Source organism: Cervus elaphus, chromosome 12 (genome assembly GCF_910594005.1).
Source record: "Cervus elaphus chromosome 12, mCerEla1.1, whole genome shotgun sequence".
Classification (NCBI taxonomy): Eukaryota; Metazoa; Chordata; class Mammalia; order Artiodactyla; family Cervidae; genus Cervus; species Cervus elaphus.
This window is the reverse complement of record NC_057826.1, coordinates 92,614,135-92,736,030: the sequence shown is the minus strand read 5'-3', so window position 1 is coordinate 92,736,030 and position 121,896 is coordinate 92,614,135. Positions and strand designations below refer to the sequence as shown.

The window sequence follows — 121,896 nt, the reverse complement described above, 5'->3', positions numbered from 1 at the left end:
TCAAAGTCCCTCCCTTAAACATGAAGTCAATTCTGTATATTGGGTTTTATTTCAGCACCCTACTTTTTAGCATCACATCAGAATTTCATTTCAGCTGTGAGTTACAGAAACCCAATCTGTCTCTTTAAAAAAATCAGTTCTAGTTTTCCCATGAAACATGAATTTCATTGGTTAGCGTTAGCTCAGTGGTTCAAAGATGGGTTCACAGTCTAATTTTCTTGGCCTCACATGGCAGCTTCTGGTCACAAGATGGATGGGCTTTTCCACGTCCAGACTTACACTTGCGTTCCAGGTAGGAAGACAAGGAAGTGATAGGGATAAAAGGGCAATGAGGCTGGTTCACCTTAAGGAGCTTTCCTGGAAGCTCTACGTAACAATTTCCACTTCCATCTCATTGGCCAAACTGTCACGTGGCTTCCTCATATTAAAGGGAACCTGGAAATGTAATTTTTAGCAAGACACATTGCTACACCCAAACAAAAGCAGATTCTGTTAGTAAATTGTGTCTCACCTATAAAAGACTATATAAATCATACCATTTAATGGTGAAATTTTAGAAGCACTCCTTAAAAATAACACAAGGGTATCCTCTATTATTTTGCTGGAGTCAATTCAATAAATAAGATGAATTAAAAATTGAAAACAAAACTTTATTGTCAGATGTGTTTGTATTTTAAAAAATCTACATTTAATAAAGGAGTTCAAGGTTATGGCTACAAGATCAATGTACAAAATCAGGAGCATTCCTGTACAGCAATAATAGAAAATTAGGAAATGTAATAAACATAATCTCTTTCATGATAAAACCTATAAGGGACCTATAGGGTCTGGGGAGGTAGGGAGGTGGTGTCATCTATCAGAATTTGTTGAGTACTTTAGAACTACCAGATATTACTGAAAGACAAACAGTATGTCTGAGTAAATTAGTCAGGAAGAATAGCTATTTTAAAGATAACTGTTCTCCCCTTATTCTGTAAGCTCAGTAAAACTCAAAACAAAACTGCTCATGGTTTTTCTCAGAAGTTGTTAAGTAGATCCTAAATTTTATGTGGAAGAGCACAGACCCAAGAATAACAAGGTAGAAGGACAGGCCCTAGTACATATCAACATTTATTAAAAAGCTGTAGTAATTAACACCATATACTAATAGCATAGTATTACTACTAATGAATTGGAAAGACTGATGCTGAAGCTGAAGCTCCAATATTTTGGCCAATTGACGCAAAGAGCTGACTCAATAGAAAAGACCCTGATGTTGGGAAAGATTGAGGGCAGGAGGAGAAGTGGGTGGCAGAGGATGAGATCGTTAGATAGCATCACTGACTCCATGGACATGAGCGTGAGCAAACTCCAGGGGACACTGAAGGACAGGGAGGCCTGATGTGCTATAGTCCATGGAGTCGCAAAGAGTTGGACACAACTTAGTGACTTAACAACAGCAACAAGAGAGTAGTATTGGCATGGATATATACATTTTGGACAACTCAGTACCAAAAGTATCTGCTATTTAATAAATGGTGCCTGAGGCGCTGCTGTCCATGAGGTTGCAAAGAGTCAGACACAACTTAGCGGCTGAACAAACAAACTGTGCCTAAACTCTGACTTTTCAACTGGTTTCTCAGCTTTTCCCACTCTAAACCACTTTGTGCATTTATTGCACATTAGCCACAAATGATGTTTTCATAATGTCACTATTATGTCAGAAACAAAAGATGTCAAAAGCTCTCAACTCTGTCCAGGATCAATGGGAGCTGAGAAGGGTAGGATTTTCAGCATGTGATGATTTCTCTGGTGCAAATGGGCTTCCCTAGTGGCTCAGCGGTAAAGAAAACACCTGCAATGCAGGAGACACTGGTTCGATCCCTGGGTCAGGAAGATCCCCCGGGGAGGAGAGCATGGCAACCCACTCCAGTATTCTTGCCTGGAGAATCTCATGGACAGAGGAGCCTGGCGGGGTACAGTCCACAGGTGGCAGAGAGTCGGACAAGACTGAAGTGACTAAGCACGCATGCATGTGCAAATACCACGGCAGATTTCAAGTTACTGACATGATGTCAACCGGCTCACAAAACTCCTAAAAACTTAACAACTGGCTCTTGGTTGCCAATACAAATGAGCTCCTACAAATCACTGTCTTTGGTGCACACTAAACTCGGGTTTGACTTTCAAGAACACTGAACTCACACAGCATAGCTTGTAGTTTCCTCAATAAACCGAGCTGCTTCTCCCTTCTGGTGTCGTGGTCAGTTGCTCCCTCTGTCCAGAATGCGCTTCCTGAATGCCCCTTTGCCCTCTGCATACACAATAAACATACATGACCATTCATCAAAAGACAATTCACCCAAGGATCACCATTCAGCCCAGGGACCCCTTTCAGGAAATGGTCCCTGCGCTCTAGGAAAACTGATGAGTCACTCCTTTGTGCTGCTGTTTCTGAAGCGTTCTTTGCTGTGACTTTGCTGTGGTCTCTCTCGACTGGGTTGTAGGCTGCTAGAGATGCTGGACTGTCTTTTCCTGATCTCTGAACTCTAAGCAGAAAGTCTGGCACTTTGCAGACGTTAACTATTATCTGCTGACCTATAAATGAATAAGTAATATTTGTCCAAAGACTGATGTCTGTTACTCTCTTGCCATGTTTTCTTTGGAAAGACAGGGTGATGGCTGACTTAGATGGCTGCACTCAAGCTGGGCCATAGGGATGGGCATTCCAGGAACAGGGAACTGTACTTCTTTCCCTTTCTTGGGTAGTGGCTTATTTTAGAAATGATTTATTACTCTGTTCTTTCGAGGTAGCTTGGAAATATTTGGAAAAAGGCTCAAAATATGACCAGTAACCTAGGGTTTTAAAAAATGCTTTTTAAGGAAATATCTCATTGTGAAAAGCATACCTGGTGCTGATTTTTTTCCCCATTTTGAAAAGCAATTATATGTTAGAGCATCCCTGGTGCTGGTAGGATGTCAGTGAACTTCACAGAGAGGTGGCATTTATACCCCTGGGGCAAAAACTGTCTTTTGTTGGATTATTAAGGGATAATCACCTTTGCTTTGTCATACACAGTTGAACTACCAGTTGTTCAAGAAAAACTCAAATGATATTATAGGGAGTATTGAAAACATGATCTCATTTATTAAGTAAATCATAGTATTGGACTGTTCCCCCTACAAGTGTGAGGTAATTTATTTTCTAAAATTGTTGCTATCTACAAAAGGCTCAGTGAGACAAAAGATAATTCAGAGGCAAATAGTTTTCACCCTTTCTGTCTAATTGCAGTCTCTTAAGTTTGTTATTATTTCAAACTCATATATACCTACATACACATACACATAAATGTACATACACCACATAAATATATGTGTATATACCTACTTTATTTGGGGGGGGGGGGCTCCAAAATCACTGCAGATGGTGACTGCAGCCATGAAATTAAAAGATGTTTACTCCTTGGAAGAAAAGTTATGACCAACCTAGACAACATATTAAAAAGCAGAGACATTACTTGGCCAACAAAGGTCCATCTAGTTAAAGCTATGGTTTTCCCAGTAGTTATGTATGGATGTAGGAGTTGGACTATAAAGAAAGCTGAATGCCAAAGAATTGATGCTTCTGAACTGTGGTGTTGGAGAAGACTCTTGAGAGTCCCTTGGACTGCAGGGACTCCAGTCCATCCTAAAGGAAATCAATCCTGAATATTCATTGGAAGGACTGATGCTGAAGCTGAAACTCCAATACTTTGGCCACCTGATGTGAAGAACTGACTCCTTGGAAAAGACCCTGATGCTGGGAAAGATTGAAGGCAGGAGGAGAAAGGGACGACAGAGGATGAGATGGTTGGATGGCATCACTGACTCAATGGACAGGAGTTTGAGTAAACTCCGGGAGTTGGTGATGGACAGGGAAGCCTGGCGTGCTGCAGTCCATGGGGTTGCAAAGAGTCAGCGACGACTGAGCAACTGAACTGAACTGATACCTACTGAACACACACACACACGATCTTTGCCAAACCTATATCTGTTACTAATTCTATCAGCCCTTATAACACCACTTCTTTTTATTCCTTTTGTCAAGTCTTCAGCAGTTGCCTAATCTTTGGCCTTCCAATTTACTTCTCAGCTTTCACCAGTTTCTTTCCTTTCACTAAACCATAGACAATGTTTCCTAACATCACTCATCTGTGCGTGTGTGTGTGTGTGTGTACCAAAGAGGTGGGTCACTTCTGGGGTCAAATCTAGTTCTGTTCTGAGGCTTTTTTTTCACTCTCAGAATATGCTAAACTTCTAATTTAACTCCTAATTCAAGCACATTGTGTTTATGTACAGTAGGGATTCAGTGGAGATATCCTGGCTGTTCACTAGTCTACATTTCTTTCTTATTATTTGAATTTTAGCTAGGCATATGATTGCCCAGCATAGATTACTATATTTTATTAATTCTTTACTTTATAAACCACTACAGTCCATGGGGTCACGAGGAGTTGGACACGACTGAGCCGCTAACACATTCACTTTCAAGAAAGAAAGAATACCCAAGATGGGGAGGCCAGTAGGTTACCACTGCGTTAAAATGGGATACCAAGGTTTTCCATTTTCAAAGAGGGAACTGAGTCGTACTTTATTCAAAAGAAAATTCTGGAAGCCCATTTAGAATTGATTCAGTACTGAAGATCCAATGGTGTTGGTTTTATAAAGCTAACCTCGACAACTCCGAATTGTATTCTATTCAGTTCAGTTCAATCGCTCAGTCTTGTCCGACTCTTTGCGACCCCATGGACTGCAGCACGCCAGGCTTCCCTCTCCATCACCAACTCCCGGAGCTTGCTCAAACTTAAGTCCGTTGACTCGGTGATGCCATCCAACCATCTCATCCTCTGTCCACCTCCCACCTTCAGTCTTTCCCAACATCAGGGTCTTTTCCAATGAGTTAGTTCTTCGCATCAGTCCTTCCAATGAATATTCAGGACTGATTTCCTTTAGGGTGGACTGGTTGATCTCCTTGCAGTCCAAGGGACTCTCAAGAGTCTTCTCCAAATTGTTCTCAGAACCACCTAAACATGGCCGGGACTTTGCTCTTAATTTCTCACCACAGGTGCTTCCAGCGCGGTGCGCGCCAAACCTGAAGGCGGCCCCGCCCGGGCAGGACTGCAGCCCCGGGCGAGGCGCCCGCGGCGGAGAGCGGCCCCTGCGGTGCGCGGCGCCCGCGCGGGGCGGGCCTCGGGGACCTGGAGCCCGGTTTGCCCGCCCCCGGGCGCAGGGCGGCGGCGAGGGGGCTGCGGGAGGACCTGAGGGGCGCGGCGGCCGGCCCGAGATGGGCCTGTCCCGGGGCCCCCAGCAAGAGCGGCCGCAGGAGGAGGCGGCGGCGGCCGGACACGAGTTCCCGTAAGTCCGGGTACAGGCCTGGAAACTCCCTTCGGGGCGGCGCGGGGCGGGCCGGGGGAACTGGCTGAGCAGCTGCGGGTGCCCCAGGGACCGGAGCCCATCCTCATCCCTCCGCCCTCGGTGGGCTGGGTTTCAGCTTTGGGATCCACACCCTCCCAAGGGTTGGCTCACGTTTCTCAGAACGTTTTATTTCAGGTTAACCCTGCATTGTAGGCGGAAGGAAAGTGTTCCTCTTTCAAATTAAGGAAGAGGATTTTCCAAGAAATGATTCAGCCCTTTTACAAATAAGAAAGAGTTTTGTGTGCTGTTATCTCCTACAGCCTGCGCCTTCACTAATTTATTGTGTGACCTCAAATAAGGCACCTAATTTTTCTGTACTTCAGTTTTAAAAGCAGGGAGGGGTTCCTCTGTGTCTTGGGAATAAATTTCCAGCATAAACTGAGGGATGCTGTTTAATAGTCTTCAAAGTTAAGCATGACATCAAGTCTCTTAACAGGCACACCATCCATGTCAGCTCGCTGGGATGGCCTCATTTGCCAAAGACCAGCCTTGGGTACAGAGCATCAGTTTCTTAAGATAGTGTTCAGTTAGTTCATCCATCCATCCATCCAGCTAGCCAGCCGTTCTTTCTAGAAATATTTTCAAGAAATTACTATGTAAATACACATTCTAGATGTAGAGATGCAGACAGAGCGTATTCTGGCCCAAGCTCAATTTCTGGTTGTGGGGGGTTGATAGATGATGAAATAAATAAGCAAATAAATGAATGAGATATTTATTTTAAGGTAGTGATAAATGCTTTGGAGACTATGGAATAGAGTGATGTGGTTGTGACAGGGGAACAGGAGATGTGGTGATCAGGGCAGACAGGACATTTGAGCCAAATTTCTGAATGATAGGAAGGAATCAACCATGGAACCTTCCTCAGCAATCAATGCAAAGAAATAGAGGGAAACAATAGAATGGGAAAGTCTAGAGATCTCTTTAAGAAAATTAGAGATACCAAAGGAACATTTCATGCAAAGATGGGTACAATAAAGGACAGAAATGGTATGGACCTAACAGAAGCAAAAGATATTAAGAAGAGGTGGCAAGAATACACAGAAGAACTATACAAAAAAGACCTTCATGATCCAGATAATCATGATGGTGTGATTGCCAACAAGAGTCAGACATTCTAGAATGCAAAGTCAAGTGGGCTTTAGGAAGCATCACTACGAACAAAGCTAGTGGAGGTCATGGAATTCCAGCTGAGCTATTTCAAATCCTAAAAGATGATGCTGTGAAACTACTGCACCCAGTATGCCAGCAAATTTGGAAAACTCAGCAGTGGCCACAGAACTGGAAAAGGTCAGTTTTCGTTCCAATCCCAAAGCAAGACAATTCCGAAGACTGTTCAAACTACCACACAGTTGCACTCATCTCACACGCTAGGAAAGTAGTGGTCAAAATTCTCCAAGCCAGGCTTCAACAGTATGTGAACTGTGAACTTCCAGATGTTCAAGCTGGATTTAGAAAAGGCAGAGGAACCAGAGATCAAATTGCCAACATCCACTGGATCATCGAAAAAGCAAGAGAATTCCAGAAAAACATCTATTTCAAAGCCTTTGATTGTGTGGACTGCAACAAACTCTGGAAAATTCTTAAAGAGATGGGAATACCAGACCACTTGACCTGCCTCTTGAGAAATCTATATGCAGGTCAGGAAGCAACAGTTAGAACTGGAAATGGAACAGACTGGTTCCAAATAGGGAAAGGAGTACGTCAAGGCTGTATATTGTCACCCTGCTTATTTAACTTATATGCAGAGTATATCACGTGAAATGCTGGGTTGGATGAAGGACAATCTGGAATCCAGATTGCCAGGAGAAATATCAATAACCTCAGATATGCAGATGACACCACCGTTATGGCAGAAAGTGAAGAAGAACTAAAGGGCCTCTTGATGAAAGTGAAAGAGGAGAGTGAAAAAGCTGGACTTCCCTGTTGAGCCAGTGGTTTAGAATCCTCCTGACAATGTGGGAGACTCGGTTCGATCTGTGGTGGGAGAGCTAAGATCCAGCATTTCGGCGTTCTGCATGTACTACTGAGATTTTGTGCCCTGCAAGGGAAGATCCTGCGTGCAGCAACTAAGACCAGGTGCAGTTAAATAAATATTTTAAGAAAAAGAAAGTGGAGTAAGACCAGACTATTTGAATATTAGGGAGTGAAGGGGAGAGCAAATGAGATTGGGGTGGTACACAGAATCAGTTCAGGCAAGGCCTTGACGCCCTGAGAGAGGAACTTAAATCTGGTATTGTTGGTATTTTTACCAACAATAAATAAAAACTGGAAATAGAACTGCCATATGACCCAGCAATCCCACTCCTGGGCATACACACCGAGGAAACCAGATCTGAAAGAGACACGTGTACCCCAATGTTCATCGCAGCACTGTTTATAATAGCCAGGACATGGAAGCAACCTAGATGCCCATCAGCAGATGAATGGATAAGGAAGCTGTGGTACATACACACAATGGAATTTTACTCAGCCATTAAAAAGAATTCATTTGAATCAGTTCTAATGAGATGGATGAAACTGGAGCCCATTATACAGAGTGAAGTAAGCCAGAAAGATGAAGACCAATACGGTATACTAACGCATATATATGGAATTTAAAAAGATGGTAACGATAACCGTATATACAAGACAGAAAAAGAGACACAGGTGTACAGAACAGACTTTTGGACTCTGTGGGAGAAGGTGAGGGTGGGATGTTCTGAGAGAATAGCATTGAAACAAGTATACTATCAAGGGTAAAACAGATCACCAGCCCAGGTTGGATGCATGAGACAAGTGCTCAGGGCTGGTGCACTGGGAAGACCCAGAGGGATAGGATGGGGAGGGAGGTGGGAGAGGGGTTCAGGATGGGGAACGCATGTAAATCCATGGCTGATTCATGTCAATGTATGGCAAAAACCACTACAATACTGTAAAGTAATTAGCCTCCAACTAATAAAAATAAATGAAAAAAAAAAAGAAAATATTGCTATGAAAAAATAAATAAATAAAATAAAATTTTAGCCACTCTAACAGCTGTGTATTGGTATCTCCTTGTGGTTTTAAGTTGTATTTCCCTCATAGGTAATGATGCTGAACATCTTCTCATGTGCTTATTGCCATCTATATATCCTCTTTGGTTCCTCTTTGTTCCATTGAAGTCTTTTCCCTATTTTTAAATTGGATTTTGTTTTCTTACTGTTGAGTCATTTGTCAGATGTGTGATTTGCAAATATGTTCCCCCAATCTGTAGGTTGTCTTTTTTATTCTCTTAACAGTATTTTTCACAGAGCAAAGCTTGAAATTTTTCTAAGGTCCAATGTACTATTGTTTTCGTTTATAGTCATGCAGTTGGAGTCATGTGCAAAACAGAACTCTTTGCATAACCCCAGTTTAGGAAGCTTTCTCCTGTGTTTTCTTCTAAAAGTTTTATAATTAAAAAAAAAACAACAACAACTTATTTCTTTGGCTTCGCCAGCTCTCCAGTTGTAGCAAGCAGGATCTTCGATCTTTACTGTAGCATGTGGGATCTACTTCCCTGACCAGGGAGGGGCCCCTGGGAACAGGAAGTCTTAACCACTGGACTGCCAGGGAAATCCCTTTTCAGCCCCTTTATATTCCAAAATAACAACAAAGAAACAAACAAACAACTCAGTAAATCCTGGAAGCTTCTCTAAGCTATTTAATAAAACCTGCCATCTAAGTATGTATTATGTATGTGACCTGTAATGTTTGTGAATGTGAAGTCGCTCAGTCGTGTCCGACTCTTTGCGACCCCATGGATACCAGGCTTCTACATTCATGGGATTTTCTAGGCAATAATACTGGAGTGGGTTGCCATTTCCTTCTCCAGGGAATCTTCCTGACCCAGGGATTGAACCCAGGTCTCCCGCATTGTAGACAGACGCTTTACCATCTGAGCCACCAGGGAACTTTTTGTTTGTAGTGTATAGTAATATTAATGTTTCTAGTAAAAGTGAAAATCTTCTTTTATCTCCTTTCATGTAAATGAAAATAAAACATGTTCGTCCCTTTTAACCTTCATTCATGACGATATGATGTGCTGCCTTTCATGGTTTTGTTTCTGCAGGCCTGGCATCCCGCAGGGTTCTGCAGACAACAATTTTTTTTTTTTTAGTTGGAGGCTAATTACTTCACAGCATTTCAGTGGGTTTTGTCATACATTGATATGAATCAGCCATAGATTTACACGTATTCCCCATCCCGATCCCCCCTCCCCGCAGACAACAATTTTATCTCTGTAAGCTTGTACAGAGTATTTGGGCTCCTCCCTGCCTAATCTTGTACAAACATTTTATAAACAACGCCCCTTGAGAAGTCAGTGGCCACCCTCCAGCCTCCTAGAGCTATATACTGCACTGCTGACTTCAGGGTGGTCCTTGAGAATAATGTTTTGTTTGGGATAGGAAGATGTTTAAGGCTGAGAAAACACTTGCAGTGTGAGGAGAACGTGAAATCTTGATAATACAGCTTTATAAAATATTGAAGCAAAGTCCCCACATCCAAAATAGCAGACTGTGAAAGGCTCAAGGCTGTTGTTTCAGGTTTTTAGTTCCAAGGTTTGCCACGTGAGGTTTGCTTTCTCTTCAACCCTCTTCGATTCCCAGTCATGCTTGCTTGCTCGCTTTCAGAGCTGCCAAATGAGAGGAGCTTCCAGCATGCTGCTAAAAGCAATAATTTGTATCTTACGGAGAAGCTGTTTGAAAAGAAGGTTAATGTTAATGCTGTGAACAATGTGAGTGGAAATCACAGATGTGACAAGTGACAGCAGTGTGGGTTTACACAGTACAACTGAAATAAAAATAAAATCGATTCTGCTAAATGAGATGAGGGGGAGCTCTTTTGTTGGCAATTCCAGAATGTTTAAGCTAATAGTGGAATCAAGCTGTAGAGGAGGCTCTGGGTGTTTTAATTGCTCTAATCTGAGGGGACGTGCCCAGAGTCTTTACATGAAGCTGTGCTAAGCCTATGGGTGGGCAGTGTAGCCAGATGTCAAGGTTATGGGCCTGGATTTGGTCCTGGGTCATAGCCTGTGGATCACTTTGGCCTCACACATTCTGGAAAGGCAGAATGTCTTTTGCTACACAGTTCATCACTGTTTTCTCATCAGTGATGCGCCTTGTGGTTGGAGCCTTCCAAATTTAAAATCCAAAGGCAAGTACAGCTTTGCTTTTTACTGCTTGTGGAATATAGTACATCTGCCTGTTAGGCAGAGGGGCCTCTCCTGAGACCCAGCGCTCACTTGTTCTTCAGTGCCTGGGTTTAGGGGAGAAGTCCCACTGCCAGAAAAATGGCTTGCCTACTGCTTGGCCTTGTGGAGATTTCCTGACAGCCCCACAAGGCACGGTTCATCAGTGAACAGACTGGGGTTGTGTCTGTTTAGGACGATGTGGAGTGCTTCAAGGTGGGGATGGCAGAGGTGGGTTTGATGCTAAATGAAGCCTAAACTTTAAGTGACGTGCTTATGCAGATCCTTCCAAGGAACGTGGAGGGCTCTAGCAGTGTGTTCCATTGTTATGTGGTTTTGTAAAATCTGAAAAAGGAAGAAATTTAAACTGCCATCAGTTAAACTTTCTGACTCTGGCTTTAAAGAGGGCTCCTGAAAAGTGTAAACTTCACCTTCTACAAAACCTGGATCTGTTCCAAGCAGTGAGTCATAGAAACTGAGGTGTGCAGTAGAAGGATATTTAGCAGTTGTGCCTGTGTGAATGTGAGGGGATTTGTCTATATGTGTATATTGTGTGCATGTCTGATATGTTATGTGTGGATATCCTATTCATTATACATAGACATCCCAGAAAGAGTAGAAAAATGGCAAATTTCTGCAGCAGAACAATTTTAGGAACAAAAAAGAGGAAAGGAAACAAGAAAGGAAGGGAGCAAAAGAAATAAGCAAGGATCTTTGGAGGTAATATGTAGATTAACTGTTGGATAAGTAAAGCAATAATCATTTTTCTAAACAGCAGGAAATAGATCCTCCAATGTACCTTTCAATAACCATCTGAAAATTTTTCCATATAACTTTCTAATATTTTAAACCATACTTTTATATAAAAGTACTTAATACACTAAAACTAACAGCCAATGTAGCAAGTTATTATAAACTCCTGATGAATTATATTATAGTTTCTAATGACATCTTTTTTAGTCCTGTTTACAGCAAATTGCTGACATGGTTGCTTGTAGAGTTCTTTAAAATCGGTGATGACAAAGATGAAAAAAAAAATGGAAGTGGTTTTATTGACTTATCTTGGATGCTATCTTGGTTTGCATCCTTATTCACAAATAAAGTTAAAGGGGAGTTTACAAGCCCAAATTGGGCATACTAGAATATAGCTCTAGACTGCAAACAATAGCAAGGGTAACTCATGTTTTGTCAAACTTAGTTTATCACCGATTTAGCTACTAAGGAAATCAGATGTTTAAGCAGTTCTCATATTTTTGCAATAATTTATTAATGAGAAGCAAAGGATAGTAAATTTTTTGGAAGCAAAATCAATGTTCAGAATGTGGGAAATATGACATGTGTTTTACTTACAAGCAAAGCATCCTTTGAAGCACCTCAGAGTGTCTCCAGACAGCCTGGGAGCCCCAAGCTGGCTTTTCTTTGAAGCAAAAGACAGTCATGCTTTTTTATCTGTGTATGTCTTTCCTTCTTTCCTTCCTTCTCTCCCCACCTTCTTCTTTTTGTCTCTTTCTTTCTTCATTTGTTTCATTCAATACAATTTAAAGTCCATAAAACTACAGGGGAAAGAGCCACATATGGACTGAACTAGGAAAATTTTTTGTTATGCATTATCAATATATCCTACCATTATTAATGGTTGCATACAGGAAAAATATAGCTTTTACACTCTAGTTGAAATATATTATATTGTTATAATCAGTCATAGGTTATACAGTGGATTTCAGCTTGATGTATACACTCCAGTTGGTTGCTAAATTCTGTGATGTTATCTAATAGTAGAGAAATGTAAGATTATGCTGGATATAGTTCTCACTGCTTTTATTTATTTATTTATTTTCCCATTTATTTTCATTAGTTGGAGGCTAATTACTTTACAATATTGTAGTGGTTTTTGTCATACATTGACATGAATCAGCCATGGATTTACATGTATTCCCCATCCCGATCCCCCCTCCCACCTCCCTCTCTATCTGATCCCTCTGGGTCTTCCCAGTGCACCAGGCCTGAGGACTTGTCTCGTGCATCCAGCCTGGGCTGGTGATCTGTTTCACCCTAGGTAATATACATGTTTTGATGCTGTTCTCTCGAAACATCCCACCCTCGCCTTCTCCCACAGAGTCCAAAATTCTGTTCTGTACATTTGTGTCTCTTTTTCTGTTTTGCATATAGGGTTATCATTACCATCTTTCTAAATTCCATATATATGTGTTAGTATACTGTATTGGTCTTTATCTTTCTGGCTTACTTCACTCTGTATAATGGGCTCCAGTTTCATCCATCTCATTAGAACTGATTCAAATGAATTCTTTTTATCTCAATAGATGCAGAAAAAGTCTTTGACAAAATTCAACATCCTTTTATGATTAAAACTCTCCAGAAAGCAGGAATAGAAGGAACATACCTCAACATAATAAAAGCTATATATGACAAACCCACAGCAAGCACTACCCTCAATGGTGAAAAATTGAAAGCATTTCCCCTGAAATCAGGAACAAGACAAGGGTGGCCACTCTCACCACTACTATTCAACATAGTTTTGGAAGTTTTGGCCACAGCAATTAGAGCAGAAAAAGAAGTAAAAGGAATCCAGATAGGAAAAGAAGAAGTGAAACTCACTGGTTTTAAAGACAAGGTAAAGAGTAGATAATCAAAACACAAACATCTGGTAAAAAAAAATTATGGCCATTCAAGAATCAGGAATCTTAAGAACGCGAAATAGCAATCAGATGACTGAAGACACAAACTATGTTTCCTCAGATGAACCACATGGTTTCGCATTTTGCAGTGGGGACAAATCCTTTATCTGCTGTGGATTTCTTGCTTAATCACAAGGTCAGGGTGGATACTGCTGATAAGGTAAGCCCATCACTTGGTAGAATGGATTCAGTTCAGATCAGTCACTCAGTCGTGTCCGACTCTTTGCTGCCCCATGGACTGCAGCACGCCAGGCCTCCCTGTCCATCGACAACTCCCGGAGTTTACTCAAACTCCTGTCCATCGAATCGGTGATGCCATCCAACTATCTTATCCTCTGTCATCCCCTTCTCCTCCTGCCTTCAGTCTTTCCCACCATCAGGGTCTTTTCCAATGAGTCAGCTCTTCGCATTGGGTGGCCAAAGTATTGGAGTTTCAGCTTCAACATCAGTCCTTCCAATGAATATTCTGGACTGATTTGCTTTAGGATGGACTGGTCGGATCGCCTTGCAGTCCAAGGGACTCTCAAGAGTCTTCTCCAACACCACAGTTCAAAAGCATCAATTCCTTGGCACTCAGATTAGAGCGGAGAAGGCATTGGCACCCCACTCCAGTACTCTCGCCTGGAAAATCCCATGGACAGAGGGGCCTGGTAGGCTGCAGTCCATGGGGTTGCTAAGAGTTGGACATGACTGAGCCACTTCACTTTCACTTTTCACTTTCATGCATTGGAGAAGGACATGGCAACCCACTCCAGTGTTCTTGCCTGGAGAATCCCAGGGACGGGGGAGCCTGGTGGGCTGCTGTCTATGGGGTCGCACAGAGTCGGACACGACTGAAGCGACTTAGCAGCAGCAGCAGCAGCAGCAGCAGCAGCAGATTAGAGCATAATTATTGTAAGGGGGAACTCTGGTCACTTGGGTTATCTTTTCTCCACATACACACAAACTGTTTCCATTGACAGTATTCATTTTCTCTTTAAAGAATATGCATGTCTTGTGCTCTTTGTATTTGGTGACAAAACTGTTTTTTCATTACCAGCAGGACTTAGGCTTTTGCTTATTTCCCAGGTTGACCTTATGTCATGCATTTGTAAGGATAAAATGGTTGCCCAGAGGATCAGTTGCATAACCCAGAGGTGAGGACTCTGGTTCAGTGTGGGCAGCACCTCCAAGTCTGGGGAAGAGGCCGATGAGGTAAATGGAAGTTCTTACTCCAGATGTGGACAAAGGCTTCCAGGTGGAGGGCAGGTGGTGCTCAGAGGATAATACAAACATCTGCTCTCAAAGCTGCTTTCAGTTCAGTTCAGATGCTCAGTTGTGTCTGATTCTTTGTGACCCCGTGGACTGCAGCACACCAGGCCTCCCTGTCCAACACCAATCCTGGAGCCTACTCAAACTCATGCCCATCTAGTCAGTGATGCCATCCAACCATCTCATCCTCTGTCGTCCCCTTCTCCTCCCGCCTTCAATCTTTCCCAACATCAGGATCTTTTCCAGTGAGTCAGTTCTTTGCATCAGGTGGCCAAAGTATTGGAGCTTTAGCCTCAAGATCAGTCCTTCCAGTGAATATTCAGGACTGATCTCCTTTAGGATGGCCTGGTTGGATCTCCTTGCAGTCCAAGGGACTCTCAAGAGTCTTCTCCAACACCACAGTTCAAAAGCATCAATTCTTTGGCACTCAGCTTTCTTTATAGTCCAATGCTCACATCCATACATGACTACTAGAAAAACCATAGCTTTAACTAGACAGACCTTTGTTGGCAAAGTAATGTCTGCTTTTTAATATGCTGTCTAGGTTGGTCATAACTTTTCTTCCGAGAAGTGTCTTTTAATTTCATGGCTGCAATCACCATCTGCAGTGATTTTGGAGCCCAAAAAAGAAAGTCAGCCACTGTTTCCACTGTTTCTACATCTATTTGCCATGAAGTGATGGGACTGGATGCCATGATCTTAGTTTTGTGAATGTTGAGCTTTAAGCTAACTTTTTCACTCTCCTCATTCACTTTCATCAAGAGGCTCTTTAGTTCTTCTTTGCTTTCTGCTATAAGGGTGGTGTCATCTGCATATCTGAGGTTATTGATATTTCTCCCGGCAATGTTGAGTCCAGCTTGTGCTTAAACTACCACACAATTGCACTCATCTCACATGCTAGTAAAGCAATGCTCAAAATTCTCCAAGCCAGGCTTCAATAATACGTGAACCAAGAACTTCTAGATGTTCAAGCTGGATTTAGAAAAGGCAGAGGAACCAGAGATCAAATTGCCAACATCCATTGGATTATCAAAAAAGCAAGAAAGTTACAGAAAAACATCTATTTCTGCTTTATTGACTATGCCAAAGACTTTGACTGTGTGGATCACCAGAAACTGTGGAAAATTGTCAAAGAGATGGGAATACCAGACCACTTGACCTGCCTCTTGAGAAATCTGTATGCAGGTCAGGAAGCAACAGTTAGAACTGGACATGGAACAACAGACTGGTTCCAAGTAGGAAAAGGAGGACATCAAGGCTGTATATTGTCACCCTGCTTATTTCCCAGTATATATCTCAGTAATCTGGGGCTTGTTTTTTTTTTCTTCTCCATACCTGAACTTTACTGAGAATAAGAGAAGACATAATGCAGTTTCAGTGGCAGCCCAAATTACTGCTAAAAGGCTTATACACTTCAAAATGGGAGGCCCCCACAGAACCTCATTCCTTGTTTATTGATTTGTATGCTATACGTTTATCAAACTGTTCTCCAGGTTTACAAATATAATTGATTACAAGAGGCAAATAAGATGTTCTGAGAAGGCTTACTTTTTGGAAGGCACATTTACAGAAGTTATAGATGATTTGTTTTGTATGTAGTACCATGTTTATTGGATTAAATACTTAACCATTTAATGTACAATTGTACCACTGTTTTTATTCAGTTCAGTTCAGTTCAGTTCAGTCGCTCAGTCATGTCCGACTCTTTGCGACCCCTTACTAGGGTCTGTTTTAGTTTGGGCTGATGTAAGAAATATAGCATAGGCTGGGTGGTTTCCACAACAAACATTTATTTCTCACAGAACTGGAAACTGGAGACTCCAAGATCAAGATGGTAGCACTTCCAGTGTCTTGTGAAAGCCACTTCTGATTTTATTCACTGTCAGTGGAGAGCAGAGTGAGGAGCCAAGCTCCGTGTCTATTTATGAGGGCACTAATCCCATTCATCAGGGTTCCACTCTCCTGACCTAATTAGCTCCCAAAGGCATGCCTTTCAAATCCATCACATTGGGGATTAGACAACATATGAGTTATTGAGGGACACAAACATTCAGTCCAGAGCAGGGTCCTATATTTTTAAAAAATGAAAATGTATCAGTGACAGAGTTTTTGAGTGATGGGTACCTGTCTCATTTCCCCTTTAAACCCTGTGGGTTTTCTTGTTTTTGTTGTTGTTTGCCTTCATTTTAAAAGAGATTTATTTAAAATTTTTTTCAGCTTTGTTGAGGTGTAGTTGACAAATGAAATTGTGATACATTTAAAATGTACATAGTGATGATTCAGTGTGTGTATACATTGTGAAAAGATTCCTTCCATCTAGTTAATTAACACACTCATCATCTCATTTCTTTTTTTGGTGAGAACATGTACATTCTATGCACTTAGCAAATTTCACTTGTATAAAAGTCTTATCAACTAGAGTCACCACATTATACATTAGATCCTTAGACCTTATTCATAGATTTTTTGACAGGGATAAAAGGAAATAGAAAAGCAGACACATGAACTTACAGATAAGGATCCCGAGGCTTAGGGTTAACTAAGCTGAGCAAGACTGCAATGTTTGGAAGTGGTTGAGACAGAGTTTGAGGTCAGTTTGTTTTAGTCTACAGATCATGCTCACAATGTCTGCTCTGTAGACTTCTTTAACTTGGGGCCTAGGGCTCCGCAACTTTCCCCGAGTCATAGCCCTTCATTCCCTCCTCCCTGAGATAGCCAGTGTTGACTCTAGCTATTTCCTTTCACACTTGTCTGTCTGCTCATTTGGTGTACAAGTCTAGTCCCCCAGCATCACTGCAGGTCAGTAGGTCTTGAGCAGTCTCTGCCTCTCTAATGCACACATATGTGTATACACACACTTACATGATTTTATATAGAGAGTGTATTTTAAATAATTTATATATAAGTAGAATTCTTTTTATAACTTCAGTCTTCTCTGGTTTTTCTTTTTCTGCATAGCTTCCTCTTCCAGTAACTACATTTAGTAATGTAGGATCTGTGTGTTTATTTCTGTACTTTTCCTCTTGCTCATATAATCATATCCACATTGCTATCTATCCACCTACTTACCCACTTACAATAGACATAAATACATACATAAACACATATGAGTTTTTTTGGTCATTGCTTGTTTTATAAAAAAATGGGATTGTATTATATTTTCTCTGCATCTTATTTTCCACATTTAATAGCTACCTAATGGAAATCTCTCCAATTGTTATAGCCCTAGTTAATTATTTTTAGTGCCTACATGATGTGGTGTGACTGTTCCCTGATTTGTTCAGTGTTCCCATATTGATGGACATTTACCTTACTGTCAGTTTTAACGGTTGCAATTAATAACCTTGTTTATATAACATCAGGTCTAGAAATTTATTTTCATGGGATAGAGTCCCAGCAGTGGGATTACTGATTGTATTTTAAAATTTTAATAGATATTGCCAGATTGTTTAAACTGAAATGGTTTCATTTGCACTAATACCTTAAGAGAGTCCCTTTTTTGGTCCTTGTTGATTTGTAAGGATACTTCATATATTATAGAAAGTAACCATTTATCTATATTAAGTTACATTTTAAAAATCTATCATTTGTTTACTGACTTTATCAACTTATTCCTTTTATAACTTTTGAATCAAAACACTATACATTATAATCTAAATTTTCTTCTAATATGTTTATTGTTTGTGTACTTTCTTTGTATGTATGATATATATCACTTTTGCTGAATACTGAACTCTCTCATCTCTTGATCTTCAGCAGTTAGGTATTAACCTGGCTTTTGTTGGCTGAGAGAGTGTGGTGGCTCACTCAAGTGATGGGTTCCTTTCTTCTCTTTTCTAGAGGAAGCATGGCTTGACACTTCTTCATCTTGCAGCCTGTTCTGGAAGTTTCGAGAGCGTGCTCATGTTGGTTAGAGCTGGAGCGGACCAGAGAGCCGAGAGGCAGGTAGGTATGTGGATCACACCAGACTTAAGCCCTCGCTCACCGTGCAGGAGGGGGAGGTTACGGAGTAATTACCTCCCCTCCCCTGGCTCTCTTTAGGATGGAGTGAATGCCCTCCACTTTGTAGCTCAGAGCGATAACATGCACATCGTGGACCACCTCATTCAAGATCTGTACCTGGAAGACCTGGACCAGCCTGATGAGGTGTGTCAGCTGTGGGTCTCAAATAAACCGCACTAAATTCCACTGTCTTCCTGCCCCTGCTGGAACTGCCAGAGCAGCCGGCACAGACGGACCTGGCCCTGTGGCTGACTCCTCCCTCACTCTGGCAGACCACAGAGAAGAGGGCCGTTATCGGTGCTGGTGGCGGCCTTGGCTCCTGCATGTGGGGAAGGCAGGAAGTAACGAAGAAGTGGTCTCTACTCCCTCATCCTGGCCACGGGGCGGATAGGACCCATGCTGTGTGGCTGTCTGCGTCTTACTCTGTGATGCCTGGCCTTCTGGGAATGTGCTCGGCCCACGGCTGTGCTGCGATGAGCCATGGAGTATACTGCAAAGGCACCATGTTTGTCTCTATTTTTGTCCTTTCATGAGAAGCATGGTAATAATAATAACAGCTACAGTGGCTCTGGTGGTAAAGAAGCTGCCCACAATGCAGGAGACATAAGAGATGCGGGGGTTCGATCCCTGGGTGGGGAAGATCCCCTGGAGGAGGGCATGGCAACCCACTCCAGTATTCTTGCCTGGAGAATCCCATGGACGGAGGAGCCTGGCGGGCTACGTACAGTTCGTGGGGTCGCAGAGTTGGGCATGACTGAAACAACTACGTACCACTTATTGAATGTTTATTGGTGTGCTTGGCCCAAAGGGAAGCTGTGTCCACACATTTCAGTGAGAGGTCTAGAGCTTGGCACATATGGATGCTTAACAAATCATTGCTGAATGAATACTTTATCCTATTAATCCCCATAGTAATCCTATAATGAAGAAATATTTTTATTTATATTTGAGGAAGTTGAGGCTCAGAGAGACTAAGTACCTGGTCTCAGGTGCCCAAACTGGAAGGTGACAGAGCCAGGTTTGAATTCAGATCTGGTGACTCCAGTCACCGTGCGGTACTGTCTCCCCTCGCAGAGGACCGTGGGCATTGCCCATGCGCTAGGGAATAGCCCTTTCTAGGCTCTTTTCATAAGGCAGTATCCTCTGTGGGGTTGGCATTTGGATTTCAAATGGGACTTCCTCTTCACTGTGCCTGTTGAACTTCATTCTCCATTGAAGACTCTCTAGAAGTTAATCAGTAATACTCATTTTATTTCATCTCTTTTAGGAACACATTTTTTTTTTTAGGAACACATTTTTTTTTTACCTCAGTCTTAAAAATAATAACAAACACTTTTGTCAAATGACGTCTATAAATTTCTTTTACTTCTAAGTATGACTGAGCAACTATACATTTTATAGCTTGGAGGCAGGCAGACTTGGGCTGAGTTCTGGCCATATATTAAATATGTGGGTTTAGCAAGTCCTCCAACTGCTGAAGTCCTCAGTGTTTGCCTCTGTGCAATGGGAATAATAAAACTTATTTCATGGTAGCACCAAGGCATGATTTTGAAGGATGTCTTAACCTCTATGTCTCTTTTTATCAGCAATTTCTCTAACCCTTGATGTAAATGATTTTCATACTTCCTCAATCTTATGTACAGATACGTCTGTCTGTGAGCAAAATGGCAAGCCATTCTACCACCCCTTTCCAATCAGACACCAACCCTAAGCCATTCCCATGTAGCAACATCAAAGCAGCCATTGCCGGGATGCTTAAATGAGTTAATGACTATAGAGCACCTAGCAAAGAGCCTGGCACATGGTAAGTGCTCACTAAATGGTAGTTATTATAACAATTATTATAGGGTAAAACACTGTCTGGTTTCCTCAAACTGATAACCATCATCAAACACATTTAATGTCAGGATGAAGAAGTCAGACATCCCAGTTTGATCCATGCTAACTAGGAGTGTGGCCTACGATTGAATTCCATTCAATTCAATTCAGCAGATGTGTGTTCACAGCCAGTTTTATATGAGACACAGTACTGTCTTCCTTTTCAGTGGGCTCTGGATGCTTTCACAGGAGACAGATGTTTGTAGAGAGGATCAGACAGGCTGAGGAGGCCAAAGCAGGTTTACGGGGAGCCTTCCCACTTCTGCAGCTTCTGCTGGCCTTCCTGTCTGTTATCTCTTCAGCTGGCGCTGAGTTCGCCTGTCCCACTCCTCTCCCTGCAACGCTGAGTATTTGTTGGGGAAAAGACTGAGGAGCCCTGACAATGCAGAGCCAGGTGTTAGCTGAGAGATCCTAAAAGGAAGCTGCATTGAGAACCATGTGCAGAATGAGCAAATCATGGGTCCCCTGGGTCATCTAGGGAGAGAAGAGCCTCTGAGTCCCATTCCTAAAGAACCCTGGATTCATCCATGGGAGAGACAGAGTCCGTCCTTTTTCTGCGACCTGTGAGTGGGGTCAAGGATATCAGCCAAAGCCAGTAGGAGCCGGGATCCAGAGCTCAGGGTCCGTTTATTCGTTGTTGGGTATCGCATCTGTATTTGCTTAAAGGTATTGTGGAGCCCATGAAATGCATTGAATGGAAAAGACTGCTCCACCTTCACAGCCGGCCTTCTTGCCCAGTTTCTTATCCACAGAAGGTGACTGAGAGCCTGTATACCTGCCCAGAGTTAGTAATCCTTCTCATTAGCCTTGGAGGGAACTCCAAAAGCTCACAAGGAAAGCCAAACAGGGAGGAGGTTTTTATTAATCAAACGGATTTAAATAGGCCCAGAAGAGATTGGGTAGGAGGGCAGAGATGGAGGGCACTGGGAAATATTTTAAGGTTTCTCCCAACTCTGTAGCTCTAAAAAATATGTTATCCCTCCAGGGGAGAGAGATTAGAGCAGCCAGGAGAAGTTATGGGTTAAGTAGTCTAGATATTTTGACTCTATGTGTAACTTCCACCTAGTGATCGAAAATAAGTACTCAGACCAAAATGTTTGGAGAGGGAAGGACAATAAAGGGAACGGCCTCAGAGGCCACTCATGTTTCTTTGGATATTTACAAAGTCTGGTGATACATTAGGTTGGTTTCAGCTGTGTAAATAGAGGAACTTCCATTGGTTTAAAGGAACATTTACAGGAAATCTCTAGAGGTCCAAATGCAAAAAAACCCATCCTTGTTCAGAAGACTGGAGATAATGAGCATGAGGATTTGAGAAGACAGTTTCTTCTGTGGGCCAGCGGTCCACACCTCACAGCCTTAGATTTCATCAAACCTGTTGCCTCTCACCTGGGGAGAACTGACTCAGCAGCGCCCATTCACAGCAGTTCCATGACTTCAGAAGCAACGCACTGCTCTTCCAGCACTTTTTGCTGAATGTTCTTTTTCTCTCTCAAATATCCAGTTATGTAGGGACCCACTGCTTTTCCCCTTTGCTGAATTCAGCGGTGAATCCCTCACAGCAGGGTGAAGGGGAATTTCATGCTGAAGATACACCCAGGAGGCACCGGGGTACCTCCTGCTGGCCTTCACCGGCCTCCTCTCCCGGAGACCCTCAGGACACCCTCTCTGGGATCTGTGTGGGAAAGGATGGTCAGGTTGGACTTTGGGTGCCCATTTAATGGCTGTTTGTGAAACTTTTACTCAACTTGGTAACTTGTCAAATAACCCTGCAGTAAACTTAAAAATGAAAAATAATTTCTAATGAATAACTGCAACTCCTCAGACTTATTCGTGTGCAAACAATTTAAATGCATTGAATTAAGACATATTAGGTTAAGTACACATTAAGCTAATACAGGAAAAAAAAAGGAACAGAAATTCTGAACCCTTCTTATTTCTGCTAATTAAGAAAGGGATTCAGGATTCTGAGTTGTGGTTGTCTGTCTGGGATCTGAAGCCTGAGACGCTGACACCAGGCTCCACAGTCCTCCAGGCTGGAAAATCTTCCTGCCTTACAATGAGGGCAGTCTCCATCCTTGGAGACTGCTGCACTGGATAGAGGCCCACTTGAACATAATTTAAAAGGGTTGGGTGGTTAAAAAATGAAAGTAGACATAATAAAATATATTAAAAAGCAACTCGCGTTTTTAAACTTCTTGTTATTTTGCTTAGAATATGTACGAGAGATGGGAGAAAAGGTTTGTGTCTCATTTTACTGCCGCCTGGTCTTTCTTTATGCTACTTTTTGATATGTTTATAAGATACAGACTACTTTAAATGTCCTTATTTTGTGTAATTTGGCTTTCACTTTTTTTTTTCTTGATGATAACATTTTTTAAAGAGCATCCAAAGTTCAAAGCAATGGCTGTTTTGTTAGGGAGGAAAAATATTTTATCTTTGATAACCTCCCGCTTCTTATCGGTCTAGACTTTCTCTGTGGGTGGGTCCTCTGTCACTTTGTTTAACCATGCAGAAATGCAAGACTTTGTAGCAACCAGGGTTAAAAGAGTGAGGCCATTTTAAGGTTGAACAGACTCCTAATATTTCCAGCAGTGTTTGTCCCCAGATTGCTAAATATGTATTAGTGAGAATTCTTTCTATTATGAGTAACAAAAATCCACTTTAATCTGGAATAAACATTAAAGGTAGTTTATGAACTCCTAACTAAAGAGTTTGAGGGTGTATCTCACTGGCTGCAGGCATGGCTAGATTCAACTCACCCTCCAACTCTTGGCTGTCTCTGTTGGCATTTTTAAAAAATTATTTGCCTATTTGGCTGCGCCGGGTCTTATTTGCAGCATGTGAGATCTTTACTTGCAGCATGTAAACTCTTAGTTGCTGTATGTGGGGTCTAGTTCCCTGACCAGGGATGGAACCCAGGCCCCCTGCACTAGGAGCGTGGAGTCTTAGCCACTGGAGCACCAGGGAAGTCCCTCTGTTGGCATTATTGATAAGTATACTCTCCACATAGTGGGAAGGATGGCTACTAGCAACCTCAAGTTTAAATTCTTATGAATATTGTTATGGTTTTGATTCATAAGAAAGAACATTTCTCCCTCATCAAATGTTCATATAGAAATCACAGGAACAATTCTGTTTGGCCCTGCCTGAAACATGTGCCCAATACTGAACCAATTCCTGTGACCATGGGTTATATGATCGTGGCAGGTAAAGCCTGGCCATTGATAGCATTAAGTGGACTAAATTAATGGGTGTGTGTGTTTCTGTGTGTTGGCCGGGAGAGGGGCAGGGGAGCGGTTCTCCCAAGGAAAAGCAAAGACACAAGCAGCAAATGTCCACTTGCAGACAGAACACCATCATGTGTTATTCATGCCCTTTGTGCGTAAAGGGCTAACAAAACGCCTTTCCTTTCTGCGTGAGAATTTAAACCTTAGTTAACTTTCTGGCTCTGTGTCACTACAAACAAGACAGAAGTACAATATTAACTATTACTAAGCAGCATTGCTTATGATAAAAGTGACTCCTGATTGGTAAGCTGCATCTGGGCTTGGAGGAACTGCAGATGAATTGTGAATGCCAGAGGAGAAGCCATACTTTGGGCATCTCTGAGTGCAGTGACTTCTTTTCCTCTGTTTCAGGGCATCAGCCACCGTTTCTTATCACCTGCCTCCCCAACCACAGGCACAAACTCAAACTGAGTTACATACCCCCACACATCACCAATTTGGTTATTGCATTTCATTATAATCACTTGCATATGTGCTGATCTTTCTTAATGGACTCTGAGCTTCCTGAGGATAGGGTGTTATATTTTTTATCTTGGCCACTTTTGCTTAGCACAATATCTGACATATATATGTGTGTGTGTGTGTGTATATATATATATATATATATAAATGCTGAATAATTGTTAATAGTTGTTGAATAAATGAGTGACTGATTTGTAAGAATGTGTGACTAAATGTTTTCATCTAGCATATAATCAGCATCTCTCATCTTTCTTTTTGTGACTGGTTTATATGGACCCTTGTTGGCACTGTTTGCAGATATTTGTATAAGCTGGACACGCTCATTCTGTCATTTCCCAAAAGCTGTTGATGGCTCCTGGGGCTTCCCAGGTGGCTCAGTGGTAAAGAATCCACCTGCCAAGTAGGAGATGAAGGAGACGATCCCTGGGTGGGGAAGATCCCCTGGAGAAGGAAATGGCAACCTTTTCCAATAATTGCCTGGGAAATCCCATGGATAGAGGAGCCTGGTGGGCTACAGTCCATGGGCTCAAACAGAGCTGACCATGACTTAGTGACTAAACAGCAGTTTGAGGCTCAAGACTAGACCTTTATCTCCAATTAGGGATCTAATTTCACAAGTGGCAAGAGAGGGTCCCAAGCAGTCTCTATCTTTTCCCTTTGTCCTTTCTTGGTAATTCAATGAGGGCAGGGTTTCAGACTTTGAAGGGCTAGAGATACAGGTCTAATTGGCAACACATCTGGCTCAAAAATATAAATAAGGTGAATTTTTGGTGCCTGGTTGTTACTCCAGCTTGTATGGAGTCCCATAGGACTGATCCATACATACTTTTTTGGAAGCCATTTATTATTTTAGCACTTTTCCTTCCTTTTTCTTTAAGTTTTGGAGAATCATAAGCTATTATCTCAAGCAAACAGTGACCATTATCTTTTTATTATCTTACATTAGCAGGAGATCAGATAACAAGTCTCAGATTCTGGGAACTTCTTATAAAGAGTCTTGCGTCTTGCTTTTAACATTTCAAACATCTTACTAAGCTTTTGGTTAACAACATACCAGGCCAATTTGTGAATGTTTTCTTTAGTTGACAAAAATACTTCTGCTGCCTACCAAGTTGGCCACCCCAACTTCTTTTCCTGCTTTTAAATATCTCAGGTTAGAAAATTGAGTTTTTTTTATAGGTGTTTCACAGTTCTTTTGATAGCCAAATGACATTTTGACTATCGAAAATGCAGTCTCCCTTTGCAACATGAAAAGTTGGAGAAATTACCATAATCAGAAGATTCTACCCTTGAACTTTCCTCCCTAACAAATCACACCTAAACATCTCTCTTAATCTGTATTCTCTGGATAATTCCTAATTTCTCCATCCCACATCATACAGACCTGTTCTCAAGAGTTTTCCTGTTGATCCTTGGTGAATGTCAGAGATAAGTATATGAGCAAGCGTCTGAGCCACCAGGAAAGCCGCATTACCAACCAGGGAGGGCCTGGAAAGAAGCAGCTGATACAATGTCATGTCTCAATGAGTCATGTAAATATTAAACCCTGGAGAATTTCTCCTTCAAGCATTTTTATCAGTAAGGCAAGGCTTACTGAGTGATATGCAAGTGACTCAGATGAGGTCTGGCACAAAATCAGCTTCTCAATAAATAGTTGAGTGAAAGACCTGTTCCATAAATGCAGAAAGTTAGTTAAAATGTTCTTTTTAAATGGAATCTTGTCTGGCTGTGAGGTGGGGCCTCCCCAGATGCTTTGGAAGGACCATGTCTAAACGTACCTCCCTGCCCCCATGAAAATGATTCTGTGCTGTTGGAGTTTGGCACAAAAACTCAGAACTGGATCTGGTTTGAAGTGAAAGAGGTTGTGACGACCTTCCCCTAAGAAGAGCCCAGAATGCCATGACCAGCATCACCGCCTTGGCCTCCTTGCCGTCCTCAAAATGCTCCCCACTTTGCCAGTTGTCTTGTGTGTTCAATAAGTGTGTAATAACATTGGAGTTTGTGACTGATTTTCAGAAGGGAAGAAAACCATTTCTTTGGGAAGCAGAGAGGGGCCACATCGAATGATAGAAAAACTTATCTTCCTTAATCTGCATACTACAGAAAAGGACAAGGTAAGATGGAATTTTATTTTTTCACCAAGGACTAGAGAAAGGGAAGTGACAGTTGAGGTATAGATTTGGCAATGGCATTTTGGTGAGCATTTGAGTTCTTCACTTGTTACTACAGTCGGAAAGATCATGGGATATCCCAATGAAATCAACCCACTCTTTCAGTGGACTGTCCGAATAACCAATTTTGCTCCATAAATGTCTGAAATCAAAGGACTACATGGAATTTTCCACTGTCAGCTCCAGTTGCTCTGTTCTTCCCCTGAGATCTGCTGGGGACTCCAGCCCACCTGACCAGGGAAGGAAACACCGAGTGGACATGCATGTCCTTCTGCACATCTTTGATGCTTTTTTTTTTTTTAGGAGAAATTCCTAGATGTGAAAGTATGGGTCAGAGAGTTCTGCATGTTGTAAAATCTTTCTGTATGATATTGCTAAAACTACCTCTCAGAAATCTTGCAACAGTTTGCCTTCCCAAAAGTTATATATAATTACTTGTATTATTCCACTTGTTACTAGCCAATTAGCAGCAAAGTTAAAAAAAAAAAGGATGGTTTGTTCCCTTTTCATTCAAACAGCTATGTGTTTTCAACTTAAAACTTAAAAAATATTAATTTCACCTAAAACCATGGAAAACATGGCCAGTACTCGAGCCACAGCTTTATCCAATGTGGCCCCTGCCCGGGAAGCCGCTCTGCAGCCCTGCCCGTGGGCGGGCGTGTTCCTGGGAGGCTCTCCTGAGGGGGGTCTCTGTGCGGGAGGGGAGCCCAGCCCTGCACCTCGAAGCAAAGCGTGGGCACAACCCTGTGGTCCAGTGCTGCTCACCCAGTCACCAGAAATAGATGAGGTCAGTGAGGTCTGTGCAGGGGCTCCTTACAGCTGAGCACAGGGTGCAGAAGTGGAAGAGTGAGAAGAACAGCTCTCGAGAAATGAATAAGAGGCAAACAAAAGTGTTTGTGCCACAGGGTGCGATGTGAAGTGAAAGTCGCTCAGTCGTGTCCGACTCTTTGCGACCCCCGTTCTCCAGGCCAGAATACTGGAGTGGGTGGCCTTTGCCTTCTCCAGGGGATCTTCCCAACCCAGGGATTGAACCTGGGTCTCCCTCATTGTAGGCAGATTCTTTACCAGCTGAGCCACAAGGGAAGCCCAGAGTGTATAAAAGGTGATGCAGAAAGATTCCTCCCTTTTTCTTTAAAGTAACTCACAGCAGTTCATTTGTTAATCCATTCACTTATTCACCAAAACATATTTAATGTGTACTCTGGATGATGGTCAGAGTATGAGACAGAGAGCATCACTGACTCGATGGACCTGAATCTGAGTAAGCTCTGGGAGACACTGGAGGACAGAGGCGCCTGGCAGGCTACAGTGCTTGGGGTCCCCAAGAGTCAGACATGACTTAGTGACTGAACCCTGATTGAACCCTGCTAGGTAGAGTGTTTTCTTATTCTGGAAGCCTACAGGGCAAGAAGGGCAAACAATAAATATTATATTGGGTTAAATACACTAACAGATGTACATGCAGTGTGCGGTGGGAACACAAAGGAAAATCTGTTTCAGAAATACCAGACCTCCCAGACGAGGTCATACATCACGTGGGTCTGGGCATTCTAATGAACATGGTACCAGGAAACCGGAGGAGGACACCAGGGTAGGCTTTGGGACAGAGCCCGTGTAAGGGAGCTGAGGCCTGAAAAGGCGTGGTAAGTGCCGGGAATGAAGCTCCGAAATCAAGGAGGGGTGGGGTGGAGGCCGCGCTTCCCAGGAGCAGAGCTGGCTCTGACCTGCTGGCGGCAGAGGCCCGGGAGGGCTTCAGGCAGCACGTACAGCTGGATCCATCCTGGGCGGACGCAGGACACTGACACTGCGCTTTGAAGGGGGGACTGGTACCTGGAAAGCGGGAGGTGGGGAGTCCCTTCAGGTGACAGGAAGCGCCTGGAGCAAGGGCTGTTGGGAACCTCTCACCCAGGCTCCCCGGGGCAGCAAACAGGATGCGGCGGGAGGAGGAGGTGGAGGTCACAGGGTTTGTGAGCAGGGGCTAGGGATAGGGGAGACGTTCTGCCCCGCCAGCTCTCTGCTTGGACTCCCAGGACGGTGGGGTGCCCATCCCTGAGCTGTGGAGAGTGGAGGGTGAGAGGAGGAGAGGAGCCTGAGCCGCTTAGTCAGGAGGGAGTGGGCGGGTTCTCCCTGAGACACCCGCGGGAGGGGTTTATCAGGTGAGGGGCGGTGGGCAGGTAGAAACCAGGCCTGGAGTTCAGTGGAGAGGCTGCGGCTGTGGAGGCAGACTCGTGAGTCATCTGCTCTGGGAGGTCACTTTTTTTTTTTTTCCCTTTTTTTTTTTCCCCACTCAGATGGTGTTCCCTCCCTCTTACTCTTCCAAAGGAAGAGAAGAACGATCATCAATGGCCAATAGCAGCTGCAAAAGCAACACCAAAGACCGGCTTCACGCTCAGGAGAGAACACTGCATCTCTTCCTCATGGTTTCGGATGCTCTACACAATCAGAGAAACTTCTCTAGTAACTAACTATAGAAATGATCCCTGAAAGTATAGTCTTGGGAGGTCACTTTTTAACCTCTGGGTCCACGCCTGGGAGCTGGCTGTTTGGAGACCCAGGTGAGTAGAGTCCTCTTGGACTTCATAGTAGTGGTGATCAGACTGAACTGGTTTAACTTTATGAAGATCCTAGGAATTTGATCTTCTTGAATAAAAGTTATGGATGATGTGTGAGAAACTCAAGGAGAACTTGAGTCACCTAGCACAAATCTGAGCCCTGACTGGCCTTCACAAATATAGAGATCCAGCCCTACAGTCATAGGATTTAAAGTCTTAGTCATGCCGGCCCTTTTCTGTTCTAATGCTTTACCACGGGAATGTGTGCTCCTGGATGTAATCCACCTTTTAGCTATTTTTGAGTCAGGGCACATTGGAAAAAAAAGTCTTTAAGTCTAACAAACTGTAATTGTAGACTGTGGTAGATTTCATTTGCACAAAGTGTGTAGTGATACTATTAACCCTTTGGATGAAGCCCATAATGTACATACAGTCTCCGGATGCCTCTGTTTGCTGACACAGGCTCTTGCCAGAGTGACTCACAGGACTAGGCTTGAGTGTGGTGCTCTCCAAACATTCCCGGTAGCAAACTCATATCAGGAAAGAAAATGTGAGCATGCACCTTATCACAGGTGCATTTATCATTAAATCAATATGAAGGAGGAAACAGACAGAGTTGGACTCCGTCTTAGGCCAGGCTGCGAACATCAGGCTACACGCATGGTCACCCTCCCAATGGACTCTGAACTTTGTGCCCGTGTCTATAGAAGTGGCAGACCAATGGGAAACCAGACCCCCCGGATAAAAGAGCCACAGGACTTGTACTTGGACTCTCGTTGCCTAAAAGAATATGCTAATTATCTCTGTAACAGAACAAAGTGGTAAATTCCATTATGTTTATCGGGATATGACCACAGGCCTATTGATAAATGTCCACTGTTTATCTAGTCTTAATGACACATGAATCATGGGTTAACTTTGATCACATCTTTTACCTTGTCCAGACTAGTTTCAAGGAATTTGGGGAGGTGGGTTTGAGCAAGTACACTTAGGGTATATAAGGTTTTCACAAAAACTGGTCGGGGTCCTTGGCTAAGAGGAGACTCTGCCTTGGGCCCGCCACTATCTGCATTGTCCTTCTGAGTGAGTTTGTTTCCCGAAACGCTTGGCTACAACAAATATATTATAAAACATATGCCGGAAATATAAATTTTAAAGACTGAGATAAAAATAAACACAAATAGCAATTTTCATATTTTCTCTACACTGAAAGGATTGTCTTATAAACATCTGATATGTTTTCCTTCCAGTTTTCTTTGTGTTCCTATGCATGCATATTTTTAGTGTCTGCCCAAAATGCCTTTAACCCTTCTTTAGCTCCTGGCCATTTAGGTTTTGTTTAGTTTTTCTTTATTATGAAAGTAAGGCTGTCAAGAATGACCCAGACTTGCCGGGGAGTGTCCAGGAGTGTCTAGCAGAGGCGTGGGTCGGTGGTGGCCTGCTGCAGGTCTGGGGGCAGTGAGTGTAGCAGTACGTGCTTGGGATCTTTTGAAGGAGGTCACCATTATCTTCATTATCTTCATTACCTTCACCATAGTTTGGCCCCAGGTAAATAACAGGGAGGGAACACAGCTCCACCCATCTACAAAAAATTGGATTAAAGATTTACTGAGCATGGCCCCGCCCATCAGAACAGTTTCCCCCACAGTCAGTCTCTCCCATCAGGAAGCCTCTTATCCTTCTCCAGCAGACGGCAGACAGACTGAAACAGACTGAAAGCCACAATCACAGAAAACTAACCAATCTGATCACATGGACCACAGCCTTGTCTAACTCAATGAAACTAAGAGCCATGCCATATAGGGCCACCCAAGATAGATGGGTCATGGTGGAGAGTTCTGACATGACGTGGTCCACTGGAGTAGGGAATGGCAAACCACTTCAGTATTCTTGCCTTGAGAACCCCATGAACAGTATGAAAAGGCAAAAAGATAGGACACTGAAAGATGAACTTTCCAGGTTGGTAGGTGCCCAATATGCTACTGGAGATCAGTGGAGAACTAACTCCAGAAAGAATGAAGGGATGGAGCTGAAGCAAAAATAACACCCAATTGTGGATGTGACTGGTGATGGAAGCAAAATACGATGCTGCAAAGAGCAATATTGCATAGGAACCTGGAATGTTAGGTCCATGAATCAAGGCAAATTGGCAGCGGTCAAACAGGAGATGCCAAGAGTGAACATCGACATTTTAGGAATCAGTGAACGAAATGCACTGAAATGAGTGAATTTAACTCAGATGACCATTATATCTACTACTGTGGACAGTAGTAGATATACTTCTCCCCTTAGAAGAAATGGAGTAGCCATCATAGTCAACAAAAGAGTCTGAAATACAGTAATTAAATGCAATCTCAAAAACCACAGAATGATCTCTGTTCCTTTCCAAGGCAAACCATTCAACATCACAGTAATCCAAGTCTATGCCCTGACCAGTAATGCTGAAGAAGCTGAACGGTTCTATGAAGACCTACAAGACCTTCTAGAACTAACACCCAAAAATGATGTCCTTTTCATTAAGGAGGACTGGAATGCAAAAGTAGGAAGTCAAGAAACACCTGGAGTAACAGGCAAATTTGGCCTTGGAGTACAGAATGAAGCAGGCTAATAGAGTTTTGCCAAGAGAAAGCACTGGTCATAGTAAACACCCTCTTCCAACAACACAAGAGAAGACTCTACACATGGACATCACTAGATGGTCAATACCAAAATCAGATTGATTATTTTCTTTGCAGCCAAAGATGGAGAAGCTCTATACAGTCAGCAAATCAGGACCGGGAGCTGATTGTGGCTCAAATCATGAACTCCTTATTGCCAAATTCAGACTGAAATTGAAGACAGTAGGAAAAACCACTAGACCATCCAGGTATGACCTAAATCGAATCCCTTACTAATATACAGTGGAAGTGAGAAATAGATTCAAGGGATTAGATCTGATAGACAGAGTGCCTGAAGAACTAGGGATGGAGATTTGTGACACTGTACAGGAGGCAGGAATCAAGCCCATCCCCAAGAAAAAGAAATGTAAAAAGCAAAATGGCTGTCTGAGGAGGCCTTACAAAGAGCTGTGAAAAGAAGAGAAGCAAAAAGGAAAGGAGAAAAGGAAAGATTTTCCCATTTGAATGCAGAGTTCCAAAGAATAGCAAGGAGAGATAAGAAAGCCTTCCTAAGTGATCAGTGCAAAGAAATAAAATATCTTCATGACCCAGGTAATCATGATGGTGTGATCACTCACCTAGAGTCAGACATCCTGGAATGCAAAGTCAAGTGGGCTTTAGGAAGCATCACTATGAACAAAGCTAGTGGAGGTGATGGAATTCCAGTTGAGCTATTTCAGATCCTAAAAGATGATGCTGTGAAACTGCCACACCCAATATGGCAGCAAATTTGGAAAACTCAGCAGTGGCCACAGGACTGGAAAAGGTCATTCCAATCCCAAAGAAAGGCAATCCCAAAGAATGCTTAAACTACCACACAACTGCACTCATCTCACATGCTAGTAAAGCAATGCTCAAAATTCTCCAAGCCAGGCTTCAACAGTATGTGAACCATGAACCTTCAGATGTTCAAGCTGGATTTAGAAAAGGCAGAGGAACCAGAGATTAAACTGCCAACATCCGTTGCATTATCAAAAAAGCAAGAGAGTTCCAGAAAGACATCTACTTCTGCTTTATTGACTATGCCAAAGTCTTTGACTGTGTGGATCACAATAAACTGTGGAAAATTCTGAAAGAGATGGGAATACCAGACCACCTGACCTGCCTCCTGAGAAATCTGTATGTAGGTCAGGAAGCAACAGTTAGAACTGGACATGGAACAACAGACTGGTTCCAAATAGGAAAAGGAGGACATCAAGGCTGCCTATTGTCACCCTGCTTATTTAACTTATATGCAGAGTACATCAGGAGAAACGCTGGGCTGGATGAAGCACAAGCTGAAATCAAGATTGCCGGGAGAAATATCAATAACCTCAGATATCCAGATGACACCACCCTTATGGCAGAAAGTGAAGAGGAACTAAAGAGCCTCTTGATGAAAGTAAAAGAAGAGAGTGAGAAAGTTGGCTTAAAACTCAACATTCAGAAAATGAAGATCATGGCATCTGGTCCCATCACTTCATGGCAAATAGATGGGGCAATGGTGGAAACAGTGACAGACTTTATTTTGCGGGGCTGCAAAACCACTGCAGATGGTGACTGCAGCCATGAAACTAAAACATGCTTACTCCTTGGAAGGAAAGCTATGACCAACCTAGACAGCATATTAAAAAGCAGAGACATTACTTTGCCAACAAAGGTCCATCTAGTCAAGGCTATGGTTTTTCTAGTGGTCATGTATGGATGTGAGAGTTGGAGTATAAGAAAGCTGAGCACTGAAGAATTGATGCTTTTGAACTGTGGTGTTGGGGGAGACTCTTGAGAGTCTCTTGGACGGCAAGGAGATCCAACCAGTCCATCCTAAAGGAAATGCATCCTGGATATTCATTGGCAGGACTGATGCTGAAGCTGATACTCCAATACTTTGGCCACCTGATAATAAGAACACACTCAGTGGAAAAGACCCTGATGCTGGGAAAGATTGAAGGCAAGAGGAGAAGGGGATGACAGAGGATGAGATGGATGATACCATCCAAATGGTATCACTGACTCAATGTACATGAGTTTGAGTAAACTCTGGGAGTTGGGGATGGACAGGGAGGCCTTGCATGCTGCAGTCCATGGGTCACAAACAACTGGACATGACTGAGGAACTGAACTGAACTGAACTGAGTACCTGGCTTATACACAGTTGATGCTGGAAAAAAAATAGTGTAAAAAGCCAAGTGGTTATTCTGGAGCCTATAGAAGACAGGATGATGCCTTATTTTAAATACAAAATTCTTTGGTGTGGAGATCCTTTAATACTGATCTTCATTTTTTTCAAAAGTTAAAAATGTTTGGCCATGTTGAGTGGCTTGTGGGATCTTAGTTCCCTGACCAGGGATTGAACCTGGGCCCCTGGCAATGAGAACACTTAAGTCCTAACCACTGGACCACCAAGGAATTTCCCAATCTTCATTTTTTTAGATGAGGAAATTAGAATTTAGGAAAGTTAAGAATCTTATCCAGGGTCATACAGCTATTCAGTGACAGCTCAAGGATTAGAGCTCAGGGCTTAAGCTACTAGCCACTGCCCTAGTCTTATCTTCAAAGGGTTTTACTTTCTTTTTCTATTTTTCTAATTAATTTAATCTGTAATGAAGCTAACAAAACATTTGAAAAGCACCAAAGAGTATATGATGAAAACTATCATATTCCAACTTCCCATCCCAATTTCACCTCCCTAGAAGTAATAGTATTAATGATTTATTTAATCTTGCAGGAATTTTCCATGCATTCTTTTGAAAAATGATCACATACTGACACCACATAAATAGTAGCTCACTCTCTCTCTGCAAGTGTGTATGTCTATATATAAACATATATGTATACATATATACATATATATACCTATGTACCTACTTGTGTGTATGTATATACTGCTCTGCACCTCGTTTTTTTAAATTGTCAGTGTATACATATCTTGGAGACGTCTCCATATCACAGTGTATAAGCAATTCATTTTCAAAAGCTTAAATGTTAACTTTAACTGGTACTAAGTTTTTCTGCAGAGTACATCATGAGAAACGCTGGGCCAGAAGAAGCACAAGCTGGAATCAAGATTGCTGGGAGAAATATTAATAACTTCAGATATGCAGATGACACCACCCTTATGGCAGAGAGTGAAGAGGAACTAAAGAGCCTCTTGATGAAAGTGAAAGAGGAGAGTGAAAAAGTTGGCTTAAAGCTTAACATTCAGAAAACTAAGATCATGGCATCTGGTCCCATCACCTCATGGGAAATAGACGGGGAGACAGTGGAAACAGTGTCAGACTTCATTTTGGGGGGCTCCAAAATCACTGTGGATGGTGACTGCAGCCATGAAATTAAAAGACACTTACTCCTTGGAAGGAAAGTTATGACCAACCTAGATAGCATATTAAAAAGCGTAAAGTTAAGAATTCACGGGGCCGGGAAATAGTCAGCGTACTTTGAATTCAGAATATTTTCGGCACATTTTCCTGTCATGCCCAGGTGCCCCTCTGTCCCCAGTCTGCAGCCGGTCTGAGAAGGGCCCCGGAAAGGCCTCCCGCATCAGCACGCCCCTCCCCGGCTCTCTCCCCTGGCCTGTTCCGTTGCTGGGCGCCTCCCTCCTGTACTTCGTTATCTGGCCCTCCAAAGTGTTTTGCTCCGTAATGCCTTTCGCATGCTCCGTGTTCGCCTCGCCTTGCCAGGACTGCAGGCTCCAAGGTGTCCATATCATTATACCTCATCCAGACAGCCTGGAAATTGTCCTAAGTCCATGTTTTCGCCTTTTACATTATCTTGAGTGCCCCCCCCCACCTCCCCGAGTTCATTCGCACACTTCCTGAATCAACAGCCTCATCCCCCATCGCTGTCCATACCTGTGTCTGCCCAGCCATAAAGACTTCGGGGACGCAAGCGGCGTGAAGGGGGAAGCCCGCAGCGTGGACACACACCGGGTCCTGTTAGACGCATCTTGCTTTCGCATCTGTTGGTGATTACTGTTTGATCTTGGAGAAGCTTCAGCAGCTGACACTGGTTAGTTTTGGTCTCCAGGAGCTTGCTTTGAGCCCCACCCCGACTAAGGGGTGGGGGTAAAAGTTGAGTCATTTCTGAGGAGGTAATTGGAGAAAGATTATGGACTTAGCTGCTCATGGAGGCTGTCTCCACTTGAGCTGTGTGGCGAGGCTGCCTATCCCTCAGGATCCAGTGAAGACTTTTGTAGCCGGTAAGAACTACACATTTCGGGAGGGCTTCCGTGGTGGCTGAGACGGCAAAGAAGCTGCCTGCAATGCAGGAGGCCTGGGTTTGATCCTTGGGTTGGGAAGATCCCCCAAGAGAAGGGAATGACTACCCACTCCAGTATTCTTGCCTGGAGAATCCCATGGACAGGGAAGCGTGGCGGGCCACAGTCCATGGGCTGGCAAAGAGTCAGACACGACTGACTGACTCCTCACATCTTATCAAATAACTTTAAAGGCTCCCATATGCCACATCAAATACATCTTTTCTTTTGTTGTAAGTTATTTTTAAAGGCTTTTTTATTTGTTTACAATCCTTTGGATATGATTGTTTTTTATGTTTCGTTGCTAAGTCATGTCCGACTTTGCCACCTCATGGACTACAGCACGCCAGGATCCTCTGTCCTCCACTAGCTCCTGGGGTTGCTCCGATTCAGGTCCATTGAATCAGTGATGCTACCTAACCATCTCATCCTCTCCTGTCCCCTTCTCCTTTTGCCTTCAGTCTTTCCCACCATCAGGGTCTTTCCCAATGAGTCAGCTTTTTGCATCAGGTGGCCAAAGCATTGGAGTTTCAGCTTCAACATCAGTCCTTCCAATGAAAATTCAGGACTCATTTCCTTTAGGATGGACTGGTTGGATCTCCTTGCAGTCCAAGGGACGCTCAAGAATCTCCTCCAACACCACAGTTCAAAAGCATCAATTCTTTGGCGCTCAGCCTTCTTTATGGCCCAACTCTCACATCTGTACATGACTCCTGGAAATAACATGGCTTTGACTATACGGACCTTTGTTGGCAGAGTGGCAGAGGTTACTTTTTTTTTTTCCAGAGGTTACTTTTTAATATGCTGTCTAGGTTTGTCATACCTTTCCTTCCAAGGAGCAACCATCTTTTAATTTTATGGCTTTAGTCACCATCCATAGTGATTTTGGAGCCCAAGAAAATAAAATGTTATTGCTTCCACTTTTCCCCCTTCTATTTGCCATGAAGTGATGGAACCAGATGCTATGATCTTAGTCTTTTGGACCATGAGTTTTAAGCCAGCTTTATCACTCTCTTCTTTCACTTTTATCAAAAGGCTCTTTAGTTCCTCTTCACTTTATGCTATTAGAGTGGTATCATCTGCGTATCTGAGGTTGTTGATATTTCTCCTGGGAATCTTGTATTTCATGCAGCCCAGTATTTTGCATAATGTACTCTACACATAAATTAAATAAGCAGGGTAACAATATACAGTTTTGATGTACTCCTTCCCCAATTTGGGACCAGTTCATTGTTCCATGTCTGGTTCTAACAACAGTTTCTTGACCTGCATACAAGTTTCTCAGAAGACAGGTAAGTGGTCTGGTATTCCCATCTCTTAAAAATTTTTCCACAGTTTGTTGTGATCCACACAGTCAAAGACTTTAGCATAGTCAATGAAGCAGAAGTAGCTATTTTGCTGGAATTTCCTTTCTTTCTCCATGATCCAGTGGATGTTGGCAGTTTGACCTCTGCCTTTTCTAAATCCAGCTTGTACATCTGGAAGTTCTCAGTTTATGTACTGTTGAAGCCTAGCTTGAAGGATTTTGAGTATAACCTTGATAGCATGTGAAATGAACACAGTTATATGGCAGTTTGAATATTCTTTGGCATTGCCCTTCTTTGGGATTGGAATGAAAACTGACTTTTTCCAGTCCTCTGGCCGCTGCTGAGTTTTTCAAGTTTGTTGACATATTGACTGTAGCACTTTTAGACCACCCTAATTTATGATTGATTTCTTAGAACTCTGCCCATACTTGAAAATTTGAGGGAAGTGAAAAAATTTAACCTACAAATTGTTTACAGTGTAATGAATACTTTATGAATATTGCATTTAACAATCAATGAAGTATGACTATGTTGATTAAATATTTATTCAACTCAATTTTGTGGTTATCTTTTGGTATTTTGGAACCAGCTTTTTTTTTTTTTTTTAAGATTTCAAATATTTCTTTGGTGCTTAAAAAGTCTGAAGGTCGTACACTCTGTGCCCATTGTGTCTTGGGGATGAAATGCCACAGGCCCCTACAGCTCTTTGGGTTCCTGGCTTTGGGCTCTTTACAAACCTGTTTCTGTATCAGATCCTTCCATTAGGGGACAATTCCTACCATTCTGATCTCAGTCTAGATGTCACCCTATCCAAGAAAGTTTTCTTGATCACTCACTGGAAAATAATCATCTAGTCACACTATTTCACTTCTCACTCTAGCATGCTCATTGCCACTAGCTGATGTTATTCTTCTAATAATATCTAGATGCTAATAGATGGATTTATTCTGAATCTGTTGATTTACTGATCTACCAGTCTACTGATCTATATATCAATTGATTGTCCACCCCTACTGGAATGTAACATCAGAGATATTGTCAGTCTAATCATGTCCACACCCCTACTATCTAACATAGGGTCTGACACATAATAAGTGCTCAATAAATATTTGTGACTTAATTGAGATGATAGTTAAGATCATTATACACCTTTACTAGCTCATGTATTTCCCAAGTATTGTGATGATTTGAGAAAAAGAGGTAGGATGGTGTGGGTGGCAGAATAATAGCCCCCAAAGAGGTCCACATTAGGATCCTGGGAACCTGTGAGTTTGTGAAGTCACAGGGCAAAGGGGAATTAAGGTTGATCATCATCTGACCCTACAAAGAGATTATCCAGGTGAGCCTAATGTAATCACAAGGGTCCTTTCAAGCAGAAGGATGAGGCCAGCAAGGAAGTCAGGGGGATGTAACATGAGAAGGACTGAGCACCCCATTGCTGACTTTAAGGTAAAGGAGGAGGGCTGAGAGCCAAGGGGTGTGTGTGGCTTCTACAGACTGAAAAAGGCAAAGAAATGGATTCTCCTGAAGGCCTCCCTATAGGACTTTCTTTTCACTCAGTGAGACTTATTTCAGACTTCTGACCTCTAGAACTGTAAGATAATACATCTGTATTGTTTAAGGCACTTACATTTGTGGTGATTTGTTATTCGCAGCAATGGAAAACTAGTAATATAGGTGGTTCTGTTATTGTCGCAGAGGAAGACATAGAGGCCCATCCTTGAGAGGCCATTTATTCAAAGTCATTTAGGCATTTAGCTCAAGCTAGATTCCCATTGGTCAGAGTGTCTATCAATCCTGTGAGTATTTGTTCCACTTGCCTATCACTTTATAACCGACCAACTCAAAGCACAGTGGCTTAGAACCATACGCTATTATCTTCAAGCTTTTCTTCTTGCAAGGACTTTTGCAGGAGGACAGGATAATCAGGGGCTTCCCAAGTGGCCCAGTGGTAAAGAATCCCCCTGCAATGCAGGAAACGCAGGAGACGTGGGCTTGATCCCGGGGTCAGGAAGGTCCCCTGGAGGAGGAAGTGGCAACCCACTCCAGTATTCTTGCCTGGAGAATTCCATGGACAGAAGAGCCTGGTGGACCACAGTCCGTGGGGTCGCAAAGAGTTGGACACAAGTGAGCCACTAACACTTTCATGCTGTTATGAGGTGGTGCCTGCAAGGGGACAGTAGCTAGTAAATAGAATGAGAGGGTTGAGGCATTTCTGGGGCCAATACCAAGTTCATCTCTTCGGGCTCAAGGAGAGGGTTAGCTGGTTATATAGAGAGAAGACTTGGCCCCAGTTCACTTCGTACTTCCTGGCTTTAGCTCATATTTGCCTGAGGCATGCCTAGGACCTGACTCTTCCCCTAGAAGCAACAAAGAGCACCACCCCCCTGCCCAATAATCAGAAGCACATTGAATTTTCTCTTTAAAAGAGTCATACTGGGGAAAAAAAAAAAAAAAGAGTCATACTGTTTCATTGTATTCATTGATAACCATGAGAAGAACACCAGAAAGCATGCTGGATTCTAATGGGAATCCCTCCCTGCCTTTTCTCTCCACCTGTCTCTTACAGATCAATATCAGTGCAACCCAGAACGGCCGTGCATCACTTGTCAGCTTTCTTCTCAGTGAGAACGTTGATCTGCACCAGAAGATGGAAGTGAGTCTAAGGTAACATGGACTTGGATCCCAGTTCTGAGGCTTGGCTGTGCTGTAAGATGCTGCTTGCAGATACACTGGGGAGGGGAAGGGGAGGAACGGTGATCACAAAGGAGGAATTCTTTCTGGGAGGGCTGACCAACTCCTTTTGCAGACTGACTTTTAATCATGAGAAATAGAATCCGAGGGCTGAATTTTAGAAAGTTGTTGCAGTTCCTGAACAAAACGAAATCTTTGTGTTTTAAATATTTATATTTGCCGCAGTTAAACTTTCTCATGTGTCTGGAGATGGCCATTCTTGTATTAAATTTATCAGTCTGCGAAAATGATGAAGCTGCTGTTAATAGGCAGGAGAAGGATTATTTTTCCCCCTTTGCTGACCGATTTTGTTTTTCTTTTGAAAGTCAGTCATTTGTACTGATTTAGGTTTTCTGAAGTTGGCCCTGGCAAAATTAACAAAGGCCATCTGTGCTGGAATTAGATGCTATTTTTCACTCTACTTTCATTTCTCCTGGGAGAATATTCTTTCCTCTGATCTTGCTTAAGCCATTACTATTTATTGTATTAACTGGAGAGAAGGGATGTGATTTAAACCAGGATTGGTAGTTTCTGGAGAATGGCATGAGAAGCTCTGAATTTGCCTGGTCTATCCAAGGATGCCTCCTGTTTCTCAGGAGGTTTTGGGGTCACAGCAAGGCTGGTAGTCCCAGCAGGAAGGGCCCTCCCTATGTCCCTGGGATTAGGGATCTGTTCTCTTTTTTCATGCTTGGTGTCATAGAAACCAGGCCCTCCCAGAGCAGAAGAGGTCTGTATGGAAAGCCTGCCCCTCCACCGCATCTGTCTCCGACTGCCCATGCTCACCCTTGGATAGTCTGATGTACACAGCTTTAGGTCCCATCTGCCCCTCCTTTCCTCCTGCTCTGAGTACTGCTGGGTTCTTTGCTCAATCACTGTATCTTTCTTCCATCCATATACCCCTGTGGGAAGGAGGCTGGTGTTGATGTTGGAGTCAGAAAGATCTGGGTTCGAATCCAGTCTCTGCCACTTCCTAGCTCAGATGCCTCAGGAGGTGATTTAACCTCTGTGTCTCGAATTGATAGCTTAGGTGATTCAGGATCTCCAAAGAAGAAGATTTAGCTTCTGGACCAGGCACCAGCCTTGATCACTCAAGAGCTTTTGTGTAGCAGAGTTTTATTAAAGTATAAGAAGGGGCAGAGAAAGCTTCTGACATAGACATCTGAAGGGGGATGGAGAGTGCCCCCCTTGCTGGTGTTAGCAAGGGAGTTAGATACTTTTTAATTACTTATTACAGTGAATCAAAAGAATGTCTAAGGTGGTAAAGATCTTACTAGACCCACTCCCACAATTTACATTTTAAGATGACAGGATTAGAACTAACAATAGAAAGATCTTACCAGACCCACTCCCATAATATACAATTTAAGATAACAGGATTAGTCAGAAGGTTTTCTAGAAGGAGAAACTGTCCTCAAGCAGGATACATTGTTGTTATATAATCCTTAGTACAGAGTTTAAACTGAGTTGTTTGTTGTGTTATCATCAGTTCTGGGCTTAAAGCAAAAACGTTTTATGTGACTAAGACTACGGAATGTAGAGAGAAAAAAAAGACTTTGTCATTTCCTCCTCCTTGAGAATTCTAGACCCCTGTCTCCTCTTTGAGAGCCCCAGACCCTTTTCTCCTCCTCAGGGACCCGGACTTCTTATCAACCTACCTAGGAACTGACTCTCTCAGTACGTAAAGTGTGGAATAGAAGACCTAACTGCTGGGGTGGTTGTGAATGAAAAGCTGTCAGCCTAGTGTTTTAAACAGTATTAACTGCTGGGGATATGAGAATATTAACTGTAGGGATGTGAGAGTTGGACTATAAAGAAAGCTGAGTGCCGAAGAATTGATGCTTTTGAACTGTGGTGTTGGAGGAGACTCTTGAGCGTCCCTTGGACTGCAAGGAGATCCAACCAGTCCATCCTAAAGGAGATCAGTCCTGAATATTCATTGGAAGGACTGATGCTGAAGCTGAAACTCCAATACTTTGGCCACCTGATGGGAAGAAATGACTCACTGGAAAAGACCCTGAGGCTGGGAAAGATTGAAGGTGGGAGGGGCAGGGGATGACAGAGGATGAGATGGTTGGATGGCATCACTGACTCAATGGACATGGGTTTGAGCAAGCTCTAGGAGTTGGTGATGGAGGGAGGCCTGGCGTGCTGCAGTCCGTGGGGTCGCAAAGAATCGGACACGACTGAGCGACTGAACTGAACTCAACTACTGGGGACGTGAGTGTGTAGTAGTACCCTTGGGAGGACGCGTTGTATGTGCGTACCCGATGCTGACTAACGTCATGTCTCTGCTTGAGCGGCACCGTGCCCCGTCCTCTGCACCCACCCTCGAGGCATCTGCACCCCTTCTCTCCCCTCCCTCAGCCTCTCAGCCAGCTTCTGTGGTCCACACGGTTTCACTGCATCCGCTCCCTGCGCCCCAACCCCGCCCCTCCCCTCTAGATGCCCCTCACCTGACTCTCACACCTTAACTGTGTCCTCCTCGCCTTTTTTCATCCTGCAGCTGCCTTTTCTACCCCCAGGGAGGTGTTTTCTCTGGAGCCCCCGGGGCCAGGGGCAGCTGGGTAGGAGTGAGGCAGCCAGAGGCTGTGTGTGTGAGTGTGCAGGGGGGCACTGAGCCTGGCAGAGCTGGTGAGAAGCCTGCGCTGCAGGTGACTGAGCGCGTGGCTGGAAGACAGGCATTTTAGCCACAAAGGGGGAGGAAAGCAGGCTGTAGGGGCTTGGCGAATACGCGGTGGTCAGACTGCACCCGCGGGAGGGCTGAGCATGGACTGTACCCTCGGTGAGGGGGTGTTAGTCCTCCAACCCGCTCTCGGGAGAAAAAGCCCTAGTTCAAGGCAAGTTAGGAAATATGGAATATGACTGCTATTGTGGTTATTCCCACTGCACTCTAGCTCTTTGAAGGCTCTGAGAAGTCCCACAGTTAAGCTATTCAGTAGTTTCTTAGTCTTCATATTTGAGCTCAGATGTCAATTCTTCAGGAAAGCTTTTTTCTGACCTCTGGCAAGTTTGGCCCTCAGCCCACCCGCACACATGCTATCTTACTACTCTGCAGTTTTCCTCCAAGGTACTTAACACAATTAGTAACCGTATATTTATTTTGTGACTTAAAAAAAATCAATGTCACTTTCCCTACTTGATGAACGATTCCTGAGGCTGGGCCATGTTCACCACTGAACCCCTTGTTCTTGTTCAGTCGCTCGGTCATGTCCGACTCTTTGTGGTCCCATTGCCCGCAGCACACCAGGCTTCCCTGTCCATCACCATCTCCCAGAGTTTACTCAAACTCATGTCCATTGAGTCAGTGATGCCATCCAACCGTCTCGTCCTCTGTCATCCCCTTCTCCTCCTGTCTTCAATCTTTCCCAGCATCATGTCTTTTCCAGTGAGTCAGCTCTTCATATCAGATGACCAAAGTATTGGAGCTTCAGCTTCAGCATCAGTCCCTCCAGTGAAAATTCAGGTCTGATTTCCTTTAGGATTGACAGGTTTGATCTTGCTGTCTAAGGGACTCTCGAGAGCCTTCTCCAGCACCCTAGTTAGAAAGCATCAATTCTTCAGTGCTCAGCCTTCTTTATGGTCCAACTCTCACATCCATACAGGACTACTGGAAAAACCATAGATTTCATCCATTCATAGGCTCTGACTGAACCCCTAGCATCCTGAAGAGAGCCTGGCTTATAGTAGGTGTTCAGAATCAAGTTCTAGAATAAATGATGCGGGAGGTGGGGTTGCTGGTGAGCATGTTAGCTGTGCGACCTCGGCAGGCAAGTGATTGCTGAAGACTTACTGAAGGACTCGCCACCATGCTGGGCCGTGTCAGTGTTCAGGGGGTTATCTGCTGAAATGGGTCACTTTTTTATCTGAATGTTGAAGCCAGAATTTTTTGAATTTGAAATTGTCATTTGTTTCTGCAGCCGAAGGTGTCCCCTCTTCATTTAGCTGTTCTCAACAACCATGTCACAGTGGTGAACAGCTTATTAAGTGCACGGCATGACGCTGATATCTTAAATCTGGTAAGCCAGCAAGTCAGAACCTGGAGAGTCAGTTTTCTTGTTTCAACTCAGTGTGTGTTTAAGGGTGGTTTTGATCAAGTTCGAGGTTCCTGGGAGGAACAGGCACATTCATTTTTTATCCTTTTCCTCCTCTCACCCTCACTCCCACTTGCACACACATATTTTGTCTTTTTCAAATGCACAACTGGGATTCAGCCAGTGCATTATTAAACTGTTCACATTTAACAGGCCCAGTGCTTTGGATAGATAAACAGTAGCTCGGAGGTAAATTGCCAGAGCCTCTTTAAATCAAAAGCTGCTCCCCCAGTGTGAAATGTTGTAGTTGGCAGAGAACACTTTTCCCCCAGAAGGAAGCTTTGTATGACAGACCATAAGGCAAAAGAGACCTCTTGAAATTTAAAAAAAAAAAATCACCATGAATTCAGTCCATTGGAGCAGAATCAAATGTTCCGTAGAAGGCATCCATCACTGGCTAGAAATGGAAATGTTGAGGTGGAAGAATTAAGAGGATGGGGGTGGGTGCTGTCTGCACCGGGCCCCGCTGTGGGACGGGCTGCCCTCTTCCAGAGGCCAGGAGTGGGAAGGAAAACTCTCAGAGAGAGGGGTCTTAACCCATGAGCCTCGGGACCTCTCCCTCCTTCCTGGCTGCCCCCTGCAAGGTCAGGAGTGGCCATGATTGGTGAGGATGCCTGAACTTACCCACTGGGTAGTCCTCGGTTTCCTCATCTGTGAAGCCAGAGCACTGATTCCCATCTCTGCTCCAGCTCCAACCTGTGAGGTCACGGGTGCCCTGAGCTGAATGGGGACTTAACTCCCTGTCCGTCCCTTCCTTCCCCAGGGACCATTCTCCTCCCTGGTCTTCTACTATCCCAAAAGTGTGGGGGAAGAGAAATCCCCCTTGTTATTAAACATACATGTGTGTTTAGATATGTTAATGCCCCAGATCTTTTCTTATGGGCAGCATCTTTCTCTCCACAAGGACAGAACTCACAAGTGGTTCTGGTTTCACCAGAATTGGCTACCTCCACTCCAGCAAATGAGGCTTGCTAGACCGCCATCCAGGGTGTCAAACTCCTCATCACTGATGGTTTTTGTTAGACTAGGAATACACACAGTGTATAAAAGTAAGGAGACATAAATAAGCTAAAAAACTTACAATTTGGTTCTAATCCCCCCAAAGAAAGAGAGCTCTCTTAATATTTAGGTTGCATTTCCTGCCCTCTGGACTTCTAGCAGTTTTGCCATTGGGAGGTTTTGTGAGTATTTGGTGTGTGACACTTGTCTCTGTTCCATGTTGGTACAGACTTTCAATCAGTCTGTCAGTGTTTTTTCCATATCTTAGATAATGAGCCTCCAGAGGGGCGCATTGCCACCTAAAAGTGGGTCTTTAGTGAATGCTTTTTGATATTAATTCTGTTAACATGCCAAGCAGGTTGGCCCTGTGCTCTGGGAGGAAGAGTCCTGGACTAGATGCTTCTGCCCAGCTGTGTGACGCTGGGAGAGTCGCTTCGTCCCCCTGGTGTAGGAGTGGGGCTAGATCACAACCAGTGTTCCTGTCCGTGCTAACGTTTTAGAAATGCCTTCACATCAGAGTTTCTTTTGGTGGGAGGTGTAAGACGGGTGACTTTCTTGTGATTTCATCTATTTCTCTGAGACTCTCTTGTCCTTTTTGTGGGAAAATGGTTATTTCAGAAAGGAATTAAAAGCTGACACTCCTTTTATACACTATAATGTATAATAGAGAAAAGCATCAAGAAGGCAGTAAAAATAACCTCTAATCCCTCCATCTAGATGTTATCATTCTTAACATCACCAATGCAATTTCTTCTCTTCCTCTATTTCTATATGTAAATTGAGCTCAGCCAGAGAGTGTTTTTCCCTAAGGTTTTAAATGTTACAAGCACTTTTCCATTTTTACAAATCTCTGAAATTATTTTTTATTGTGGCAAAATAGATGTAGCATAAAACTTAACTATTGTAACCATTTCTAAGTGTACAGTTAGGTGGCATTAAGCATATTGACCATGTGCATAACTCTCACACTGTCTCCAGAGTTTTATCTTTCTAAACTGAAAACTCATACTCATTAAACAGTAATTCCTTATTCCTGCCTCCTCGACACACCATTTCACTGTATCTCTATGAAATTACTACTGTAGGTGTCCCTTATTGAAATTATTTTAAGAAGTTATTTGTGATGCCTACTTTTCCCATATGTGCATATACCATAATTTATCTCATGAGTCTCCTTATTAAGCATGTAACTTCCTTTCAATCTTTCATTGTTATAAATAACAGCAATGAATGTCTCCTGTTCCTGTTTAAAAATAAGTTAGCTTATCTGTTTTCCCTTATGCCTGTGGAGGACACCTTTGCTTTCCCTTTGTCTTTTTATTATGCAACTCTCTTCTCTCTTTAACATGCTGAATTATATTTTTGAAATTTTTCATGGCAGAGGCTGCAGACTCCTTTGCATGTAGTTGCTGATCTTGGAAATGTGGAACTTGTGGAAACCCTGCTGAAGGCTGGCTGTAACTTGAAGATTGTTGACAAGGTCAGTCCATGGACTTCACTCTGTTTAACTGAGCTGCTTGCTGAGTCCTCCCTGTTGGCTGTGAGCCTTGAGAGGCAGGATTAGAATCAGTTCAGTTCAGTCGCTCCGTCGTGTCTGACTCTGTGACCCCATGGAGTACAGCATGCCAGGCCTCCTTGTCCATCACCAACTCCCAGAGTTTACCCAAACTCATGTCCATTGAGTTGGTGAATGCCATCCAACCATCTCATCCTCTGTCGTCCCCTTCTCCTCCTGCCCTCAATCTTTCCCAGCATCGGGGTCTTTTCCAATGAGTCAGTTCTTGGCATCAGGTGGCCAAAGTATTGGAGTTTCAGCTTCAACATCAGTGCTTTCAATGAATATTCAGGACTGATTTCCTCTAGGATGGACTGGTTGCATCTCCTTGCAGTCCAAGGGACTCTCAGAGTCTTCTCCAACACCACAGTTCAAAAGCATCAATTCTTCGGCGCTCAATTTTCTTTATAGTCCAACTCTCACATCACATGACTACTGGAAAAACCATAGCTTTGACTAGATGGACCTTTATAGGCAAAGTAATGTCTCTGCTTTTTAATATGCTGTCTAGGTTGGTCACAGCTTTTCTTCCAAGGAGCAAGCATCTTTTAATTTCATGGCTGCAGTCACCATCTGCAATGCTTTTGGAGCCCCCCAAAAAGAAAGTCTCTCACTGTTTCCACTGTTTCCCCATCTATTTGCCATGAAATGATGGGACCAGATGTCATGATCTTCATTTTTTGAACGTTGAGCTTTAAGCCAACTTTTTCACTCTCCTCTTTCACTTTCATCAAGAGGCTCTTTAGTTCCTCTCTGCTGTCTGCCATAAGGGTGGTGTCATCTGCATATCTGAGGTTATTGATATTTCTCCCAGCAATCTTGATTCCAGTTTGTGCTTCATCCAGCCCAACATTTCATATGATGTATTCTGCATGTAGGTTAAATAAATAGGGTGAAAATATACAGCCTTGATGTATTCCTTTCCCAATTTTGAACCAGTCCATTGTTTCATGTCCGGTTCTAACTGTTGCTTCTTGACCTGCATACAGATTTCTCAGGTGGCAGGTAAGGTGGTCGGTATTCCCACCTCTTAAAGAATTTTCCACAGTTTGTTGTGATCCACACAGTCAAAGACTTTGGCATAGTCAATAAAGCAGAAGTAGATGCTCTACTGGAATTCTCTTGCATTTTCTATGATCCAGCGGATGCTGGCAATTTGATTTCTGGTTCCTCTGCTTTTTCTAAATCCAACTTGAACATCTGGAAGTTCTCAATTCACATGCTGTTGAAGCCTAGCTTGGAGAATTTTGAGCATTACTTTCCTAGCATGTGAGATGAGTGCAATTGTATGGTAATTTGAACATTCTTTGGCATTGTCATTCTTTGAGATTGAAATGAAAACTGATGTTTTCCAGTCCTGTGGCCACTGCTGAGTTTTCCAAATTTGCTGGCATATTGAGTGCAGCACTCAACATCTAAGACAATATAAGTATATACTATTGTAAAAAAGGATGGAGGAATGGACTAAGGGTATGATATATTTATGTTTCTGTTTATACATAAAGAAACTCTGGAAAGAAGAGAAGAAATTTATGATAATGGGTATGTATGGCAAGGATAGCATGAGAGCCAGACAATAGAGGGTAGGGGTGGATGGGAAATGTTTACTAGAAAATCTTTACTAATTTGTAAATTCTTGGACCTTGTGAATTTATCATCTTTTTAAAAAAAATAAATAATTTGTATTTTAGAATGTATATTTTATTGTTGAGGATAAAAATTATTAACAACTTATCTCAATTAAAACTGGGATGTTAATATCAAGATACAAGGTTTCTAGTGCTCGCTTCGGCAGCACATATACTCAAGATACAAGGTTTCTCCAATTTAGGTCCATTTCACAAAAGATAGAATACACAGAAGAACTATACAAAAATGATCTTCACGACCCAGATAATCACAATGGTGTGATCACTCACCTAGAGCCAGCCATCCTGGAATGCAAAGTCAAGTGGGCCTTAGGAAGCATCACTGTGAACAAAACTAGTGGAGGTGATGGAATTCCAGTTGAGCTATTTCAAAGCCTAAAAGATGATGCCGTGACAGTGCTGCATTCAATATGCCAGCAAATTTGGAAAACTCAGCAGTGGCCACAGGACTGGAAAAGGTCAGCTTTCATTCCAACCCCAAAGAAAGGCAATGCCAAAGAATGCGCAAACTACTGCACAATTGCACTCATCTCACACACTAGTAAGGTAATGCTCAAAATTCTCCAAGCTAGGCTTCAACAGCATGTGAATTGAGAACTTCCAGATGTTCAAGCTGGATTTAGAAAAGGCAGAGGAACCAGAAATCAAATTGCCAGCATCCGTTGGATCATAGAAAATGCAAGAGAAAACCAGTAGAGCATCTACTTCTGCTTTATTGACTATGCCAAAGTCTTTGACTGTGTGGATCACAACAAACTGTGGAAAATTCTTTAAGAGGTGGGAATACCGACCACCTTACCTGCCACCTGAGAAATCTGTATGCAGGTCAAGAAGCAACAGTTAGAACCGGACATGAAACAATGGACTGGTTCAAAATTGGGAAAGGAATACATCAAGGCTGTATATTTTCACCCTATTTATTTAACCTACATGCAGAATACATCATATGAAATGTTGGGCTGGATGAAGCACAAACTGGAATCAAGATTGCTGGGAGAAATATCAATAACCTCAGATATGCAGATGACACCACCCTTATGGCAGACAGCAGAGAGGAACTAAAGAGCCTCTTGATGAAAGTGAAAGAGGAGAGTGAAAAAGTTGGCTTAAAGCTCAACGTTCAAAAAATGAAGATCATGACATCTGGTCCCATCATTTCATGGCAAATAGATGGGGAAACAGTGGAAACAGTGAGAGACTTCCTTTTTGGGGGGCTCCAAAAGCATTGCAGATGGTGACTGCAGCCATGAAATTAAAAGATGCTTGCTCCTTGGAAGAAAAGCTGTGACCAACCTAGACAGCATATTAAAAAGCAGAGACATTACTTTGCCTATAAAGGTCCATCTAGTCAAAGCTATGATTTTTCCAGTAGTCATATATGGATGTGAAATTTGGACTGTAAAGAAGGCTGAGCACCAAAGAATTGATGCTTTTGAAGTGTGGTGTTGGAGAAGGTTCTTGAGGGCCCCTTGGACTGTGAGGAGAGCTAACCAGTCCATCCTAAAGGAAATCAACCTGAATTTTAATTGGAAGGACTGACGCTGAGGCTGAAGCTCTAACACTTTAGCCGCCTGATGCAAGGAGCCGAGTCATTGGAAAAGACCCTGGTGCTGGGGAAGATTGAAGGCAGGAGGAGAAGGGGGTGATAGAGGATGAGGTGGTTGGATGGCATCACTGACACAATGGGCATGAGTTTGTGCAAGCTCCGGAAGATAGTTAAGGACAGGGAAACCTGGCGTGCTGCAGCCCATGGGTTGCCAAGAGTCGGACCTGACTGAGGGACTGAAGGACCACACACTGTCCTACATTAGCGTTTTCCCCTTGCCAGTATAAAGCAGTATACTTTATATATAAGTATATAAGCACTTGGAGAGAGTTTCTTCTCTTGTTACAGTTACATAATGGACTGTGGTAAGAACACAACATCATTTGTTTAGTTTCCAACTCATGGGCATTTAAATTATCCTTGTATGCTTAGGGTAAGTCACTTCAGTTGTGTCCAACTCTATGCAACCCTATGGTCTATAGCCCACCAGGCTCCTCTGTCCATAGAATTCTTGATACAAGAATACTGGAGTGGGTTGCCATGCCCTCCTAATGGCATCTTCCCAACCCACCCAGGGACTGAACCCATATCTCCTATGCCTCCTGCACTGGCATGTGGGTTCTTTACCACTAGCATTACCTGGGAAGCTTGTCAGATCTTAGTTCCCTGAACAGGGATCAAACCCACGCTCCCTGCATTGATAGCATGGAATCTCAACCACCAGATCACCAGGGAGGTCTCCATTAACCATTTTTAAATGTCCAGTTCTGTAATGTTAAGAACATTCACTTTGTTATATGGCCAACCTCCAGAACATTTTCATCTTACAAAACTGAAACTCTATAAACCATACCATTCATTTCTTCCTCTCCTAGCCCCATTCTACCTCCTGTCTCTGAATTTGACTGCTCTGGGTACCTCATCTAGGTGGAATCTTATGGTATTTTCCCTTCTGTGACTGTGTACTTAAGGCTCAACCAAGTTGCAACATGTATCAGAATTTCCTTGCTTTTTAAGGTTGCATAATATTTCCTTGTAAATATGCCACCTTTTGCTCATCCGTGAGTGGACATTTGGGTTGCTTGCACCATTAAGCCATATTTTATATTTGTTTTTAAAGATGGACAGCTTTATTTCTTGCATGTGATGCAATTCTACAGGCTCAACCATGGAGGGGTTTGGGTGACCATCTGTTAGGCCCCAGCTTTCCTGAGAAGATATAAAAGAAGACATTGTGTGGCAGCTCTGCTAGGTACTCACACTCACTCACAATCACATCTTAGTTCAATTCTTGCGTCTCTTCTGCGAGGTGGATGAAATTATCCCAGTTTTTAAGAGAAGACATGGGAGGTTTTTGATGTTGTAAAACATCAACATTGTAAGAGGCAAGGCTGAGCATCAAAGCCAAAGCTATTGGCTGCTTGGCTCCCCAGCACTTCTAGAAGTTGCAGTTTTTCCTTCTAGGTCTTTACCGTCACTGGTCATGAGCTCAGGGCATCCCTGATTCCCATTGCAAGCCTGCATCCTCCCTAGTCCATTTCAAGACCACACATTTCATGTTTGTGGACTCTGAAGTGGTGGAATGTTATTTTACTTGTCTCTGTACATCAGTTTTCTTTTTCTGAACATAAAGTATACAGTTTATAAAACATAGAAAAGCACAGGGGAGGAAAACAAAACCAGCCGTATTTCCATCCCTTAGGTGAAATTCCACCAGTGGTGGCTCATTAACTCCATTAACATTTAGTGTTAGTGTTGGTTTGTCCAAAAAGTTCAATTAGGTTTTTCTGTCACGGTATCTTACAGAAAAACCCAAAGGTACTTTCGTCCAGCCCAATGTTAACATTTAGCGTTAGTAGCTTCTCATGCTTTCTTTCGTATTTTATTCTATTTTTTCGTCAACAACACCTCCAGGGCAGTCTGGTGAGTAGAGAATCCATAGCATTGGACAGGGAACTTACGTTGGGCCCCTAATCAAGTGGATTGAATATTCCAGTGAACATGTCTCTGCTATAGCTCGATTCTCTTTTCAAAGCAAAAGCCACAGTTTCCTGGGCCTCATGATCTGTTTTCCAGATTTCCTTTCTCCTCCTCCCTCTTTTCTCATCGGGTCTGGTGCCTAGTTGGCATCCAGGACATATGTAATTAATGAAGAAAAACTCTCTTTTCTCCCTGTTCCCATGATTTTTACCAAAGATAAGTGACTGTTTCTAAGACTGAATGAAGGTCTGGTCTGGCTTCCCTAGTAGCTCAGATGGTAAAGAATCTGCCTGCAATGCAGGAGACCTGGGTTCGATCCCTGGGTCGGGAAGAATGGCTATCCATTCCAGTGTTCTTGCCTGGTCTATTCTGTGGACAGAGAAGCCTGGTAGGCTACAGTCCGTGGGGTCACAAAGAGTCGGACACAACTGAGTGACTAACACACACACACTGGATGGGAAAGAAGGAGCCAAGTTTGGGGGTAAAGCTGACTTTCCCTGTCCTCTCAGCATTCAGGGTCACAAAGCTCCCAGAGGGCCACGTACCCTCAGCAGCACAAGTATCTGCATTTCTACTCCAGCCATGCTCCCTGCAAAGGTTTTCCTATGAGCTTGAAACCTCTGGCTCTCAGAATGCTGCCTTCCCAAAATAGGCTAATTATGGTGATTCAGACGGCTTTACAAGCCAGAATTTAGATAGCATACAATTAGATGCTTGCTAAATGCCTGCAGAATGAAGTTCTTCTTAATTTCATTACTGTCTCTTTTGATTAGAGGCTGATTACTTTCAGCTCTAATTTTTAGGTTCACCTGGGTCTTAGTGTCTGGACTAGCAGACAAATCATTTGAATTGGTGGGAGTTGCATTTCACAAATACTCAGACATGTGAGAGACTTATCAGGATAAGTTTCTGGATCTCTGAGCATAGAAACATGGGTTTCTGAGGTTGGAACTTCTTTCCGAGGTTCTTTCTTTTCTTTCTTCTTTTAAAAAAAATTTTTTTTTGTTTATTTGGCTGTTCTGGGTCTTTGTTGTGGCATGTGGGATCTAGTTCCCTGACCAGGGATCAAACCTAGGCCTTCTGCATTGGGGACGGGGAGCCTTAGCCTCAGGACATACAGGGAAGTCCCTTCTGAGGTTTTTTCTGACCATTCATTTTGATTATCTTCAGGATCCCTGAGCAGATTTTCCATGGGTCCTTTGGAAAGCAAATGAGAACCAGCATCTTTTGCTTGGGGAAATAGTATAGATGTGTGGCTTGGGCACTGCTCAAAATCTAGGGGAACTGTGAACTATACCCACCTTGACAAAGATATGCCATTTGTAATTTGTGAGGTGCCATATGGGCTCCAAGGACATTTATGCCCCCAAATTAGGTCTAGAACAGCCTTTATTGGTCATTCCAAGGGCTTCTCAGGTGGCGCTGTAGTGAAGAATCTATGTGCCAATGCAGGAGATGCAGGAGATGGGGGTTTGATCCCTGGGTCGGGAAGATCCCCTGGAGGAGGGCATGGCAACCCACTCCAGTATTCTTGCCTGGAAAATTCCATGGACAGAGGAGACTGGAAGGCTATAGTCCATAGGGTCACAGAGAATCCAACATGACTTAGCAACTGAGCATGCATGAATGATTTGGTTAAGATTCTAACCCCTCATCTTTGTTTAGAGGTGGTATGATATAATAGAAAAATCTCTGGATAGGAGTCCAGGAAGTTGAGTTCTATATTAGTGTTACCATGATTGATATTTATTCTGAATAAAATTCATCCCTTTGCTGTTTTATTACTCCACCCTCCTCAGTAGGTGGCCTTCACTTGCTGATCTAACATGGCTCTTTGGGCTCCTGCCAGCACGTCAGCATTCCACTTGGGGAGGAGGAGGGAAGGAAGGGGAATGACATCCCTCTTCTCTGTAAGGATGCTTCCCAGAAGTTGCATGTGCTGCTTCCTTTATATGCCACTGGTCAGTACTTAGTTCACATACCAAAGGGTAAGAGAGGCTAGGGAAATACTCCGGTGGCCAAATGCCCAGCTAAAATCAGGAGATCTCTTTTAGAAGAAAGGAAGAAAGGCAATTTGGTGGGGGAAGCGGGCATGGGTTATTAGCTAACGTTTGTGCCACAGGTGGAGTTAGCTTTTGGAGGAGAAGTGTGTGTGATCATATTATTTATTTGCTGAGGACTTCCCAGTGCAGTGAGCCAGAGTGACCCCTGCCAATCTTAGAGAAATGCTTGGGTTCTCATTGATAGCGTGTGTATAAAAAAATCACCTGTTGATGGTGGGTCCCTAAGCCACAATCCTTTCTCTTGCCCCATTGACACAGCTCTCGACACTATCAACATCTAGCATCTCTTAGACCATTACAATGTGCCACAAGCAGTTCTAAGTATGCAATATGTGTTATCACACTTGCCCCTCGCCACTACACAGAGGGGAAGTTACTGAGACCTGGGGAAGCTGAGCACTAGCCCACATTTTCCCCACAAGGAAGCAATGTTGGTGGTATAGTTGCTAAGTCGTGTCCGACTCTTGTGACCCCATGGATGTAGCCTGCCAGGCTATTCATCCATAGGATTTTCCAGGTAAGAATACTGGAGTGGATTGCCACAGTTCAGTTCAGTTCAGCCGCTCAGTTATGTCTGACTCTTTGTGACCCCGTGGAGTGCAGCATGCCAGGCCTCCCTGTCTATCACCAACTTCCAGAGCCTACTTAAGTAGGTTGATGACTACTTAATCATGTCCATTGAGTCAGTGATGCCATCCAACCATCTCATCCTCTGTCATCCCCTTCTCCTCCTGCCCCCAATCCCTCCCAGCATCAGGGTCTTTTCAAATGAGTCAACTCCTCGCATGAGGTGGCCACAGTACTGGAGTTTCAGCTTCAGCATCAGTCCTTCCAATGAACACCCAGGACTGATCTCCTTTAGGATGGACTGGTTGGATTTCCTTGCAGTCCAAGGGACTCTCAAGAGTCTCCTCCAACACCAAAGTTCAAAAGCATCAATTCTTCGGTGCTCAGCTTGCTTTATAGTCCAACTCTCACATCTGTACATGACTAGTGGAAAAACCATAGCTTTGACTAGATGGACTTTTGTTGGCAAACTAATATCTCTGCTTTCTAATATGCTGTCTAGGTTGGTCATAGCTTTTTTCCAAGGAGCAAGCGTCTTGTAATTTCCCCAGTAGAGTCAGGATTTGAATCCAGGGCCCCTTATTCCAAAGCTAGAGCTCCTCACCAGTACTCCACATTGTCTGACACTTTGACTTCTGGCTTTTAGCAAGGGGAGACTGCCCTGGCTGTGGCCGCAAGGAGCAGCCGCAGTCTCCGCATGGACGTGCTCATCAAAGCTGAGAGGCACTATGCCTAGAGAGAGGTAAGAAAGGCTCAGGTCAGCTCAGCAGAGGCCTCTTCTCCAACCCCCTCTTCTGACGGGGCGGGAGGGGCGGTCTGTGTGATTCTTTTTCTCTCCCCAGTGGCCAGGGCCCTGTGAGTGTGGTTTCACGCCTCTCGTCCTGTGCTGTTCCGTCCGTGGCGTGACCAGCTGCGTCTCCTCCTCTCCATCCTGTGTTAGTCGCAGTGGTGGGAGCAGAAGTGTAGGGCTCAGTGGGGCCAAGCAGGCCCGTCTACGCTGCTGGCTGTGCCTGCCGTCACAGTCTCTGGTAGACATGGTTCCTTCTGGAAGTTCCCAGACTCCCATTCTACTAAGTGGTCAGGTGTCATTCGGATGGGTTGGTCACTCAGTCATGTCTTACTCTTTGTGACCCCATGGACTGTGGCCTGCCAGGTTCCCCTGTCCTTGGGATTCTCCAGGCAAGAATATTGGTGTGGGTTGCCATTCCCTTCTCCAGAGGGTCTTCCTGACCCAGGGATCGAACCCATGTCTCCTCCATTGCAAGTGGACTCTTTACCATCTGGGCCATCAGTCCTGGTGGGGAAGTTCGTATTTAGTTTTTGTATCTTTGTCTTTTATTTGGCTGCATTATTTAAATTTCAGAAAGCATTAAAGCAACAGCAATTCTAAATGTGGCTTTATGATATAAAGTTTAAGTACTACGTTATTTGGACACAATTTTTCTTCCTCTTTTTAACTACAAGCCCACAAAATATAAATACCCAAAGATGGCAAACCAGGTAGGTTTGTGGAAGTTACTTTTTAGAAACAATTAAAACACTTTCACACAAGTATTTACTCTAGCACTGATGAACTGAGGATATATGTATTCTAGTAAGAAACCAATAATGAAAATGAGTATGACCATTAGTAAAGGTCAGTCCTATCCACATCTCAAACGTTTGACATTTTTGTGTGCTGCACAGAAATGGTGAAGCTTTTGCTAGGTGGGGATAGAAGAGCTGAAATAGCAGCCAGTGATTATTCAGATACCTTAGGAATCCCAAATTCAAAGATGTTAAAATAAAATCTTTTGCTTTATATTTTTATTAGATATTACTCCTATTTAGAGTTTTGCAGTTTGCGACATACCACTGTGCTGGCTGTTCAGTACTCAAGTATTCTGCAATGGTCATGCAAACCTTATTCATCTCAAGAATACAAAAACTGGTCACCAGGACATTCCTCTGCCTTCTTGCATCAGTATTCCCTCTGATAGCTGCTACTCATGCAGCATCTTGATAGAATTCCCACCCCCCCCACCCCACCAAGATTCAATTCCTTTGGGCAGGGATTTCGTTACTAGACAACCACCCTCTCCTGTCCTAGACTGAATCCCTGGTCCAACAGGCTGGAGCCAGAATTTAGGTCCTAGTCCCTCTTCCCCTGAGGAAACCTCATGCCCGGAAGGATGTCTAATTTGCCAATGCTGAGAAGTGTCCCCTTAAGGCCTTTTAGGGCAAAATGCACTGATTTGCCTCTTTGCTCACAGTACTGTTTAATTGGCTCAATAATCCTGGTACATGGGGATTATTTCAGAGTCCACTCTGTCCTCCCCAGACTTTTCTTATTTGCCTCTAAGACACAACAAACTTGACAAAGTTGACAACGCTTGACAATTAGAATTCTGTTTAATCGCTCTCCTTTTCCCTCTGATTTCTATTCCATCTTCTTTTTCCTCTTCCTCTTGGTCTAGCCTCACTCTCACTTTCTTAGATCATCACCATGTTTTATTGAGGATGACTTTCCCAGGTTCCATCTTTTTGCTTGTTTTTTAAATGGTTGTTTTCACATTTTCTTTAAAAATAGGAATATTCACTGGTTCTATTTTTAATTCCTGTTAGCATTTTTAGATTCTTTTTCCTAGATGAGAATAAATCATTTTTCTACCAGACGAATAAGGCCTCTTTCCTTGCCAAACTTTAAGATGGGAGAGTTAGATGAACTTTGAAAATAATAAATAATGCACGTCTATAGCTGGTGATGTAGACCCACAGAAAATGCTAAGAGTTGTTAACCCCTGGTGAAAACTGGGATCCTGAAGTCTGGAGTAGGAGGAGGTCTTGTGTTTTTTTTTAATATATATCCTTAACATTTTTTTAATCAAATTTATTTATTGCTATTTTATTATTTAAAACTCTGTTATTAAAGAAGCTTATATCCTGGTCTAATATAAAATGGTTCCTAATGAGAAGATTAGAGAAACTGTTGAAATTACCCCTCTCTCTCATATCCATTTACTCAACTACCTAACCACCTAATCATCCATCATTAAATTCAATGGTTCAAATGGGAGCTTCCTAACATCTGGCCTGTGCTATTTTAATTTCCACCAGTTTTGGCTCATGTTATTCCTGCAAATAGGTCAGTGCTTTACGGATGAGCTATTAATGCTTCCACTGCCTGTTGAAAAAGACCTGGGCTTTCCAAATCCCTGGCCCTTTCTGTGGCAGCCTGAAGGAAGGCCCGGCCCAATCCTGGAATGCACACACAGGCATGCTTCCAGAGAAATGAAAGTGCTATAGTGCAGAGTTGAGAGCAGAGGCATTTTGTAGCCTTCCCTTTAATTGGTGGTGTTTGGGGTTTTCATCTTCTTCGATTTCACATTTTCAGGAGATGGGATGAGGAGAAAAGAAACAGGACAGCCAGCACTCCTCCTGTTTGTTGGAGTCCGCCACCCCCACCCTTACCTCTTCTCGGTAGAGAAAGGCTGGGGTGCAAAAGACCCTGCATTCTAAAACCTTAAACAATTATGAGCCAGTCATTCCTACCATTCCTATCCCAGCTTCTATTCACAAAGTCCAGATGCTAGAGAAAGGTCTTGCCGTGCCCCTCTGCCAAGTTTCCCGGGAGTTTTTGTGGACCTTCCGGAGGAGGGTACTGATGCTGTGAGGGTGCAGGCTGGCCCGTGCTGGAGGCTGGGGCACAAGCCCCCCCACTTTCTTCTCGTAGGTCTCGAAAACCAGGTTCCCATACCCTTTTAGTCCACTTCCTGCCCCAGCATTGACTTCCAGACTGCTGTTCAGAGTATCTTTCACTAAGATTCACTTTTATTAAAAAGAAAGACAAAAATAGAAGTCACTATACGTAAAAGGGGGAAGGAGACCTCTTGGTGGGCTGTGAGTCCTGGTGTCCCTTATTCCCTCCCTCCGGGGGAGGCTTGTCTGGAGCCCTGATGGCACGTGCATGACAGGTGCAGTCATAGGGAGCCATGACCTCTGCTTTACTTGGTGACGTCCTCCAGCTGTTTTGGCTGGATTCTGTAGGACTCTGGTGGATCTTCTTTGTGTGTGTGTGTGTGTGTGTGTATTCTTAAAAGGGACAAAGGGAACTTTGACAAGTCAGAAAACAAGCATCAATCCAGTCATGGTGCTGTTGGACTGAGCCTGGCTGCAATGCTGTAATACACGTAGTATTGCCCACAACGTGATTGTATCACCTAGAGTGCAGCTGTATTACACACGTGATTGTATTACATACAGTGCAGTTGTATAACACAACATATTTGTATTACATAGAATGCAGTTGTGTTACAGACAACGTGATTGTATTACCTAGAGTGCAGTTGTATTGCACACACACAGTGATTGTAGTACCTAGAGTTCAGTTGTATTACAGACGTGACCATAGCACCTGGAGTGCAGTTGTATTGCACACACCAAGGAGGAGCCCTGTCTTCTGCAGCCCTGAGAGTCGGGGTGCCCGTCCACTCTCCTCACGGCCATCAGAGGGCAGGAGGGACAGACGCATCGACTATGGGGTCTCCTAAAGAATATATCCAATCTGGGCCCCACGGAAATGTTGACAGGAGAAAATTAAACACCCCAAAGAAGAAAAAGTGATATTGGTTGGAAGTAAGGCCCTTAGAGATGCGTTTGTTGTGGTGACATGCCCACAGCCAAGGCACCCCGTCTGTTTCCTTGGAGGCAGTGAGCAGGCTGGGGCAGAGGTGTGGGACACCGCGCGGAAAAGGCCTCACGCTTCCGGAGTCAGACAGGCTCCAGCTTGTTGTTTCAGACGTTTGTCTCTATCTTGGATGACAAAAAAAATTAATCCAGTTATAGTTAATGTTGAAAGCGTAGTCTTGGTTACCACCTTACGGATTCCACCTGATAAAAATAAATTCATATATACTCTGAAATGAGGCAATCAGCAGAAAACCTCTGAAATCATCCGATAGGGTTCCTTTCAGTCTAGGAGCAGAGTGAGAACTTCAAGGGACACATCAACCCGCTCTACTCTGACGTTCAGGCAGGATCACAGCCTGGAGACCAGGCACATTCGCCGTCTGCTCCGGCACCCAGCTTACTGTCAGCTGAAGGCCAATGAGCGGCAGAGGCTGGCCCGTTCGCGGAACTTTACACATGCCCAGAGGAGTGCCTCCTTGAGCCGGTGAAGAGCAGTGATCAGGTCAGCATGGCCCAGACGATGTGGGCAAGAGGCAGTCAGTTCACTTACACCACACACAAGTACATTATGGCACTCTTATTTCTAATTCTAAGGATACATTTTCATGTGGAAAAAAAGAAAGATAATGCATTGAAAATGTTGAATATTGACTACAGTTTCTAAAAAGATTTATTTTGTATTGCTAAGATTTTCTCCTTGTTGCTAATTAGGCATATAGTGTTCTGCAGTCTTCAGAAAAATGGAGTTGCCTTCTGGAAATTTCTCTTGACCTAAAAAATTGATTTGGAAATACATTATGCCTTCGTAGTACTTGCTGTCAGGATAAGGGTTTTGATGTATTGCATTCACACATTACAGGGTGCCTAGAATGTGTTTAGTGCTGTGAGGGGATCCATACATCAGCTCTGTAAGTTGTGGTGCATGTTGGATGCAGCTGATACTCGGGTTGGCATGATAGTATCGATAGTAACAGTCACAATCCAGTTATGCTGTAGCTGGCGTGAAGGAATTGGTGGTGAAGGCGGTGGCTTAGTCATTTAGTTGTGTCTGACTCTTGTGACCCCACGGACTGTAGCCAGCAAGGCTCCTCTGTCCGTGGGATTTCCCAGGCAGGAATACTGGAATGGGTTGCCATTTCCTTCTCCAGGAGACCTTCCTGACCCAGAAATTGAACCTCGACCTCCTGCATTGCAGGTGGATTCTTTACTGAGCCACTAGGGAAGCCCAGGAATTGGTGGGCTTTTGAGCAAAGGAATGACATGTTGATGATGGTATTTAACAGAAATCAGTCTGGCGGCTGCAGGAGAATGAGGGGCGCCGGATTCACCCAGGGGTACCTTCTTCATGGGAATAGTTTGCTCCCCCTGAAATGCCTGTCCGTCTAACAGTCAACGCGGCAGACTTCCTCCCCAGAGCTTGGGCCCCCCATTCCTCAGCATCTGGCAGGGGTTTGTAACTGTGACCTGTAGGCAGAAGTGCCCATGGCTTCTCATCTCCACACCCAGCACTTCCCCCAACACCTCTTAGGGGTAGAATGTCTACTGAGATGTGCCCAGTGGAGAGTCCTGCCTGGCCAGGAGCTGCAGGCTTCCACCTGAGGAGCTTTCTGGAAGCTGGACTGGCAGGTGAGTGCATGCCGGCTGCTCAGGGTGCGGTCAACGGGCAGCAGCAGCAGGACCTGGGAGCTTACTGACCTGCAGATCCTCACTCCAGACTGGCTGAACCAGAAGCACTGGCCTATCTCAGTGCCACCTGAACGTTGAGGAAAAAGCTCCACATCGCTTTAAGATTTTCCCTCCCCTCTCCTCCTCAGCTTTGATCCGTGTTAAGCACAGTAGGTGCGTGACAAGAACTCCAAACTCTGGTGCCCCCTAGAAGAACCAGTGAAGGAAGGGCTTTCATGCACTGGGTTTCCTGTCTCACAGCTGCCAGAGGGGGAATGAACCTGCAACCACAGCTATGTGGAAATCGAGTCAGAACTGAGTTCCCCGGAAGCAGGCGTCAGCATCTGCCCTTTGTGCTTGGCTCACGAAAGCAGAGCTTCTGCGAACACGGCCACAGGGCTCTGCTCACTTGGCTGCACGGGGCCCTGGCGACCCAGGCCACGCCGGTCAAGCACCTACCTATATGAGGAGCTTTCAGTGCGCACGGACTTTCCAGAACCAGCCGGTGAGTTAGACTTTTCAACAAACAGGTGGAAACTACTGCTTGCTTAAAACAGTCAAGGACAGTTGGCAGAAGTGCTCCCCTGAGCCGCGGCAGTCCCAGCAGGGCGTCCGAACACGCAGCTTCCCCTTTGGTGACTTAGTCATTCTGGTCCCATTGTCGGCCTGGTGGTTCAGGGTCATTCCCCAGCTGGGCATTTGGGAAGTGGAGGGGAACTTCTGTGTGGGGGGGCATGGTGGGTGTGGGATGGGAGGTGGGCGAGAGAGCTGCGCCGTCTCATAAGGTGACGGGACAGTGCCCCACAGCTGAGAATGGTCTTGCACAGAATGCCTCTTCCTCTTGGGAACTCTGCAGGTTCGTGTGTTTGAAGAAGTTCTCTCTGCGTTGAGAGAAGAGAGCTGATGGGCTATTATTTTGCCAGCTGGGATCACTGCTAAAAAGCACTCTACCAGGGACCGTACTGTCAGGGAAGATGGTTTGAAACCTTATCAGCATATTAGGGGTGTTACTTATCATTCATGTAATAACCATTCAAGCAAAATACAGGGACATCAGCCATTATTTTCGCTGGTGCAGTTTTACCTGAAACTGAGAACATGAAAGCACAGCAGATTGCGAATCCAGTGTTGTTTCAAGCAGTGGTAGGTACAAAGGAATAGTGCATGGGTGATGTCTACCTTCCATGGTCTTATCCTCCTAGCTCTGGGTTGTTCCCTGCGCTTTGGATTTTGTTTCTATGAAAGTGTCCGCAAGAACTCTCAGAGGCAGCCCACTGCAGTGGGTGAGGGAGGGCATGCACTCCAGGTGAGACTGTGAGCTTATAGCTCAACTCCGACAGATAATGGGCTGTATGATTTTGAGCAAGTTCTCTAGAGAACTCACTTCACCAGTGTTCTCAGCTGTTAACTAGAAAAGCGTCTGTGTCAAAGGGCCATTGTGGGATTGAGTGATAGTGCCTGACTTGTAGCAAGTGCTTAATAAAGGTCAGCTATTAATCATGTTATCTGATTTTTTTCCAGAAAAGATTCGTCAATTTAAAAGTGAAGCTGACTCAAGGCCCAAGAAATGTGCAAAATGCCTAAAGAAATTAAACTAAAATGATTTTCCATTCAGTGTGCAGTCCTCTTAAATTCAGTTCTTTAAATGTCATCAAGTTCTTCCAGCAGTAGTATTGATTTTCCTTTCAAATATGAAGATGGCAGTGACAGGATTCTCTAACAGATGAAGAAATGGTATTATACTTTCCAACCACTGAAGTCAAAAAAATTTTGGTTTTGCTTAAAGAAAGTTGTATATGATTTTCCCATTTCTGTCATTTGATGCAACACCTGATAGCTTATCTAGTGATAGAATAATCTAAGATTTTGTATATCATGTTTTAAAAATTATGATAGTGGGAACATTATGGTATATGAAGAAAACCAAGGGTTTTAGAACAGACAGACATGGTTTTGCAATTTATTAGCTGTGAGCCTTTGGACTAATATTCAAGTTATCAGATCTTTAATTTCCTTCTCCATAGGTTGGGGGAAAGGCCTATCTCTTCTGTAAAGTTATGTGATGATGGAGAAAGCCTGTGAAATGCCTAACCTCGTATTTATAGTACTGAAATGAACTATTATTTCTAGTCCACAAGAGAAACTTGCTTTGGAAATTTGGTAGCTGTTGCCTTTAAATAACACCTATATGTAATATAACATTTTACTTAAAAGCAGAGGTATATGCACCAATGTTTTTTAATCTCTTGGTGATGTAGTTACAGGTGATTTGGTACTTTCCATTTTTTTTCATATTGACCATGCATTATTTTTATAATCTGAGAAAGTTCTGAAATATGAAATCAAGTATCAATTTCTATCAGCTTATGTGTACCTATTCATTATAACTTAAGGCTCTCCATTATCAAATTCTGACTCTAAGTCTGTAAGGCCAGAAATAAAATTGTGAGCAATTTCAGTCCAGTTATTATATCATGAATTTATAGTTCTACATTTCATCTCATGCTGATTGTATATGGTACATTTAAATTTTAAAATAGGTTTTAAACAGGTAATATGTTCACATGATGCTAAAAAGTTTAAAGCATTGTTGCCACCTGAGACCGTGGTTTCCACAGACCATGCTTCAAAATCTGGGTAACCTCTTAATGCAGTAATAAACAAAGATGAATACATATTTTTACTGTTTAAGTGTTTTAATTGTTGAATTTAAGTTGAATTGGGCTAATACTAATTACTTGGTGCTGCAGACAATATACAATTTCTAGAGTTTAAAGCTTTAAAAGATGCTTACAATATTCTTAATTACAATATTCATAATATTGACATTAGTCTATGTGGTTGTGGCTGATACTGAAGACCATCCCTAGCTGTCATGTAAGTTCCTTAAAAAGCAGAGCCCAAGACCAAAGTAATGAGTCGCTGCTTTTCTCAGAAGTGCAAATCCAAGGAAGCAGGAGTGAAGGAAAAAGGAAGTGAGATGGGGAAGGAGGGAGGGAGAGCTGAGACCAGCGTGATTTATCTAACTGGCCAACACCTGGTATCAAGTACAACTTACTGACTGACCTCAGGGATGGACAGTTTATACAGGGTTTGGAAAGTTAAGAACGGGTGTTTACCCCAATGAGGTGCTGATTCCATGCTGCGGGTGAGCGGAGACTTCAAGAGTCTCGACTCTCTGGGTGGGCAGGGGAGGCCTGGGAGGAACAGGCCTGTGGTGCAGGCAGCAGCAGATGAGGTGTTGTGGGTTTGCGCTTATTGAAAACCAAGAGCCGCTTGCCACAGCAGAAGCTGGTTGTAGTTGGCCAGAACCCACAGTAAGTATGAGGAGGATCATATACTATTGCATAAGAAGGATCTAATACTCTTTTGGGTCTCCCTGGTGAATACTCTTTAAGACACAGCCAGATGCTTTTATAGTTCAAAAAAGCCTTGGTGTGCCCTTTAGAACATGGGATGTTTACTGACCTCACATTTGTTCTCTAGTCCTATTATGACATGAGGCAGCAAGAAAAACTGTATTTCCAGTGGTAAATTAGAGTACAGGGCTAGGTCATGTTCGGACGGAAAGAGGCTGAAATCACAGACTTGTAGGAAAGATACAGAAACCTAGGCTCTACACAAGTTCTTCAGAATCCGCTCATTTTTATGTAAGCCTAAGTACTTTGGGAAAGAGGTGGGGTAGGTAGATCTTATTATTTCACAGATGAGGATCCTGCCATTAAGTGTCTGGCTCAAGATAACCCAGTCAGCCAGCAATAAAACCGTCAGAAGCCTGGTCTCTGTTCTAAATCTGTTTGTCCAGATGGTTTCTTCCTTTCGTCCAGCCATGGACAAGTCTCTGCCAGGCCTGGAAGGTCTGCTGAATTGTCCAGGGCTATGCCATCACAGGAAAATGTTTGCATGTTCAGAGCAAAAAAGGGTTCAGAGGTAGAGTTTCAACAAGGTGGGAAAGAACATTAGAAATAGGATCATTCTACGAGGAAACTTCTTTCTGATGTTTCTGTGACTGTTTTTGTGCTAGTAAAATGTTTTTCCTCTTTCAACATTAAAAATTTTATTCATAGGTATTGCTAGTTCCCCCTATTTTTAATTGTTAGAATCCTAGAAAAATGAGGACTAATATACTAAAGTCACAAAAAAACTTTGTGGTGTTATTACTCTTGGCTTTTATCTTTTAAATTTTCAAATAATACCTTAGTCTCTATTACTATAAATAATTTTTTTAAATTGAGTTCTCTTTCAAAGTTTACTTGGTAACACTGGAAATGACTTAGACTTTTACAAAAACAGGATTTATATACTTTGATATAATCAGTGACACGTTGAACCTATTAAAAAAAATTAAGTCCAGTTTCTTTTTTAATTTAAAAAAGTTTTACTTAATTGCTTAAATAAAAAATAACATTAAAATAATTCTACATATAGTTACAAAGGATGGTACAGCTTGAAAAAGTCTCTTGTAACTTTGAAAAAATGAACATGATATATCCATAATGTTCTAAGAATATGAAATTTTAAAAATTAAAGACTTCTAATTCTTGGTAAAGCCAGAAGAATTAGAAGACCTCTATGTGAACATATTCATTTTAGTCAACCACTTTTATGGACGGAATGCTTGTGAGAGACTGGGTGTGTGCTGTTCTGGTTCCAAGAGACCTGGAAGCCGAGGTACCACCTTCAGGGTGAATGGTCCGCGGGTATTTTGCTGCAGCAGCTTGAGGAATGGTTTGCTGAAAAAGCAAAAATATACTTTAAACAAGTCGATAAAATTATATTACTACATATTATTTCAATATTATTTCATCATCTACAGTTTAACCCAACAAACATTAGTACATGTAGATTCTTATTAGGGTCTTCCTTTTAGAAAAGTCATCTTTAAAATACTTGACGTAAAATTATACATATCGTATCAAAACATTCACTGTGCATTTCAAAAGCTCTATGATACAGTTTTTGCTTAGGAAATGGACAAAACCTCTTGAAACAAATATCCTCATGTCAGATTCCATTTAATTAGATTTCCTCTTTAAAGAAATAAAAAATAACCTCCTTTCTTAAAGTCTTTTATAGAAATGTTTCTTTGTACATAAATAACTGGATAACCACTACAAATGGGAGATTCTTGCAAATGGTATGAAATTCTAGTTGCTAACCACCAGATCTGACCATAACCAAAGAGCCATTCCTCCTAAGGGATGACGGGCAAGAGAACTGCAGAAGCAGACCGTGGCGCGCTGGCATCCTGTCTACAAAACACAGCATGGAACCAAGCAGCCTCGGGGGCAAGCAATCACCCAGCAGGTGGAGCGCCAGTGTCTCAAGTCTGGAGAATGGTTTATTAGTAAGTAACTGTTTCTGACAGTCCTAGTTCCTGGGATCCCAGAATAAGATGAAAAATAGTACAGAGGACAGCCACTGTGCTTGTTACACAATCCAAAGCAGGTAATAACGGAAGCAGTTTATGGCTATTTAATTCATGGCCAATTACTGAAGAGTCATTGGACATACTAAATAAACAAAAGGCAGCTAATATCAAACAGGGGTTTTAAGTCTTTAGTTTCTTGGTTCTTTTTCTGTAAAGTATCACTCCAATCAGTACAACACCAGTTTGTCAGAATTAAAAATAAACACATGTGCTCTCTTTACATCTTATCTTACAAATGGACAGTCTCTCTCCTCCATTTCTTTATAAACATCTTGCAGCTGCTGCTGCTAAGTCGCTTCAGTCGTGTCTGACTGTGCGACCCCATAGACGGCAGTCCACCAGGCTCCCCTGTCCCTGGGATTCTGCAGGCAAGAACACTGGAGTGGGTTGCCATTTCCTTCTCCAATGCATGAAAGTGAACAGTGAAAGTGAAGTTGCTCAGTCGTGTCCGACTCTTAGCGACCCCATGGACTGCAGCCTACCAGGCTCCTCCGTCCATGGGATTCTCCAGGCAAGAGTACTGTGCTGATAAAAACAGAAATGAGTTCATTTCCTCTCATCTTTGATAACTAAGCTCACATTTTCAAAAATACGTAGAGAAGTCATCTAAGGCCTTTCAAAGTCTGTCCGACCTACAGAGGCTGAGATGATTCTCCACCCTCCATGTGTTCAGTCTGGACTCGGTACTTCCATCTCAGTCTGTAGCTTCACTATCGCACTATACCTGAGGCTAAATTTAAACAATCAATCCAGCTTCTTTTGACTTAATCATCTAGCAACAATCTAGTACTCACAAAGAAAAGGATTTACAATCATTCCTTACATCTTTTTTTACATATTAAGTAGACAGGAATGTTAAGACTGAAAATTTATATAGAGGGCATTCTCTTTTATAATAAAATCAACCCTTGTTTCTCTCTAGGGATGTGTTCTCATAACTTTTAGAAATTAAACTTTTTGAGATAATCGTTGACACATGTATGATTGTAAGAAATAACAGAAGATCTCCCATGTGTCCTTCTCTAGTAATTTTTATTAAGTTAAATTTGCTTATGGCTTTACGGTTTACAAAGTGCCTTTATACATCTCATTTAATTTTCACATTACCTCATTTAATCCTGAATCCTGACAGTTAACTCTAGGAGCTAAGTGCTCTTATTGCTACTGTTTTACACATGAAAAAAATGGAGGCTCAAATATTTTTTGATTTGTATATGATCACAAAGGCAGTAAGTAGCAAAACTAAGGCATTAACTCAGGTCTTCTTGTTTATTTTTACTTAAATTCCATGTACTTTTCTTTACATCACATGAATTTACTGCAACCTGATTTTTTTCCCCAAGTTAGAAATATGTTGACAATTGTATTTGAAAAAGTAGGAAGAAGACTTCCAAAAAAAAAAAAAAAGGAGCAAAAATCAAACACCATAAAAGTAGTTAAGTTTTTCTTAGGGTAAAAAATATGCTATATGGATAGCAGTTAATGAGTAAACAGTTTTTGTCTTTTTTAAAAAATTATTGAGAAATCATTTATATATTTACCCTTTTGGCCATCAACACATCGGATTACTTTTTGTATTTGATAATTTTTATACTATCCCGGCTGAGCCCCCACCCTCACTCCCTACTGGCTCAGATGGTAAACCATCTGCCCGCAACGTAGGAGACCTGGGTTCAAAAGATAACCTGGAGAAGGAATGGCAACCCACTCCAGTCTCCTTGCCCGGAAAATCGCATGGACAGAGGAATCTGGAGGGCTACAGTCCATGGAACTGCAAAGAGTCAGACAGGACTGAGAGACTCACACACAGCATACAACTGAGAAGAAACAACGTTTCTGAAGTTAATCTCTTAAAATAGGAAAGGTGTATACTAAAGCAGATGTAACTGTAAGTATATAAAGACTGTAATAGTAAAGGCAGAACAAGTACCAGGCACCGTGGATTTTGATCTTCTCCTCAACATGCCATTTAAGTGCTTATTAGTCTATCAACTCTCAGGAAAAAGGTTTTGTGACAAAAAGTTATCAAAAGCAGACTCACCACTGTGACCGGATGATGTTTTTCCACAACAACGGAGCTCATGGGAGGAGAAACTCCCATTATAGCCAAACTGCTACTGATTCTGTTTTTTGAAGCAAAATCACATCTCCCTGTGATCCGGGCCGTGATTGTTCTCCCAGCTTTCTGTTGCGCTGATGTCACAGCCCTGGGCCCATACTATAAAAGAAATACCTGGTTGGCAGAAAATCTATGGCAAAATCTATGGTACTTTCGCTTCTGTAACTTAAAAATACACAGGCACTTAAAATAATTGTATATTCAACCAACTCTAACATGGGGAAAATTTTTTTAAACAATAAGACAAAAAGCAAAACAAAACCAACCATTCCAAATACCCCTTTAACCGTGGTATACCGACTCTTTTATAGGATTTTAGGAACTTCTAAAACTTTATTTTGAAATAATTATAGATTCATGGGAAGTGGCAAAGACAGCACAGAGGTCCTATGTGTTCTTCATCTAGTTTCCTGCAATGATTACACCTTAGATAATTACTGTATAGTTACAGTAGCAAAACGAGGAATTGATACTGGCATGGATGTCTGGATATAGTTCTATGTCACTTTATCACATGTGGACTTCTGTAACTATCACTGCGATCAAGATACACAACTGTTCCATCATCACAAGGCTCTCCCTCACACTGTCCTTTCTTTAGAGTCAAACTCATCTCCCTTCCCAGACAATCCCTATTCTTCAGAACCGCTAATCTGTTTAATGAACTGACCCTTATGGATAAACTACCATTACACATATGCTTTTGTGTCTTCCCCCTTTCCTTATGGCACTGTTAATACAATTTTTCTTCATGAATAGGGTGTGTTTTTTTGGCGGGGGGTGGGGGTGGTACTCTGTGGCTTGTGGGATCTTAGTTACCCGACCAAGGATGGAACCCAGTCCCTCAGCAGTGAAAGCATGGAATCCTAACCACTGGGTCTTCCTTTTCCTTTGAGAGTTATTTGCAGTGTATTGCAAAAAATGCGATGATCATATCAAAAGGTAATGCCAGATTTTACAGCTTTTGTTGCTTACAGTTGGACAATACTCCAGAAAGGTTACATTTACACCAGGAGTAACACATACATGTACTCATTCTTTTTTCATGATCAACTAATCCCATCAGCTGGGCAAAAATCAAAAGGAGTAAGAAAGAAGGGAAATGGCATATTTAGAAAACTCTAATATTTGTATTTTAGTATCTGACATGGAAACAATGCAGATTATTGCTCAAGAGTACAGGTCTCTGAAGCCAGACTTTCAAACTCTGAATTCAAACTGCATTAGTAACTGTGTCCACTGGCAAGTTATTCTCCCTAGCCCTCAATTTCCTCATTTATGAAACAGGGAGGGCAGCCCCAGCAGACTAAGGCTAGCCTTTCACTTTCCGTTCAGATAAGAGTGAAGAGAAACCTTACTAAACAGCTGAAAAATCCAATTAAAACTCTTCCAATTATTTCAACTGGAGTTATAAAAAGTAAAGTGCCATCTATTGTTCAACTTCGTGAACTACAATAGTACATTTGCTAAACAGCACATGTTCAGTATACGTGCTGTCAAAGTGAGCACATATATTTTTTGAAAATTATTTTCATCATGAAATTCTGATATATTAACACACTGATGATGTCTGCAGAAACGAAATAATTTCACAGATGAAGACATTCTTTCACTAGAATGGTATTCCTCCCTTCTTCAGTTATTTGTCTCCTGATACTCTGCAGTTTACTTTCTACACACACCTCCCTTTTAGCTCCTGGAAATACTGAGGAAGACTGGAAAAACTTTTGGAAGGAAAGGAAGTTTCTGTGATTCAAATGAAGAGAAAGACAGCCAGTCCTGGATCACAAATTTCTCTTCTTTTCCTGTGTCCAGCAACAATGGTTTCACGCACGGTAAGTAATCCAAGTAATGTATTTGTTCCTGCTTTTGTCATTATGGTTCTTTCCAAAAGCAAGAAGACATATTTGAGGTAAATCTGAGTATTTAATTTAGAGGATGAGATGGTTGGATGGCATCACCGACTCGATGGACATGAGTTTGAGTAAGCTCCAGGAGTTGGTGATGGACAGGGAAGTCTGGCATGGTGCAGTTCATTGGGTTGCAAAGAGTCAGACACGATTAAGAGACTGAACTGAACTGAGTATTTAATTAAACAGAAAAGGAAGAAAACTAGGATGATACTTACAGATTAGTTTGTCATTCTCCTTTCTCTCTAAAAGCTGTACTTACATCAATGAAATGGAATGCGTGACTGTTCTGAAGGAGCAGAAAGTAGTTGGAGGGATGGGGGAAGAAAAAGGCCTACCTAATATTGTGTTTTTTTTAGGATTCAAAGACTTGAAAATTACCTCAGGTAACCAAATTGTTTCAAAAAGTAACAAAAAAGGGTGGTAAATAGACTCATTCATTGGGTTCTTCCTACACACATTCAGATTCAGATACAAACCCAGATGTACAAATGTAAGTGTAGTCATATGTTAGAAGGGAATTTTGAAAAATCTAGCTTTGTGTGTTATCTGGATATGCATATGAATGACAAACCACCATGTTTATTTAAATGAGATTATTAGTATAGGATCTCACTTCAAAATGTGTAATCATGAAAAATAAACACAGCTGAACCCATGCCAGTGGAATTTTAGTGTCTTTCTAAATCAAAACTCCCCGACACATTCAACGTTCTCTTAAGTCATATTTTTTTAAGCCTCTTTGAATGAGGAGCAAAAATATGTTGAGATTTGCAAAAATAGATTTTAAAAATTTCCGCCTAAAGTTAGCAGCTTCCAAAAGACAGAAATTCAAGTCAGCAGGAATACTTCAGATGACTAATTGTCCAGTTGACTCAACATGTTCCCTTAGCTACAGAGCTGCCTAGCACTATGGCACCTCCAATCCAACTCTTTTAAAACCTAAAATCTACTCAGCCATCTTTCTTCCTTTCATGTAAGTGGTTAGGGCCAGGGAGGAGAGGGAGGCAAGCAAATCAGAACCATCCCAGTACCTTTATAGAGCATTTATAGAAGCTTTATAGAGCCTTTGTGCCAGATCCGAGCCAGAGCAGGGTTTTTTTTTAAAAAGCCCTGCAGAGTTGAGTCTGATAAACTTGGCCGGTATCCTTATGCCCTTTGAGAGGCACTGAAGAACACAGGTTTAACAACAGGAGCCCAGAAAGTCAGACCCACGATATGCAGATAAATAGTTTGATTAATTGAACTTCAGGTAAATTCTCCCACAAATACTCAATCCTCCTTCAGTACTCTTCCCCCTCTATGGACCCCTCTATTAGCAGCTAGTGACTTTAGGAAAAACAATTGCTATCTTCATTCCAATTATAAATGAAAACTGAAAACCTAATCAAATTAAGGTGGAGTCACTACAGAGTAGCATTAGTATCTGCATCCATGAAGAGGGAAGGCCCCCCTGGTGGCTCAGGCAGTAAAGAATCTGCCTGCAATGTGGGAGACCCAGGTTTGATCCCTGGGTCTGGAACAGTCCCTGGAGGAGGGCATGGCTACCCACTCCACTATTCTTGCCTGGAGAATCCCATGGACATAGGAGTCTGGCGGGCTACAGTCCATGGGAATCGCAAAGAGTTGAACACAACTGAGTGACTGACACAGACAGTTGAACAGAAAATACACAGAAGAGTCATTAGCCTCTTAAACCCTTGCAACATTCTTTCCTTTAAAATTAAAACGTTCTTCATTTTTAATTATCACTACTGTAATAGAATTGTCAGGGATTATTTTCACTATAAATTAATGTTTTAGTTAATTTGTATATTAAATATTTTCTGTGGCTTGGCCTAAAGATACCATCTAGACTTTTTTTTCTCCATGGGAAAATATGTTCAGAGTGCAAAATACCCACTACACAAACAAGTTTGAGCGCTCTTCCCAGCAGAGGCACCTGCATTCACTGTACTGACCGTCTCCTCCTGCGCAGAAGCAGCAGCCATCAGCCCAGCGCCATGCGGAGCAGACACGGGGAGGTGGACTGAGGAAGCGGAAGTGGCGCCGGCGGAGGTGACGGAAGCCGCCGAGGGAAACGCGGCCGCGCAGGTGGCTCCGAGGGCCGCTGCCGGCGGGGATGGCGGCACTGCGCCCGCGGCAGCGTCCACGTGAGCAGGAGGAGGCTCTTTTCCTTGAACACCAGGGCCGTACTCGTCCCTTTTAGTGGTCGTGAAATCTGTTCCCAGAAACCAGGCATTAATTCCATTAACATGTTCCCAAGTTAAGGTTGCTTTTATCTTCCCAACAAGGAAAATCCATCATTGCTAAAATTTGGTCATCACTGGATACGTTAATAGGGTTCAGTGAATACAGTATGTCAGTGTTGACCGGTTAATGTCAGCATTAACCATTAAAGACTTCAGACCACTTTAACACATGAGAGTTAATGAGGGATTTGCTTTTAAGTGAAAAAAAGAATTAGGTACTCACCTGGGACCTTATAACCACTACAATAATACGGTCACAGTGTGCCTAAGGATTTATGTTCTTTCCATTATTTCCTACAACTATCCCGATAAATGGCCTGGTATTTAGACCTTTAGAATAATTTTCTGATAATCACCATACCCTCTTCATTTACCACCTATCACTCCTATTCTAACAAGACCAATCAATTTTTTTTTAAATAAACTATTTTTAGAGACATTTTAGGGTCACAACAAAACTGAATGAAAAGTAGAGAGTTCCCATATACTCCCTGTTCCCACACACCCACAACCTCCCCTACAATGGATATTATGCACCATAGCGATACATTTGTTACAATCGATTAGCCTACACTGACACATCCCTGTCACTCACAACTTGTGGTTTAAAAACCAATGTATTTTTAATTCTTGATTTTTTCAGCAAACAGTAGTAAATCAGTCTGTAACACTAAAATCTTTACTTTTGATACTGTAGAAGAAATGAATTCTTGCAGGTAGATTGTATGTCATGAATTAAGAGCATATTTGTACACAACTGATTTTAGTGACACATATATAGTAACCTTTTCTCAGAACTGAAACTTAATCTTAGATCAAAGAAATATAAAATGTCAGCTTCCAGAAGCTAGGATGAAGGGTCCTATTCTAGATTTTTCCCCTCTCAGTATGAGGATTTGGTTAAAATTTCCATTTGACACTGTATATGCACGCGTGCTTAGTCGCTCACTCATGTCTGACTCTTTGTGACCCCAGGAAGAGTTGGCTGCCTAGGTTGCCAGGCTCCTCAGTGGATGGATTCTCCAGGCAAGGATACTGGAGTGGGTAGCCATTCTCTTCTCCAGGGGATCTTCCTGACTCAGGAAATGAACCCAGATCTCTTGCATCACAGGCGGATTCTTTACCATCTAAGACACCAGGGAAGCCCATATATACCTGATATCAAACATCAGGGTGAGGATTTCAATATTCAGTCACTGAGATGTCTCAAAATATTTGAATAGAGGGCATTATGTAACCCTATGTTTAAATGGTTTTCTATGTTGTCCTCTTTCCATCTAGAAATTTGGGCTACTATGTAAGTTCCTGTCTTAATAATATCTTTATATAAAACTGAGCAATAGTTACTTCATTAACAAAGTTTAATGAGGATTATAATACCTAGGGTCCTTTGAAATAATTTGAAGAGACTAATTCAATATAAAAATACTGCTTTTGCTTTGAAAACACACATACACACTAAGTTTTAACATGTTTTTCATAGAAAGTGATTCTGATTGTCTACTTTTAGGTGGGTGGCAGACTTATCAGGTGTGGAACCAGTATTGTAATTATTTGAACTTTAACTGGACACATTTTTCAGCTGGAAAGTATTTTTCTACTGTTCCTGAAACTACTTTAAAAATTGGCAGGTATCCTTTTAAAGGCCATTTGTATTGTCACATTTTGTCTACCTCACAGAAACTTCTAACAATTATCTTCAGGGGACCAGGAATAATTTTCTTTTCTCTTGAGAATTTAAAAAATTCTCTTTTAACAGCAGTTATTAAAATGCCACAAGACTCAAGTATCACAGAGCAAGCCCAGCATTAGATTACAATGAACTCTGCCTTTGGTAGCTTCATCGATGCTAGAGTGTACTGCTGACGGTGTCTTACTATTCCCGTCATCTTTTTCTTCCATTGTTACAATAAACAAAGCACAAGGCCACTCAAAACCTCTCAGATTCCAGAACCTGGCATTAGCTATAGATGACAGTAGACTCAAAGGCAACAGGAGCAAAATAAGTCACATTGTATAATGATCAGAATACATTTGCTCCAAATCCTGCTATGGATATTTGCCCGTAGGAGACATTGCTGTATTTGGATTTAAAAATTTAAGATGGTAAATATATTAAGGTGGTAAAACATTGTACCCTAGGTCAATTCACAACCTTAGGTAGGTTATGTTAAATAGACTTCTTGTAATCGAACATAGCAAGTGCTAATGATTATAAGTTCTCACTGCACTTGTGAAACCCAGTACTTGTTGTTATAAGTAGATAATTAAATTCTTCAATTTAATATATTCAACTTGCTAACAATTAACAACTGAAAGCAGACTCTTCAATCGCTGGAGATGGTACATTTGTTTTCAGCATTACTACTCAATTAAAAGACCACTTGTTGGAGAAATCAAGTACTCATTTGGATATCAGCAAGATAAGATTCAGTCTCAAGGGTCTATCTATGTGTCTAAGTCTCTAACTTGCCTGGGGGCCACACGCCACGACTGCTTTAGAAAGAAAACAACTTGCCTGAACTCACCACCATCCACAGCACATGCATTTGAAATAAAAAATATTTGTTGATATTTTGAAAATGAGGGCATAACAAGCACAGACAAGTTGTTCACAGGACTGAAATCATATTAATGATGTTACAAAATAAAATCGTGTCACTGATGAATAATCTGATTTTCAAACAGGATTTAAAAATACTGTAAAAATGTTCACATATTTATATACATTAAGTTTATGAGGCTGACTTAAGACTGCAACAATTATATCATTACTATCCTCTTACATGTTAGTGTTTTTTGTCTTTTAAAGCACTTGCGCTTGTATTTCATTGCATTTTCACAAGAACCTGCTATAAAGCAGGTAGTGAAGATTTATATTATCTTCTTTGTACACAGAAGAAATTTTAGTTTTCTAAAACCCAGTGAGCAAAATAGGCCTCATTGTAAATTGGTGGCAAAGCTGTTCTATGTCATGCAGATGATAAGAACCATTCCGATTCGAACCAATACATGGACTTTTCTTGACACAGAGTTGTTTTAGTTGACTTCTATAGATAAGCCTATACTTATATTTGTTGGAATGAGTTTTAGTTGAGGCCTCTCTTACACTGGAAGACAAGCAATTTTTTTAAAAAATGGGAAAGCAAAAAAAAAAAAAAAAAAAAAGGGAAACCATGAATAGACAAGAAATATTTAATCAACAAAACAGTCCAAGGTATTTGGCTACTTAGAAAAAAAGAAATTTTATACTTAAAGGCATAACCATTATAGTTAAAAGAGCTTTAAAATAATGTTCTATATTCAAAGCATTATTATAACACTGAGCCTAAATAGTTAACAGTTTACTGGATCAGATATAAGATACTGTAAGTAACCATGACTGAGAGAATTTTCATGGCAGATTTAAAACTGGATATAACATTATGATATTAAAAATAGTGTTTGGATAGATACTGGATAAGAAAATTAGTACTGAAGACCACACCAATCACTGAAATCTCAAATCCTTTTTGAAAGTAGGCAGAGAATCTTAAATAAAACACTAACCTGTATCACCTCTGTTCTGAAATATAGTCATGGCCTCAAGATTTAACGCACACACACCCCTCATGAAAGCTTTCTTCATGGAATCTTCAAAGTGCTCTTTTTCATGCTGCATCCTTTGGATCTCAGCTTTTGCATTTTCCAAAGCTCCAGATAACTAAAATCAGGAGAATTTTTAAAAAGAAGAAAAAAAACTGAGCTACAAGGAAGAATATAATTTATTGTTTTAAAAAAGAGACTTCTTATACTGTGAAGTTATTTTCATATGAAATACTAAAATCACTTTGGCATATACCTCTTCCGCTGAGTCTCAAATTATTTTAAAAGATGCATTTTACCTCCAGTGTCTCCATCAACACAACATTTTCATTCCTAACTATAAGGTCAAGGTTTAAACAAAGAGAATTTCATACTGGCTTCAATCAGGACTGGTGTACTCTAATTATACAAAAGGCTATTATTTCTTACCATATACTTTTATATAGGATAGTAAAATATCCTGCTAGCAACAGTAACTGATTTCTTTTCTTTTTTTTTTAGATAAGTGTTATCTATAGAATTTAAAGTGCAAAGTGGCCTTAGGTACAACACTTTGCCATTGACCAAATCTAAAGGTACTATGTTTTTTTGCATGTCACTGTCAATCACAGAAAGTTATTTGCATAATAAAACTTTAAGAATTTAGTATTATAATGATGAAAAAAATTTTCCTTTTAATATTTGATTTCAAGAGGCCTACTGCATTCTTCAAAATGGTGTTTATTTTCCTTTTGGGTCTCAAATGTTTTTACATGGAAACAATGTTATATTATTGATATAAGTCTAAATAACTTCAATTTATATGCAACTGCTTTATATCAAACTTATAAAACCATAGTTTATTTAAAATAACATAAGGATAAACTTTCTTTTAAAAATTAACTTACTTAATTGGAGGCTAATTACTTTACAGTTGGAGAAGTAAAGGGCAACCCACTCCAGTATTCTTGCCTGGAGAATCCCATGGATGCAGGAGCTTAGCAGGCTACAGTCCATGGGGTCGGGTCGCAAAGAGTCGGACATGACTAAGCGACCTCACTTTCTACTTTACAATATTGTGGTGGTTCCTGCCATACATGGATGTGAATCAGCCACGGGTGTAAACATTTTTGTTTTTATTTATAGCTCAATAAAGGCCAGCAGAAGCCCAAGGAAGTATGCTTTCTTAGAGACGTAATGACCTGTGGGTGATTTACACTTCCAAGAGAAACGTACATACAAGAGATGTACACAGGTCTGGAGGTCAAAGTTATAACCGGTTAAAAGAATAAGTGAGTCTGCCAGTCTGACTCAGTGCTGCCCCTTCCCAGCAGTCTGCCTGAACCCACACCACAGTGAATCAAACTGGAGAAACAGGTTCCTTCGCCAGTGAGTGATGGCTACCCAAGTTCTTAATTTTTATTTAAAAAGGAGAAAATAAAGCAAAAAACGTTTACCAGAGCAACTTTGGCTTCATAGTCATTGGAAATCTGGACACAGACTTCTTCAGCTCTGGCTTGACAAGCTCGTTCCACCACCTCCTTCCACTGCTTCTGTACTACGGCCCGCCAGCCTCTCCAGGCTTTCTTCAGTAAAGTTCGCCGAAAATACTGGTCAGCTAGTTTACTTTCATAAACCTGAATGAAAGTAATACACAGACTCAAAACACAGTGGACTGGTAAATATACTGGCAGTAGTAATACAAAACCTCGCCCTGTGGGGTAAGCGGGGTACATGCGTCAGCATTTCATACCGTGTACTCAGGTTCTTCTCATGTGCGGATGGGAGGACAGGCTTAGAAGGCTAAGTGACATGCCCAGGTCACACAGGCAGAAAGCGAAAAGCCAGCCTTGCCTCATTCCAGAGCCTAAGCTCTTATCCATTATATCATGGCTTTATGCAACTCATCAAGGCAGGGGAGAAACAAAAAAACGGATGGAAGAAAATGAGTGGCTTGCCCATGCTATCTTGGTTGTGAATCTGATGACCTGGCTGAGGACAGGACTAGGAGCTGGATGGCAGCAAGGGTGGTGGTGTGGCTCGAGACGGCCCTTTCTCTCCAGCTCGGCGGCCACCACCATAAGCAGGTGAGTTTACACACTCTGCCATCATAATTTATAGTAAAATGATCCTAGTAGGAACACATGCTATTCTTCTATCAAAGAATTTAAAGTCTCCTGAAGAAGCATTTCCAATTTTCTTAAAAAAATTTTCTATTCAAAAATGATGGCAACTTAAACTCTTGCAACTAACATTTGAACATAATATATTATCATTACGTCACCCAATAAATAACCTTCAAAATATGACTCAATTTTAAATAGCCCTTTTAAATATGGTTAATGTAGATTTAATCTACTGAGGTTAATAAAGGAAAGCACTAAGAAGTACTCTTAAAGGAGAAATCGTACTCCATGACAGTAACAGCCTTTTCCTTAAATATACTTCTTGGAACTAAGTGCATAAAGATTACTCCATGACTCACATGATTATCATAAATAAAATGCATATATACGTACGGATCTCCATCCCCTACATTCTTGAGTCTTTGGCTTCTTGTGGGATACATATATACTTTCATACTTTTCTACTTCTGATACAATAATCTACTATTCTCAATTTATATTTACACTGATATACTGAGTCAGCTCACTTAATTAAAAGATATTCAAGTTTAAATTATATATAAACTAAGAACAATTTTTACAGAGTTTTATGGACATGGATTTTTAAAATTCTTTTTGAGGCAAATTACACAACAAACATTTATGCAACTTTATAATGTATAAATATAGTACTGCCTCTTTAAAGATGATATATTCAGGCATTTTAGAAGTAGAAACAATAGAGGGAGCATACGATATGCTAAAGATGATAAATTCATGTAATTAAATCTGAGGTCAAATTTGTTAAAGGGGTTCTATCACCAGGACATCTGTAATTTAGGTACACTCTGTATTTAACCTACCATGACGTAGAAAATGTATATCAACAAATCTACAAAATATAAGTATTTTTTTCCCAAACCGTACCAACCTCAAGTTTAAATTAAGAGTAACATTAAATTAATTCATTTTGACTTATTAAAAAACAAGTCTTTCTCTGACTTGAACAAGAGTTCTAATATGTGATTCTAAATGCTTCTGAGTTCAGAAGTCTAATAAGTATCAATCAGCTTTTGTTTTTCACACTTACATCCTGCCTCGATTTGACGTGGTTGATTCGCCAGTGGAAGAATGTTCTCATCAACTCTATCCTTTCCTTTTGCTTGCCTATGGCATGAGACAAGCTAGAAATCACCTGTAAACAGCAATGAGAAAAATGGTTTTTTTCATATATCAAAAAATGCTAGAAAGAATACTTATGGATCAAAACTGTATTCATCCAGGTAACCTCATTATCTTTACAAAGACCAAAAAACTTCCCCATGTGAATACACTACTTATCAATGAATGAAAGGGAACAAAAGAGGAAAGAAATCTTCATTATGTGTATCCTGGTAATAATCAATAAAATGTGTGTATGAAAATTAATATGATCACTGGCATTTAATTCAAGAAAAACCATCATACATTTGAGAGTTTTGCTATGTATACAAAATGTTTTTATTCACTAGACTTGAGGGCAGAGACCAGTTTTAAAATATCTTTCTAGTCCTTAAGTACCTTTAACAGCTTGGATTAGAAGTTCCTCAATAAATGTTTAATGATTTTCTGGATTGAACAAAATCATAAAAGTAAATAATTAATATTTAATTTTAATGTACTTTTTCAGTGATATTATTACTGTTCTTAAAAAAAAATCTATGAAGGCTTTTAAATCCTGAGATAATATTCTCTTATAAAGAACTGAATAATTGAAATATATATCTAAAATGGGCCCATTAAAAGAGATTTAGTAAACTAGGCATATTTGCCGAGAGATATTTATTCTGGTTCTTTAAGTAATTTCCAAAAGTGGAAAAGGGCAGGGATTCTAAGATACTAGTAATATTCTATTAAGCTGTGTAGTGGCACATGGCTGTTCACTTTGTTTTCAAAAACTAGATATGCATGTATACTCTTTTTGTGTGATACACTCTGAAACAAAAAAATCTAATAAAATATTTTAAAACTGTAGGACAGAGTTTGAGGGTAATATAGAAAATGACTGAAATTAGTATCATTGTTTCAAAAAAGCAAGTTATGTAAAATGACTGATTTTACACTGCATCCTATGACACTCTGAAAAAGTATATTTAAAAAATAACCACAATCTTCTCTAGCTCACTAAAATAGTGAGGGTGCACCTGCAGACAAGTAGCCGAGGTGTCTGTTCTCTGAAAGCCACCATCCTCCTGGGAGAGCTATCGGTTTGCTGCCCATCTGCTTTGTTCAAGGTGCTGTTGGGAAGCCCCAGATTAGCACAGACTTGAACCCTACTCTCAAGTTCTTAAGAGGCTAACAGAAAGCAAAACAAACAGTGCTCTTGTGCTTATCAACATAATGAAGAAAGGACTTAATGAATGGACAAAGACGTATCACAGATAGAATGTGGGATATCTATACCCCTCCAAAAGGATGGTTTAAAATGTGGGTAATGCTGGATCCCCGACATTCTCTTCAGGGCGGTTAGGAAGAAAAGATGGGAAAGAAAAAAAAGAGTGTTCCCACACTCAATACAGCACTCTTACAGCACACTGAACGTGGTGGCCAAGAGAAAATGACATGATCCTAGCACAGTTAATATGAAGAATAAAGCTTATTTCTATGCATCTACTTTCCTACTAGTTTCGGAAGTGAGCTTCCCTTTGTGTCTGGTACGATCTAAACACTCAGTTCCTGGCATTTATTACCAGCAAGACATTTACTGACTCTCACTTAAAAAGCAGTACGGAAAAGAAGACCTCATCCTTTCTCCCAATGGAGACTTCATAGGTTTTCTGCAGCTCCTTCAAGCTGTTGATCTGGCTGCACAGTTGCTTTACATCTGCTGCATGCTTCTCTCTCTCTTTTTTCATTTCCATTCGGTGCCAGTCAATAAAATTCAGTCTCCATTTACTTAGTTCAGATATGATGTTTGTCTGAAAAATAAATATGCTGACAATTAAGTAGTTTGCTCCTTAATGCTGCTTCATAAAATGACGCTTAAATTAAGAAAAAAATTTAAAAACTCAAAACAAGTATTCAACATAAGAGCTATTAAAAAAAACATCCACCAATGAAAATGTTTGTATGTTCAGCAAGCCACAGCTCTTCTTAGTTTACACACCATACTAAGTACATACTTTTTTCTCCCATTTTAAGTTACATTTATGAAATCTTGAATGGCATCACTGGTTCAATGGACATGAGTTTGGGTAAACTCTGGGAGCTGGTGATGGACAGGGAGGCCTGGCGTGCTGTGGTCCATGGGGTTGCAAAGAGTTGGACACGACTGAGCAACTGAACTGAACTGAAGTGTCATTAAAATTTTTTAGGTCTCATTCATTAATAAATAGGACAAATAAAGTCAAGGACTTAAATATCCGTATTAAGGTGGATGAGAGAAAAAGGAAATGTAGGACCATGCCTGAGGTCAAGCCACTGGACTGGGATGGTATTTAGACAGAGATTAACAGTAGAAACCATCAGAGTTGATGCTTTCTTCCTCCAAATCATTGATCACAATGGGCACCTTACAATAAATTGCTAAGACTGATTTTTACCCTACTGACAGGCATAAGCAAAAAGACCAAATAATCACATTATCAAAAAACAGCAGGGATAACAGTAGGGTTAACTGAACATATGACAGTCTTTAAATGGTTGGTGGTGTACTACCTCAGTGGACTTACACCATGGTTAGAAGCATGAAACCTGTTCCATGGAGAAAAATTATACTAAAAGATTACTTCTAGAATTTAAGGTTTCAAATATTGGAGAAAATATAGATGCCACAAAACTCTGATGACCATAATTTCTCCGTGTATGTGAATACTCAGTTTAGTTTTCTCAAGCTATGTTTCAGAAAAACTGTCGTTTTCTCCACTATATTTTAAGCTGCAGAAAAACTGCCATTTCTGGAATACTTTGTTTTACTTAGGGATCACTAACATCACCAAAAAAAAAAAAAATTCTTATCAATTTATCAGTTATACCCTGTGGTTGCTATAAGTGGCTATAAAATGAATACATGTTGCTAAGATTGGGTCTTATGCCTCATATAAAACGAGACAATTCCGTGAGTCATAGGCATGATGCGGGAAAGGTTCAGCAAGCGTCTCTCGCAGTCACACACAGGCTGAGCCATTCAAAATAGTGGAGAAGTTCAGTGGAGAATGCAGAGCTGTTCCAGCAGCTATCCAAAACTGTGCTATTCCAAGTATGGCTTCTGAACCGTCACCTGGGCGCTTGTTAGCAGTGCTCCATCTTGGACCAGGACTGACTAAGAAGTTGCAGTTTATCAGAATCCCCAGGTGATTCATACGGGCAGTAACGACCGACAAGCCCGGATTTACAACACTGGACTGATCTTTGGCAACTACAGTTTGTTTTGTTTTTAACTTTTTAATTCAAAGAAACAAAGAATAACCAGTGAACTTGAGCAAAACTGCTACATTACATATTAAACAACTGTAATACCTTAAGACCTGAACTCCAAAGATCAAGCACATTTTCCATCTTTTGAAGGTTTTCATCAGAAACAACAAAATCAGTCACAATTATTTCATGGGCATCGATAGGACTGGAATTAGACCCTGGTGAGGAAGAGTCAACTAAAAGATTTGAACTGAAAAAATCCATGACCGGGTGAGGTGGCTTCCTTGGGGATGCTGGTGATGACCCTAGAAAAAAAGAAAAGTTGGAGTAATCTAATCTGTGCTCTAATCCAGCAGTTTTAAGAAAAAATGCCACACATTATAATGCATTAAATCTGTCTTAAGGGTACTGAGCATCTTATACAATTATTTTCAAAAGTACTGCTTAACAAATTACCCATATAGCATTTAAAAATCCTTGCAGTAAGTAATATGCTGAAATTATTCCCCTTACTACCTGGATAATATTCACCAAAGCACACAATGTTGTACAGTAACAAAAACAAGCTAAGGAAAAGTCATACCATCTGTCTTTGAATGAACTGAAGTATTTAAATCACATCCTTTTCCAACTTCCATCCTTGTTTTTCTCACTGCAGGGCTATTTCCTGATGAAAAGAAAGAGGTTTTTCTTTTAATTAAACCTAATCAGTCTTATATAAAATACCTAATCACACATACCTAATTGAAGAAGGTAGCTGTGCATAAGCAAGATTTTAGAACAAGGAAAATACAGTAGGCTAGGGACAGGAACACTAAGACAAAGAATAAGGAAGGAAAAACTGTGAGACTTGAAAACGTCTTATTGCATCATTAATAAGTTTAATTCACCCGACAAATATGGATGAAAAAGACTTCAGTTTACTAGTGGCATTCAGTTCATACTGATGTAGTATAAGTGTCATGTCCTACAACACTGGACATTTCTAGGGCCTGCTGCTTTTCCTTAGCTCTACTAAAACTTAAGTGACACTGGTTCCCTCCAAATGGGGACTTCTTTACTTCTACCTCAGAAACCTTTAGTCAATACATGGCAAAAAGGAAACTGGAAAAGAAACCTCACAAGGATGGCTTTGTGAGAGGCTTAGATACTTTGCCAGCTTCAACACAACCTTCTTTACACCAAGCAATGGCAATACCAAGAGTAAAGAGAATGGGGTGATAAATTTACGAAGTTCCCTCTAAGTCTATGTATGGATAAAAATGTCTAAATTCACTGAATGTTAGGCATGTCGATCTCAAACACTTTTTGGAAAGGGCAGAACATAAGCAAATACTATTATTGTTGTTGTTCAGTCGCTCAGTCCCGTCCAGTTCTTTGCGACCCCATGGACTGCAGCACACCAACTTCCCTGTCCTTCACCAACTCCCAGAGCTTGCTCAAACTCATGTCCATTGAGTCAGTGATGCCATCCAACCATCTCATCCTCTATCATCCCCTTTCCTCCTGCCTTCAATCTTTGTCAGCATCAGGGCCTTTTCTAATTAGTCAGCTCTTCACATCAGGTGGCCAAAGTACTGGAGCTTCAGTTTCAGCATCAGTCCTTCTAATGAATATTCAGGGTTGATTTCTTTTAGGATTGACTGGTTTGGTCTCCTTGGAAGTCCAAGGGACTCTCAAGTCTTCCCCAACACCACGGTTTAAAAGCATCAATTCTTTGGCGTTCAGCTTTCTTTATGGTCCAGCTCTTACATTCATCATGACTACTGGAAAAACCACAGCCTTGACTATACTGTACATGCTAGAAAAGACCAGCATCCTTAGGTCCTAAAGACTGCCTGCATGTGTGCGTGTGGACTCAAGTCATGTCCGACTCTTTGCAACCCCATGGACTGCAGCCTGCCAGGCTCCTCTGTCCATGGGATTTTTCAAGCAAGAATATGGGAGTGGGTTGTCATTCCCTCCTCTAGGGGATTTCCCAACCCAGGGACTGAACTCATGTCTCCTGCATGGGCAGGCGAATTCTTTTACCACTGAGCCGCCTGGAAAGCCCCAAGTGAGGCTGTAGGAGAGTGTTTGGGTTTGGGTTTGCTCAGTAGAAAGTGCATGTAATTAAAACATGTCAAGATCACTCATAGTGAATGAATAAATTCAAAGGTCTTATCTTTTGAAGATCAACAAAATTTGGGCAGAAACTGCTCAGTGCTAGTATGTTTCAGTGTTAGAAGAAATACACATGTTTTGAGGTTCTGGTCCTGTTTGTTGATTCGGTGCTGTAGGCTAGAAGCAATGAAACTCCACGTCTACGGAGGGAGAGAACGACAGACCCAGGGCTGTGGCCCCCGAGGTGCCTAAGAGCCTGCGGCTGGGCTGGCTGCGCCGTGCGCTCGGAGGAGGGTCTTTGGGGTTTACTTGCTGCTAATAACTGCTCGTTATCAGGGCCGATCCAGGAGGGTGGTCTGTGCCCCTGGAAAGAACACTCATTTTGAGCGAGCTGTTTGGGATCTTGTACTGAGTAAGGAACAGATAGTAAAAGGAACTTCATCCTCCTTTCTCCACCTTTCACTCACTCATCTATCAATACACATCCTGGTTTGTATTAGTTCTCAGTGTCAGCAACACAGTTCCCAGGTGGGTCCAACTTTGTGGTGACAATCCAGACAGCCCTCCAGGCCCAGATAAATACTGCTGATAAAGTCCGAGCACGTGGTTATGAACTTAAGGGGTTCTGAGGGCTATCTATAGACTATCTCTAATTTGGGGACTTGGGCATTTCATTTCCAGTGTTTCTTGGCATAAAACCATTGTATTGAAAGAGATGCAACACATTTCACTAAGAGACATATAACTGCCACAGTGTTTGCTTTAATTTTATGATTTTTCATAAAATAGTCAAACGAATTTCAAATAAAAATTCAACTGTCATATAAGAGCCAAGAAAAACATTTAAAAATGTAAACTCTTCCCCAGATGACAGATATACACTGCTGATGAGAAGAAGCACTAGAGAAGTGTTTTCACTATCATAAGTCAACAGAATTAAAAAGCTCAGTAACATATTAAATTAAGGGACATCTCGAAAAATATACATAACCTGGATTTTGAAGAATATCATCAATTATAGTAGGAATTTTAACATCTGGCACTGCTTCTCCCTTTGAATGAGATGGCTGCGAAGCACCTGCTTCAGTATTTGGAGTCACTACAGCGTAACGAAGCAGTTCTTCATACTCTTCCTGTGAAAAGTCAACAAAAAATAACGCAGTGTATCCCTGTCACAATGGACATTCTGGTAAAGGAATGGTCACAAAGATGTTCTCTACTTCAGTTTCCAAAACAGTATGCCTAAACAATAGAAAGAAATAGGTACTTGGGATTTATGTCTTTCATTCGTCATTTACTTACTCTCTCGTAGTAAGTGAAATTTCTTAAAAACAAGCAAGAAAATGCAACAAATAGACCTACCCCGATTTCTTCTGGTGATGAAGCTTTAGTACCCCTATTCCTTCAGCGTGTCAATTTAAAACAGTGACACAAAGATTACCTGGGGCACTTTCCTGGAGCCTATCAGCATCTATGACACAGAAGAACCTTCTCTCAACTGGCAACTGCTCGCAGGTGAGAAAAAGACCCAGTCATGTCGCCGCCTGTTTGGAACTTAGTTCCACGATGCTGCTCCCAAAGACTCGACAGTGGGGAGGTCTAGGGATGAAAAGTAGCTTTCGCTCTTGGTGCCCCCTGCCCCACCCAGTTCTACAACCACCCTGAGTCTCTTCATATACAAACATGGAAAGAGTGCAAGAGAAATGCTGGAAGAGAAAGAATAATAAAGTGAAAAAGAGAACATGGATGCCAACCTGTTCAGTTCTACCTGCTGGCAACATGAGAAAAGAGGATGAAAACATGGCAGGTCACCAAGTGTAGGCCTTACAGGAATATGCCTCAAGGTTAAAAAAAAAAAAAGGAATTTCCTGACACAGATAGATATTTATTTAGCCAAATCAAAAAAATTCTATCAGTACTGGAACTTAGTCTCTGTTCAAAAGGGGCTGGTCACTGAGGCAACATATATTCCTATTAAGGACTTCTAAGAGTCTTTTTTTTTTAATTAATTAATTTATTTTGGCTGCGTTGGGTCTTAGTTGTGGCACGCAGGATTTTTAGTTGCAGCATGCAGCTAGCTAAAGCCCCTCAAAGAGTCTTATGGCATGGACCTAGAGAACGTCTTTGCACTAAGATTTGGGGGAAGGTTTAAAGGCATATGAAGTGTCTTGCTCTAAACTATCATTTAATATTAATTTTTCCCCATAAAAAGTTCAGATACAGAAAATTCCATTATCATCATTTCATTAGTCATAAGTGTTATTATTTGACTCACCATCAGGATGAAGAGCTAAGTGATGCTCCAAATTACCTCCTTGAAATGTGCTAAATTGAATTAACAGCAATTGTCTAAATCAAAGAAAGAGCCCTACCTTTAATAAGAACATTATGATACAGTATAGGTGTTTGAAAATTAGCAACCCATATAGTTTCCCTGTGGGTTTCTGTGAGTAAGAATATTTAACTAAACACACCCAAGTATTTTGCTATCAATTAACTTTTAGAACCTACTTCCTCTGGAGGCAATAACAACTAGAGGTAGCCACATCAGCTCTGCTCAGTTAGGTTACTACCACAGGAATAAACTGTGCTCCAGGAATGGAAGGGAAGGGACAGTCAATGACTTTAACTCGTGGCTTCCCTAGTTTGACCTCAGAAAAGGGAGAAAGATCCAAACACATATTTCTAAGTTCTCACAACAATCAGTTTGAGTTAAAGGGGATGGAAATAGGTATACATTAATAGTGTTCAGTATACATATATATTTTAACTTACTTTAAGGAAAAAAATGGAAAAATTAGTCATTTAAACAATTATTTACATTTCATATACGCAGACACAGGCCAAATGGGTTATTTTTTAGTTTAGGGTAAAAATAAGTAATATCCTCTTTCTTTTTCATACCTTTTAGAAAAATTGGAGTATAATTTTTTTTTATTTTTAAGAATTTATTTATTTATTTTGGAACTTATTTATTTTTAATTGAAGGTTAATTGCTTTACAGTATTGTGTTGGTTTCTGCCAAACATCAAGAGGAGTTAGACACAGGTATCCCCACGTCCCCTCCCCCTTAAACCTCCTTCCCGCCTCCCTCCCCATCCCACCTCTCGAGGTCGTTACAGAGCCCCAATCTGAGCTCCTGGGCCACACAGCAAACTCCCATTTGCCTGTCTATTTTACATGTGGTGACGTGTATTTCCACGTCACTCCTTCATACAACCCACCCTCTCCTTCCTCCCCTCCCCCAGCCCCATGTCCATGAGTCTGCTCTCTATGACTGCGTCTAAAATCAGAGTACAATTGCTTTCCAAGGCTGTACAGAAACACGCATCGGCACAGGTACACACATATCCCCTCCCTCAGAAGCCTCCCTCCCACCCCACCCCTCCATTCCACCCCGCCTCTAGGTCATCACAGAGCACTGAGCTGAGCTTAGTAATATCTTCTTAACTGTCAAAGATAACCTGCCTTAAGGTAAAAAAGAATCCTAAAGTAATGACCAAAACTTGTCATTCTGCCTCCCCCGCTCAGTCGCTGGACTGATGTGACCCTGAAACACAGCTGAACCCATGCATGCCAAGTGTGGTCAGGGCAACGGGCTGATACTTTGGAGTTGTGATTAGAGGAGATTGTAAGAGAGTAAGTACTACGGATGCTGCCCAGCCTTCAGCATTTATCATCAATGGTTTTATGAAGAATTCACATGTTAGAAACAGTAATAAAATGCCCTTAAGGGGAATACTGACTTATGAGGGGCTTTTGTATTAAGTGTCTGGTGTTAAATATTTACTATATATGTCAAAGTATATAGTTACTTTATGTTATCTTACACATTATTTTCAGGATTTATACTTTTTAATGTTTCCAGTAATGGAATATGGGCAGGCTTTCAACTGTTGTCAAGGACCAGTAGGGTCATAAGTTGAGGGTTACTAAAAACAGAATCTCAGTTAGGGTGGCATTCTAAGCACAGATAACCAATAACACAGAATGATTTCTGGCATGTCTAGAAGATTCTTCCCCTCCATCTCTTAAAATTCTACTCTAGAGATTTCCTTTGACATAAAGCTTTGTTTCTTGACAAAAATGACAACATGAGATCTTACAAGGTGTTCATCTTATAAGGTCTTATAAGGGCCCTGGACCCAACAATTACAAAGCGTGATTTGTAAGCAATTCTGACACAACCTGGGTGTCTCAGTTCTGACCGTTTCCAGCAGAGCCGGTATCAGACTGCGCAGGTGGAGGGTCAGTCCCATGACTGCCCTCCCCGCCCCACACTTCAGATGCCAGTCGCAAGTCCAGGTTATCACCTGTGCCTCAGACCAACCAGCTACGGACCAGAGGTTCCAAAGACCCCCTCCGTGGGTTTGACTAATTTGCTAGAGGGCTCACAGTACTCAGAGAAACATAACACTTACTAGATCACCAGTTTATTATAAAAGGCTGGACTCCAGGAACAGCCGGGGGGAAGGGATATACAGGGCAAGATTTGGGGAAGGGGCATGGCGCTTCCATGCCCTCTCCCGACAGGCCAGTCACCCCACACTTCCAAGTGTTCTCCTGCGGGAAGTTCCCCAAACCCAGTCCTTTTGGGTTTTTATGGGGTTTTATTAAATAGGTACAATTGATTAAATCAATGACCACTGGTGACTGATTCAACTTCCAGGCCCTCTCCCCTCCCTCAAGGTGGGGGAGTGTGTGTGACTGAAAGTTCCAACCAGCTAATCACGTGGTTGGCTTTCTCCTAGCAACCAGTCTTCATCCTTGGGTGAAGTCTAAAAGTCACATCATCAATGTAACAAAAGATACCTTCATTTCCTCACTAGTTAGGAAATCCCAATATTTTTAGGAGCTCTGTGCCAGAAATGGGATGAAGGCCAAATATTTTAATTATAAATCACAGTATCACTGGTATACCTAAGTTAAACCGTTCTCTTTTGAAGAAGTTGGAATACAGAAAAGATGAAGGATGCAGTAAAGCACTGTCACCTAAAAAGAAAGCAGGAAATGGGAGAGGTACCATTCAAAGGGAAGGCAAGGATGAAACATCTATGTCATAATTCCAGACCACTTTTACCCTAGTAAAAACTCACGGATACTTTTCTAATAGCTTCCCAATTCCTAAACCTGTAATTTCAATTAAAGGAACACATTTGTTTCATAAAATATTTCCCTAAAGCTTCTGTCATCTACTACGATGTCAACAGCCACTTACTCTACTTAGGCATAAACATACTATCCAGCTTTTCCCCTCTTAAGAGGGAGAAAACCCAAGATACACCATGTCAGTATTCTCTCATTCAAAATCTCCTCTAGAAATCTTAATCCATATTTTTGATGATAAAACATTTAGAATTGAAAGAAATATAAAACATTTCATATAAGAGCCACACCTTGCATAGTCGGGGTACCTGTCACTGCCCAGGTCCTGGGCACCAGCGGGAGCTCAGTGGTGCGGCAGCAGGGGCCAGAACCAAGAGTGGAACACTGGGGAGTCTAGGGCCCCAGAACTCTGGATAGTTTCCACAGCAGACTGATTTGCACTAAAGTGAAAGCAACATTCATGAGAGAGCTACAAAGAGAAAATTTCAACAGAAAAGTGTTTCTTCAGATTTTCAGCTTCTCCTTTCATTGTATTGTTTGGAGCTCTGGTACAGAGAATACTAGAAGAGTTCATGATTATTTTCTGAAAGGTTAATTGAAACAATGCGAGGTATTTTTCCAAGTGTGTAAAATAATTCCCAACATTTGATATTATTATAATTTTACAAACATTATAAACATATTATACTTATAAATGTAAATGGCATGAATGAACGAGAAATGTATTCCCAGTTTTCCCTCATACTGTCATGTACTTGAAATAAATAAGTTATAGTAAATTTAGACATGTCTTCCTACCTGAAGATCTGAGGAGACAGAACTGTCTCGGTCGGAGTCTTTTTGCAAAACTGGAGGTGAGCGTATCTCCCCGTCTGATGACATTCTGTATAAATTCTATAAAACAGTAAAAGCTAACTTTAGTTTATTTTTTTGCAATATTTAAATTAAAATAAAATGCTTTCTAAATATGAGTGTGTGTGTGTTTGTGTGTAATAACATCCTATCCTGGAAACAATAATCATTCAACATGTTAAAATCATTCAACATATTGAACACCCACTGGGTTCAAAAAATCACTGGGTAAGAAAAAAACACTCAGCTCCCAAGTAGTGAGCTTATGATGTGGTCAAGGAGATGAGGTAAATACATGAAAGACTAAAGGAAAGTGGAAGCTCCTCAGAAAAAGCCACAGCGCGGGCTGTGGAGCATAAGAGAGTGTGACTGCCGTTCAACAACGTTTGAGCACCTGGATGCTGTGTCTTCTCCTATGAGACACGGAACCGAGAGAGAAGGAACAATTTGGTAAATTCTCTGCTTGAGGAACTGACCTTTTGGGAATACTCTTTTAAGAAAAGCAAGATTATACAGAACAAATTCTAATACCATGCAAAGAAACACTGTTTAAGATCTTAACCAAAAAATAAGTCACAATATAAGTACTTTTAGTGACAAGTACATAAATTACTTAAAAGGCAAACAGTGACTATTCAAAATGATCTGAATACCAGTTATATGCAAGACTTGGGGAGAAAGTTAAGGTGAAGAAGTCCTTATCCTCAAGGTCTCTGCAATCTACAAGAAGGGCTAGACATGCATATACTGCTGCTGCTGCTAAGTCACTTCAGTCGTGTCCGACTCTGTGCGACCCCACAGACGGCAACCCACCAGGCTCCCCCGTCCCTGGGATTCTCCAGGCAAGAACACAGGAGTGGGTTGCCATTTCCTTCTCCAATGCATGAAAGTGAAAAGTGAAAATGAAATTGCTGAGTCGTATCTGACTCTTAGCGACCCCATGGACTGCAGCCCACCAGGCTCCTCCATCCATGGGATCTTCCAGGCAAGAGTACTGGAGTGGGTCACCAGTGCCTTCTCTGCATGCATATAGTAGTAATTACTTTTGAAAAAAGTGCTGTTAGATCCTAAAACAACAGAGGCACAAAGTAGAAAGGTTGGAGTAGCCTTTTTCATGGGGTAGGACGGGGAGGGTGTGAAGAAATGGGAACAGCTGATTGGGGTGTTGAGACCTGAAAGACAGATAAAAGATACAGGATATGTGAGGCAACAGTGCAGTATAAGCAAAGACAAAGAGATGCAGACACATATGCCAGGAACTGCAAGTATTTCGTGAGGCTGGAGCAAAGGGCACAGATCAGGGTTTGGCTAAGGATGAAACAGGCAAAGTGAGGAGCTGCCAGATCATGAAAGATCACAATTACATCATGTCAAAAAGTTTCATCTTTTTTCTAAAAGAAGTTATTAAAGTCTTAATTAAACAAGTGATAACATGATCAGGCTTGTCTTTTAGAAAGATCACTCTGGCAGCTTTCAGGATGGATTTGAGAGGTGGGATATGAAAGAGAGAGCAATTGAGAGCCAACTGCAGTAGTCCAAGAGATATATGTTCCTTCTGGCAGTAATGGAGGAGATAAATGGGGTCAGAGGTATGACTGCAAGTTGTGCTGTGGCAGTGGAAATTTGAGACTGTGATCAACAATCGGTTAAGGGGTTAAAGGGAAGAACTGCTGCTCTGGTCCAGATTTCTGGCTGGCAATGATGGATGGTGGTGATACTCCCCAAGGCAAGGAATACAGGAAGATAAGTAGACTGGGGGAAGGGTAATATGGTCTCATCATCAGACTTCCTGGGGTGAGGTGACTCTAAGGCACTGAAGTGAGGCTGCAAGTATGGAGTATCTGACCACGCCAGTTATTCGATGCACAAGTCCAAGTACTGCCGTCCACAATGACTACAAGGTGAAAGGTGCTTCTTGGGGTTAAGCAAAGTGGAAGCCCTGCACTGGAGGTAAAGGTTTGGGAATTCATTCTGAGGAATCAGCATAATGGGAACTGCTGATACAAGGGAGAGGTTAAGATCACCTAGGAAAAGAAGTGTGAGTTCTTATTCTGAGGTTCCTAGACCCAAACCGTGTGCAGTATTTTTAGTGCATGCATATTTTTCTAGGAAGAGGCTCCTCATCTTCCAATATGTGTCCAGAGGGTACTACAGCTTTAGTAAAGTTAAGGACCACTACTGTAGCTGGGATGGGCTTCCCTTGTGGTTCACTCGGTAAAGAATCCACCTGAAATGCAGAAGACCTGAGTTCAATCCCTGGGTCGGGAAGATGCCTGGAGAAGGAAATGGCAACCCACTCCAGTATTCTTGTCTGGAAAATTCCATGGACAGAGGAGCCTGGCACGCTACAGTCCATGGGGTCCCAAGAGTGGGACATGACTTGGTGATTACACCACCACCACTGTAACAAGAGGAGAGTTAAAATCAGAACTGCTAATATTTAAAGGGTAAGTGAAGAGGAACCAAAAATGATGGAAAAGGAAGTCAGAACAGTAGAACCCCGAGAACAGCATCACAGGAACCTCCAGGAGGGAGTGGTCAGGGACAGACGCCAAGGGAAGATGAGAATCTGACAGAATCCCTTGAGTTTGGCAATCAGAAGTTGCTGGGGCATTTGCCTGGACAATTTCAGCGGAAAGTAAAACAAGTCTTAATCAAGCAGGCTGAAAATTACCAGATGAAGAAATTGAAGGAGAAAGGGCAGATCCAGGTAGAAGTGCAGTATTAGAATGGAAACACAGATTGAGGCTAGACTATGGAAAGGAAATATTAACTGTATTCAGTGAGCATTACTGTGTAGACACAAGATAAGTAAACTAAATCTCAGCATGAGTGACTTTAGTTAAGCCAATTAGGGAGGATAAAATAAGCACATGCCTCTGCAGAAGGCAGGCTGCTTTAAGGGACTCAAATCCACCACTGTGGTAACTTTGTCCTTTCTATTTCCATTCAGTTCTTCCTTTAGGATGTGTTTGAAGATTGGTAATAAGGGGGCCTGGGATTGGGGGTACTGGTAATACGGGGGTTGGGATTGGGGGTCACATCTCAAAAAGAGTTTCTTAATATATATACTGCAGACACAAAACAAATACTGTACTTTTAGAAAATATGCTATAAATCTTCCATCTGTCCTGTTTTGATGACATCAAAGTCTGACAATTTATCTAAAACCCTACAACAGTAGCTATTTTCCTTATTGTTTCTAGTTCTGAGACAAAGGAGAAAAATGAAACTTGCTTTGATGGAAAGCAGATGCACATCAGATAATCAAATTTTCAGAATTCTCTAACCCAAGATCTCAGAAATCACGAGATAAAAATTTCTGAGCGCTTGTCTATGGCCAAATAAGTCAAATTAGATCTTGGTAATTACCTGGCTGTTAACGGAAGCAGGGTCCAGGAATTCAAATTAACCCCCAAGAGGCACTGGAATAGTGAATTACCGTGCGAGCTGGCAGCTGAGTGACGTCCCTGCGCCCTTGACCTGTCCTAACTGCAGGCAAGGAGAGGGGGTGCGCCAGCCCCTCCCCACGCCACGGACTACAGCAGAGGAAAAAGCAGTTGCGAGCAAGCACAGGGCTACAAGTTCTCTCACCCCTGTGTCACATCAAAATGTTACTTAAAAACAACAAAGAGTCACACACGGTCATTTTAGCCCATACGTCTTAAATGACCCGAACCTACAGCTGCAATACCGTTATTACACTTCAGGCAACTTTCCTTCCTGCCCTCTCTTCCCCGACGCCGAGGGGAAACCTCTCCATCTCGCCGTCCCGCAGAGCAGCTCAAGGGCCTTACTTTCCCGAAGACGCCCCCAACCCTGTCGTGTCCGATCCCCAGGGGCTGCAAACCCGGCCGGGGCTATTTAAACCCCACTCCAGAGCCTTCGCCAGGGGCGCCGCTTACCCACTGCCCAGGCGCTCTGCAAACCCCAACGCCCCGCTCCGCGTCTTCTCCCCTCGTCGCCGCTGCAACAACAGCGAGTCCAGCAGCTTCCCCAGCAGCAACCTGACAGTTTCAAACTGCAAAGAGGAAGTAAAGACGGCCCCGGGCATTGGCCGCGAGCTTCAGCAACCTGCCGTCTGATTGGTCCGCGCGTCGGGGGCGGGGCCCCGCACCGGGGAAGGGCGCAGCCGGAATGAAGTTGCTTCGGGAGAGCAGCAGCCTGGCTATGGCTGGTTCGGAGAGGGCGGAGTCTTAAGTAGCTCCGCCCCGCGTTCAGAAGCCCGGGGTCAGTGCGGTTCTGGCCTGCGGGGTACCGGACAACCCTGAGACCCGATTTGGTTAGACTGCCAAGCAGGACTGAAGTCAGCTAGGGCGGAATACTGGTGTCTTTTCGACAGTGCCCGTAGTCTATGCGTGTGGTCCTCAGGCAAATGAATCGTCTCCTTCCTCGGGTGCCCCACGACAGAATCGCTAACCCCGCCACCTGCTGATTCCTTCGGTCTTGAGCAAGACTGAATTTTTAACAGAGACCAACAGTGATTATGACTGCAGGGGTCTGCGGACCACACTTTACGAAACTGGTAGTCTAGGTTATATTAATGACTTCAAACGTGTCAGATTGCAAGGCAAGCCCTTCTGGCGAAGCGAGTGTTGCCCTTAGAGTCATCGTTAAGTACATCCTGGTTATATCACCTACTTACTGTCACCTTGGATAATGCTATCCACATATAGGGTTGTAGGGGGATTAAATGACTTACTATATTTAAAATACCTATCACGCACACATAAAAAAACTAGCCTTTCAGCTTGTATTGGCATAATAGCTAGAGGTACGTTAGGATCCACATGGCAAAGGGAATGTTCCAATCTGAAGGGCAAGTAATGAGATTCTGGTGAATTTTCAGGCTCCCTGTGGCACCTAGAGGATGAGGTATCCGCTTCTTTTTCTGTAGATAGAAGTGGCATAACCTGGATCCCACCTACTTACCTGTGGGTAGAGTCAGAATTCTGTTTATGCAAGCAATGAAATAAGAAGAGCACCAGCAGTTGCTTTGGCACAAGCTATATTTGTCCCCCCCCCCCATCTTTTCCATGCTTATTATAAAGGATAAATTCCTATTGATAGATACAAATTCACAACTGGTTCAAAAATCTGTTTGTTTGTTTTTTTTCCAAAAATCTGTTTTTAAATTGAATTGCCATGTGGTGACCCCTTACTATGTAATTGTTTCTGATTCATTATCCCCGTGCCTTCCTGTACTTGGCTCCATGTTTCTCTTCTCTATCTCTTTGGGGGCAGATTTTCTTAGAAAATTGTTGGGTAAGCCATCACCACTCTTCCATGAAGCTGAATTTAAAAGAGAGAACAAACCTGTCTCTGTGTTATTAATTTACAACAGACTCTTTTCCAAGGTTCCTACAGGGGGAGCCAAAGAGAGGAGACTAGCACTCCCAGAAATCCATGAAAATTGAATTGCCAGCTTGAACCCTGTATATTTATTCATTCAACAAATATTTATCTAACAGTCGTCATGTACAAAGCATTCTGTTGGTACTAGGAATAGAATGGTAAGCAAAACAGACATACTCTGCTGTCATGGAACTTAGTCTAACTGGAAAAAACAGAGTTAACAAGAACAAACCCCCCTCACAAATTCATAAATATGAATTATGTTTGAAGTGAGGAAAAATCAGGAGGAAATGCCTGTATGATAAAGTACATTGTGGCTGAGACCTGAAGGGTGAGTATATAAAGAATTGCTTTCTTTGAGTTGCAAATCTGGAGAGAGGGAGAAAGTGGCAAATAAAGAGAGGTCCAGGGAAAAGGAACAGGGGGTGGAGATGGGAGAGATTTCAGAGTTAGAACCCTTGCTAAGGTTATACTGGGTGAGACTGCCATGGTGTGCCCCGGGATCTTGATGTATCACAGCTAGCCTAGTGGATGTTTTTTCAACAAGACTGCTGGCTCACAGATTTTCCCTCCCTGCTTTTTCATCATCTACTCCTCCATTCAGATGAACCTGCCTTTGTCACAGCCTCTCAGGCTGGGCTTTGTTTCCCCAGGTTATAAGTGGCTGACATAGGAAATTAACCTCCACAGATGACAGAGGCACGCGTCTCCAGAGAGGTCCATTCCTCGTGAACGATGAGTACTGGCCTTCTGGAAACAATGCTCTAAAACACTGTGACCTGGTGAAATCTGAGTTTCAGCAGGAAGGTTTGCAAAGAACATGGTAGATTATTTTTGGGCACTTGGCTCACAGTGCATGTCCCCACATAGAGGTTCTGTAGTCGGACTACACAATCTGTTTAGAATGCCTGTGCACACTGAGAGCCAAAAAGATGGATTTATTGAACACATTTCACTGAGGGAGAGAAGAGGGAGGAAGACTGGCTATAAGCGAAGATGAAGGGAGGTGGTGGGCACCGTGGGCGCCACCGAGGCATTACAGCAGCGCCGTGCAGGGCGGGGATTTGTAGTGCAATAAGATGGGAATAGCAGACCACCTGACCAGCCTTTTGAGACGCCTATATGCAGGTCAAGAAGCAACAGTTAGAACTGGACATGGAACAACAGACTGGGTCCAAACAGGAAAAGGAGTACGTCAAGGCTGTATATTGTCACCCTGCTTATTTAACTTATGTGCAGAATACCTGATGAGAAACGCTGGGCTGGAAGAAGCACAAGCTGGAATCAAGATTGCCGGGAGAAATATCAATAACCTCAGATATGCAGATGACACTACCCTTATGGCAGAAAGTGAAGAGGAACTAAAAAGCCTCTTGATGAAAGTGAAAGAGGACAGTGGAAAAAGTTGGCTTAAAACTCAACATTCAGAAAACCAAGATCATGGCATCCGGTCCCATCACTTCATGGGAAATAGATGGGGAAACAGTGGAAACAGTGTCAGACTTTATTTTTTTGGGCTCCAAAATCACTGCAGATGGTGACTGCAGCCATGAAATTAAAAGACGCTTACTCCTTGGCGGGAAAGTTATGACCAACCTAGACAGCATATTAAAAAGCAGAGACATTACTTTGCCAACAAAGGTTTGTCTAGTCAAGGCTATGGTTTTTTCCAGTGGTCATGTATGGATGTGAGAGTTGGACTATGAAGAAAGCTGAGCGCTGAAAAATTGATGCTTTTGAACTGTGGTGTTGGAGAAGACTCTTGAGAGTCCCTTGGACTGCAGGGAGATCCAACCAGTCCATCCTAAAGGAGATCAGTCCTGGGTGTTCATTGGAAGGACTGATGTTGAAGCTGAAACTCCAATACTTTGGACACCTCACACGAAGAGTTGACTCATTGGAAAAGACCCTGATGCTGGGGGGGATTGGGGTCAGGAGGAGAAGGGGACAACAGAGGATGAGATGGCTGGATGGCATCACCAACTCGATGAACTTGAGTTTGAGTAAACTCTGGGAGTTTGTGATGGACAGGGAGGCCTGGCGTGCTGCGATTCCTGGGGTCGCAAAGAGTCGGACATGACTGAGCAACTGAACTGAACTGAATGGAAGACCTTATTCAGAATATCTTTATTTCCTGGAATCCATAGTTATATTTTGTGACACAGCATTCCCTGGCCTTTTAATGGCAGAAGGGAATTTATTTCTTAGCCCTCATTATCTGCCTTCTGTTCTTCCTAATTATGAAGACATGCCCTTGAATCTCTCTGTTAGCATCCTCTAGTCAAATAAAAACTTCTTTATCCTTAGCATTTCTTTCTCCTGATAAAACAATCTAAGACTGTGAGAGGTAGATTAATTAGTTTTTCAGAGCACATTATTGCTGAGTCCCACTAGTATTTTGAGTACTATACAGATGCTGTATTCTTGAGTCATTAGGGCTTCTGAGGGTAGATTGCAGATGAGAGTAATTCAGCTCAGTGATAGGAATCTGTGCAATTGTTTTTTTCATCCATAATTTTTTTATTAGAGCATAATGCAGGAGACCTGGGTTCGATCCCTGGGTTGGGAAGATCCCCTGAAGAAGGAAACAACTTACCCACTGCAGTATTCTGTCTGGCCTGGAGAATTCCATGGACTGTATAGTCCATGGGGTCACAAAGAGTCAGACACAACTGAGTGACTTTCACTTTCACCTTCAGGTGATTTACAGTACTGTTTTAGTTTTAGGTAAACAGCCAAATGATAAGGTTATACATATATATTCTTTGTAAAATTCTTTTCCATCATAGGTTATTATAAGTTATTGAATGTAGCTTCCTGTCCTATACAGTAGGTTCTTACTGTTTACCTATTTTATATACAGTAGTGTGTACCTGTTAATCCCATACTCCTAATTTCCACCCCCCAACACCTTTGGTAATCTTGTTGTTTTCTGTGTCTGTGAGTCTGTTTCTGTTTTGTAAATAAGTCCATTTATACTATTTTTTAGATTCCATATATAAGTGATATGTAGCATTTGTGTTTCTCTGACTGCTTCACTTGGTGTGATAATCTCTAGGTTCATCCACGTTGCTACAAATGGAATGATTTCATTCTTTTTTATGGTAAGTAATATTCCATTTCAATCTATGTCTACCACACCTTTTTTATCCATTCATCTGTCAACGGACACTTAGGCTGTTTCCATGTCTTGTCTATTGTAAATAGTGCCGCTATATCTTTTCAAATTAAAGTCTTCATCTTTTGCTGATATATACCCAGGAGTAGGATTGCTGGATTATATGGTAGTTCTATTTTGGTAGTTAAGTAATCTCAATATTATTTTCCATAGTGACTGCACCAATTTACATTCACACGAACAGTATAGAAGGATTCCCTTTTCTCCACACCCTCTCCTGCATTTATTGTCTGTAGACTTTTTGATAATGGCCACTTTGACTGGTGTGAGGGGATATCTCGCAGTTTTGACTTGCGTTTCTGTAATAATCAGTGATGTTGAGCATCTCTTCATGTTCCTCTTGGCTTTCTGTATGTCTTCTATGGAGAAATGTCTATTTAGATCTGAAAATCTGTGCAGTTCTAAATTATGACTCTCTCCTTCCGTCCCTCTCTCCTGCCTTCCTTCTTTCCTGTCCCCCTTTTTTTTTTTTAATTTTAATGAAGGGAAGGGGAGAGAAGCTAGAGCCAGTATTTCAAAGCAGATTTGAACACTGTTGCCATAGACTTCGTTTCATCTCCTTGATAATACCGTGTGAATAGATTCTTCTTGTTGTTCCAGTTTGTATGTGACGGTTCATGCCAATCAGTCCACCTCTATTTATGCACATGTTCTAAAGTTCAGCTGCAAATTTATTGTTTGTAGTTGAAATGCATTTTTCTACCAAAAAAATAAAACTGTTTTTTAACTTCAAGGTCAGCTCCATTTTGAGTCCATAATAGGGCTGAAATGTTCAAAAGCCAAAAAAAAAAAAAAAAAAGTAGAAAACAACACTTTTGCAATACTAGTAGATGTAATAAAGAGGAGAAATAACACCGAATGACAAAAATTTTATTGTGTTCTTATCTTGAATGCTGATGAGAAAGAAAAAGGTGATATGGTGGGTGTAAGGATCCACTTTTTTGGAAGAAGGCCACACAAAAATGTTGCTGAAGGCCTGGGGAATTGATGGGGGGATGGCAGGAGAGAAGACATGGTAAAAGTAGCATGAAACAGATCAATGTTTTCTGCTCTAAGATAATACCTGGATCTTCCCTGCTCCTAGCCCTTGTGAGCATCTGTGAGTGCCCGTCTCATACAAAATACTTCGTGAGTTGAAATACTAGTCTCACTGTGTACAGACTGTGTGTGTGTCTTAATGTGTCTCCTATTTCAGAATCTATGGGAGGATGAGTAAAAGCAGAAGGGGATTTCCGGATTAAAGGCTCTATTTATTGCTTATTATTGGGAGTCTATCTTAAGTCTGATACTAATTTTCATTATATATCCCTCTTCCCTTCTACCTTTTTCAGATCCCCTCAGTTCAGTTCAGTTCAGTTGCTCAGTCATGTCCAGCTCTTTGTGACCCCATGAATCGCAGCACACCAGGCCTCCCTGTCTATCACCAACTCCCGGAGTCCACCCAAACCCATGTCCATTGAGTTGGTGATGCAATCCAATGATGTCATCTCATCCTCTGTTGTCCCCTTCTCCTCCTGACCCCAATCCCCCCCAGCATCAGGGTCTTTTCCAATGAGTCAGCTCTTCGTGTGAGGTGTCCAAAGTATATTGGAGTTTCAGCTTCAACATCAGTCCTTCCAATGAACACCCAGGACTGATCTCCTTTAGGATGGACTGGTTGGACCTCCTTGCAGTCCAAGGGACTCTCAAGAGTCTTCTCCAACACCACAGTTCAAAAGCATCAATTCTTCAGTGCTCACCTTTCTTTATATTCCAACTCACATGAAAAACCATAGCCTTGACCAGATGGACCTTTGTTGGCAAAGTAATGTCTCTGCTTTTTAATATGCTGTCTAGGTTGGTCATAACTTTCCTTCCAAGGAGTAAGCGTCTTTTAATTTCATGGCTGCAGTCACCATCCACAGTGATTTTGGAGCCCAAAAAAATAAAGTCTGTCACTGTTTCCACTGTCTCCCCATCTATTTCCCGTGAAGTGATGGGACCGGATGCCATGATCTTGGTTTTCTGAATGTTGAGTTTTAAGCCAACTTTTTCACTCTCCTCTTTCACTTTCATCAAGAGGTTCCTTAGTTCTTCTTCACTTTCTGCCATAAAGGTGGTGTCATCTGCATATCTGAGGTTATTGATATTTCTCCCGGCAATCTTGATTCCAGCTTGTGCTTCTTCCAGCCCAGCGTTTCTCGTGAGGTATTCTGCATATAAGTTAAATAAACAGGGTGACAATATACAGCCTTGATGTACTCCTTTTCCTGTTTGGACCCAGTCTGTTGTTCCATGTCCAGTTCTAACTGTTGCTTCCTGACCTGCATACAGATTTCTCAAGAGACAGGTAAGGTGGTCTGGTATTCCCATCTCTTTAAGAATTTTCCAGAGTTTATTGTGATCCACAGAGTCAAAGGCTTTGGCATAGTCAATAAAGCAGAAAAAGATATTTTTCTGGAACTCTTGCTTTTTCGATGATCCAGCGGATGTTGGCAATTTGATCTCTGGTTCCTCTGCCTTTTATAAAACCAGCTTGAACATCTGGAAGTTCATGGTTCACGTATTGCTGAAGCCTGGCTTGGAGAATTTTGAGCATTACTTTACTAGCATGTGAGATGCTTAGCCAGCATCAAAATCACTTGAATGGTTTCCTAAAACACAGTTTGCTGGGCTTTAACTCTCAGATTTTCTGATTAAGTGGGCTAAGGGGCGGGGGCAGGGAGGCAAGAACTCACATTTCAAAAGAGTTTGCAGGTGCCGTGATGCTGCGGGCCTGGGGGCCACACTTTGCCCTGTCCTGCCCCCTGTGTGAGCCGCATGCTCTCTGGATACAAGTCTCAGCCTTCCCCAGCCTGTCAGTCAGACATTTCTGTGGCTCGCCCTGGACACTCCAAGCTTCGTATCTGATCCTCTGCAGATTGAAGTTCATTTTCTTCCTAAGTCCCAAAGATACCTTTCCAGACTAAAGACTGTGGAGCCCCAGTTCTGATAGCTGCTCACCTAGGAGATCTCTGGTGTTCTGAATCTTGGAGGTTCCATTCTCTCTTCATCCCAGTTTCCTCTGTTCTTCTCAGTTGCCTGTGGCACGTCCAACCCCCAGCAAATCCAGTCTTCTGAAGTGCAGCTTTTCGCCACCTCTTCTAAGTTGCACCAGGTCTCAGTTCATCCCGTTTGTGACAGATATGTGATCCTGAAAGCCAGCTTGTGTCACCGCTTTTCCTTCCAAGAGCTGTTAGTCAGACATCTGTCCCTTGCCTCAGAGCTGCCATAATAGAAGCTGTGAACTGGCTTCTGGGGAGACTAGTTCTTCAGCTTTGGCTCCCAGATAAGTTCAGATACTTCCCACGTCTCATCACTCATATGTTGACCTTTCTCTGAGAAATGGTTTTTCAGAGCTGTAGTTTCAAGCCCACAGCAGCCTTGGAGTAAAGCCAAGATCTCCATAATATTTCTTTTGTTTGGTCCCCACCAACCTGATGACAAAGCCTTCCTCTCAGCTGGTTTCTCTGAGTCACAAAGAGCCTCCTGTCAGGTACTATGGAGGATTTTGCCATTTTCTTCCTTTCTCACTCAGGATTTCTCCCCCTGCCTCCACCATCCCCGTCCTCAAATGACCTGCTGCTGAGACCTCACATTTCCCAGAGACACTGGGGCCGCCCAGCGTGCCGTCACCCCCACACCCACCTGTCCCCGCGGCTCTGCTCCCTCAGACCCCTGCCGAGGCACTGCTGGCCGTTCTGCTACAGCGGGGGCAAAACAGGGCCGGTCAAAATTGCCAATGTCTCTGCTGAATGCACTGGCCCTGTTGCGGGCAGAGTTGCTAGGGGCCCGCCTGTTGATGCGGAAAAAGATGGTGGCTTTCATGTGATAAAGACAATAGGTTCTCTGCTAACGTGGAAAGGAGCCTTAATATTATTTATTAATTAGCTTATTCGGCTGCACCGAGTCTTAGCTGCAGCACTCAGGATTTTCCATCTTCATTGAGTCCTTTCGGATCTTTTTTAATTGCGGCATGCAAACTCTGAGTTGCGGCAGGCCTGTAGGATCTAGTTTCCTGACAAAGGATCAAACCTGGTCCCCATGCATTGGGAGCTCAGAGTCTTAGCCACTGGACCACCAGGGAAGTCCCCATAAAGTGGCAAGGATCCTTTTGTATCTATTGCCCAATGCTTTTTACCTGGGTTCCCAGGTAGTACTTCCTGATATTGCCCTGTGACTGGAGAGAATTCAGTGAAGGAGCCTTTGGAAGAGATGGCTATCTGCCTCCCAGAATTCCACTGTGTAGAATTAGTGCCAAGAAGTCTCTGCATAGGCATTTAATGTTTTTCTGAACTCCCTGCTCCGCCTTTGTATTCAGTGGAGTTCTGGAACTGGTTGCCCACAATGTGAACGGAAGGTGATGTACATCATCGTCAGGCCAAGGAGTTTAAGAAGTAGGCGTGCCTCTTTTCTCTTTTTTCCCTCTGGCTGGCTCTAAGACCTCAGGCAATGTCACAGTATAGGATGGAAGGAAAAGGACATCCGCCTCGGACTCTTCTATAAGGAAGAAAACTAGTTTTCCATGAGATGTTGCGGAAAAAGCCAAACAAACTTTTTGGCTAACCCAACATTTTCTGTACACTTTAAAACATTTAAAATGGTAAATTGCATGCTAGGTATGGTTTATCACAATTAAAAAATACATTACTACTGTGATAAGTTACTGAAATTTGATGTTTACTGGTACAGCAGCTACCATTACCCAGACTGATTTTCAACTCCCTGAAGTTATTCTATTTGAGACTTCGTTTCCTAGAACCCCCGTACAAGTCTGCACAGAATGCATCACGGGCAACACTCCAAATTTCACTTCTCCTTTCACTTTGGCCTTTTGTCCTTGGCAAGTTTTTCTGCACCTGGACTCCCTTAGCACTTCTTCAAAGGTCTTTCTAGAAACACTCCTGTTATTCTAGAATAGTAGTTTGGCTCAAAGGCTCCAGGACAAGGTGCCTGGATTTGAACCCAGCTCTTCCCCTTACTAGCTGTGTGACCTTGGGCAAGTTACTTAACCTTTGTGTGTCTTGGTTGTCGGAACCACAAAATGGGGCAATAACATTACTTACTTTCAAAGATTCTTGTGAGGGTTCTATGGACCAAAAGAGACAGAGTGCTCATTCCTGGCTAGAGCACACATCACTGCTACCTAAGTTTTAACTCTGATACTACTGATGCTGTACCTCATAGCACCTCCAGTCCTACCCACGTATAGACGACTCTTGGGTAGATAATTTAGGTTTGAGGTGAGCTTCTTACTTACTACAAAATAGTAAAATGTTACATTAATAACAGATGTAATTTCCACTCAAACAGTAAGGGCAGATTCTTATATTTTGGAATATTCAACCCCAAAAGTACTTGAGTAATTGTTACGTATCAAACAATTTGCTGGACCATTTAACGTATATTTTGCTATTAGTTGTTACAAAATTCTGCATAATTAAGTCATGGGAGAAGAAGTAAAAATTTAGTTTGATTATATATGGGGAAATGTGATGCTGTATTAACCACTATTACATATTACAATGTTGTATATTTATCTCTAAAGTATAGAATTATTTTTTAGAATGCTATTTGCATTTTAGAATTTTTATTAGTAAGAAAAAAAGCAAATGAGTAAAACCAGGTCAATTGAAGATTGTTTATTTCTTAGAAGAGAAATGATATTAAAAAGTGAGATTTTATAATATTCTTCAAGTGTCATTTTTATCCATTTAAGATATGTAAGATATGTAATCCTAATATTATATAAAGCATGCTCTATCATATACCTTAAAATATGGGTGTGTGTGTGTCTGTGTGTGTGTGTATAATTCTGCTAATATAAAAGTGGAAAGTTCATTTTTAAAAGTAATGAGTTGAGGAACTTCCCTGATGGTACAGTGGATAAAAATCTGCCTGCCAGGGCAGGGGAAAGAGGTTTGATCCCTGGTCTGGGAAGATTCTACATGCTGCTGAGCAGCTAAGCTCATGAGCCACAACTACTGAAGCCCATGTGCTACAACTACTGAAGCCCTTGTGCCTAGAGCTGTGCTCTGCAATGAGAAAAGCCACTGCAATGAGAAGCCCGTGCATGCAAAGAGTTGCCCCTGCTTGGGGCTGCAACCAGAGAAAGCCCGTCGGCAGCAATGAAGACCCAGTGCAGCCAAATAAATAATAAATAAATAAGATAAATAATAAAATAAAATATTAAAAGTTATGGTTGATAGAATTTTATACTTAAAATCATTTTGCTTTAGTTATTATTCATGGAGAAGGAAATGGCAAGCCACTTCAGTGTTCTTGCCTGGAGAATCCCAGGGACAGAGGAGCCTGGTGGGCTGCCGCCTATGGGGTCGGTCGCACAGAGTTGGACACAACTGAAGTGACTTAGCAGCAGCAGTTATTATTCAACTTACATAAATCATTATTTTTTTCAAGATTAGTGGACATGTATTTAGAGATTATTCTAGTAAAAATTCAAGTCATTTTTTATTTTTATGACACTGAACAGTTATAAAATTTATGTAAACACCTCAGAATTCTAAAAGGAGAATGTTAAGAACATGCTGTTCTATAAAATCAAATTTTAAATTCAAGATTGCTAAATATCATGATAGATCTGCCTAGTCTATAATTCAAATAATTGAAATTCAGTTGAAGCTGTGGAAAGAAATGTGTGAAGTATAAAAGTATTAATTTTACCATGTAAGTAAATGGGGGAATGAAATGGTTATGCTGAATTTCTAAGTCAAGGAACATTGACTACTCAAGCATCTTCCGGGCCTCCCCACCCCCACCGTACAACCCCCCACAGCTGCTGGATTTGTGGGATCTTAACTCCCTGACCAGAGATTGAGCCTGGCCCCCAGCAGTGAAAACACTGAATCCTAACCACTGGGCCTCCAGGGAAGTCATTTCCTCAAGCACTGTTTTCATAAAAAGCTTTGAAAGTAAATAACTATTAATTCATTTATGGTCAGGGAATATATAATATTATAAATATGATAAATATATAATTTAAATTTTTGAAAAATGTAAATAATCTTGTCTTAAAATTATGGAACATTTGTATGGGAAGGTTTTTGTCTTTTTTTTTTCGGATGTAAAAGAGGTTTGAAGAAAACTTAATGGAAGTATTGTTATCCAACCCTGTCATTTAAGAATTACTTTTCAGGGAAAGCAAAATCTTTCAGTATTTCTATTTAAATAACTCACTCTTCTGATAATAAAATTCTAATCACAAGTGACTGTGAAAACTAAAAATTTTCTCTTCTATACTTTGTCTATGATAGAATGTCAAAATAAAAGTAAAGTGAGTCTTTTTTTAAAAATGAATACATAAAGAGGGCTTTTAATTTATCATTTTGTTACTTTGAGTAGGTATTTTTCCTTTATCCTCAGTTTCCTGTCGCAGCCCATAAACACCCAAATTTCCTTCAATGCCTGTTCCAAACACCACTTCTCTAAGAAGTCCATTTCTGTTTTTGTATCATTTCTTGTGATTTCTTCCCCGCTTGTGCACTTTGCATGGCTAACTCATACTGTATCCTGTCGTGTGTTGCTAAATCCTCTGGAACAGAGTTTGTGCCTTCCTCAGTTCTGTGTCACCTGTGGGATTAAGCGCAGACCTTACCTGCATAAATACCTTACCTTGCCTAAATAAACACTTGCTGAATTAAAAATGCTGAATATGTACGGTTTCCCCCTCCTCTATAAAAGGATTTGTGCTGCCTATTGGTGTAAACCTCTCTCCTTGTAAACAAACTCCAGAAGGAAGTTCGGCCTGCGACATGACTCAGCAAAGCTGTCCCGGCTGGGTATCTTCTACAAAAGGGAAGGAAGTTTGTCCCAGTCACGCCAGGTGGCAGTGTGACCCAGGCTGCGTGGCCATCAGGGTTAATGTATGAGGAAAAACAATGCAGTGATTTTACAAAGAAAACATTTGAAAATAATATAACACAAAAGGCATAAATGAACTCGACTTTCTATATTTTAATCAGAGCTTCCAAGATCTGTGTGATTTATATGATAGCTGCTGACAGAGAAAAGTGAAAAGAGGAAGTTTGTTATTTGTGCTGCCAACAGGTACACAGAGAATTAATAAATATGTATCCTAGCGAACAAGAGCAAATGTTTGTGTTACATAAGGGAATAGAAATGATCATATTGAAATTTATTACTATTATTGATTTTTTAAATACGAGAATAGCTGTTAAAGGCACAATTATTTGGGATTCAAGTTGTCAGGACTATGCTACCTATCAAAAATTAAGAGATAAATCTGATTGTTAAGAAGTAGCTTTTTTTTTTTCAAGTTATAAAATGGTTGGGTTCTGGTGCAAATGAATGATTTCTGCAAAATGTTTTCCATGCATGTATTATTGTCTTAAAGTTGGGATTATAACTGAAGTGCCTCTGAATTTGGGATATAGTGGGATAAAGGATAATTGGATTATTCTGGTATCTACCATATTCCTTCATGAAGTAGGACACTCTGCAATGCTTGGCAAGTTATTATCATGTCTACATTTCGGTTGGTTTTCTGAGTACTTGTTGCAATTATAAGATATAGGAAGCCACACCAACAGAGAGAAATCTCTCCTTTAGGTCTTATTGTGGACATTTGTTATTTAAGGCGTTTCTGATTACCTATCATCTTATGAACATTCTTCTAATGTTTTGAAAACGTCCTGTGCCAGGGTCCAGCCTCGGCAGGATCCAGGGGATACCCTCAGGATGAACGGTGTTGGCGGTGTTGGCGACAGAGAGGACACTGATAGGGCCAAGTCTGCGAGGGAGGGAGAGAGAAAGAGAGAGAGAGAGAGCGACCAGACAGGGGGTGCAGAGTCTGGCAGAGTCTGGCAAATCTTTACTTTTTACCATAGCTTTTATACCCTAAGTTAGTACATTTCTAAGGGGAAGATAGTTTAACATTACATCAACTTGTTCTTCACGAAACCAGGGTGTTTTCTGCATACTTCTTTGTTTATGAGGGTCTTGTACATTATCTTCTGGCCATGGGGCCTATTGACATTTTATGACCTAGGTGAATGCAAAGCTGTTTCCCGTAATCTATTCTTTAATGAACACAAAGGTCAGTCCTTTTGCAGAAGTTATCAGTTAAATTTATCTGAAAGGTTTACCACACAAAGACTCTGCAGCTCCGGTGAGGCAATCCCTGTTTAGCATTCCTGATTAAAATTAACAATTCTGAACTCTTATTTTTCTAAATCTTTAACTATAACCACTTTTAGAGTAATATTTTTGTGTTCTCTAATAGGGCTTCCTCACCCCCTGAAGGGCTCTGTGCCTATTAGGGCCTTTAGTGAGATCAGGTTCTTTATGCTGTTCATGATTAAGGTGTTGTGGGCAGTTGTGTACATTAGTATGCATTTGCCAAGCAGGCTAGAATGCCAGCAAAGGGGTCTAAATTGAAACACTCCTTTCATCCTGGATAATCTTATAGGATACCACCGTCCGGGGGACATATTGATTAAAGTTCTAAGTTGATTCTGTTTGGAGAGAGATCGGGGAAGGCCGTCTACCTGTGTCACAGAAATTAGGGAGTAGTCTAATATAGCAAGCATCAGAAAGACAAAGATCATCTTTAAGGTGAGCGCTGGGGCAGCTTTTTGAAATCCCTGAGGTCCTGATCTGCCTTGCTTGTCAGGTCTTCTCCTCACGACCTTGTCGTGGGTGGGATCTCGTGTGCTGGCTCCCGGCAGTCCTTTCTTATGAGTTCCACTTGCCCAGGTTGAAGTAGAAAACTAACTTTGCCAGGTTCCTTTGTTGTAAGGGCACTGGTGTATATGGCCTGGATTCCAACAATCAGATGCTCTTGCACATGACTTTGATCAGCAGCGAGCAATGGAGAAAGGAGGCTTGTAGAACTTGTCATCTGGAAAGTATGGCAACAGTAGTATTGGGTTCTATTCTATAGGGGCATTGCTGCAGAGTTTCTGGCATCTACTGAGCATCACCAGCATGAGCTGGACAACATCTGTGCAAGTCAAGGCGGAGGCACCAACCAGTGGTACCAGGGGTGTCTGAGCTGCAGTGGCCACTGCAGAGTAACTGGGCATCGGTCCTGTCTACTCAGCATCCAAACTTGGTTCTCAAACCCTCTTGATGCTTCTGTGAGCTACCTGTGCTCACATGCATGAGTGCTAAGTTGTTTTAGTCATGTCCGACTCTTTGCAACCCAATGGACTGTAGCCTGCCAGGCTCCTCTGTCCATGCGATTCTCCAGGCAAGAATACTGGAGTGGGTTTCCATGCCTTCTTCCAGGAGATCTTCCCAATCCAAGGATTGAACCCATGTCTCATTATGACTCCTGCATTGCAGGTGGGTTCTTTACCACTAGCGGCACCTGGGAAGCCCGTGAGATACATACAGCCTTTAATTAGTTTTTTTTCCATTTAAACCTTCCAAGGTGGACCCTGTTGTTTGTCACTTAAAAAATCCTGATAGAAACAAGGAATAATAGAACATACTCTTTTTTTCTTGGGGTTTCCCAGGTGGTGCTAGTGGTAAAGAACCTATCTGCTAATGCAGGATATGTAAGAGACATGGGTTCGATCCCTGAGTTAGGAAGATCCCCTGGAGGAGGGCATGGCAACCCACTCCTATATTTTTGCCTGGGAAATCACAAGGACAGAGGAGCCTGGTGGGCTACAGTTCATGGGGTTGCAAACAGTCGGACATGACTGAACAACTAACACTTTCATTTTTTTCCTAGGCATAAATTTTGGGAAAAGTTGTAAAAACTTTATTGCTTTGTAAGTCCAGGGAAAGTTTTATATGAAACCAAGAAAGGAAAAAAGAAAGACTGCAATATCATAATATAATACAATATTATATAATCTGGAACTGATAGAGATCCAACGAATGAGATAAAGCAACAAAAACTGAGTTAACAAGAAGTCATTTTAATATTTATAAGTAAAATGCTTTTTATAAATAAGAAGGAAATAGAGGACCTAATGTTGCCAATTCCAGAATCTTTGCAGATTCTGCAAACCTATTCAGTTTCTTCTTGGCTTCTTCCACTACTGGTTTAGGACTGAGCTTTCTTTAGCTTCTTTCCCATTTATCTATTATGCTGCAATTGTCCCTTTTTTTCAAAATTATGCAGCAATTGTTCCTTTTTTTCTTTGTCCTTGTGGTTTTGAGTCCTTTAAAAATGTTCTTTTCTGACGTTTTAGTGTAGATTGGGAGGAGTTGAATAAGTAGAAATTTACCTGAAGAAAAGAAAATAAGGGGGGAATAATTTTAATGTTCAGAACTAGGAATTTTAATGTTCATACTAGGAAATTTGATATCAAAGGGTAATTTAGCAAAGTATCAGTCTTTTAGTAAGGCAAAATAGAAGACTTGCTTTTGTTTGACCAGTACCCCCTTTCTCTTCTAGTTACAGAATCCCTCTTTATTATGGGAAAGCCTTGGCATGGGATTATTTATGAGAATATAAGAAATAACTGTTGAAGAAAGTGAGGCAGAGGAGAAACCAAGGCCATTTGGTAGTACCATGGGCCACCATAGCATCATGAATTTAAAATGAATTCAGTCATCCTAGTTGTGTGGTTTCTTTCCAACCATGTTCAGCTGAGTAGGTGTGGGTGTGGAGCAGGTAGAATAATTTAGTGTGGGATACTGTTTAGCCAGTTGAAGTGCAGGGCAAAAATGGTGAGGGAATCAAGAGAGTGATTCTAAAGATAGACAAAGGACTCTTAGTGCCATAAGGGAGAACAGGAGGACACAGGTAGGTGAGGGAGAATGAAAAGCAGGAAGGCCTGCTGGCGTCAATGCATAGGTAATACACAGAGGGAATGGGCGGAAGTGGTCGTCAGAGAATGGAATCACTGACATTGAGATTAAAAAAAGTTTTTTTTTGGTAAAAAAGATATTGTGCATCCATTTTCAATAATACTCTTTCTTTAAATAAAAAATTAATATACAATTTATAATAAAATTAGCATATCTTAAGTATGTGGGTTGATGACTTGACCAATATATACACCTATGTAATTGCCAGGTGACTCAGTGGTAAAGAATCCACCTGCCAATGCAGGAGATGCAGGAGATGTCAGTTCTACCCCTGGGTTGGGAAGATCTCTTGGAAAAGGAAATGGCAACCCACTCCAGTATTCTTGCCTGGAGAATCCCATGGACAGAGGATGGGCCATAGTCCACAGAGTTGCAAAAAGTTGGACATGACAGAGTGAACACACAATGCATTTGTAATTACAATCAAAATTAAGATATAGAAGATTGCCATCTTTCCAAGTTAAGATTTATAAGTAATTTACTGGAACCTCTCTTTCCTGCGTACTTAAATACTCAGCTGAACTTCTGGCATGTACTGAGTCAATCAGCAAAGTTTTAAGAAAGCAATCAAGATTCTAAAATGTCTCATCACAAAATTAGGAATTACATAAAGATAATTGAGGTAAAAGACAAAGAACACATTGTTCTCTTGGCTCATTTCATTTCTCCCCGACAATGAATTTTCATGAGTTGCTTGGACAATTAAGGTAAATTGGTATTTTAAAGTCTGTGATTATTTGTGACAGGGGTACAATATTTGTAGGCTTTTGTTTGTATATACTGATTATCTATGAGCAACTGTGAGTAAAATACCTTCTGTTTCAAAACTGCTCATTTAGAATAGTACTTGCCAAACATCACTTAGATTAATATTATATGTGAAACACAGGGGCTTTACTGACTTGCTTAAAAATATTTAGTTGAGAAGAGGAAATGAAAAAAAATGGAGGGAATATGATCTTAGAGCACAATATAAATATCTTCTATGACTTTGGGGGGAAGAATGTGTTAGATTAAGTTTTCTAAACACCTCAAGCTTATGTCTTCAAGAGCTGCCCTTTTTCTTTTAACAAGTAATAAAATACTCTTTTTAAACTTAAAACTTGGGGAGAGGGATCAGATCCAGGAGGAAATTAAGAGGTACAAATTACTATGTATAAAATTTAAAAAGCTAGAGGGATATACTGCATAGCACAAAGAATATAGCCAATATCTTCTAATAACTTTAAATGGAGTATAATCTATGAAAGTATTGAATCACTATGTAGCACACTTGATGTGCTTAGTCACTTAATCATGTCTGACTCTTTGCGACCCCATGAACTGTAGCCCACCAGACACCTCTGTCTGTAGGGATTCCCCAGGCAAGAATACTGGAGTGGGTTGTCATGCCCTCTTCCAGGAGATCTTCCCAACCCAGGGATCAAACCCAGGTCTCCTGCATTGCAGGTGGATTCTTTATCATCTGAGCCACCAGGGAAGCCCAGCACATCTGAAACTAATATAATATTATAAGTCAACTATACTTCAATCAAAAATGTAATATTAGATTTCCTGTCATCTTAGTAGAACATATAGAATATAATCTACGTGTCCTACAGGTGATAACCAGGCACATCAGTTCATCCAGGGATGTTGTCCTTGAAATCTGTTAAAATTCATAGAGACCAAGGAGATCAGAGGAGGGAGCAACATAGAAATGTAGGGCCCTACTCTCAAAGGCGAGTCTGCCTCCTCTTTCCTCCTGTCCTCCACTCTCCCACACCCATTTGCTTCTAACCTATCCATTTCAACTCAGGAAGATTGAGGGTTGATTCAGGGAACCTGATAGACTTGCTGACCCCTTCACTAGCTTCGTTTACATTCTTTGGCATTTTGGTTTTGAAGAGGGGCCCAAGGGAGACTCTAAATGCTTTCATGCAGGAGTCAAGGGCTAATAATCACAGGTTTTCTCAATTTTGTTCCTATAGGTCTCCCAGTTAATTAAACATAGCAAAAGCCTAGCTTCTGGAGACAGGGTACATTACTGGACTAGATCTGTGTACTTTAAAATTTTGCAGTTACAAGATGGATAAATTCTGGGAACCTAATGTACAGTATGGTGACCTGGTGACTATAGTTAATAATGTCTGTGTGCTCAGTTGCTCAGTTGTGTCCGACTCTTTGCACCCCCTTGGATTGTAGCCCTCCAGGCTCTTCCGTCCATGAAATTTTTCAGGCAAGAATACTGGAGTGGGTTGCTGTTGGGAGCCGCCGGGATGCACCCAGTCCGTGACAAAGTCATGGGACGAGAGAGGAATCTGCAAGGCAGCTCTTCTTCACATGGGGCTGCCCCGGGGGCCCAATATGTCCCCTCTGGAGCCGCCGGGACGAGAAAGGAATCTGCAAGGCAGCTCTTCCCCTCGAGGTTGTCCCAGGGGCCCGGTATGTCCCTTTCTTCCTTCTGTCTTACTGTTGTTGGGCTCTCTATTAATTTTTAGAAAGAATAATATATAGTAATAAGGCCTCACTGGAAAAGTCCAAGCCTTTTTGAAATGCTCATGATTGCTCTGGCTCAGGACACGACCATAAACATTAAGTCAAAGAAGAAAAGGCCGCAGGTATAGTTTGGCTGCTTGCTTAAAAGATTATAATGTTCTAGAATAGAAAAGAGTAGAGGTATTTAGATTTAGAAGTAGATATACTGCTTTAGTTTACTTGCTCCTTGGTTGAAAGGGTTTTCATCATTGCTATTTCCTTGCTGCTGTTTGTTCATCGTTTCCCTTTCTTTAAACAACACGGGATATTATGGGTATTTTTGTAAAATTAGAAAATGGGGTATATAGGATTTTAAAAGGAGATTTATATTAACCAGCTTTACTGCCATTATCTTACTATTAATAGAGGTGCTTTGCTTCTTTTAGAGATGTTTTTGCTGTTTAATGGTTAATCGTTGTAAATTGAGATTTTGTGGTTTCAGGTAAAGAAAAATATCAGGTTTTTCTCATGGTGCTATTTTCAGAAATGTCAAACATGTTACTGTGACCCTTCCCATGTATTGTTTTATTGTCCAAAGAATTTACACTATACCTGAGATTTGTGGAACATTGTTTTTGTTAGAGTGAGAATGTTAGGCCATTGAGGCAAGAAGACTATGTACAGGACATTTAAGTATAAACCCTGTAATTGGAAACATTCTAGATGAATGCTTAGGGGAAAAACATGGGGAAAAAATATTGACGGAAGCACAAACCAGTGTCTGATGTAATATGTGGTGACTTAAGGGGGAGGTAACATTCATTCTCTAAAAACTGAGCTATCCTAAAAATTAAAAAAAGCTACCTCTTCCACGCAACCGTCTGTCTGTCTGTCTGTCTGTCTGTCTTCTTCTTCGCCGACGCCACTCATCCCTTGGGTATTCCTGGTCCTGCCGGGGCTGGACCTCGGCAGGTTGCCATTTCCTTCTCCAGGGGATCTTCCCAACTCAGGGATCAAACCTGCATCTCTTGCATCTCCTGCATTGGCAGGTAGATTCTTTGCCATCATGCCACCTGGGGAGCCCCTAATAGTTAATAATACTGTATTATAAACTTGACATTTGATGAACCTGTAGATTTTACATGTTCTCACCACACAGACACACACAAATGGTAACTGTGTGAGGTGATGAATGTGTTAAATAACTTGATTGTGGTAATCAACTCGCAGTATGTACAAATATTAAATCATCACATTGCACACCTTATATACTTGTTTCTCAACTATACCTCATAAAGATGTGGGGGGATGTTCTGTGTACTTAAAAGTGTAGGATGAACCTGGTTGGCTCACTCAAAACTTGGCATTTTATTTTTTTCTGCTTGTCTCTTGTATTCGAAGTAGATCCTGAGATTTAAAGACTCAATAAAAGTACAGTCGGCCCTCTATCCATGGATTCAGATGGAAAATATTTGAAAAAATTTTCAGATACTTCCCAAGAGCAAAACTGAATCTGCTGCAGGTCAACAATGACTTTACATACCATTTACATTGTATTGTGTGTTAGTCACTCAGTTGTGTCTGACTCTTTGTGACCCTGTGGACTGTAGCCCACCGGGTTCCTCTATTCATAGGATTTTCCAGGCAAGGATACTGGAGTGGGTTGCCATTTCCTTCTCCAGGGGATCTTCCCGACCTAGGGATCGAATTCGGGCCTCCTGCATTGCAGGCAGATGCTTTACTGTCTGAGCCACCAGGGAAGCCCCCAAAGTTTGTTTAGTTTAGTTTTTGTATGAAAGTTGCTCAGTTGTGTCTGACTCTTTGTGACCCCACGGACTATACAGTCCATGGACTTCTCCAGGCCAGAATACTGGAGTGGGTAGCCTTTCCCTTCTGGAGAAGATCCCTGGAGGATATCTTCCTGACCCAGTGATCGAACCCAGGTCTCCGGCATTGCAGGCAGATTCTTTACCAGCTGAGCCACAAGGGAAGCCCCTACATTGTATTAGATACTATAAGCAGTCTAAAGATGAATTAAAGTACTCAGGAGGGTGTGCATAGGTTATATGCAAATACTATGCCATTTTATATAAGGACTTGAGCATATGTGGATTTTGGAATCTGCAGAGGTCCTAAAACCAATCCCCTCAAATTGAAGGAGGACTGACTGCAGTTTAATTGGTAGGTGAAGGCAGGGTCACGTGGGCTTGAGAGAAAGAGCTGAAGGTAGTCAAAAGAGTCTGTGTTTATTGAGGTGGTTACCCTCCCCATCCCTGCCCTGGGCAACTGAATTTCAGTCCACGGCTGAGCCCATGCCAGCAGAGTCCCCGCAATCTCGAGGATTACTGATGAAGTTGATGAAATGCCAGCATCTCTGTACTTTCTACTTGCCCACATGGGGCACTGTGTGCATAAGTTGCGGGAGAAGGACCTTAGGGACAGAAATGGGGGTCCTGGTAAGGTGGAAGTAAGTCATGTTAAAAGATAAACTGAGCCCTGTTAAAAGTAAGAGTTTAATCAAAGAATTGGTATGGCAATGACACTGCAAGTGGTTTTCTAACCACTCCAGCTGGAGCTGGAGGACGGACTTTTATGGAGAAAGGCAGAGAAGCAAGCTAAGGACATTATTGATTGGCTATGGCTTAAAGCATTTTTGGCTGTTTGTGATCTGTCATCTGTAGGTTTCCATTTCATAACCTTGAGATCATTACAGACTTAGGTTTTGGTTTGCCTATGCTGGCCGCCAAGGCATTAAAGCCTTAGTCTAATGGCCTCCTTGCTTAATCAATTTAACAGGTTGTATGCACTGAAGTGACGCTGGTAAGAAGGTGTGGGTGGGCCACCAACAGTGTCCCCTCCAGCTGGAGACCATCACAGGAGAATGCTATGATGTGTAGACTTGCATTTGAGAACAAATTGTCAACCTAAATAAAGAGGTAAGCTGAGGCAAGTTTAAATGGCCAGACATAGAGTTTATTCTGGAATAAAAGGGGAATTGTAATTCAGGATATGCAAACTGTAGCTAGCTTTAGGCATGTCTGTTGAGGATTTGGGGCAGACTGTATTTATGGAAAAGGTATATAAAGAGTAGGTCATCCAGCCAAGGTCCAAGCAGTAAGTCCATTGGTTTGAGTATGATGAGAAACTCTTGGTGGATGTTTATTGGTCAGAAAATAAGTTTCCATTCCTCTATAAATCAGGCTTCTAGGGGAAATCATTATTCCTGTTATTAAGTTTCATTTTCCTGAGGGTCCATGCATGAGATTTTCCGCTTCATATACTCTGGTTCCAGTCTGGATTGAAATCCTTTCACCAAATTAAGAGACAATTATGACTTTAACTATACTAACATCTGGAAACATTAGTCTATAATGTTTCTGGAGAAAAAAACTTAATTGCTGTTCAACGGGTTCACATTCAACCTGTGTGTGTGCATGCTAAGTCGTTTCAGCTGTGTCCCACTCATTGTGACCACATGGACTATAGCCCACCAGGCTCCTCTGTCCATAGGATTCTCCAGGCAAGAAAACTGGAGTAGGTTTCCACTCCCTCCTCCAGGGGATTTTCCCAACCAGGGATCGAACCCTCATCTCTTATATTTCCTGCACTGGTAGGTCAGTGCTTTACCACTAGTGCCACCTGGGAAACCCTTACATTCTACTTACCTGTGGTTTATTTCTCACATAAGTTATCCAGTGAATTGTCTAACTCAACCTTGTCTCCATTTTTGTAATGGTTTACTGCCATTTTGAATTTCTTATCTCTTGAATAGTCAGATAGGATAGGATAAACAAGAGGAAATTGATTGTTTAGTGTGAGTTTACTCCACTCCCTCAAATCAGACAACTTTAAAAATTATAGAGTAATAATTCTGAAAAATATTATAAGTCAAACACTCAGTTCAGTCGCTTAGTCATGTCCGACTCTTGGCGACCCCATGGCAGCAGCATGCCAGGCTTCCCTGTCCATCACCAACTCCCCAGAGCTTGCTCAAACTCATTTCCATTGAGTCGGTGATGCCATCCAACCATCTCCTCCTCTGTAGTCCCCTTCTCCTCCCACCTTTAATCTTTCTCAGCATTAGGGTCTTTTCCAATTAGTCAGTTCTTTGCATCAGATTTACAAAAACTTCATATTGTCTTTATAAGATGATGTTCAACTATGGGAACAGATAAGCAGATAAGTACAGATAAGCAGAAATTCTGTCTCATGTAGTGGGAAACTTTTTGTCGGAGCATCTTTTTAAAACAAATGTTTTCAATGACTCTTGCATTACAACACCCCTGAGAGGAAAGGATGGTTAATATTTATGCTAACTCACTGGATGGCTCAGCCGGTAAAGAATCCACGTGCAATGCAGGAGACACAGGGTATGCGGGTTCGATCCCTGGGATGGAAAAATCCCGTGGAAAATGAAATGGCAGCCCACACCAGTATTCTTGCCTGAAAAACCCCATGGTCAGAGGAGCCTGGTGGGCTACAGTCCAGTGAGTCACAAAGAGTCAGGCACGACTGAGCGACTAAGCACTCAGAAACGAAAATTACTCCTGGATGTGTCACTGACTGTTTTGAGTCGAAGTCCAGCAAGAATCCTCCTGCCCAGTGTCACTCACTCCAGTAGGACAAGATCTAGTCCGGTTCAGAAACGAAAGTTTTAGCATTGGAGAGGCAGGAGCTTGGCTCTTGGGCACACCCTCTCCACACAAGCCCTCCACAGGGCTGCCCTGAGGCGCTCTTGTGGCGGGGGCGGGGGAGAGGGCTGTGGCGCTCGCCCCGCGGCGCAGGCGCTTTGGTCTCAGTACTTCCGACTGAGGTGCTGGTCGCGGCCATGTTGTATTGAGGTGCGGGGAGCAGCTCCTCAGTGCAGTGTGTGTGGACTTGGGGTGTTGGTGTGGCAGTTCTGTACCGGAAACTCTTAAGGCCTCTGCGTATGACTCCCTAGAGGTATGTGGAACTAGTCTAAGCACAAAAGAAGAGGTTAAACTTGATCTAGATTCCATCTTATTTTTCCAGGGGAACTCAGTGGGCCCAGTGGTGACAGATATTCAGATATTTTTGTCTCCTAACCTCCAATTCCAAATTAGTTTTCAAATGTTGGAGAGTGAATATATGTAAAAAAAAAAATATATATGTACATACACATGTGTATGTATATATATTCTTTTATTATTTTATTTTGTATGTGCAGCTTTCCTTCCAAGGCTAGGGAATTAGGGTCTGAGGTGAATTTCAAGCGTGAAAAGCACTTGTTGATCTGCAATATTTACTCTATACAGTAAATCAAATGGTGCTTGCTAAAATTCCCTTGGGAATTTGTCCAAAAATCATGAGGTATCAAATAATGTCTGGCCTTAGAAATCTCAAAAGTTCATTTGGGGTTGGTGAGTCTTAGAGCAAATCCCTGGCCTCTCCTGATCACCAGTCCCTCTCCCTCCCACTGAGCAATGATCTCAGTTATAGAGGCCCTACCTTAAAAACAACCCTTACTTGTACAACAAAAATGAATGATTTGGAGTGCCAGTGGGTCCTAGTGTGAAAGTGCAAGGGTTGGGTGTATTCTGTTGTGTCACATACTCTTGGGTTAGGGTTGTACAGCACAAGGACGGTAACATAATAATTGGGACAAATCATCAATTCTCAAACTTGTTGTTTTTAGTACCCCAAAATCACTGTGGATGGTGACTGCAGCCATGAAATTAAAAGACGCTTACTCCTTGGAAGGAAAGTTATGACCAACCTAGACAGCATATTAAAAAGCAGAGACATTACTTTGCCAACAAAGGTCCGTCTGGTCAAGGCTATGGTTTTTCCAGTAGTCATGTATGGATGTGAGAGTTGGAATATAAAGAAAGCTGAGCGCTGAAGAATTGATGCTTTTGAACTGTGGTGTTGGAGGAGACTCTTGAGAGTCCCTTGGACTGCAAGGAGATCCAACCAGTCCATCCTAAAGGAGACCAGTCCTGGGTGTTCATTGGAAGGACTGATTCTGAAGCTGAAACTCCAGTACTTTGGCCACCTGATGCGAAGAGCTGACTCATTGGAAAAGACCCTGATGCTGGGAGGGATTGGGGGCAGGAGGAGACGGGGACGACAGAGGATGAGATGGCTGGATGGCATCACCGACTCGATGGGCATGAGTTTGCGTAAACTTCGGGAGTTTGTGGTGGACAGGGAGGCCTGGCGTGCTGTGATTCATGGAGTTGCAAAGAGTCGGACACAACTGAGCAATGAACTGAACTGAACTACCCTCTTAAAAATTATCGAAGAAACCAAAGAGCTTTTGCTTATGCATGTTACATCTATTTAGATTTACCATTTGAGAAGTAAAATAAGAAAAAATTGAAGTATTGGGAAGCTGACAAGCTCATGGTGCAGAATATGAATTTCCAATATTCTAATTTATTTTCAAAGATTGTTGTTGTTCAGTTGCTCAGTCATGTCCGATTCTTTGCAAACCCATAGACTGCAGCATGCCAGGCTTCCCTGTCCTTCACCATCTCCCTTAGTTTGCTCAGACTCATGTCCACTGAGTCAGTGATGCCATCCAACCATCTCATCCTCTGTCGTCCACTTCTCCTCCTGCCTTCAATCTTTCCTAACATCAGGGTCTTCTCCAATGAGTCAGTTCTTTGCATCATGTGGCCAGAGTATTGGAGTTTCAGCTTCAGCATCAGTCCTTCCAATGAATATTTAGGACTGATTTCCTTTAGGATTGACTGGTTTGATCTCCTTGCAATCCAAGGGACTCTCAAGTGTCATTTCCAACACCACATTTTGAAGGTATCAGTTCTTCATCACTCAGCCTTTTTTATTGTCCAGCTCTCACATCCATACATGACCACTGGAAAAACCATAGCTTTGACTACATGGAAGTTTGTCAGCAAAATGATGTCTCTACTTTTTAATATGCTGTCTAGGTTTGTCATAGCTTTTCTCCCAACGAGCAAGCATCTTTTAATTTCATGGCTCCAGTAACTATCTGCAGTGATTTTGGAACCCAAGGAAATAAAATCTGTCACTGTTTCAATTGTTTCCCCATCTATTTGCCATGAAATGATGGGACCAGATGCTATGATCTTCGTTTTTTGAATGTTGAGTTTTAAGCCAGTGTTTTCACTCTCTGTTTCATCTTTATCAAGAGGCTCTTTAATTCCTCTTTGGTTTCTGCCATAAGGGTGGTGTCATCTGCATATCTGAGGTTGTTGATATTTCTCTCCACAGTCTGGATTCCAGCTTGTTGCTTCATTCAGCCCAGCATTTCGCGTGATGTACTCTGCATATAAGTTAAATAAGCAGGGTGACAATATACAGCCTTGACGTACTCCTTTCCCAGTTTGGAACTAGTCCGTTGTTCCATGTCTGGTTCTAACTGTTGCTTCTTGACCTGCATATGGGTTTTGTAGAAGGTAGGTCAGGTGGTCTGCTATTCCCATCGCTTTAAGAATTTTCCACAGTGTTTTGATCCACACAGTCGAAGGCTTTAGCATAGTCAATGAAGCAGAAATAGATGTTTATCTGGAATTCTCTAGCTTTTCCTATGATCTGAGTTTGTGATTGGCAGCAAATGCTGTGTTCTTTTCTTTAAAGTGACTAGAAAGCAAAGTGAAAATGTCCACCAGTGCCCAAATCTGAATAACCATACTTTTTCAGTGTCTTTTCAAGATGATATGGAATTCCTTGAAAAAAAGATGTATAGTTCAACTTGGAGCTTAAATACTCACACAAGTATTTTTTTCCTCTAGCCAGCTGTTGTACTTTGGTGTACAACAGAAATGCTTTATGAGTACTTTCCATTTTGTAACATAGAATATTAAAAAGAAATGTACTCTAGGCTTGATAACTAATAACCTTCAGTGCTTTTCCCAGGGCATTCTTAAGTAAAGGTGGCTTTTTTAAACTCTGACTGCATGGCAATGAATTACGCAGCAACTGCTAGAACAGTTCGGTGCCCTGCCTTGATTGGTGCTAAGGCAACGGCAGCTTCACCCTCATGGCTTTTGCATCATTAGTGCAAATGTCAATACAGTGAAAACAGCAAATATCCACTTAGAATTATTATGTAAATAGTTTTGACCTTGTAGTTCCCTTGAAAGGATCTGGGAATCTCCAAGAGCTGGTAGATCATACTTTGAGAATCACTAATTTAATTTGAGATGCTATCATTCAAAAAAAGATTTACTGAATCCTTGTTATTGCCAGGCACTTCTGTGTGCATGGGACGTGTTGGTAGACAAAACAAGGAGCTCTGCTTTCATGGAGGTTATTTTCTTGCAGGGCTGGTGGCAAACAGTAAGACAGTAGATATAATCAATAGGTGTCTTAGGAGATGCATCAGGAGATGATAAGTGCTATGGAAAATAAAAAATAGAGCAAGGTGAGGGTGATTGAGAGTGCTGGTAGGTGACAAGGAGCAGGTGGAAATTTTAGGTCTTATGGGAAAGATGATATATGAGCAGTCTTACAAGAGGTGAGGGAATTAGCCATGTAGCTACCTGGTGGAGGAATGTTTCAGTCAAGGGACCAGAGGATGCTTGGCATGGTCAAAAAAGCACAAGGAAGCCTGTCAGGGGGCAGTGTAAAGGCCTAAGATATGTGGTCAGAAAAGG

At 41.9% G+C, this 121,896-nt stretch overlaps 2 protein-coding genes and 1 non-coding gene across 4 annotated transcripts; 1 reads left to right on the top strand and 2 right to left on the bottom strand.

Annotated features, from left to right (window-relative positions):
• Positions 1-228: 228 nt before the first annotated feature.
• Positions 229-61,527, top strand: ANKDD1B (ankyrin repeat and death domain containing 1B). Its single transcript, XM_043921123.1, is given in 20 exon segments — positions 229-308; positions 5,117-5,292; positions 5,295-5,367; positions 9,981-9,987; positions 10,070-10,171; positions 13,382-13,480; positions 18,418-18,516; positions 18,613-18,717; positions 26,220-26,262; positions 26,265-26,317; positions 27,076-27,127; positions 27,130-27,170; positions 39,691-39,777; positions 43,772-43,870; positions 46,326-46,424; positions 54,951-55,046; positions 59,257-59,456; positions 60,819-61,095; positions 61,097-61,142; positions 61,316-61,527. Coding segments are annotated over 20 exon segments (2,046 nt in total).
• On the bottom strand, positions 28,657-28,870 carry LOC122706078. Its single transcript, XR_006344322.1, has one exon. It is a non-coding gene; the product is annotated as a small nucleolar RNA U3 (small nucleolar RNA).
• Positions 61,528-63,161: 1,634 nt separating the features above from the next.
• Positions 63,162-94,504, bottom strand: POC5 (POC5 centriolar protein). Of its 2 annotated transcripts, none has more exons than XM_043920105.1 (12): positions 94,384-94,504; positions 90,421-90,516; positions 85,508-85,649; positions 82,997-83,080; positions 82,516-82,718; positions 80,799-80,975; positions 79,109-79,213; positions 77,371-77,550; positions 75,899-76,052; positions 72,059-72,318; positions 68,110-68,286; positions 63,162-65,370 (listed from the first exon to the last, which is right to left on the bottom strand). In XM_043920105.1, exons 2-12 carry the CDS (start codon positions 90,502-90,504, stop codon positions 65,227-65,229), a joined length of 1,710 nt encoding a protein of 569 aa, XP_043776040.1. In that variant the 5' UTR covers positions 90,505-90,516; positions 94,384-94,504; the 3' UTR covers positions 63,162-65,226. The 2 variants fall into 2 exon arrangements, with proteins under 2 accessions (XP_043776040.1, XP_043776041.1); XM_043920106.1 differs by having other exon boundaries at positions 94,380-94,441.
• Between the last annotated feature and the right edge of the window lie 27,392 nt (positions 94,505-121,896).

Bases quoted from the DNA above. Each gene is read 5' to 3' on its own strand.
- POC5 (XM_043920105.1), bottom strand. From the start codon at position 90,504: ATGTCATCAGACGGGGAGATACGCTCACCTCCAGTTTTGCAAAAAGAC. The intron at 85,650-90,420 runs GTAGGAAGACAT...GACTTTTCACAG, and splicing joins CTGTCTCCTCAGATCTTCAG to GAAGAGTATGAAGAACTGCT. The intron at 76,053-77,370 runs GTAAACGTTTTT...TCCTGATTTTAG, and splicing joins ATGAAGCCAAAGTTGCTCTG to TTATCTGGAGCTTTGGAAAA.